General features: G+C 50.9%; 1 protein-coding gene and 1 long non-coding RNA gene across 5 annotated transcripts; one reads left to right on the top strand and one right to left on the bottom strand.

Moving 5' to 3' along the window:
- Positions 1-4127: 4127 nt before the first annotated feature.
- On the top strand, positions 4128-116957 carry Coro2b (coronin 2B). Of its 2 annotated transcripts, none has more exons than XM_028867114.2 (12): positions 4128-5090; positions 53101-53301; positions 90547-90663; positions 103147-103296; positions 104277-104441; positions 105359-105475; positions 106554-106658; positions 107569-107665; positions 108979-109091; positions 109245-109335; positions 109513-109652; positions 115027-116957. In XM_028867114.2, exons 1-12 carry the CDS (start codon positions 5076-5078, stop codon positions 115156-115158), a joined length of 1443 nt encoding a protein of 480 aa, XP_028722947.1. In that variant the 5' UTR covers positions 4128-5075; the 3' UTR covers positions 115159-116957. The 2 variants fall into 2 exon arrangements, with proteins under 2 accessions (XP_028722947.1, XP_037063320.1); XM_037207425.1 differs by lacking the exon at positions 4128-5090 and adding an exon at positions 52547-52567.
- Positions 91770-98244, bottom strand: LOC119088313. 3 transcript variants are annotated; one of them, XR_005091939.1, is made up of 4 exons: positions 98083-98244; positions 96275-96388; positions 94461-94544; positions 91770-93417 (listed from the first exon to the last, which is right to left on the bottom strand). It is a non-coding gene; the product is annotated as an uncharacterized LOC119088313 (long non-coding RNA). The 3 variants fall into 3 exon arrangements; XR_005091938.1 differs by having other exon boundaries at positions 91770-93464; XR_005091937.1 differs by having other exon boundaries at positions 91770-93489.
- Positions 116958-142888: the final 25931 nt, after the last annotated feature.

Consider the following 142888-nt stretch of genomic DNA (forward strand, 5'->3'; position numbering starts at 1 on the left):
TCTCAGTGGGCGAGGCAGCGGTGCTGGGTGATTAAATCCGTGTGTGTGTGTGTGTGTGTGTGTGTGTGTGTGTGTGTGTGTGTGTGTGCTGGCTGAGCTGCAGGGGCGGCTGGGAGCGGTGAAGGGAGAGGCCGCAAGACAAAGAGATGGAGACGGAAAAATGCAGCCCTAAGAACCGTGAACAGGGAAGGGGTGGGGAACAGCAGCTGACAGCCATGTCCAGGCCCCGCCAGGCAGAAGAGCCAGCCCTGTAGTCCCCAGCTCACCCGTTCATCCTCACAGGAAATGAAACACAGCACGTGTGTGCGCGCACGCGCACACACACACACACGCACAGAATGGGGGGCAGGCAGAGTGAAATCCTGATTAAGCACACAGAGTGGGCTCAGAGTGCCACTGCAACTGGGGATTAGAAACCTCCTTGGATGCATCCAGGAGGGCTTCCTGGAAGAGGCAGAGCTGGAGGAAAGGCTGGAGAAGCAGCTAGAGCTTCAGGCCAAGGAATGGCAAGAGTTAGGTGAGGCGGACCTAGAGGGACAAGGGGCAGAGACGGGTCCTGAGGACTCCGTCCGGGGCCTTAAACTGAGGTCGACGGGGAGCCTCTGCAAGGTTTTACAAACGCAGATCCATGTGTCTGAGCAGAAGTGCAGGAACTTCCAGCTAGAGGACAGATGGTGAGCGCAGGAGGCAGGCAGCCAAGGCCAAGGGAAGCAGAAGAAAATGCTGAGGGAGGACAGGAGGAGGGGGGAGGTTGGGCTGCTGCCATGGGGCCAGCAAGACTGTCAGAGCTGGAAGGCTGAGTAGCCGAGGGAGGCTAGAACGTGGCATGATGGAGATGGGGGCCAGGGGAACTCCTCCCTCTCTCCAGCTCTCTCTCCCTCTCTCTGCCCCACCTCCCTGGCTCCTTGCTGTAGGACACCTCCTGTCTTCAGTACCCAGGGGGTGCCCACTTCAGTGCGTCTTTCCTGGGAAACTGGAGCCTCCTGCAGGCCAGGAACAAGCCTCCCTCACTCTGTATGGAGGTGTCCGATACAGGGCTGGGCCAAGGCTGGGCAAGCGAGCATCAAGGCCAGGGAAGCCTCGGGTCTAGAGGACCTGACCCCTTGCTGTGTGGAGCAGGGACCTGAATCAGATGGCTACTGAGGCAGGCGCTAAAGAAGCCCGCGGAAGGAAGCCTTCTTGGGTGGCTGGAAGCTACCCAGAACCTCCTAGGTGCCTGCTGGAGAGAGAACAGGAGAGGAGAAGGAGGGGTAGTCACGGGTCTTAAAGAGACAGGTAAACAGATTCCACTAGGGGATTTCTACCCTGGGACTCAGGCAGTACCAGGAGAGCCGCACAGAGATGCCATTTGAGCTGGGCTTTGGAGGATGAATGTGAGTTTCGTCCCGCTAAAAACAAGGGATAAAGGTGTTGGAGGGTGAGCAAAAAGCGTCAGAAAGCTTGGGGGCATGAATGCCTCTGAAAGACACTGGAGCTGATGATGGGAACTCTTCTTTACCCCATGATTTGTGATGTACAGCCTGGGCTAGCCTGGGCTTGATTTAACACGTAGCTCAATACATGATCCAAGGAACTCAGACTGGAGCCACGTGGATACCACTTCTGTCTAGGACATGCCCTGAAGTGGAGTGTCCTGGACTCCCAGCCTAAAAGCACAGTGCTGAGAAGAGTGTGGCTAAGTGCTCTGCCCTCCCTGACTGACAGCAGCCACGTGACTCTCCATGTGCACCTTCCTCCAATGGGCCCCAGCAGTGCCCTTGAAAACACATTTTGCCAACCTCGGGGCCACTGTATCTCCTCCTCCACTCCTGGGTTCTCCTTCCGGGTGAACCTCGAGTCCATCTGTGTTCTCTCAAGCGTGGCTCCAAGTGGACCAAACCAAGATAGGCACTGTGGCTGGGGGACAGGCCTGGTGGTGCTGACAGCGTATCGTGGGAATGCTCACAGCTCTGAGTCCCTCCTTCAGGCTGATCCTGCGCCTGGCACCAGAGGCCTGGGCTTCTCGGTGAAGTATTCTGCCCATCCAGACCTCGTCTCTTTCTGAGGAGATGAAGATGTGATAGAAGGGGTGAGCCGGCAGGCGTGCGAGGAATCCAGAGTGTCTCCTCTCTGCCTTTGGAGCCTGTCACAATGGGTCCTGGGGGCTGCAGATTGATGCTCCTAATTACTTTTGGCTCAAGATGACATCAAGCATTTGTCTCATTCCCAGAGCCCATAACAACAGCAGCCTGTGGGGGAGGTGCCAAGAGGCATGCTGGGTAGCTGAGGATGACAGTCTGGGATCAGAAGTGAGATGGGTGATGGGTGCTGGTTGCTGGTGTTCTTGGCTGGCCCTCCAATGGTTTCTAGTAGGGTCATAGGGCTGGAGTAGCCTGGCTTAAGGCTCGCCAACTCAAGACCACCTGTCCCAACATGGTATCTGAATCCTTCTGATAGTGGTCAGTTGCCTGCTGGGAAATGTTTTCATGGGTCTAGTTTACATTTCTTCCACTGGTAGAACATTTATTTTGCTCGAAGTGTGTGTGTGTGTGTGTGTGTGTGTGTGTGTGTGTGTGTGTGTGTGTTTGTGTGTGTGTTGCAGAGAATGAAGCCTGGAGCCCTGTGCATACCAGATAAGTATTCTATCATCGAGATGCACCTTATCTTTGTTGTGAGTGTACAGCTGCACACGTTTATGATAGCCTAAAGTCAACACTGGGTGTCTTGCTCAATCATTCTCTGCCTTTATTAGTGTTGTTACTGAGACAGGGTCTCTCACTGAGCCCGGGTTAGATAGACCTGCCTCACACCTGCCCCACACTGGGATTACAGGTGTGCACTAACATACCTAGCTGGGGATTTGAACTCAGATCCTCATGCTCGCACGGCAAGCACTTTGCTGACTAAGGCAATCTCCCCAGCTCCTATACAACATCCTTGATTTGTACCTGGTGACATTAAATATTTCCTGGAGCTTTACACATACTCGGTAAGCATTCCATCATTGAGATACACTCTCTCTCTCTCTCTCTCTCTCTCTCTCTCTCTCTCTCTCTCTCTCTCTCTGTGTGTGTGTGTGTGTGTGTGTGTGTACAAGCGCGTGCATACATGCTTGTGATGGTCAAAAGTCAACATTGGATCTTTTTGTTGTTGTTCTTGTTTGTTTGTTTTGTTTTGTTTCAAGACAGGGTTTCTCTGTGTAGCCCTGGTTGTCCTGGAACTCGCTCTGTAGACCAGGCTGGCCTTGAACTCACAGAGATCCATCTGCCTCTGCCTCCCAAGTGCTGGGATTAAAGGTATATGCCACCATCACACTTGGGTGCCTTTGTTTTTGTTATTGCTGAGACAGGGTCTCTATTGTGTGCCCCGGCACACACAGGAGGAGAAGGCATAGCTAGAAGTCAGCCAGCTCCCTTCTGCACTCCACACACATGGAAGAAACTCAGATACTCTGAACTAAGTGTATGAGTGCACAGATCTGCGGTTGGAGTACCAGGTAAGAGCGGGGTGCCAGAGACGGGATGCAGTTGGACAGCCGCAGAGAATGAGGTGGGCGTTCCTGGAGCAGGGGTGAGGCAGTAAAGACTTGAGGTCTCACATGACCACACCTGGGAGGGGTCTGGCACAGAGCCAATGCCTGAGGCTGGAGGCTGCATCTACTCTCCTTAGAGACCTAGTAAGTTGCTCCAAGGCCCCTGGAGACTGTCGGGCATTTATATCCCTCCTAAGACACATAAGAGGTTCAAAGATGGCAACAGCTGTGGAGGAACCTTGTAGCTCACGGACTCAAGTCCGGCTCTGCCACTATGCCATCCCTTGCATTTGGGGCTGAAAAAAAAGAAAGAAAGAAAGAAAGAAAGAAAGAAAGAAAGAAAGAAAGAAAGCATGTAAATACAAACAACATCGGGTCTACCGCAAAGCACTTTACAGAGATTGGTCACTATGTGACTGTAGTTCTAGTCTACAAGTACAGCTGGGGGAATGGGCAAGCATCCCCCCCTTCCTGTTCGCGCACTTTCCTCCAGAGCAGGTGGTGCTCATGTGTGGCGTGGGTCTGGTTGTTCCGGCGAACTGCTGTGAAGAAATTCTGGGAGCAAGTGGCACACTTCAGAACCCCAGGAGAGAGTGAGGTGCCCCAATAACTCGCTCCCTCCTTCCCCCTCCATGGCCGCAGCACCTCCTTGTCTGTCCAAACCGGTTCTGCCCAGGTAGTTGCACGGCTATATTCAGGCAATTGTAGTTCAAATTCCTGCGGCGGCTGCAGGGTGCAGGTGACCTGGCCCGGATTTCCTCAGCACACCGGCACCTGTCGTCTCCCCCAAAACAGTGCTGTGGACATTCTTGAGAAGGGTCGGCCCTGTCCCTCCTATAGAGGGCTCCCTGGCTGTCCTTATAACTATACAACGCAAGGTCTGCAAAGGGGCTACCAAGAAGCTTGCCACCAAGTGGAGAACCGCAGGCGAATCTGGTGGGCCAACCCGGTCCTATGCCCCTGTCCAAGTCACTTCCCACTCAGGTCCTGTCTCTTCCGATGTAACGTGGACCACGTTGGCCTCGGGGCGAGCTCATCTCTGAGGACTTAGATCCAAAGGAGTGCTTCCTGGCAACCCTGAACTGGTGTGGCAGCTGTGGGACTCGTAGCGGGTGGACTTTCGGAACCTCCAGGGGGCGACCGGACCTGGGAAGGCATCTCGGCCGCGCGCCGCGCCCGTCCAGCGTGTGACTTCACCCAGCGCCCGGAGCCAACGCGGCACAGAGGGCCGGGTTGCCGCCCACGCCCCCGGCCGCAGGTGCCAGCAGCCCAAGGGGGCCGAGCCTGGACGCACCGGGCTGGGGACCGCCAGGCGTCCGGACTGCGCTCCCGCCTCTGCCTCCGCCTTCTCTTTGTAGCGAGTCCCCGGTCGGTCCTCCCCGCCCCCCGCGCGGCCCGCCGCCCGCCTTTCTTCCTGCCTCGCCTTCCTGCGGCGCGGCGGCCTCATCTATTATAGATGCTCGGCCGCGGCTGACATCAGCCAGCGGCCTCCCGAGCGTGCGGTCCCCAGCCCGGCCCAGCAGCCCGCCGCCGCCCGCGCCCGGCCCCGCCGCCCGCTTTCTGCATGACTGTCACAAAGGTAAGCAGCGCAGACCGTCGCCGCTCTGGGGACCCGCGGGCGTTGCAGCCTCCCGGGCCCCGGCTGAGGGGCGCAGGAAAGGATCGCGCGCACTCTCCGGCTCCCAGGAGTCGCTCGGCCCCCGGGGAGACTGCAAGATGCCAGGAAGGGATGCTCCTTCGTTGCTGCCCTGGGCGGTGTGGACTACATCCCTGCGCGCCCTGGGACTGCATTTTTTAACCCTTGTGGAAGATGCTGCAGTTTTAACCCCTGGAGAGCTGCTTCGGGCTGGCGGGTGCACTGGTTGTCTGTCCCTCAGTGTCACGCGCCGTGAGGACTGAGGGCCCCCGCATGCTGATGATGCAGGGATAGGCTGGCCATCCTGGTCAGGCTCACGAGGGGAGCTGCACCCCACCTGCCCGCTTCTGCTGTGTACCCCAGGAGCCGGTGCCCCACTCCAAAGCTACCCTGTGGAGGCGCTGCCTGATCCCTGAGTAGCTGCCAGAGATAGGGAAGGTTCTACGCATCAGGGCGGGTGGGTAGGAGTGGAGCTGGGAAGAGAAGGTGGGTATCCTGGCAGACCCCAGGCTGGAGGAAGTTCTTGGGCTTGTCACAGGAGCCCGGGTTTGTTAAAGAACTTTGTGGGATGTCTTCCCTGCCGCCGCCGCTGTAGGAAGCAGAGTTAAGAGGAGAGCCCATTGGGGCAGTGGGATGGGCCCAGAGCTAAGACAGACTTGACCTCATCGCTCCAGGAGGGTTAGGCCTACTTTGGGCTTCGGTTTCCTCTTGTGCAATGGGAGAGCGAAAAGATGGGCCTTGGTGGTGATGGAAAAACTAGAGAAGACAATGAACTGTACTCTTCCCAGGTTCTGTCAGAGGCCAGACCTCACATCCTGGCAGTGGGCTTGGGCCTTGGCATTGCCCGTGGATTTAGTCATCCGTACACCTCAGGCCAGACTCTACCATTCCCAACGGCTCACTGGCTCTTACAGCTGGGGAGGTGGAAGCCAAGCAGGACAGGCAGCCTGCTGTGGCCAGAGTCAGCCGAGACAGCTTATCCATTCTAGATCCTTCTAATAAGCCCCATGCCCCAGTGACATGCTCACTCCAGCTTCAGACCTTGTCATCAGTTCTGGGACTCGGGGAGCATTACCAGGAGAATGTGAACTTGAGGGCTGGGCGTGTATACGCCTGTGCTTGGGGTGGTCCGTCAAGCTTGCTGTATCAAGTGGTGGGATGCTTGGCGTTTTAAAGTTAATCCAAATGTCGTTAGGCTGAGGGATGGTTATTGAGGTTGTGAATGCCAAAGCTGCGGGCAGGTGGGGTCTGAAGAGTAATGCATGAGCCTGGGTGGGGGAGTAAGGGCTGGGACTGGGAATCACAGCACCGAGGCTGACTCAGCAATCCCTCTGTCCATGTAAACAGGTTTGGACAACTTTTCTCTATTGTTGTATAAGACTCTATTTAATTGAGGAAGAAGCAGAGGCTCAGAGAGGCGAGGTGATGTGCCTAAGGTCACACAGCAAATACGTGGCAGGCTTAGGATTTACCCTCAAGTCTGCCTCAGTCTCCAGGTGGAGACCTTCCCGTTGCTCAGTACTATTGAACCCCCGGGACTACTGGACTTCCATGGCAGAGGGTCACTGCCTGGAGGCCTGGACCCTGGACTGGAATGGAACAGGGAGGTAATGATCACGGGGGCCACTTAGCCCATCTTGCCTTTAGGTACACAAAGATTATTCTCTAACACCGCCCTGCCCAGCCCCCCAACAAGCCCTTCTGTGTGTCTCTTGTCTCCTGCTCAAACCAATGTGGCTTTGGCTTAAGCCAGATCAGAGGATTAAATAAAATCCCCACTTTAACCCTGTCTTTTCTCTCCGCACTAGTGCTGTACAGCACAGGCCCACTCCTGTAAGGCACAGGGAGGCCGGCTGCACGTGGCCCTGAGACTTAGAAGGCATGGCCTCTAGTGCTAGATGGACCACTAACAGGAGATATGACCTTGGACCCGTCGTCTCTCTCCTCAGGCCTCTGGCAGGAGCTGGTTCCAGGGACCCACGTCTTCTGCTCTTGGCAAGGTGTGCTTGGGGCTCTGTCATCTGGGGGTGGTCCAGTTACTCCCCGATTAAAAAGAAGAATCCAATAAAGAATGTGGGAGATGGGAATCACTGTAGGGGAGAGAGTGACGAGAGATGATCTCCTGGTCACCGTGCTCCAGGTAAAGAGTCATGGTGTCCCTCTATGTTCCCTGCTAGAGTCCTCTGGGCCAGTGCTTGGGGGAGGTCACAGGCTCTGAGCCCTCAGAAGGACTTGGCAAGTAGAGAGGGCAAAAGCAAGCAGTAAGTCGCTAGACTGTCAGCGGCACTTCCTTAATGGAGCTGAGCCTCAGTTTCCCACTTACCATTCTGTCTTTCTCACGTTCCCCAACCCCTTCCTTGTGGGAAGCCACTATATCTAAAGTCTAGGGATCTGTGGAGGGATACCTGCCCTAATTGACGCCTGTGCCAACAGTGACACGGTCATGCTGTGGCCTTCTAGGCTGGTGGCCGTGTTAGGACATCTTTGTTATGATGTTCAGCTCTGTTTGGATGTGTTTTAGCAAGCTACCTAATTCTTTTATGGAAGCGGGGAGGGGCTAAGAAGAAATGCAATATAGGGAAGGACCAGAGGCAGCTTCCCAGCCTGTAGACACCTGGTCACGGCCACACCTCTGCTTGTGCCCCTACAAAGCAAGCCCTCCAAGGAGAGCCCAGAGGCTGCTTCCTGGTTGACAGGAGCTCCAGACCACGCTCACGCTCAGGTTTTCACGCCTGCCCTTCCTAGTGTTCTACCTCGATCCAGCCCCTGACACGCGCTTGTGCGGGTATCGCTCCCCCACCTTGCAACATCTGAACTGCTGTCAGATGGGAGATCGGAGCATTAAAAGGAATCAGAATTGAGTGCAACGTACAAGTTCATGGGCTGGAAGAAAAGTCTGTGCACTGCATGTAGGCGTTTCACTGATCAGTCCCTCTAGTTTGATCTCCTGGAGCTTGTGAGTCTAGGAAGAGATCCCTTACACTGGCTGGGCTTGTCTATTCTATGTGCTGTGTAGAGGTAGAGGCTTGTGGGTTTAATGTCTTCAGGCTCTGGGGCTAACTTGGAGATCACAGTGTACCCCACATGGCAGGAACCAGCTGTACATGAGCAGAACCTAGAGGTGAGCATTTGAGTCGAGTCTTTCTGGCAGCCTCCTTCTATCTGAACAGTGATTCCAGGATAGTGGGTATCACTGTAACCACGCCTGTGCCCTTCTTTGTAAGCCAGCCTTCTCCCTCTGCCTTAATCAGAGCCTCAGCCTGTTTGCAGGAGCCCCTGCCTTCCACTGAAAGGGAACGGGCCAAGGATGGCATTACCCTTCCCAGCAAACAAGAGTTTAGCCAAGATCAGATGCCTCCTGAGCATCTGGGGAGCCACCAGGGGAGAACAAAATGTCGGAGACGTCAAACATCCTACGCTTTCCCTTGGAAAATGAGGGACCCAAGATCCTGGGAGCACAGGTCGTGACCTGCTCCAGCCATTGGCCAGCCCAGGGCTGGAGGGCTGAAAGCTGGTCTTTCAGATTCTGAATGGCCTCTCTCCGTGTGGAGTTACTCTGCAAAGGGGACCTCAGGCAGCCTGAATGGAAGTGTTCAGCTGGATTCTGGTCACCCTCCTTACTCAGCTTTCCGTGTCTGTGTTGCTGGGGTCTGGATTTCTCTCTGCTAGACCATCTCCGCCTCCTCCTCCTCTTTGTGTGTGTGTGTGTGTGTGTGTGTGTGTGTGTGTGTGTGTGTATGTGCGCATGCACCAAAGTAATGATGGAGTCTCACTGTTGGGATGGCCTGGGTCCCAGCAGCCCATCTCTAGTTCCCCTCTTTCCCCTACTTTTGACTAGGAAAGGGGGGTGGGCTGCAGGTCACAAGCCAGGTCCAATGATGCAGAAGTGTCAGAGAAGACCCAGTCTCCATCCCACAGGCCCTCCTGCCTCCTCTTGCCTTTGTCCTGCTTCCAGGTGTCTGGTACTCTGGTGTTCCTCAGAAAGGTGTGTGGCTCAACCACTCAGTATGCATCCTCAGAATACCTACCTGGACCAGGCCATGGCTAGTTACCAGGGACACAGAAAACACAAGCCATAGCCCCTGCCCTCCAGGACCTCAGAGGAGCAGAGATAGAAGAGATGTGTGACAAGAGTCCCAAGTTAGATCTCAAGGCTGCGTGGGCAGCAGTCAGGAGCAGTCAACCCTGCCTGCATGCTGTAAGCACTCAGTAGAAGCAGGCTCCTTCCGTCTGTCCTTCCTTCTTCCTTCCCATCTCTGCCACAGGGTGGTAAAACCCATCCTCTAGAAAAGCCATTAGATCTTTTAGTCCTGCTGCATCCAGAGGCCCTGTGCTCTCTGATGGGAGGCCTCACCCTGGGCACCTGTGGTCACTCTGAGAGATGTCTGGGAAGGACTGTGAAGCCAGTGCAGACCTGAGCTTTGCCAGTGAGGAGCATGGCTCCTGGCAGGATCCCTGGCCTGGCGGCATCCGGCCTGGAGTCTCAGGATGGAGTGAGTTTTTCCACTGCTCTTGGGCAGGCCCAGCTCACTGGAGCAGACACAGCCCCAGCCAGCACCGTGGCAGCCACCACTGCCGGCCCGCAGAGTCTCGGCTCCTGGCACCGGGGCAGCCAGGGACTGACTTGCATCTGCCTGGCCCACAGAGCTTGTCAGCTGTCCAGAAGATGAGGGAATGTGCAGATTCCCTGTGTGCCCAGCCCTGCTCCTTTCCCCTTCTGTAGAGTCCTGAGCTTACTAGGTGGCCTCTGGGGACCCAGGCCCCAGCTCCACAGCAGCCTGGAGCCAGGGCAGCTGGGAGCAGCTGGCACAGGGCAGGCAGACCCTGCCAGGCCAGGGCAGATGCAAAGCCAGTGGCTGCCACATGAGAAGGAGCTGTTCAGAATGAGCCTCCCTTTGTAGGTCTGGAGTGGCACCAGCTGCTCAGGGACACCAAAGAGTGGGGGAGGGGAGCTGCCACTTCCTTCTTTCTCTCACCCCTGAGGAGGCCCCTGGGGGGACTTTGTAATCAGTTTCTGGCCTGGTCCTTCCTTCTAATTAATTAAGGAAGCACTGAGGGTCTGCTGGGGCTCGGTTTACAGAGTGTCTGCGAGAGCCCCCCCCGCTCTGAATCCTTAGACCATCTGCACCCGGAGAGTCCCCTCGGTTTAAGGATGAGCAAACAGAGCCTTGAGGGTGGAGAGGTCACCACACCCTAGTCACAGAGCTGATGTGGGTCAGAGGCAGCCGCAAGCCCACATCTGGCTTGGGAGCTCAGCCTCCTTTCCAATCTCATCTTCCTAGTTCCCGCTCCTTCAACATTAACCAGCATCCCAGTGGGACCAAGTGTATGTCCTGGGCGCATGCGAACACACAGACCTCGCAGAACTGGGAGTGGGCGTATCGTCTGCTCTAAGGACAGAGGGTATCTTGTCCAGCCATGGCGTCTGACATGAGGCTACTTGGACGGTGCTGCCAGCCTGGTCACAACAGCGAGTGACAGCTGCAGATTCACCTCTGTTCCCCTGACACTGAGAATGCAGACTTTGCTCCAGGCCTGCAGACCCATCCAGAGGTCGCCTTGACTTCCAGAAGGTTCCTGCTGGTGAGGGGTGCCAGTGGCATGGAGGAGAAGGCAGGCTTTGAGGTCAGATAGATGGTCTCTCTCATGTACTTGCTCTGTGTTCTTGGCCAAACTACCTAAGCTCTCTGGACATGCTTCCCCATCTAGTAGTGGGGATTGATAACAGGAACACTTACAAGGATTATTATTATTACTAACTCCAAGGGAGCCTGTCCATGTGAAGCACTTACCACACACCTGGCAGTGAGTGTTAATACAGAAGGCAGGAAGACAATTAACGTGCATCCTGGGGGCTGTGAAATCAGCAGCTTTGGGGGCTCTGGAGTGGCCTCCATTCTGCCCTGATACCTCTGGTAGGGGTCAGGAAGTGATGTGAGCTGTGCTAAGAAGAATGAAGAGGAGGTAGCAGGTGAAACGAGTGGCCTAGGGGTAGGTGAGAGGCACAGGGTCAGGATGGGCTAATGTCTGGAATTGGACTCTACTATCGCTGGTGACCGCAGGGAGGAATGTGGAATATGGGCATCAGCTCACGCAATCCTCAGGATGCCGTGCAGCGGGATGCTCTTCTTATCTCCACTTTACAGATGAAAAATCCAGCACTCCAAGTGACTGCAGAAGGTGGTGCAGTCAGGCAGAGTGGAGGCCACCCAGATGTGGGCCTCCTACCCACGGCTTCCTTCTCTCCCTTGGCCCAAGAGTCGACAATGGGAGAGCGGCCCCAACCTGGCCAGGGGATGTGGACATGGCATGGTCAGTCACTCTGGCTCTGTCCCTAGAGCCTTCCTGGACTTCAAGGAGGGCAGTGGTCATGCTGGCCCCAGGCTGCAAAGTGAGATCATTTGTTTCCAGATGAGCTCTGGAAAAAAAAGCAAGTTGGCTTTGGCAGAGAGCTCCCTGCCTTCCATCTCCAGGGAGATCAGCCATGACCATTGGTGTTCGTTCTGCTTTTCTTGTTATCTAGATGGGCCTGGGACTTTTAAGTGGGCCTATGGGGATATACATGCAGATGTTTGGAAGGCCACGGCTCTGCGGCTGGCCATCTACACACCAGGAGCATCAAGAAGATAAGGGCTCAAGACAGCACACATGCCACGGGCTTAACCCCACGGGGGCCTGTGAGGACCGCGGCTCACACCCAGGAGGCTCTGGCCACACCGAGACAAAGGCAAAAGGACATTCCCACTGAGGACAGTTCCAGGGGCTCCAGGCTCAGACTTAACTCCGGGGGAGCCTAGGATCATAGGGTCAAGCTCCCTGAACCTGTGAACACCACAGAAACGTTTGAGGGTTAGGAATGGTCCTGTCTGTCTCTTCCGTTTGCTCGTGAACTCTGCTGTGTAAGGAAGCAGGTCTCAGCCTTTCTCCAGGTGGAGATTCCTGTTTCCAAGGGATGCACAGACGGGACAGCAAAAAGGAAGAGAGGCAGCTAACACTCCCCTAGGCTATGTCGTGTGTGTGTGTGTGTGTGTGTGTGTGTGTGTGTGTGTGTGTGTGTGTAAGAGAGAAGAAAGAGAGAGAAAACACATGCACAGGGAAGGCTGGCCTGGAGCTCACTGATTTGAACTCTGGCCGGCCCAGTGACCCTCCCACCCCTGCCTCCTGAGCCCTAGGATTAGAACTGTGTGCCACCATACTGAGATCCAACCCAAGACTTCATGCTTGCAAGGCAAGCATCTTACTGACTGAGTTACCACCCCCGCCCACACTAAAAGTATTTTTGGAGGGGCTGAGGGTTTGGCTCACTGATGGAGCACTTGCCCAGCAATGACAGGACCTGGGCTCTACCCCTAGCTCTGCAAAAAAATTTACTTTACATTCTTAGTTTATTAATCTGTATGGAAATCTATGCGGTCTGTGCTGTTATCAGTCCTCTTCCTGTAGTCACAGAGACGGAGGCCAGTGAAGAGACAGCTAAGGACGCACAGCAAGTCTTTGGCTCAGCCCGACTCCAGGGCCTTTAGTCTCTCCAGAAGGACACGCCGAGCCCAGACCATGGTGAGAGAAGAGAGTTGGAGACAGAAGATCCAGGCCTTGTCTTGTTTCTGTTCTTTACCATGAGGTGCTGGGCTAGGTCCTCCATCTCCGAGTACCGGTACGGTATCCTCTTCCCTGTAACATGAAAATCATGTGGACATTGGGTGCTTTGTAGACGTCACAGAAAGAGATGGCCTGCTGTGCTCTTCTCCTTGTTGCCCCTCCGTCCATGCCAGTACCTCACAGTCTGCAGAGCTAGGCAGTCTCCCTCCATGGCTGGCTCCTGGCTCCCCTACTGCAGTCCTGACCAGAATTGATTCATTGTCTGTGGGCGGAAAGGAAGCTCTTCCAAATAGTTCCTGTTCTGCTCCATGTGGATGAGAAGTTGCTGTTCTTTCTCCCTGTTTGGTCGATGCGTGCTGTTTCAATCTGCTTGAGACAGACAAAATGCCTGTAAAACGACTGGGTTCTGGGTCTGTGGAGGGATGGCCCGGGCAGCAAAGTGTTTGCATGAGAATGAGAACCTGAGTTTGGCTCCGAGCACCCACGTAAAAAGCCAGGCGTGGTTACATGTGCTGTAACCCCAGGACTGGACAGACAGACAGACAGACGGGAGGATCTGGGGCTTGTTGGCCAGCCAGTCTGGCCTAATTGATGTTTCAGGTTTGGCAAACACACACACACACACACACACACACACACACACATTGGTATGTTGCTTTAATTAAAAAAAAAAAAAAAAAAACAAAAAACAGATAAAGCACTGAAACCCTGATGTGGCATCTTACTTCCAGGCAGCTGAGCTCCCCACGGAAGGGGAAGGTCCCAGATGGGCCCATAACTTCAGGTCACCATTAGATGAACAGGATCCTTGCTGTGGATACACCCTGGCCCCTGGAGTACTGGCCTGCTTTGCCTTGGGGTTCCTGAGAAGGCATACCCTTGCTGGCTTAAATGTCTTGACTTTCATTTCTGAACTCACAGCTTTGGGGTCTGGAAGCTGGTGGGATTGCCAGGGCCTGGGAAGCTATCGGGAAGGAAGGGGACAGAAGAACCTCACTCCTGGGTCTTCTGTTCGTGTCTCTCTGCTGACCACAGGAAAGGCCCCTCTGCAGAAATCCCCAGCGAACGTAGGGCTTGTGGGGAAGGGGATTTCTGCAGACCCGAGGAGTCATCTGATAACTTTGTCAACCATCTGTCTTCTAAAGATCCCATGTCTACCTTCCTGTTATACTCATAATGGCCCCTGGGAACAGACCCAAGTTATTATAGATTGAGGTTACTTTGGGGCCTAAGCTAGCCCTTTCTTTTGGGGTCCTGGGGCATATTAATTTCTTAGTTCTTGGAGCTCTAAGACTCCTAGACTCTAGTATCCCAGCCAGCAGGTAGCTATGTGCTACCGACTTCTTTTTTTCCTTCCTTCCTTCCTTCCTTCCTTCCTTCCTTCCTTCCTTCCTTCCTTCCTTCTTTTCTTCCTTCCTTCCTTTTTTTTTCCCCAAACATAGTTTCAGGGTTAGCCTCAAACTCACTGTGTAGCTAGGGATGACTTTGAACTGATTCTTCTGCCTCTACCTCATGACTGTTAGGATTACTGGCATCCACTCCTACCCCGGCTTACACAGTGCTGGTAACTGAACCCAGATCTTCATGAATGCTAGGCAAGTACTCTACACACTGGATTACATCCCTAGCCACTTGATGATTTCTGAGTATTTGCTCTGGCTCCCTGACTTAACTGTGAGTCTGTCGAGTCTCCAGGCTTATCCCTTTTGGTACCTCTCATGACATTTGTCCAAGGGCCATGCACTTTAGCAAGGGTACATGAGAATCTCTAGAACAAGATTTGAGCAAAACCCAAGACATCGGCCAACTGCTGCTGCTGCTGGAGCTCAGCTCTCACTGTCAGAGATCCAGGGTCCACTGGAGCCAGAGGGGCACTGAAGATACATAGGGATGTGCCCCTCCCCTACTGCCCAGAAGCTCTGTCTCAGGGGGCCTGGGGGAAGATATAGTTCTGTGGGATGATGGTCCCTGTCCCCCAAATGAGTCAGCTCCAGTTAAGCAGGAGTTTCTCAGCTTCTTGTACTTGCCTGATACTAACGATTCAAGGACTGATTGAAAGGTTGAGGGTGGAAAGTTCCAGAATCTTGAAACTTAGAGAACTCAGACTGGATTGGAGGGGGGCCCCTGAGTGGAGAGGCTTGGTTCCCCAGGGGACCAGCCAAGAGTGCTCTGTCTTGAGGCCTGGTTCTGGCAGTGGCAGAGATAGGAGGAGCTGGGACTATGGGGGGCTGCAGCTGCCAGCTCTACATGCCAGGCTGTCATTGTGGCCTCTGCTGTCCCTGTTGGGAGTCTCTTCCTGGCAGGCTGGGCTCTGGCCAGCTCTCTCTCCTTTTATCGTGGAGGCCCTGGGTTGGGAGCCTGGGTTGCTAAGAGCTCTCCTCTGGCCAGCCCCTATCACCAGCCAGAGGAGATTCTCAGCCAAGTCATGGCTGAAACTCTGGCTTGAGGGAGAGAAAGGGAAGATGGGGGAGGGGAAGGAATGGGTCCTCAAAAGCCGTGAACAAAGCTACCCCTGTGGGGCCAGGGAGCGCCATCTTGCTGGGGTGGCCTGGAGCTGGGGCTGTGCAGGCCTTGGCTTTAGGTAAAAGAGTGGGAAGACGTGTTCTCCCAGCCTGCCCCTCCGCTCTGCACTGCATGGCCGTGACCTCATGCTCCCCACAGCTCTGCAGCGATCCACAGTTTTCACTTGGGGAAACTGAATCTCCAGGAAGGTGCATAAAACTATGAACACCCTGGCTCACACAGCAGGGGAGGGTAGAGGGAATCAACCCTGGGATGCATAGCACCAGGCGTCTACAGGAGCGTTGAAGACCATGGCCTGGCTGTAGATGGTAGATAATGGATGGTACCCTGCATGTGCCTTCCCAAGCCTCCCGCTTACACCTACATTAGAGTTCATTCCCTTCGGGGCCTTGAGTTTTTGTTGTTTTCAGACAGGGTTTCATGTAGCCCAAGTTAGCCTTGAATTTACTATACATCCTTAGGATAACCTTGAACTCCTAACCCACATGCCTCTACCTTCCCAACACTGGGATTATAGGTGTACACCACCATGCTGTGTCTTTATTTTGTTGTTGTTTAAATGAAGTTCCGAGGCTCAAACCCAGAGCCTTGTTCAGCTAGGCAAGCACTGTATCAACTGAGCTACATCGCAGAACCCCTTTGGGTCCTTGGATTATATAAGTCCCTTGGAGGGTAACCTTTCAGCAGCTGTCGCTTTCTGGACCTGGCCTCCAGAAAAGTCAGGAGAGGTTCTTGAAGAGAAAGTGAGGCAGGGTGAGCTCCAGTTCTGAAGGCAGGGAGGGAAGAGGAGGTGGGGTGGGAAGGAAGGGAAGGGAAGGGAAGGGAAGGGAAGGGAAGGAAGGGAAGGGAAGGGAAGGAAGGGAAGGGAAGGGAAGGAAGGGAAGGGAAGGGAAGGGAAGGGAAGGGAAGGGAAGGGGCATAGGCAGCTTCTCCGGCAAGCTCTGGACTGGCACCTTCCTACCCCTCGCCCCTGTGTAAACACAGAGAGGCCCTGGAGTCACTCAGAACACACTTGCAAAGATTTGTGAGCTAGACCCTCAGCTGCCCTGGGGATACAGACAGGGTTAAACCAAAGTGTCATGTCTCTGTAGGGAGACCGGGCCACTCAGAAAAATGCAGGGATGCAGGGGTGCCGAGGAAGAGGATGCCAGGCAGAGCATAGAGAACAGTGAGAGAGATACCTGCTCAGACTTAGGGTGCCCTTAGGAGTGGGCTGGAAAGTTGGAGCAGTATCTGGAGGAAGCAGCCTGGCTCTGCCTTCAAGGATGCTCAGGTGAGGATGGGTGAGGGGCCAGGAGACATTCCAGATGGGGGGGGTGTGAGCAACAGTGTGGGAAGGTTACAAATTTAGTTCGCTGTGGGCCAGACAAGAGCTGGGAGCTACTGAGCAGGGAGGTTGAACCACGGCAGAGAGGCAAGGAGGAGCCATGGGACTCTGGATTCCGAGCCTTCCAGAGAGTTTAAGTGAAGTAAACCATGGCCCTGTTTGCACTTTTGGAGGGCCTGCCTTGACCTGTGTTGGCCTGGAGACAGAGAATGAGCAGACGCTCCCAATGCCTGCCCTTTTCCTAAGGACAGCTCCGAGCAGGCTACTCCATGACACTGCCCTTGACACTTGCTCCATGACACTCCATGCCCTGTCCTTCATTCTAGACTTTAGAATGATAGATGTAGAGGAAGCTGGGTAAGGCCTGTCTCTTTCCAGGAAGACATAGCCAGAGCACAGTGACAAGGCCGTGTGGGACCTGGGGCTCCTGCCTGAATCCTGACCTCACTTCCTATGTGACCTTGGGTTGGTCCCTCCTGCCAAGACTCCGTTTCCTCAGCTGTCCAAGGATGATATCACCTGGTGCGGCTGGGTTCAGGAGTGACTTGAGCCCTGCCGCTGTCCCACTGTGATCCCTGCTTACCCTTCTTCTCCCCGAGTTCCCAGACCCCGAAACCTGCATCTCTTTCCGAGCACATTCTCCAACGTGCACACACTTCCTCTTTCCTCCTTCAGGGAGGACCGCAGGAACTTCAGGCAGAGAGGTGAGCTCATGTCCTGTCACCGACCTGCCCAGTAGCCTGAGAAAAGGTATTCATCTCTTGAGTTCTAGGTTTATTGCTGCATGATTGGAACCCTGGTGCCCAGGACACATGGGAAGAGGATCTTTCCAGCCAGGGCCTTGCCTAGCTGTGCCTGTCTGCCTTCATTCAGCAACAGAGCTCTTCTCTGATGGGATTTTTCCCACTTTCAGTGGTACTCAGTGTGAGGTCGTGCACAAGAACCTTCTAGATGGACAGTGATTGACATGAATGTACATGTGTATAAACATCCACCACTCCATCACTCTGCACCTAGGGGTTGTGCACCAGGGCAATATATATATATATATATTTATATATATATCATATAAAATATGTAAAGGCGTAGCAGAAGAAGGATGCTCTCTGACTCTCAGAAACCAACCCACTCTAAGGATGCGGCTTTGTGCTCCAGAAAGCCCAGATCTGGGGGATCAGGGAGGTAGGTCTGGGGTCTGCACTGGGACCTCAGGAATGCAGAACCCACAGTGGCTCCCTATTGCCACTGGTGGTGATTTCAGCCTCACCTAACCCCTGCCTCTGGGGGCTGGCTTGTGGATCTGCACCCTGGATGGTGCTTGATTCTCTGTTCTCCAGTGACCAGCTCGAAGGTATTCAGAGTTCTGCAACACAGTTCATTAGTTGGTCCTCCCTGTATCTTGGCATCTGAGGGATTTCAGGGAGGTGGCCTGGGTGGCAGTGTGCTTCCTAGAGATCCCTTCCAGACCTAGCAGTGGCCCTCAGACAGCCGGTGACACAGGAGCTGTCTCCAGGGACAATGTGATGAAGGGGATGCCATAGGAGTGGTTCCTGGGTGGTGGCAACCAAGAGCCACAAGGGGGAGAGGAGAGGGGCAAGGCAATGTAGGATGATGATCAAGTAAGGTGACAGCGGCACTTCTGAGCTGATGGACAGAGAGAAAATGCAAACAAACAAGCAAAGAGGTCTTTCCAGAAGTCTATTGGAAAGGGAAGGCCTGGTCTGAGTAAGGGGGGAGCTACAAAGGAGGATCTCGGCTTCCAGAGAGTGTGGAGCAGACAGCCCTGAGCTTGGGAGGCAGGGTGGGGCTGGATGGGAGCACAGGAAACAACCATCTGCAAATCAGAACTCCATTGGCTGCAGGGGCCACCGAATATTCCAGATCCAAGAATAATGTGCCCCCCCCCAAAAAAAAGTTGGGATAAATAAACAAAAGGGACTGGTGCAGGGCACCCTCGGAGAGTATGAGTTTCCTCATAGTTCAGGGTTCGATTCTCCTGTGGGTGGTACCTTTCTGTGGGGGATCCTAGCGTCCCTGCAGTGGTGACTGAAGTGTCCCCAAGAACAGCAGACACAGAGCAGACCTCCTGGCGGGCGGTGGGGAGGGATGCTTCTGACAAGGACTGAACTCTGGATTCCAGCTCTCTGCAGGTTACATCCCCATGAGCAGCCTCAGCAGGAAGGGCCTTGATTTCCTGCCATCCCCTGTCCCCCGCTACCCTGGGGGCTCTGGAGTGCTGGGGGTGGGGAGCTCTGCGTGGGAGAGACGCCCTGTTTCTGAGCTAGCAGCAGTAGATCAAAAGCAGGTCTGTTTGTTTGTGTTGCCTGAAATGTTTACAGGAAGATGAGAAAGTAGTTATGTTTATTGAACATATCCTCCAGGGCAGAAGCCACGGGGAAAGGCGGCTTCCGGTGTCTCAGTGAGCAGTAGAGGGATTGGTCTGGGTTTTAAGCCTGGCAGAGCCTGAGCTTTTGGAGGAAGGAGGAGTGAGAATTCTGAGGAGGAGTGAGAATTCTGAAGAGGCCTCTCATCCTTCCAGACTCCATCCAGGCTTCAGAAAGCCTTTCCTGCTAACTTCAGACAGTAACTGAAACCTTAGCCTGCCTCTGTTCCGAGCTCTACCTCTACTATGCTGAGCGACCATGGGCAACTGATTTAACCTCTCGGGGCCTTTATTTCCAATTTTGAAAGGAAGGAGTTAACAATTCAGTCCTGTCTGCTCCTTGAGAGTGTTCGGAGGGTCAGAAGGATTCTGGCGTGGCCAGGCACATGGAAGAATTGTTGTACTGTGCCAAGGTACCACTATGCAAGATTTAAAGCCAAAGAAATGGCTGAATGGGAAGTCCATAGCCCAGGTGAGCCTATGGGGTCAGGACAGGGTGTGTCCCCTTGACACAGGCACTGCCCTGCCTCAGCAGCTGGGACAAAAGGCCCCTTCTTCCTTTAGCTAGGCCTGCATGTCCCTTGTCCCTGAGAATGCCGGCAGGATTTCCTCCCAGGAAGGGGATTCGTTGTCCGTTGTCCGGTTTACATCCCCTGGAGAGTTGCGGGCACCAAGGAGCAAGGGAGCAAGTCCTCCCGACAGTACATGGGCTTCAGACGTGAGAGCCTGGGGTCCCATGCCAGCCTGTGTAGCAGAAGTCAGCTCAACGGTCACTCATGAGAGGGACCCAGAGCTGCCTCTGTTCGCCCTAGGGCGCTGTATCAGGTGTCTCTGGGACCCTCCTGGGCTGAAGTTCCATTCTCAGCCTCATGACCAGCCTGCTGCCCCTGGTCCCAGGGTGGATTTGGGGCCTGGTATAGTTAATCACAGTTAGTTTCCTCAGAGCAATCAAGGCTATCCACAAACCTTCACCCACTGAGCACTTGCTGTAGGCCGGCCATTGCTCCGCCTCGGAGGACACGGAGGAGACAGACTTGCCCAGCTTTGAAGGAAGCAGAACTCTGTTTGGGAAGCGAGCAGGCAGACACACTTGAGGAGGTGTGTGAATGAGGACTGAGCAGGAATCCTGAGGACTGAGGGGACCCACAGAGCTGCTCAGGCTCTGGGACAGGGGAGGCACGTGCTTGAACGTGAATATGAGTGAGGAGCCCTGGTGGCTGGGAAGGTGGAAGGCTGGTGGCTGGGGGGAGGGGGGGTAGTGGAGGCCTGTCCAGCTGTGCATCATCCCACGGTAGGAAAGGGGAACGATGTGATCAAGCAGTCCAGTGGAGTCCGCAGCATTCCTCACTAAGGGCGTGTTGGGCCAGCGAATGTTCTAGAAAGTGGGACACATCCACACGGTGATCAAAACAGAAAAGGTCCCTGCCCTCAAGGACCGCCTCAGGAGGGCGGGGAGGCTGTGCAGAGCACAAATAAACATCCCATCCATTGGAAGTAAATGACATTAACGCAGCCAGCCAGGCAAGGGCCGGAATGACGGAGCAGCCATCTGAGTGGAGTGGAGAGAAGGGTGGAGCACGGGAAATCTGAAGACTCTCCTGCTGAGAGCGGCCAGCTGGAAGGCTGGGGAGAACCTGCCTGCCACAGACCACAGACGGAACTCAGCCCCTGGGGGCAGTACCAGAAGCACGGGTCAGAAGGGGGGCTGAGGAGGAAGCGCTCTCTGCCTCTGGCTCCTGACTGACTGAGAGCTGTGGGGAGGACTGGTGGGTGGGAGATAAGGTTGGAGACAGCGGTGGTTAGCCAGCAGCCATGATGAACTATGAGGGTCCAAGCCAGGGCACGGGTGTGGAAAGAGATGCAATCAGAGATGCCCGAATGTTGGTGCCTGAGTGGGACTAAGAACGCTACCAAGTGACATGCAGGGTATCCCCAAACATTTGGGGATCCTGGCATCACTTGCCCAGACCTGCTGACCTGTGGCCCATGGATCCAGTCAGTAGCTTCACCTGTTACCTCTCCTCTCCTCTCCCGAGGATTCTTCAAACTGGGCCATGTGTTCCTGCTGGGCCAGTTGAGCTCAGGCTGGCTCAGGACATCCTCAGGCTTACCTTCCCTTGTCTCCCGGCCTCTGCTCATTAGTGTTTTTGAGCAGAAGCAGCTCACTCTCTTCTCTGTCTTCCTTCCCTGTGGGGAATTGGAGCTCTGGTTGGTTCAAATTGAGTAAAGCAGAGAGCAATTAAGTCAGAGTTCTTGGTCAAGGAGACGAGACAGGAAGAAAGAGTTCACTGCCTGCCAGGCCTCTGGGCACAGCTTTTCTGGGCTGGCCTGGTTTGGGGACCCAGGTGGTAGAGCTGCTGTGAGATTTAAATCTGTCAGGAGAGCCGGGAGTGGAACGAGAAGCACAGGTTTCCTCCTTTTCTCTCCCGCCCTAGCCTATGTGGAGCCCTCCACCTGGGTCTCCTAGCATCCTGCCCACAGCCTGTGAACACTGCCTGTCTTGTGGGGGCCACACTGAGGCTCAGAGAGGCTTGGTAACATAGTCAATGTCACATAGCAGGCTGAAATGGCTCCGGATCCTATCACATGTCTTATGACGCTTGCCTCCTCGCTCAGAAGCACTGCCTGTAGCCAATAATGTCTCCTGGTTGCTGCTCCCCTCCCATCGCAGAAGGAAAGAAAAGGAAAAGCCCTACCAAACAAACCATTCTGTTGCCATGGAGTTCAGCAGTGTCACCAGAGGGACTGTGGTAAACCAGGGCAGAGAGAAGAGGGCCCGAGCCAAACTCCAGCTTTGGTTCTGTCCCCATCCATCCCTGTTCCCCATTCCCCGTCGGCACAGTGTGACCCACGGCTCTTGGTGGCTCAGAGGCAGCTGGCCAGTGTCAGAGCCGTTGTGGTAGGCCATGTACCAGGCACAAACTTGCCAGCTGGGAGCCGTGAGAGCTGGAGGTCTGCAGGCTTGGCATACCACCCTACCCCTCTGATACTGTATGGCCCAGAGGCGATGCTCTGGAAAGTTCCACCTTCCAGCAGCCCACAGGTTAGTGGTGGAGTTAGTTGGTAAGAGGTAGGCACCTGGGGAACAAACAGATCTGTGTGGAGATGAGCAAGGCCCAAGAGGCACTTCTGCAGAAGGAAGTATGTTCCAATGAGGGTTGCTGGAACCTGAGAGATTTTCTTTGAGAGGAGCTGGTGGGGGCTGAAGTCAGGGGTAGCCATGCTGTGGGTGCACCAGAGAGGGCCTGGCTGGATGAGAGGAACAGGAAGTAGAGAAGGGACCTTCCACCAGCATTCTTCCCAACCACTCACCTGGACATTGAATACCTTCCTTCTCTGGCCAGGCACACCTCCGTAACTGCTGTTTAGATTGCCTGCTGCTCCTGCTGGCCTCAGACTCCGTCCGTCTGTCCGACCATCTCTGCTTCCTTTCTACTGGAGATGCCTCCTGATGTCATCTTTTATGATCCGGTCAAAAGGCTGCTCCACAGAGTCTTCTGATTGCTTCTTCTCTGAGCCCTGGCCTTAGGTCACTGCCAGGGTGAGATAGCTGTATTGGAATGTGTCTCACCTTTACCGCCATAGAGTGAGCTCTGAGGCCGGCGGCGGGGGCAGGGAGTAAGGGATTCCACAGGGGGTGCTCCCTCTTTGCCTGGTGCTGTACATGTTCAATTAGAGCAGTGGTTCTCAACCTTCCTAACGCTGTGACCCTTTAATACAGTTCCTCAGGTTGTGATGACCCTCAGCCATAAGATTATTTTTGTTGCTACTTCATAACTGTAATTGTGCTACTGTTATGAATCATAATGTAAATATCTGATATGCAGGATATCTTATATGTAACCCCTGTGAAAGGGTTGTATGACACCCCCCCAAGGGGTCACCACCCACCGGTTGAGAACCACTGTTCTAGAGGGTACAGAATACAGCCTCTACCCAGGAAGGGAAGTATCTCGAATAAATAGGGGCCTTATTCTTCTTGCCCAGACTGAGGCAGGGCTGCCCTGGAACAGTTCTGAACGAGAAGTGCTCCTCAGGGCAGCTTAGTTCTCCAGTCCTAGAGAGGCAGGCCCTGGTGACCCCGTGACAACAGTGTGCCCTCTTAGGCTCAGGCCTCCCCTGGGAGATTGCCATATGCCTCCCGGACATCCGGGTCTCATTATGCCACAACTCAAAAATCCATCTTGTCTAATTGTGCTCCAGGCCTGAGTGAATTCAGAGACTATTAGCCAGGCTCTGGGGGGCCCCGGGTGTCCATGGCAACAGAGGATGCGTCCTAATGAACTACGTCCTTGGAGACTGGCTGGGGGTGGGGGTCCCTTGCCTGTCTCTTTGTGTGAACTGCTTTTGCTGCCTCTGCTTCTGAGATAGGCCCCCTTGAGAAGGGACCCGGTGCTGGGTAGAGGACACCGAGACGAACTGCGAGTGGCCTATGGTATGTCCTTGTACTTGCACGCAAGGAAGAATCTTCTAGCTGATCTCACGGCTGCTGCCAAAGATTTCTTCAAACTACAAACAGCCCTTCATCTAAAGTGAACGGTACACGTGCATATGCAGACACACAACACACATGCATACGTGTATGCATGCATACATACACATATCTGCACATATATGTAATGCACTCGCCCACATACACATGTGCATGCATCCATATGCCTGCCTGCACACACGTGCATTTGTCCATAGGCACACACACACACACACACACACAACACTCCAAATTCTAAGAGCGTAAGGACTGCTTTTTCTGCAGTTTCTTTCCTGACACCAGTGAGTGACATTCCTTGGCTCTTGGGCACCTCCTCCAGGCAGCCCCCTTGGAGTGACTGTCCTTTCTACTTCTAGGATGATACTTGGCTAACTCACGCCCCAGGGTCCTCTTGCAGCCCGGTCCCAGGCCTGCACCTCACAAAGGACACACTACTTCTTTGCCATGGGGTGACAGCTCCTACGGTGGGTCTCTCTCCCCCCAGGGCTCATTCAGCTGGTGAAAGGGATCGTCCGTATCCCCTTTCTCCTAAGCCTGGAAGCGTGGCTGTTGATATGGTTCCTGGGGACGCTACAGGCTCTGCTGCCTCCCATGGCAGCCATGAAAGCCTCCAGAGGAAGAGGGTGACCCTAAAATCAGGACTCTGGAGAAGGAGGGGAGATTAAAGGAAGCCCCAATGACCTCCAGCTTGCAGCGCTCCCAGGCCCATAGCCCTTGAGCTCCCCAGCCTGGTGCCGCAGGATGTTTGGCAGAGATGCAGATCCAGCAATTTCTCCACGCTGCCACCACCACCCCCCCCCGCCCCGGCCCCCAGTGCCCTGCTGATTGTGGGTTTCTAGAAAGAGAGGGAGAGGAATGAGGAGGGAGGAAGCTGGCTGGCTGATTTTTAATTAAAAGGGACTGGACACCTCCCAGCTACCCTTTGGGGCAGTGGCATTCCTGGGGCATGTGTCTGCACCAAGAGGAACAAGGTGGTGAGCGGTGTGGGGGTGGCTAGCCAGCAGAGCAGTCAGAAAATCTATGCGGAGAACAGAGGCTTCTGCGGATCCGCACCCCCACCCCCACCCCTAGGGCCCGAGCACGCCTAGCATCCACGCTGCACCTGCGCTGAGTCTGCATCAGCCCTGGCTGCATCCAAGGTGATGCTGTTGCCCTGACGTCGTTGGGGCTGTGGGCAAGTGAGTGGGCATGTGGTGGTGGGGCTCACAGATTGGGGACCTGTCTGTCCTGGACCCCATCCCTCCAGTATCCCCTGAACGTTGCCTTTTGTAAGTCTCTGGAATTAAAACATAAATGTGGTGGCCAGCAAGGTCACAGTCAAGGGCAGTGTGGGAGTGAGGCTGCTGGGGCAACCAGGCCACTGCCAGACACTGCAATGAGGAATGCGGGGAAGAAGGGGAGGCAGACAGGGCAGGGCAGGGGCAGTGGAGGAGAGGACATTAGCTTCCGGTGGTGACACTGATGGAAATCTTTCGGAAGAGAAAGACTGGTGACCAGTTGACGAGAGGCACAGGAGACAGCCCGGTGTGCAAAGGCCCTGGGGCACGAGGGCTCTGAAGCATGCGGAAAAGCTGAGTACAGCCAGCGCCTTGCTGTGTTTTGTCGGGGCTCAGGCCTGGAGGACCCTCATAATCCCATTTGTAAGGACCATGCACTTGACCCCAGGGACGGGGACTGGGGAACAGCTTAGTTGTCCTATGCAGGGAGCCATGCCAGATTTGGGGGTTTGCTTTCGTTTTGTTTTTCTAAGACAGAGTCTTACTAACATAGCTCAACTCAGAATGCTGGATGCTGGAAACTGTGCAAACGCCCCTCTGCTACTCAGCCTCACCTACCAGGTGATAGGACTACAGGTGTGTGCGCCATGCCTGACTCTGGATTCGGGTTTCAAAAGATCCTCCCTAAACTGTAAATATTTTCATGAAAACACAGAATCAACCTGACATGGTGCCGCAGGTCTGTAATCCCAGCACTTGGGGGGTCTGAGGCAGGAAGGTCTTGAGTTCTAGGCCAGCCTGAGCTGTGTAATGAAACTCTGAAAAACAAAACAAAACAAGCAAACAAAACAAAACAAAACATCATGTCTAAGCCTTCTTGTCTACTCAGTGCTGTGGAGGGAAGGGAGGGTGCTGTGTTCCCAGGGGTACAGGTGTCCCAGAGCTCAGATCAGCTTGGCTGGTGGGAGCCTCTTTGACTCTACCTGCTGTACAGTCTCCCCTTCTCTCCCGGCTCCCTCGAGGTAGGCATGGTAGGTGACAGGCAGGTAGGGGGCTCCAGGACTGAACGAAGCCCACACCATAGGTCCCCTGTGATAAAACACCAAGACACACTGCCTGTCTGTTTCCTAGTGGCCACATTCCACAGAAGCATGCCTATGTCTCAGGCTCTGGGGACCATGTGTACTGAGTGTCACCAGCACACACGAAGTGTGCCTCATCTTGACACCTGTGTCCTCTTATCTTCTGGGTGACTTGCAATCCTTTGTCCAGAAACAGTGGCCACCTTGAATCTACAACTCTGCCTGCCCCCACTCCAAGCAAGAAAGTGTCTGAAAGCGCTGTGTGTGTGTGTGTGTGTGTGTGTTTGTGTGTGTGTGTGTGTGTTTGTGTGTGTGTTGGGGGGCTCTGAGAGGTCAGGGAGTGTCTGAGGTGGGCAGGCTTGGGCGAGCACAGTGCAGGGCTGAGAGAGAAGGTGTTCACTAGGCAGCCGCTGGGCTGAAGGTCTGACCAAATGAGTGGATGAAGTGAAGGAGTCAACGGGAAGCATGAACGGGTGAGTGAAAGTGACTTGAAACCTCCACATCACCACGATCTAGCGAGAAAGAAAGGCGTACTTATGGACAGCCCTGACGTGAGGCCCCACGGTAGGGCAGCCCTTAAAAAATAATGTGTGTGTGTTCATGTGTGAATGGGTGTGGGGGGAGGCGGCGTGCATGCACCTGTGCGTGCATTCATGTGGAGGCCAGAGGACGATCTCAGGTGTCGTCCTTGGGAACACAGCCAGCCTCCTTTGAGACAGAATCTCTCATTGCCCTGGGGCTCACCAGTTAGGTAAGGCTGGCGGCTGTCCAGTAAGCTCCAGGGGGATCCAGCTGTCTCCACCTCCCTCCTGCTGGGATTATAAACTCCTGTACTCATGCCTGGCATTTTTATGTGCGTTCTGGAGATTTAACTAAGGTTCTGGTGCTTGCAAGGCAAGCACTCTGCTGACTGAGTCGTTCTCACAGCCTGTGTCACAGTGCGAGGTCACGTGACAATGTCCGGACATGTAGGTTTGTAGGAGACAGAGTTAGGGTACTGCTGACCAAATGGGACAGAATGAGTTGGTCGGTGTGCTCCTCAGCTCATATATTGAAGGTCTACACCCCGTTGCATTTGGAGATGATGCATTTGATGAGGTCATTAGGGTTGAACGATGGAGGAGGAGGGGAGCTAACCCACGGGGCCTGGTGTCCTCCCACACAGAACTAATCAGGCCCAACCCTGCTTAGCTTCAAATGAAATTGAGAGCATTCAAGAAGTTAAGGCCTCAAGTGGGACTGGTGTCCTAAGTGGGGTGCAGGGGTCACAGAAGAGAGGAAAGGTCACGTGAGGATGTAATAAGAAAGTGAGAGTCTGTGAGTCAGGAAGAGAGGCTTCACCAGAAACCAGCCTTCCTGGGCCTTGTTCTTGGGTTCTGGCTTCCAGAATTCTGGGAAAAGAATTCTTAGAATTAAGGCATCCCGCCTGTGGTATTCTGTGGCACAGCTGCTGTAGACTGAGATGTGAGGATGCTAGCCTGGGGTGAGAGGTCGAGATAGACAGGATAAGGGCAGAGCAGGCCTGCTGTACCAGAATTCAGTGTAGCTGGTCTCATTCAAGATTCAGAGCCAGGCTGTAGGGTGGGAGGTCCAGGTTCCAATCCTTCTCTACCCTCCTGCTCTGAGGTTCTGGACAAGCTTTGAACCCCCAGTTTCCTCACCAGGAAGCCTCTCCACAGATAGAGGTGCGGTTAAGTGTTCAGTGTGTGTTCCGTGTGCAAAGCCCCGGACACAGAATGTGAGCGACACTCTGCAGACCGGAGCCGTCCCTTGTCACCCTTACTATGTCTGCCCGAGGTTGTCACTGCACAGCGGTCCCAGCATCGCCAGAATGTCTTGTTATCTCTCGTCAGCACTAGCCTCTAAGGTTAGGAAACAGGCTTGGCTCTTCACGGCCTGCCTAGCATCTCCCCACTGTGAATGGACCAAGCTTGTGTCTGAGTGTGTCTGCATCATGCCCAAGGACAGGAACCCAGCTGGTGAAGGCAAAGATGCCTGCTTAGAAGATATCCCTGATGGAGCCTTGCTGGTCCTCCGTTGGATTTCACATCGTTAAAGGAAGGAGATGTGGTGTCCACGTGACTGTGCATTCCCAGGGACACTCTGTGTGTAAGCTGTGATTAAAATCAACCTTCTCACTTCCTGGTGAATTCAGCCCCAAATTTCAACCTAGCATTCCAACACCGGAAATCCCTACCTTCTGAGAATACAAGGAGAGAAAGGAGGGTCCAGCACTTTTATTCTGTCTGGCTACTGCTGTTCCGACTGCCATTCCACGCCACGCATATATTATCTCGATAGTCAGGAGAATATTATGCAACTTTAAAGATGTTTCTCAAAAGAAAGAAAAAGTCCAAAGTCTCAGCTGCCTAGCGTCATCCTGGATCCTGGGGCAACGTGGTCCAAAACTGTATAAACCATTATCAAAGATGCACAAAGTAAAGAGGTGTCTGCCTTTTGGAGAACAATTTGGCAACATGTATCACAAGCCATAAAAATGTCCACATCCTGTGACCTAGTAATCCCGCTTCTGGGAACGTGTCCAAAGGAAGTAATCCAGCCCAGAGAAAGGCTCCGAGCATCGAGATGCTCATCACAGCACAATTTACACAGCCCCACAGGGGAAGCAGGAAGGCCTGACAATAGGAGGCTGGCTAAGCGCATTAAGGAGCACACATCCATGGAGCATTCTGCAGCTGTTAAAAACTACAGTACCAAGGGCTAGGGAGGTGGCTAAGTTGGTAAAGTGTGCCACACAAGCACCAGGGCCTGAATTCCTATCCTGAGATACACACACACACACACACACACACACACACACACACACGCCAGACATGATAGTGCTTTATACTCGAAGGCGGAAAGGAAGACACAGAGGAGCCCTGAGGATCCTTGGCCAGCCTAGCCTACTTGGCAAGTTTCATGTCAGTGAGAGAGAGGCCCTATCTCAAAAAACAAGGTCTTAAGGAATGGCGGCTCTGGCCTCCACATACACCTGCACATGTATATGTACACACACACACACACACACACACACACACACACACACACACACTGGTAACACTGAAGTGCTGTTCTGTCAGCTAAGCAGAAACAATGGTGGGGGCCAGTGAGGTGGTTCATCGGGTAAAGACAGCTGCCGTGTGACTACGTGAGTGAGATGTCTGCCACCCATGGGACGGTGAAAGGAGAGAACCGACTCTATGTTCTTTGACCCCCATATGTGTGCTGTGGTGTGGACCCACACATACATCATGCATACACACAACCGTAAGTCGTTTTCACATCTAGGTTTTAAGTGGAAGTGGTGGGACACGAGGTTTCATGTAGGTCGTCATGACAGGCCGTGCAGATGTCTTCCGGAATTACAGGCCCTCTGAGGCTGAAACGCAAAGGGAGAGTGGACTGGATCTAGAGGCAGGCTGGGGATGGCTCTCCCATGTACCGGGAGTCGCAGTGACAGGCTGAGTAGATCGAGGGGTCTATAGTTCAAGTTCAGGATGTTAGGTCAAAAATATCTGCAAGAAGCTGGCGGCGGTGGCACACGCCTTTAATTCTAGCACTCAGGAGGCAGAGGCAGGTGGATCTCTGTGAGTTTGAGGCCAGCCTGGTCTATGTAGAGAGTTTCAACCCAACCAAGACTGTATAGTGAGACATGCCTTCCATATACATATACCTACCTACACACACACACACACACACACTCACACACACACACACACACACACACACGGCTCAGTGAGAGACCTCAACTCAAAACACAAGGTGAAGAGTGATAGAAGACACGTAGTGTCAACTTCTGGCCTCCACATATACACACACACAAAATAGGGTGAAAAGGTGTTTATTAACAATGTTTATTAACGATTACCAATGGTGTTTAAAGGTAGAGCCTTTGGGAAGTAATCAAGACCGGTTGACATCATCAGAGTGGGGCTCCTGAGAGACTCTCACGCAGAAAGTCCAATGCTAGACGAATCCCCCTGACCTGGGGTTTCCAAACCTCTTTTCTTTATAAAATTGCCAACCTTAAGTATTATATCATAGCAATGAAAACCAGATGAATGTACCAAGTCCTGTGTCTGTTTCCTATTCCTGAGTAGCTGATACTTCCAGCCCTCTCTGGTCTCTCGGGGAGTTAACATGTTTATTTCAAACATGTTATCAAAACAGCTTGTCGCCTTGCAGAATAAAATACTCTGAGGTCTAGCTGAAGAATTTCAGATCCTGTGGGGGGGGGTTGGGGGAGGGATCAATACAGCACGGGACAATATCCGAGTAGAAATGGACCAGGGACTCCACCCTGCCCTTAGCCCTAGAGTCCAGAGGCAGCCAACAGTGACAGGTGGTACCTTCCCTTTCACACCACAGAAGCAGCCAAGAAAAGAGACCAGCGGGAAAGAAAAGAAGCGCTTCGGACAATGTTGTATTTGTCTTCACAAGAGACTGGGCAATGGTCCATGTTCTGGATAATTCAGCTGAGCAGGCACTGGGCCCTGCCGTGGCTTTGGGAATAGCTCTCGGCACACATGCTCCTGCGATGATGGGGAACGAAGGCAGAGGGCCCTGGGGTCTGGGGTGGAGCTAGAGAGCCAAGAGCTATTGGGATGAAAGGGGGTGTTTGGTAAGATTGGCATCCTCCCAAGTCCCTCTGGACTGGGCTGTTCCAGCAGTTGGGGCAGTCTAGAAAGAACCCTGATCTGGGCAGGACGGGGCCATCTGGGTTCAAGCTGGGGCCTGCTGATCGCGTTCTCTTCCGCCAGCTCGGAATGTGACCTCAGATCTTCGCACCTTCATAGCGTCCTCTGTAAATAAGAGAGTGGGACTGGACGGTGTCTGGCACCCTCCAGCTCTGCACTTGGCCTTCCCAAGCTTCTAACTGACCCCAGCCATCTGCTTCTTGGTTGCTCATTTGCTTCTCTCTTCCCTGAGCAGCTTCTGAATCCCTTACCCTGCTCCAGAATGTCAGGGCCACTCCCCGGGCTGCAGAGAGAATGCTCCAGCCAGGTCCCCCCAGAGACTCCTGCGGCTAGGTCCAAGGGGGTGGGAAGGTGGAGGGTGGAGGTGTTGAGCTGCCGCTGTATGCTTTTACCTAAGCTGGCACTCTCAAAACCAGGCCGTCCACACCCTGCACCCACGCAGTGCCATGAAAGCTTAGAGGAGTTAGACACAATGCTTCGGGCAAAGACATGATTCGGGATGCTCTAATAAAGACTCAAAGTAGCATGACCAAAACAGAAGTCCATTCACCTGTCCTTCACAATCTAGAAGTGTGATGGCCACTCAGGTGACTCTCCTTTTCTAAGCTGTAGGGGCCCAGGTTCCTTCTCTCTCGTTGCTCAGTCGTCTAAAATGGCTCTCCGAAATGTCCACACTTCTCTCTATGCGAAGTGAGGGTAGAAGAAGCCCCTTCTTTCGCAGATTACCCGGTGCTGCCAGTGTTAATTATCTGATTGGCCAGAACTTTGTCATGTGACCACATGCTACATTGCAAAGGTTCTTGGGAAATGTAGTCCTTTCATCTCTGGTTAAAAACTAAGGCTATAATTAGGAGAGACCAGGGCAGACACTGGAGGAAAATGAGATGAGCCATCTCAGCAAAAAAAAAAAAAAAAAAAAAAAAAAAAAAAAAAAAAAAAAAAACCTGCAAACTCAGGGCTTCTGGGCTTCAAACATCTGTGTGGTGATGGCAGCCGCTCATTAGCATGGCTTACCAAACTGCCATGTGTCAGAATAGATCAAACGTGATTACTCCCCCATCTTAGACCTCTCAGCTGTCTTCAATTTCTATGCAGTGAACCTTGAAGGACCAGTCTCTCATCCACCAGCAGGGAGCAAGGCTCTTGTTTGTTTATTTGTTTTCCCTGTTGAGGCAGCTTCTCCCGTAAGCCCAGGCTGGTCTCTTAGCTCTCTGTGTAGCTGAAGATGCCCTTGACCTTCTGAGCCTCCCGCCTCCATCTCCTGTGAGTGATCTGATTGCAGACACGTGCCATCGGGCCTGGTTTCTGTGGTGCTGGACACGGAACCCAGAGCTTGGTGCTCGCTAGGCAAATGTTCTACAAAACCCTGCCTCTCCCTTCCTTGGCTTCTTCAAGACTGACAACACAATTCCATAAATTTCTGCTTCATTATGCAACTAAAGCTTACTTTCAAACACCCCCTGACTTCAACGGGGTTTATCAGACCATGGCATTTATAAACCTAAACTAGAATCATCCTAGAGGTTATTGAGTCTGGGACCTGACATCTACTAAGATGTCTGCCTCTGTCCTAGCCCCTGACAAAACTCCTCTGTATGTGCCTGCGTCGATGGCTACCGATGCAGAGGGTCTCCGTGAAGACTCTGCCCCTGTGCCATCTGGAGGTGGCTCCAGAGTCCAGTTACCATCGCTCCTGCTTTTCAACCACAGGGTGCTGCGCGTTCAGCTTCTTACAGACTCAGTTCCGGCAGCTTGCCCTCCAGCGTACGGTCCCTGTCTGAAGCCTGTATCATTTCCTCGTTACCCTCTGTGTCCTAAACGTGTGGTCTGTGACCACGGGTATCGGGTTCTCCGGGGTGCTTGTTAAAGTGTGGATCTCGGGCTCTCGTCCTGACCTCCTGAGTCACAAACGCTGGCTGGTTGGCCCTGGAATAAGTGTCTGCACCTGGGAGAACCCGTGAACTCATCTTTAATATATTGGCAGAAGGGTTCAAAAGCAAGTGCCGAAGACCCCTCCTGAGACAACAGCTGACTGTACAACACCCACTCCGCGTGGAGGGACAGGCTGCGTGTGGTTTCATTCCACTCAAGTATCTGTCGACAGAAAGGTGTCATCATGCAAAGCTGTGAACAGCTTCTTCTTTTTTTTTTCTTTTCTTTTCTTTTTTTTTTTTTGGAAGCTTATAGTAGCTGATTCATGACATTGCTCTCTGTGTTCTTTGTCCCTGGGTGGTTTTCCCACACATGTGTGGGCCCAGGTAGGAGAGAAGAGCCTGAGGAACCTATGAGCCAAACAGGATCAGAAACCATGACCTAAGACTGTAAGGAGCATCCCAGATCCTGATGAGGCAGTGATACCTGCTCATGGGAAGGGGGAGGGGGCAAGACAGGAAGAGTGCCTAGCCCCCCCCCCCACACACACAGTCACAGGGGGGAGCAGCTAAGCCTCGAGGTCAAGGATGTGGCTGGGGGGTCACTGGGAAGATTTCAGGACTCTGCAGAGTCCTTGGGAGACTGGCCGTTTTTCCATCTCCATCCTGTGCCCTGGGGGAAGGGCCCTTTGTCCAGTCTTCAGCCGTGACTAGAAATCATTGTGTCCTGACTATGCCCCTCGCAGCCTCTTAGTGACAGGCCCGTTGTCCAAGATGCGCCCGAGGCTGGTCCAGGCCTGCGCCCATGTATTATGCAGTAATAATTGGAACAAAGCTGCAGTGTGTAGGAGCTAGCTGGGGGGGGAGGCCGTTCCCCCCACAGTTCTGTTTACCAGGCACTGGGAGGCAAGAGGGTGGCCTCGGGGTGCTGAGTGTTAAAAACAGGCTTCTCAGAGGGGTCCTGAGAGGAGAGGGGCATGCAGACTCATGGGCATGGCTGTAGATCTTGCTGGTTGACAAAGGAGTTTTGAGAGAAATTGTCCCTCTGCTTCCTGGAACACCCAGGCTTTCTTGGCCATTAGCAGGGACTCTACAACTGACTGTGACCCGCCCCCCACACACCCCGCAGTCAGTCAGTCATTCCCTGGGATGCCTATCGTGTGTCCTGAGGACACCCAAGAGAGAAGACTTGGGGTGATCCCCTGATCAGAGCAAACACCCTCATTCCCAGAGGTCAGGGAGCTCCTTGAGTGGATAGCCAGGTCTTGTTTCTCTCTGAGCACCCTAATCCAGAGCTTGGTATAGGGCGTCCCCATGATGAGTGTTTATGGGGTGTAGAAGAGTTACTGTCCCATTGCTATGTGCACACAACTTAGAGAAGCAGATGTGATGTGCTTTGCTCATGTGCATCCTCCCCAGAACATTACTATTACTGTTGTTGTCTTATGGTACTGGGGACTGAACTTGGGGCCTTGTGCATGCTGAGAAAATGCTCTATCAGTTAAGCTACTTCTCTAGTCCTTTTTCTGAAATGGGATCGTTGTAAGTTGCCCAGGCTGCCCCTGAACTCACAAGATAGCTCAGGCTGGACTTGAACTTGCAATCCTCCTCCTCGGTCGCTTAAGTAGCTATGGTGAAAGGCTTATCCTACCATGCCTGCCTCTCCTAAATTTCTTATGTGGAGGTTTTCATTCCCCAAGTGGTGATATTAGGAGGTAGGGCTTTTAGGTGGTGATTTTTTATATCACAAGGGCAGAGCCTTCGTGATTGGTTGGTCGAGTGCTTGCCTAGCATGCATGAGGCCCTGGGTTCAATACCCAACATTAAATAAATAGTGCATGGAGGTGCACATGTGTCTTCCCAGCACTTAGGAAGTGGAGTCAAAAAGATCAGGGGTTCAAGGCCATCTTGGCTACATATAGAGTTTAAGGGCAACCCGGGATGTATGAGAGTCTCAAAATTTAACTGAATAAATAAATAAACCCTGCCAGGCTTTTACCCTTTCCACCATGTCAGAATATAACTAGAAGTTTGCACCCATGCACCAGAGAGTGAGCCCTCACCAAATACCAAAACTGTTGGTACCTTGACCTCGGAGTCCCTGTTATGTATAAGCCACCCAATCTAGAACAACCAGAATGGGCTAAGCCAAGAGAGACTCTGGAGCCCCGCTGCTTGATGCTGACCACTGGGTGGAAGATGCAAACCAGGAGAGTGGAGAAGTAGTCATGGAGAGGACCAGCCTGGGGAGATGCGAGGCAGGGCAGTTTATGATGTGATGTAGGGCAGTTTATGATGTGATGTAGGGCAGTTTGTGCACACGGCTCATGCCCTCCTCAAGTGGCCCTGTCTACCTGAGGTCTCCGGTCCTCGGGAAAACCCTGTTCTGATGAGAATCCTTGGTCAGGTTGGTGAGATGAATTCCCAAGGCCTGATCTATAGCTGTGCTATGAAAAGCATAATGACAAGCCTAAGTAGGTCACTGCTGGGGACCGCTAATCAAACGACCTCAGATTCCTGTATACACCAGGGCCTTTGCTCCTTCTCTCCCTCCAAGTTACCATATGTAGCACTGGGGGCAGGGAGGGTTAAGCATCTCGGGGGCTGGGTGTCACTGTGGTAAAGCAGGTACCTAGCAAGTGGGGGGCCCTAGGTTCAACTGTTAGCACCAAAAAATAAAAAGCAAAAAACCCTGAGGCAGGATGTGCATGCTGGAAAAAGCTCCTCTTGTCCTAGTTCTCTCTTCTGAGAGACAGTTAGCTTTTTAAAGTCGTATTTATAGACTTCAGAATTGTGCTGTGACTCCCACGGCAGAGAAAGGCCTCACTCAAGGTCATCCAGCCCCTGGTCCCCCGTGGTCTGGCCTGCCCGTCTTTATCTTATAACACTCCTCACCCAGGAAGCTACCTAAGGGACCCAGATTTAAAGATCCTCCTGGATGCTGTGGGCCATTTTAAGTCTTCTAGGTAATGTCCACTGTGAGACAGGCCATGAGTGTGCCATACCAGCCTGTGGAACACAACATGCTCGGCCGACTCTGGCCAGAGCCACCTGCAGCGTACATGCAAGAAAGACCTGGTTACCGAGAGCAGGGAGCTGAGGCTTGTATGTGGAGCACCCACCATTATAGACGGGAGTCAGGCGGGCTCACGGGGAGACAGGCGAGAACTGGTGCACTGTGTACAGAACTCACACAGCCAGACGCCTCCAAGCGTGCAGATCTGAGAGGGGATTTGAAACTGGAGATTTACAAGAAGGGTGTGTGGAAGCCATGGCTGAAGAGAGAGGATGAATGTTCGTGTGTGTCCATGTGCACGTGCCCTCAGCCAACAGGAATCCGAGGGGACAAGGGACTTGGGTGGACAAAAAGCTTACTGAAATGAAGTAATGGCATCCAACTTACAAAAAACTGGGGGAGTTTGGACACTGCGGGTGTCTGCGCAGGAGATATGGACCGAGGGGTTCTGTTTTTACCTGGGAGAATCGCTGAGGTGGAAGGAAGGCATTTTGAGGGAAGGTGGGAGAGAGAAGGTAGGGCGCACGTCATCAACACTTCCTAAGTGTTTAACGTGCCTCGTTCAATCCTCCCAGTCAAAGCCAAGAAGATGGAAGTTGTAATCTAGCTGCCGGAAGGACCACCAGGCTCTGAGAGGTTCAAAATGGTTGAGGGACTGTCAGGACACAGATGCAGCCTAGACCCACCAGCCTCTCGGCCCTCACCTTCCATTGCATGGCTCTGCAGTCCAATGAGGAACCAATCTGGCGTGGTGGCTCCAGAGACTGTGCTGGGTTTTTTTGTGCATGACACTGCTTTTGATTTAGTTTTTGTACATATGTCTTCCCTTCTTCCTTCTTTCCTGCTTTCCTTCCTTTTTTCCTTTTCTTTTTCGTGTGTGTGTGTGTGTGTGTGTGTGTGTGTGTGTGTGTGTGTGTGTGTGTGTGTGATGCCACGTTTGGGCCCATAGCCTGCACTGTGCTAGGTAATTGCTGTACCAACTGAACTCCATTCCCAGTCCACGAAGTAATTTTCTTCCTGGGTCTTGTAAGCCCCACAAGTCTGCCTGCCACAGGGACCCTGGAGCCCAGAGATAAAAGAGCGGACTGAGGGATGGGCATGCCAGCCACTGCCCTCCCCTTCCTATCCGCAGACCCTGGAGCTAGCCACTGGCTCCAGTCTCCTTCTCAGAGGGGCCTGGCCTGCTTTCCAGCCCCTTCTCTATGTAGGATCTAATTTGTCCCTCGAGAGACTTAGCTCTATCTCAGCTCACTGATTGTCTGTCCTAGGCCTCAACCTCATGTTGGGCCGCTGCATTCCCACCTATGAGGTGAGGAGAAGCAGGCCGTGAGCACCAGCGTCCATCGGGAGTGTGGGGGTTCACTGTCAGCAAGCTCGGCAAGGAGAGCTGGATCAGATGACCACTGGGTCTTCCCCTCACTGTGTTCCCCGTCACTCCCACTTTCTAAGGTATGAAAGTGGGTTCTTCATGGTGAGTCTCAGGCAAGCAGGAACAAAGGCACATTCGTCTCTTCACACCCGGTAGCCTCAGTCTCAAGTCCCCACTGAAGGCTTGCCATCCCCCCGATTCTGGAGGGTCCCTAGGCAGTGAGGGCAGATGGTATGGTTGACCCCTGAGCAGGCACCCACACTACACTCATGAAAGTCGTCCTCTGGATTTCCGAACTTTCCAGCTCACTTGGAGAAGTACAAGTACTTTGTGTCAAGCTCTTCGTTAAGCCGTGGAGACAGAGGCGAATCGCCACCCTCCAGGAGCCCATGCTGAGTGCTGTGGCATGCAGACTTGTGGGGCTGTTACAAGGCCCAGGAAGAAAATTACTTTATGGACTGGGAATGGAGTTCAGTTGGTACAGCAATTACCTAGCACGGTCCAGGCTGTGGGCCCAAACGTGGCACCACACACACACACACATACAAGATAAAATAAAATAAAATAAAATAATAAAATAAAATAAAATAATAAAATAAAATAAAATGGAAGAAGAGAAGGAAGGGAAAACATCATTTATGTTTTATATGTACAAAAACTAAATCTAAAGCAGTGTCCTGCACAAAAAGCATTTATTGTGCTTCTACTTGGCTTCACTTAAAACAAAACAAAACAAAAACCCTCCTGGGTTCAAGATGGCCCATCAGGTAAAGGTACTGGCCTCTAAACCTGCTGATCCAGCTTTGATGCCCAGGACTCACCTGGCAAAAGGAGAGAACTGACTTTCACAAGTTATTCTCTGACCTCCACAAGCACACCATGGTAGATGCACCAGCACCAGCTTGTGTGTGTGTGTGTGTGTGTGTGTGTGTGTGTGTGTGTGTGTGTGTACGTGCACATAAAATAAATAAAATTGTAATAAAAAAAAAAGATTACTGATCGAAAGGTATCTTTCTGATTGGATAAGCTGCTGGTAGGAGGCGGGCCTCCAGTGTGAGACAGCAGCCAGTATTTCCTGTGTTGATGGACTGTATCGCATTTAATTCTATGCTGTGGGAAAAGAGAGCAAGGATGAGCTGTTTTGATTGAGAAATCAGAGGCGATCCCCAGTTCAAGTGGCACTTGAACCTGATCCAGAAGTGTGCTGGGAATTCAGTAAACAAAGGGAGGCCGCAGCCAGACGGAAGCTCCCTCCCGCAGGAACACAGCCTGCAGGAGCAAGGAGGAGCAGAGGCACAGGAGGATGTGCCCCGTGCATGCAGGGGCTTCTTCTAGTCCGGAGGCTCAGTGTGGGGTCGTCCTAGGCTCGGGCATGAGGCCTCTGCATCTTCAAGGATATGGGGACTCAGAGGGACTGTGTGTCCTGCCCAGGGGCATAGTAGTAGAGCAGAGTTCTAATTCAGGCATTTACTTGGAGGTTAATTCAAAGAAATGTTGGAATACAAGCTGTGGTTTTTCAATGTCATTCTGTAGGTAAGAGGAAGGCATCAAGGTTTTTTTTTTTTTTTTTTTTTTGAGAAAGAGAAATACCCTGATCAATTTTGTTTTTTGTGGGGGGGGGATCCCAAATGTACAGATGGGCTTTCTTGGCAGGGGCGGGGTGGGGGGACTCAAGGAAGGCAGGGTCCCTGTCTGGAGATCGGTGTATCCATCATCTTGCTGCAGGTCAGCAGCCTCAGAGACCATCAACCATCTTTACTTTGCAGTGGTTCTCACCCTCCCCAACGCTGCGACACTTTAATACAGTCTCTCGTGTTGTGCTGACCCCAACCATCACATCACCCATTGCTACTTCGTAACTGTAATTTCGCTACAGTTAGGAATCATAATGCAAATATCTGCTAGACAGATATCTTACACATGACCTCCCCCAGAAGGGGTCACGACTTACCGGTTGAGAACCGTAGCTTTAGGGCACAGGTGAGGACATTGTTCCCATGCCGCACGCTGATGAGAAGAAAGAAAAACAGTTCATGTTTCCTTTTCTATGTTGACTTCTGGAAAGCTGGAAACCCGGATCTATGGTGTGTGTGTGTTCTAGGGAGCGGGTGAGAGCTGTAATCCCTGTGTGGACTCCTTCACTTTGCCTTGGTTCTCGAACCCCACCATCCTTTAACCTTAATTTCATCATCTCCCTTGATGCTGCTGAATTGTGTCATCTTGGTGCAGTGTCTTAAGAGTAGGCTTTACTCAAGCCGAGCAGTGGTGGTGCACACCTTTAGTCCCAGCACTCAGGAGGCAGAAGCAGGTGGATCTCTGTGAGTTCAAAGCCAGCCTGGCTACACAGAGAAACCCTGACTCACTGCCCCCACCAAAAAAGAGTAGTCTTTATCTAAATCCCATGGAAGTAACAGGAGTTTGTTTTTTCTCAGGAGAAATTAGGAGGAGGGACTTCTGGGCATCTGTCCGAGTGTCAGGTGATGGACAGATATGGTTCTTATCTTGAAGGGTCCTCCTTCTCTTTGCTTCTTAAGGAACGACCAGGTGTGATGGTATTGTGTTCCCCAAAATATTGTGTACCTTAATAAACTTATCTGGGGTCAGAGAACAGAAAAGCCACTAGTTAGGCAGTGATAGCACACGCCTTTAATCCTAGCATTCCAGAGGCAGAAATCCACCTGGGATCTCTGTGAGTTCAAGGCCACATTGGAAACAGCCAGGCATGGTGACATATGCCTTTAATCCCAGGAAGCAAGCCTTTAATCCTAGGGAGTGATGGTAGAAGGCAGAAAGGTATATAAGGCGTGAGGACCAGAAACTAGAAGCATTTGGCTGGTTAAGCTTTCAGGCTTTCAAGCAGCAGTTCAGCTGAGAGCCATTGGGATGAGGACACAGAGGCTTCCAGTCTGAGGAAACAGGACCAGCTGAGGAATTGGCAAGGTGAGATAGCTGTGGCTTGTTCTGTTCTCTGATCTTCCAGTTCACCCCAATATCTGGCTCTGGGTTTGATTTTTATCAATAAGAACTTTTAAGATTCATGCTACAACCAGGGGACCACTAGTGCCATGAGGATAGATTCACAGGCCATGAACATGCTTTGGTTTAATCGCCATTTGTTTATTTAGTAAATATATGAGCGATACCAAGTCTAAACTTGCTGAGAAGGAGGCTCAGGTAGATGCTTAAGTTTCCGAGTGAGACAATTGAAAGAAAGGTCTAAGAGCTGGGGTGCAGGGTAGAGTACTTTCCCAGCACATTCCATTGCGTAAAAGCAAACAAAAAGCTGAAATAAACGTGACTTGGGGGCTGGGACGATAGCTCGGTGGATAACGTGCTTACCATGCAAACACGGTTTAAGGCCCAGAAGCCAAGATGCTGTCGTGCCCTTGTAATCCCAGAACTGGGGAGATGGGGACAGGAGGGTCCCTGGGGCCTCCAGCCAGCCCAGACAAACAGTGAGCTCCAGGTTCAGTGAGAATAGCAACTGAGGAAGATAGCCAAAATTAAATAGGCCTACACGCACACACACAACACACACGCACGCACGCACGCACATAGAGAGACAGAGAGACAGAGACAGAGAGACAGAGAATCCAAATGTTATTTGTATGGTTGGCAGAAATGGTGAGGGTTGATGGCTGGGCCACTCACAAAGCGGCATTTGGAAAATTCTAACTCCATTCTACCCCTTGTTGGATGGATGACTAAACTGAGTCCCCAGAAGGACAGATCACGTGTCTGTGGGTCTTGCCAGTTTTTTTAAGCCATGGGGTGAAGAAGGGCTTCCCCCTCCAACTCACTCTACCACCTGAGTGTAGGGATCTCCTGGCCGTGTATCTTATGTTCGAATCTTTACTTGGGGACACGGTCCTTTTAGAAGCAAGAATGACAGGAGATGACAGAGAACAAAGCCTGGCTGACCTTGAGTGCTCAGGAGATGAATGGTGACGATGATGGCCAGGGGTGGCTGTGGAGGATGGGGACTCAGATATCATCCTGCTGGCTAGGGTATGCGACACAGCATGCACCAAGGTGACCTTCACTTGTGTGTGGACTGCTGAGCCAGATGTGCCTGAGAGCTGCCAGTGGCCGGGAGGCAGAGTGGACAATTCAGCCTGTCACTCACTCTGGGTCCCCCAAGTCAACCAGAACCTACTGTTGAGTCCCAGCTCTAACACCTTCGCCAAGGGGCTCTCCACTTCTGTCTTCTTTCCTTTGTGTGTGCATGCGTGCGTGCGTGCGTGCGTGCGTATTATACATCTTCATGTGTGTGTTATACATCTTGGTGTGTGTGTGTGTGTGTGTGTGTGTGTGTGTATTATACATCTTGGTGTGTGTTATACATCTTAGTGTATGTGTGTTATATATACATCATGGTGTGTGTGTGTGTTAAACATCTTGGGAGGGGGTGTTAATGCATGTGGGTGTGTGCATGTGTGTAAAGTTCAGAAGTCAATGATGGGTGTCTTCCTCAGTCACTCTCTACCTATTTTCTGAAGCACGGTTTTCTTTGGAACATGAAGTGCACTGATTGGCTGACTGGTCAGTGAGCTCTACACACCTCCTTGTCTCCACTCCCCAGCACTGGATTACAAGCATGTACCACCACCACCCAGATTCTTACATGGGTGCTGGGCACCCAGTTCCTCATGCTTGCACGCCACACACTTTCCTCACAGAGCCGTCCCCCTAACTCTGCCCTCCCATTCTTTAATGCCTTCAGTGATGAGGAGTTCACCTCTTCCCAACTCAGCCCAGCCTTCCGCTGGACACCACCAACTCCACTAGAGACTAAAGTAGCTCACCCCAGGGGGTGCTCAGGAGGGACGCCCCACACCCACTCACTCATGGACATGTTGGAAGAGCCTCCATAGGCAAGCTGCCCAAAGTCCCGGGTGCCTCGGAGGAAAAAGCAGGCATATGCTCCACCCTTGGGGAGTTTCGTTTACATGCTGCCATGCCTAGTTTCTCTGTGGATTCTGGAGAGCTGAACTTAGATATGTGAACACCACACGTACATTACCAACAGCACCGTCACCATCTCCTCAGCGCCCCCACGTTGATTTATTAATTTAGTTTGTGTAGTCGTACTGCGTAGCCTAGGCTGTCCACACAGCCTATTCTCCGGCCTCAGCTTCCCCGGATCAGGGATTGTAGGAATGTGTTACCTCATCCAACTTTCACTACGCGTTTTTCAGAAGCAGACGGCTCCGAGTGCTTGATTGGAGCGGCACTGCAAGAAGTAGCCTCCATCTTGCACCCCTCGCTGTACTCGGGACACCTAGACATGCTAGGGCAGCCAAGCAGAAGCCAGGTCTGCTACCAGTACAGGCCCTGGGTCCTTTCTCACCTCCCCCTCCTCAGAGGTCAGGACGGGGGAGTCAGAAACAGAGGTCATACGGGAATCCTAGTAGCAGGCACATGTGAGGAAACTTGACATGTGTGACCTCCAGTCCACCCTACCCACAGCTGTGCGCCATCCACCTCCCTACCCCACCCCACCCATCCTAGGGGAGAGCAGTGGGTGAGGTCAACCCTCCCACACACCGTGAACTGAGGCCAATCAGGAGGACTGGGAGGCAGCTTGGGCCAGTAGGGTGGCTTTTAGGGAGAAGCCCAGGGAAGCCTTCTGTCTGTCCAGAAACCCTACTGGGAGCTTCATCGTGGTGTCCAGGGCCTGGTCTCCTGGGAATGGCAGTGGTGGGCAGGCTGAATGGGTGTGTGGGGGGTACTGGGAGGTCATCTGTGTCAGTGTTGAATTCAGGTCTATTGTATCTTCTCAGTCTCCAGGGGGGGGAGGGATGCAGAGATCCAGGTCCCAGAAAACCCAGTGTGATGGCTAATATTGTTAATTTGACAGGGTCCGGAAACATCCGGAAGACACATCTCTGGGCACGTCTATGAGGAAGTTTCTAGACTGGGTTCACTGAGGTGGGACTCCAGCTGTATGTGCCACGCTGATGCAGTAGGATCGTGGACTAAATAAAAAGGAGAAAGCAAGCTGAACTCCAGCACGCATCTCTCTCTGCTTCCTGGCTAGAGATGCAGTGTGGGTTCACCAGCTGCCTTGTGTTCCTGCTGCCGTGACTTCCCTGGGAACCCGGACTGGCTGGTTTTGTATGTCAACTTCACAAGCTAGAGACATCAGAGAGAAAGGAGGCTGTGTTGAGGAAATGCCTCTATGAGATCCAGCTGTCAGGCATTTTCTCTATTAGTGATTGCAGTGGTTTGAAAGAAAATGGCCCCCCAAAGGGCGTGGCGCTATTAGGAGGTGGCGTGGTGGTCTTGTTGGAGGAAGTGCATCACTGTGGAGGCGGGCTTAGAGGTCTCGTATATGCTCAAGCCACGCCCAGCGAGACAGACCACTTCCTGTTGCCTGTGAGTCTACATGCAAGACTCTCAGCTCCTGTTCCAGCACCGCATCTGCCTGCACGCTGCCATGTCCACCATGACGATAATGGATTGGACCTCTAAGCTGTAAGAGAGCCACCCCATTAAATGTTTTTCTTTGTAAGAGTTTCCGTGGTCACCATATCTCTTCACAGTAATAGAAACCCTAACTAAGACAGCAATCAATGGGGGAGGGGCCAGCCCATGGTGGGTGGTGCCATCCCTGGGCTGGTGGCCCTGGGTTCTATAAGAAGGTGAGCTGATCAAGCCAGTAAGCAGCACCCCTCCATGGCCTCTGCATCAGCTCCTGCCTCCAGGTTCCTGCCCTGTTTGAATTCCCGTCCTGACTTCCTTCAGTGATGAACAGCAACGTCGAACTGTAAGCCTAATAAACCCTTTCCTTCCCACCTTGCTTTTTGGTCATAGTACATCGTTGCAGCAATAGAAACCCTAAGACAGACCCCAAATAAACCTTGTGTGCCTTAGTTTGACTTCGACAGGTATTTCGTCATAGAAACAAGAGAAGTAATGAACGCATCTCATTTGTGGCACTTGTCAGGATGAGATGGGAGGGAGATGGGTATGTTGGAGCCCCTGAAGTCCTAAGTATTAAACCCAAGGCTTTGCACATGCTAGGCCAGTCCTCTCTCACTATCCACATGTATAACCCAGGTAGTTTTTTAAAGTCCAGTTTACTGAGAGGTATTTTACATGGGTTCCCCATCCCCTCAGGATCCTGTGCTCTGCTTGACACAAATGCATGAAGCTATGAAACCATTATTCCTAGGATAGAAAGCATCTCCCCACCCTCAGAGATGCCCTCCTGTCTGTGGTCAGTTCTCCTCCTTCCTATTCCTGCCACAGCTCACCTGTGTTGTCCTCATAGTTCAGGCTCCCCCAGTATTACCCAGAAATGGAATAGTTCAGCTTGTAGTTCTTGGCTCTGCTCACCTTGTTCAGCTGAGCGTGCTTGGGACTCATCCAGGAGCTGCTGGGGATTGGAGACTTGGGCCTTGTATTTCTCAGCCATGTTTCAGCATGAGTAAGCCCCAGCTTATCTTTCCAAGGTCAGTGTTCATCCAAACAACACCATCTATCCAGAAATGTGATTTGCTTGATTCACACATAGATTACTCCACATTGGGTACTTCAAAAGCCAAATGGCAGGGCTGGTGAGATGGCTTGGTGGTTAGGAGCACTGGCTGCTCTTGCAGAGGACTTGGGTTCAATTCCCAGCACCCACATGGTGGATCACAGTGGTCTGTAACTCCAGTTCCAGAGTATCTGACACCCTCATGCAGACATACATGCAGGTCAGGGTTAGTGGAGAAGCCCCGGGGTGATGAGGCCACTGAGAAGATGCCAGGGAGCTCCAGAGTGTGTGAAGCATCGGGTAGGGCAGCCCTGAGCTGGTCACAGAGCTCCACAACAGATACTTGGGAGTGTTTTAATGCCTGAGGATGGCACTGAGGTTGGGGGCTCAGGAGGGTCTGAGAAGCTCCTCATTCGGACTGTACCCAGCATCAGAGCAGCTGGCAGAAATGAGAAGGAGCTGAAATCCAACCCAGACTCCAGACTGTGTAAACTGTCACTCCCACAGTCACAGGGAGATGCACACTTCCTTGTTCCCTGGGGCTGGGGTCCCAAATGCACGTCTAGGGTCAGCAGAGACTTGAGTGGCAGAAGCCAGTCTTCAGAGTGCAAACAGTATGGTTCTTGAGTGACTTCGCCTTGGATTTGAGACTATCAGAGAGAAGAGCCTGTGGCCAGGACAGGACGGAGAGGGTGGCTGTCTTAGTTACCTTTAATTTTTATTTGGGGCTCCCAGTCCCAGAAGGTTAGAGTTCATGACTATCATGGGGAAAGCAGGACAGCAGGCAGCCAAGCATCATGGCCCTGAATCAGTGCTGAGAACTCCCATCTTGATCCACAAGCAGAGAGAGACAGAGACAGAGAGAGACAGAGACAGAGAGAGACAGAGACAGAGAGATTGAGATTGCTGGGAATGGCATGGGTGTCCGAAACCTCAAAGCTTGCCCCATCCTCTGACACACCTCCTCCAACAAGGCCACACCTCCTAATCCTTCCCAAACTGTTCCGCCAACTGTGGACCAAGCATTCAAATATATGAGCTTATGGGGGCCATTCTCATTCAAACTACCACAAAGTATGTAGAAAGAGCCCCAGGGATTCTTAGCACTTACAGAAGGGTCTAGGAGCCTGGGTCAGATCAGGAGGATCTGGAAGAAGCAAACTGAGAATCCTGACATGATAACCATGTCCCCAGCTCACAGAGGGAAGATGTTGGGCATGCTCACATGTGCTGGTACTGCAGCTAGCCAGTATGTCTAACCTGCAGCCCATGGATCTCATGAGACCTAGAGCAGCTGTGAATACAACCCAGTACAAATTCTAAACTTACCTACAGTGTCAGGTCAGACATACTGTAGGGAAAAGAGCCAGCACTCAGAAAGACTGGAGGAGCCGGGACCAGAGGCAGCAGCCCTATCAGGGTTAGAGGTGCCCACGGGCGGCTGTGCTAGTCGCCAGCCTTGCCCTCGTGTGTCCGTTTTCACTGTGTTCCATCTCGCCTTTCCTCCTCCAGGCTTCTGTGGTTAGCAGCATCCATAGGATGAAGATGAGAGAGCTATCGCTCTGCCGAGCTCAGCATGGACACTCTTCCAGGCGGGGCTCTGAGGGGCAGGGGTAGGAAGGGAGGGTCATCTATTGTTTTTCCCAGCCATCCCGGTTCTGACCCCTGTGCTATGTAACACGTGTGCCAGACACAGGCTGTTACATCAGCTCACTGAGGGCCTCTTCAGAGGGGCAGGAGGAACATGGAGAAGCCCCTGGTTTCCTGGGCCCCCAGCAGGGGAAGCACCTGTTGGCTTGGATGGGTTTTTTTTTTTTTTTTTTTTTTTTTAATCCTTTTGGTCTGCCTTATCTTTCTGTTTGCTTTTTGGGTTTATGCTTGTTACCTCCTGGCCTCAAGATGGCTGCTCCAGCTCCAGGCTTTACATTGTCAAGTGCAAACAAAGACAGGAAGCCATGCCTTAGATAACGTGCTGAGAAAACTTTTCTTGTTTGTCTCTTTTCTATTGTTAATTAAGAAAAATAAGATCTTTCCCACCTCCTCCCCAGCAGATTTCCTCTGTGTGTGTGTGTGTGTGTGTGTGTGTGTGTGTGTGTGTGTGTGTGTGCATGCCTGTGTATGCAGGTATGTGTGTGCAAGGGTGTGTGTGCATATGTATATATGTGTATATGTATATGTGTGTACATGTGTGTGTGCAAGTGTGTCTGTGCAGGTGTGTGTATGCAGGTGCACTCAGGTGTTACTCCTCAGGAGCTGTCTGCCTTGTTATTTGAGCCAGGCTCTCTCACTAGAACTTGGGGCCACCAATCAGGCTGTCCTCCAAACTCCATAAATCCACCTGTCTCCACTCCCTAGCACTGGAATTAGAAGCGCATGCCACCATGCCCAGAGGAGTTTGTGTTTTTACAACGGTTCTAGAGATTGAACCCAGATCCTCAGGCTTGTCTGGCAAGCACTTTACTGACTGAGCCATCTCCTCGGGCTCATGTACCCCATTTCCACAGATGAGGACATAGCCTCAAAAGTTCATGAACTAGTGCGAGATTGATAAGGCAGTGCCGGCATTCGGACCAGCTACGTCTGACTTTAGCGTCCCTGTATGTCCTCGGGGCTAACAGGTGACGACTGATGAATCTATAGAGAAGTTAAGTTCTACCAACCTCAGCGCATTGCCAAATCCCACGGTGCATACGGAGTGCCAGACACCAGATGCATTGCCAGTGCTGGGTGGCAAAGCCCCAGTGGGGCCAGTTTACAAAGCACCAACCTTAAGAAGTTCCAGCACGCCTGGGAGGGAGAGGCCTCCCAGGAACTTCCAGGAATGGGCTGCCTCTGCTAGCCTAATGTGGACGGGCTGCTGGGACAGCTGGGAATGGCCAGAGTTGCAGTGGTCACCCCTCAGTACCTCTGCAGTCTGGTCAAAACACACTGTACCCATCTTTAGTTAGAAGTAGTGAGAGAAGCTGGCAGCCACCCTCCTGCCCCTGGGAGCAGGATCCTCTGCTACAGAGCAGGCAGGCACTCAGAACTCCTGTTGGTCTTGTCTGCCTCTGGGGTAACAATGATGGCCCTGCCCTGGCCTCCTGAACCAGGGGCCCCTTCTTCATGACTCTGGGGACAACATTCACACTGTCCCTTCAGCAGTATGCAGCCTCATGCCTCATGTGATCCCTCCCAATCCAATGGGCAAAGATACAGATGAGCTCCACCTGCGGATGGCCAGGATAAACACATGTGCCGTTAGTGGAGCCAGCCTGAGTACACCTTATCATGTGAAGGCCCCAGGCTCTTTGGGGTGATTTGGCTTCTGCTTGGATGCCAGAAATGGACAGGGGGGAGATGGCACACGTCCTGGCAGACGGCCACTGAAGTAACCATTCTGTCCAATCCTGGGTGTTCTTTGGGCATCTGCAGTTGGCTAATTCCTGTTTCGTTTTCCTCCTGGTTCTGTTAGCAAGAGCCATTTCTCAACAGGGCCTTTGCTGACCTTGCTGGGCCCTAGTCTCAATGACCATCTTACTCAGGCCCAGGCTGGCTCTTTATGGACTCTAATGCTAATGACTTGTCCCTTCACATGGCATCTTCCTGGTGGCCTGTGACTCTCAGACCTCCACACCCATCATAGGTCTAGAGCAAGGGGTGCATCCTAGGCTGCCCTGGCTGCGCCCCGTGCCCCCAGCCATCCTGATTCACCTAAGCCATCTTTTACTCAGCCAGCTGTTCCGAAGTGTTCTCTTTCCTTCCAGACCCCAACCTGGAAGTCCCTGAGTGGACTCCCCACAGTGGCCGGAAGTGCCAGCAATCAAGCCTGCTTTCCTTCTTACCCATGAGATCACAGGTGGCCAGAGGTGGCTTTTTACCCCTCTGGGTGTGATCAGGATGCCTCTAGCTTAGGGTGGCTTCTCTGTCACCCTCATTTGGAGGCCAAGCTAACCACACCTCGTGCACCTCTGGGCTGTTGCATCCCTGCAAACTCCCAGTCGGGGTGTAGGGGTGGGTGTCAGAGCTGGGAGTGTTTGAACACTGCTTTCACAGTCCCACCCTTCTCTGGGTAAGGGAGTGCTAGTTCTGGAAAGAGCATGCTCCAGTTTCATCCTGTTGCTGCGACAAACACTGTGAGCAAAAGCAGCTTCGAGGAGAAAATGGTTTATTTTAGCTGACGGGTTACTGTCCATCACTAAGGAGGGCGGGGCAGGAACCTGAAGCCAGGCCTGCTACCTGTTCCACACACATTACCTCCGACCAAGGAACTGCTGCACACTACAGTACGCCAGAAGGAGAAGTGCAGCAGTTTGTCTACAGAGAAGGGCACCACTCTCTGGCTCCCTCCTCTCCTGCTTAGCTAGCTTTCTTACACAGCCCAGGGCCACTGGAACTGGGGCAGCCATTGGTGGGAATGTGTGCAGGCCAGAGTTCGGATCCCCAGCACCCACGTAAATACTAGACTTGGAAGGCAGAACCAGGGGATCCCCGGAGCAAGCTGGCCAGGGAAACTAGCCATATTGGTGAGCTCTGAGTTTGATTTAGAGGCCCTGCCTCATTAAGTAAGGTGAAAGAGCCATGGAGGATGATTTCACCTTGGGCCTCCACAGATACACGCGCACGTGCACGCACACGCACACGCATATGCACACGCACACACCATAAAAATGGGAGAATATATATACATTTTTCAAAAAGCAAGGTGAATGGCTCCTGAGGAGTGACCCCAGAGGTCGACACATCTGTACATGCACTCATACAAACCTGCAAACACGAAGACACAGAGCCAGCCCCCTCCCCCATACTCCCTTACCCTCTCTCCCCCACCCTCTTCCCTGCATCCCTGCCTCTGCTGCCTGCCCTGGCTCAATTTGCCCTTCAAGGGGAGCAGCCGACTAGCCTGCATCCCAAAGTAAGCCACTCTTTCTGAGCCGAAGGGCCATGTGGAATACAGCGCAGTCACCTAGGGTGAGGCTGCGTCCCTTGTGAGTTGGGACAAGAGAGGCTCTTGCCCAGGAATTGTTGGCCAAGGATCACAAAGATGCCTCCTTCCCTGCTAACTCAGATTCTTTCTGCAAGGCGGTGAGTGCCAAGCAGGGGGGGCACCGAGAGTTAGCAGACAGGGTGCTCACACAAAAGCCCTTCTATTTTCTCAGCAACATGAAGTCCCGTCAGAAAGCTGCTGCTCCAGTTTCAAAGGCTTCAGCTGCTGAGGCCCCTTGAAGGGCTCCTAAGGCTCAGGAGGAGATGTGATTCACATGAGTGCACGTGTGTGTGTGTGTGTGTGTGTGTGTGTGTGTGTGTGCGCGCGCGCACGCGCAGGTATGTGGCTTGGCACCTGCTTCTCTGTGGGCAGGTGATGCAACGCCTACTTTCCTCTCAATGATTGACAGTACCACAGTGTTCTCATCACTCGGAGTGCTGAGGTTTGCTTCCTCTCCTTCCAAAGAGATGTCACAGCTTCCACCAGCAAGCGTCCCCACCCCCCTTAGTGGTAACCCCAAGAGGTCATCTGAGGAAGGGAAGGGGCAGCCAAGCCCTATCACCAAGTTCCCCAGACACCTTATCAGTACCCGCTTCTTTTCCACTGCCAAGTGACAGGAAGCCAAGCTCTTCATCTTCGAGGCAGCAGTCTGAAGGCCCACTGGCTCTAGGGACCCAAGTGTAGGGTCCAATGTAGGGCCAGAGGGCCAAAGAGAGAGAACCTCATTCCCTGTATCCCCTGGGCAGCACAGATTCCCCTCCCTTGCATGCACATATGGCACATCCATCATTTGGAGGGGTTTTCTGCCTAGGTCCGCATGACTATAACCATGTGCCCTGGCTTGGAGACTCCCAGAGGTTATCACCCCTCAAGAGGAAAGATCCCTATCCTGGAGGCTCTCTGAACACAGAGTCCCAAACCTTACAGACATCAAGGACCACATTTCACAGATAAGTCTGCTCAGCTCAGCTTTTAGCCTCAACTGCAAACTAGCCTGGTTTATAAAGTGACTCTGGCCAAACATGGAGAGTTCAAACCCAGCCAAAGCTACAAAGAGAGTCCATATCAAAAAAATGAATAAATTCAAAAGCAGAGGCTAGGATTGTAGTTCAAGTTATAGAATGTGTGCCTGGCATGCATGAAATGCAAGGGTTGATCCCCAGTGTTGCAGAAACAGGGTGTAGTATCCCACACCTCTCAGCATTTGGGAGATATAGACAGGAGGATCAGGCGTTCGAGGTTATCTTGAGCTACATACCAAATTGAGGCCAGCCTGGGCTACATGTTCTAGAGAGAGGAGGAAGAGGCAGCATGTCAGCATGCCTATTGAGAGTCAGCCACATTTATCTGTCCCTGCGCCTGAGAACTGGGAGCTGGGGCAGTAGAGAGAGAAAAAAGGACAGAGTGGGAGAGACCGGGGGTGGGGAGGTGGGGGGGTGGAGAGGCGTCAGCAGAGGTGATGTCAGCTGAGATGGTGCAGCTGAGGGCTCCCCAGGAGTATCTGGGGTAAATGAGGTGTAGGAGGCTCAGGAGAACTTGAGGTCAACATGGCCTGTGGTAGGCTTGAGCTGGGGGCAGCTTGATGCTGACTCTGCCTGTGCCCTTGGAGGTGAGGGGATATTAGCTTCCCTTCTGTAAGAGCAGATAGAAGGGGCACAGAGAAGTTCAGAGTCTTGTCCAAGTCACACAGCTGCTCTGCAGAAGACTTGAATCCAGATCTGTGTAGATTCCAGTTTAGGCTTGTCGCCCTTGCCTGGAAGCTCCAGGAGGCCTCACAAGGTGGTCCTCACTGGAACTGGGCAGGTCCCAGGACCCAGCCCCAGGAGGCACTGGTGATGGAGGTTTTCTGAGCTCTCTCTGCCTTGGGCTCCCTGGAGGATGTGGGAGGGGCTGGGTCACCTTCAGACCATGGACCTGGCAGGACTTCCTGACTGCGGAACCCTGCTGGGCAGGCCAGGAACACCGTGCTGAAACTCAGCTCTGCTCAGAAGGCCCTGGTCCCTCTTCCTGCTGTCCCCAAGAGGAATCGGGCGCCTGAGAAGGAGAACCTGGGCTGAGGGCTATACCAGCAGCAGGAAGGAGTCTAGTCAGCTCTGAGGCTGGTCCTGACGTTAAACTGTGGCTGGGCAGAAAAAAGTGCATGCCCAACTAGAATGTACTGGAAGAAGCTAGAACGGGCAAACACAGCACCTCCCCTAGGGAACTGTGGAACCTAGAATGTTCTACCTGGCAGGGAGAGCGTGATTTCTATAATTTACCACTCAGGTGGCTCTCTAAGTGGGTGACAGACCTGTAGTATATTTTTCACACTATGTTGTTTTTTTAACTGATCTTTCCTTCCTTCCTTCTTTTTTTAGCCTCATTAGCACTCATTCACAAAAGCATCTGTGACATCCAGGGTCTGAAATTTGTGTTATATTTTTTTCTAATGTAAATTAAAATAAACATACAACATCTAAAATTAAAAACTTCATCTCCTAGTCAGATGGTGCATGCCTTTAATCTCAGCACTCAGGAAGCAGAAGCAGGAGGATCTCTGTGAATTCAAGGCTAGTCTAGTCCTCATGGTGAGTTCTAGGCCAGCCAGAGGTACATGCTGAGACCCCATCCCCCCCCCCAAAAAAAAAAGATTCCTTCTTGACCTTTTGGCTAAGATCAAGTAGAAAGCTGTGATATCACTGCACAGGACCATTACTGAGTGCCGAGTGCCTGCGTGTGTGCCCTGGCTGGGCTCACTTCTACGCTGTCAGGCTTCCATGCAAGAGGTACCATCCCATAGAAGGCCACCATGGATCCTCCACTCACCCTCCACAGGCATCAAAAGTAGGACCTGCTGACCAGTCAGAGCCTAGATAGTGGACAGAGTGGGCTGAGGAGAGCCTACTGGAACAAGACTCTCAAACTTCAGGGTACTTCTGTGTCATTTAGGGGTGGGCAAGGAAACTGGGTCACCATACTGAGTGTTGGACCCCACTCTTTTTTTTTTTTTTTTTTTTTTTTTGGCTTTTTCAAGACAGGATTTCTCTGTGTAGTTTTGGTGCCTGTCCTGGATCTCTAGACCAGGCTGGCCTCGATCTCACAGAGATCTGCCTGGCTCTGCCTTACGAGTGCTAGGATAAAAGATGGGCACCACCACCACCCGGCTGGACTCCACTCTTAAAATACTGCACTGGATTGTTAAACCCAGCCTGGGGCCCAGGAACTGCATCTTCAAGAAATGATGCAGGAACTCAAAGACCTCCCCCGCCTTCCGTGATTATGATGTAGGTGATCTTTGGGTCACACGTTGAGGACTTCATTCCAGACTCAGAAGGCTCCACACTCACTGTCTTCCCCTATAGCACACTCAGCTGGGTGACCTGTCCAGTCACTTAACTTCTCTGTGCCTGATGGTAATGATGGTGGTGATGGTGGAGATGATAAAAACTAAGAGGTTTTTGAGGGAATGCTCATAGGGGAGGAATTCTAGGAAGAATCAAAAGAGGAGATGATGAAATGTGGTGGCTTCCTTCCTTGAGCAGAAGGTGGTGACCCCACCCTTACCACTGCCATTGTCCTCAGTCTTTGTGACCCAGCTTGACCTCCAGGGCTGAGCGAAATGAGCTTGGACAGTCGGGACACCATCACGTGTGGCTGGCTTGCTGTATCACATGTCATTATCACTGGTAGTGAGAGGACCCTACCTTCTTTCTATAACATTGTTGGGCATGTGGACAATAAACAGCAAAGTTGGGAACAGCCTCCTGCTGGCTCTGTCAGACCCTCTCAGTGAGCAGCCAGCCCACTAGAGGCCTCATGTTCTTGGTGGCTCTCATCCCTCCACAAAGGAGAGATCGCTTGCTCCCTGCATCTCTGACTCTCCGGGGCCCTGCCCAGCTCTTTCATGAACAGTCAGCCTAAACTCGCCTCTGTCGGTCCCTTGCAGATGTCCTGGCGACCGCAGTACCGCAGTTCCAAGTTCCGGAACGTGTACGGGAAGGTGGCCAACCGGGAGCACTGCTTTGATGGGATCCCCATCACCAAGAATGTCCACGACAACCACTTCTGCGCGGTCAATGCCCGCTTCCTGGCCATAGTCACCGAGAGTGCGGGAGGTGGCTCCTTCCTGGTCATCCCCCTGGAGCAGGTAGGTGGCCCTGGTTTCCCTGAGACTCTGAAGGAGGACGGGGCTGGACCTGGGAGGCCTGAGATTCTGTTTTCTGTGCATCTAGATGGATCCCTGCCTGGAGGACTGGAACACACCTGTCTCTAGGGCCAGCTTGGCTTCTGCCATTGCGTTGTCCTTTTGGTATAGAGCAGGAGGGAAGCAGAGACAGTTGTGGGTACTTTGGGATCTGCAAAAAACCTGTGCACTTAGGAAATCGCCCTCTGCTGGGCCCTGGTGCCCACTTCCCGCCTGGAGGCTTTCACCACGGGGCTGCTTACGTGACTGCCGCAGGTTAAACCCATAAAGCTTACTGCTGCGATTTTGCCGCACAGCCATTCAGGCACAGTCCCAGGAGGCCCGTGGGAGGTCACGAGCCTCAGGCAAAGGGCTTGCTGTCAGTTTGGCTTGTTTATGCCTGAGCTCCCCTTCCTGGCCTGACTCATCCGGGCTCCAGGGAGGAGGCACTCAGAAAAGGAAACACGGGTTCTAGAGAGGCAGTCAGCTGGTCGCAGGGACAGTTTCCAGGCTTTCCTCCCACGGAGGGGGCGCAGCTTTGGGGACTGTGTAGGGACGTGTCCTCCTCCCCACCACAGCTACTGTGGTCCTGAGGACGGGCCAAGGGGTGACTCAGGCACCTGCCGGCCCGGAGGCCTTCCTCACGTGTGTCTTGTGTTTCTCTGTGTTGATAACGCAGGGGTGAGCTCCTCTCCCTGCACTGGTCACATGGCCTCAAGTGGCCACAGACACGCGTGTTGTTCAGGAGCCGCACGGTGGGGTATGAGCCGCACCGCGGGGTATGTCGGTGATGGTCGTTTGTGAGTCACACGGTATCGGTGGTTGTTGTTTCCTTGGTGAAGTTGGCAGCTTTGTGCACCGACCTCTGAAACACCACCTGCCTCCTTCAGAACCCTCCACTCCCTGCCACAGGGCGAGATCAGGCGTGTGGGCCTGTGCACCCCAGGCTGGGTGAGCCGCCTGCGCCATGTCATGTTTACTTCATGACTTACACAAGTCAACAGCAAAAGTCCTAGATGGAATCAAGACATGAGTGTTTCAACGGGGAGAGGCAAGAAAGAGACGGGGAGCCTGGCAGGAAGTGTGCGTCTATGATCCCAGCACTTGGGAGGTTGGAGCAGGTACTCATGTGAGGTTTTTCTCAAAGGAAGGAAAAAAGAAAGGGGGTAAAAAGAGAAAATGGCTAGTATATCAGGAAAAAGCGGAAAACATTTAAAAAGGTTTTTATATTAGTTTTTAAATTACATTTATTTTGTGTGCGCATGTATGTGTGATGTGTATGTATGTGTGTTGTAAGTGTGGTGTGAGCGTGTGTGTGTGTGTGGTGTGTGCATAGTGTTTGGTGTGTATGTGTGTTGTGTGTGTGGTGTGTGCATGTGTGTATATGTGTATGTACATGGTGTGTGTGCATGTGTGGTGTATGTATATATGTGTGTGTGTGTGGTGAATGTATATATGTGTGTGTGTGTGTGTATGTGCTGTGATCAGTGTGTATGTATGTATGTAGTTTTTGCAGTGTGTGTGTGTGTGTGTGTATATGGTGCGTGCAGTGTATGTGCGTGTGTGTGGTATATATGCATATGTGTATGTATGTGGTGTGTGTTTTGTATATATATATATGTGCAGTGTATGTGTGTGGTATGTGTATATGCATGTGTTTGTATGTGTACACATGTGTATGATGTGTAGGATATGTGCCATGGTGCATGTGTGGGGTCTGAGGACAGCTTTCAGAAGCCAGTTCCTCCCCTCTACCGTGTGGGTCCCGGGTACATCATTCAGGTCATCATGGATTGGCAACCCCTTTATCCACTGAGCCATCTCACGGGCAGCAGAACATTTTTAAAATCATGCTGTGTGGAAAAGCGTGATGTGTCAAAGCATCTCCCCAAACACCAGGAAATGATTGATACAATGGAATATATTTGCAAACAACTAAGTCCCTGTACTACAATGAGGTGCCTACACAAAACTCAAAGGAAACACATGCTTGAGCAGAATATTTTCAGTATGTAACAAGAGAAAGATTTGTGTTCTGGAACATGGGGAGTCCCAGAGAAACCAGTACAAAAGAAAAATGGACAGAAGATCTGCATAAGCGATTCACAGAAGACACAACATTTAACAGAGAACTCCCAGGACTTCGGAATGCGGAGCACAGGTGTGAGATAAGGCGAGGGAGGGAGCTAGGCACCGCCTGTTCACCTCTGAACACACGGACGGCACTCCACCTGGGCATCAGCCAGTTGTCTTCAGGTGTATTTAAAAAGTTAGCAGATGGGTGTGGTGGCACAGTGCTGTGACCTCTGCAGGAGGAAACAGAGTTATCCCACCATTGCCTGTGGGCTATGTATCAAGTTCTAGGTCAGCCAGGACTATAGCAAGACTGTCTTTAAAATCAAAAAGGACATCAAACATGGTGACACACATCTGGAATCCCAATGCTCAGGAGGTAGAGGCAGGAGGGTCACATGTCCAAGGCATGCCTTACCTGAGCTACACAGAGGGACCCTGTCTCTAACAGATGCACACACTCAAATGTTTGCAGCTTTTCTTTAATTATTTTGAAAAAGGGTCTCACTACCTATAGCTCTGGCAGGGCTGGAACTCGCTGTGTGGACCAAGCTAATCTTGAACTCACATTGATCTGGGAGGCAGTGGTGCACGCCTTTAATCCCAGCACTTGGGAGGTAGAGCCAGGCTCTGTGAGTTCGAGGCCAGCCTGGACTACAGAGTGATTTCTAGGACAGGCACTAAAACTACACAGAAAAAACTTGGGGTGTGTGTGTGTGTGTGCACAGCCATGCTTGGCTTATTTGAAGCATTTTTAAACTCCAGGGTTAGCAGAGGCAGGCGGATCTCTGTGAGTTCAAGGCCAGCCTGGACTACAGAGTGAGTTCCAGGAAAGGCACAAAGCTACACAGAGAAACCCTGTCTCAAAAAACAAAAACAAAACAAACAAACAAACAACAACAACAAAAAAAACCCCACCGCCACCAACAACAAAACCTCCTCTGTAAAGTTGTGTCTTACCCACTGTTCTGATGCTCTTCAGAAACACAAGGCCATGCTTATAAAAGAAAGCATTTAATTGGGGACTTGCTTATAGTTCCAGAGGCTTGTTATCATCATGGCAGGGAGCATGACTGGCAGGCAGATGTGGTGCTGGAGAAGTATCTGAGAGCTACACCCTGATCTACAAGCAGAGTGAGAGAACTGGACTTAGCATGGGCTTTTGAAACCTCAAAACCCATCCCCAGTGACACACTTCCCCCACTAAGGCCACAGCTGGTCCTTCTAATCCTATCAAAGAGTTCCAACTCCCTGCTAACTAAGCATTCAAATAGTATGAGCTTATTCATATATAATATTCATATATAATACAGGGGCCATTCTTATTTAAACTATCACAAATTGCTTAAAAGCTTTTAAATTCTGTACTCTATACAGAGAAGTTGCCCTCCCTGGAAACAGTGACACACACATACACACACACACACACACACACACACCCTCTCAACTTCATTTGTTCACATTCCTGAGGTTCCACTCACATGGAGCAGGTACCCTGATTCACAGGTGTGTTGTAATAGTGAAAATATGCATGCGCCCTGAAGGCCCGTCATGGAGAAAGCAGGTGGCATGTCTCCCTTTCCGTGGGTTCTGTGGTCATCAAGACAGGCCCTGTTCAGCACAGTCTCCGGATCACTTTCCTCACTTCCGGATGATGAAGAATTCTGAAGGGCTTTTGTTCACTTGGATTAGATCTGTCATCACAGCATGTTCATCACAAACATGAAATCATCGTGGGCTGGGGATGTTGCTCAGTTGATAGCACTTGCTTAGAATGCGTGAAGCCTGGTCCCTGTGCCGCACAGATCAAGTATAGTGTCTCATGGCTCAGGCTCGTAGTTCTCCTAGTTCTTAGGAGGTAGAGGCAGGAGGATCAGAAGTTCAAGGCTATCCTCTGCAACATAGTGAGTTTGAAGCTATCCTGGGCTATATATGAGACCCTGTCATTCAAAATAAAACCCTGCCAGGTGGTGGTGGCACATACCTTTCATCCCAGCACTTGGGAGGCAGAGCCAGGCAGATTTCTGTGAGTTCGAGGCCAGCCTGGTCTCCAGAGAGAGATCCAGGAGAGGCTTCAAAGCTACACAGAGAAACCCTGTCTGGACAAAAACCAAAAATAAATAATAAATAAAAATAAAATCTTTAAAATATGTATCAATGAATTAAAGTAATAGCAAACTCATTTCACATACTCCGGGAAAACATATTTTTATGAAAAAATAATATTTTAGTGAGAAACAGTATTTTCTAAAGCCCAAAAGTTAATGAGGGTTTAAAGATGGGTTGGGGGGGGGGGGTAGAGTGCCCACCTAGCGTGCAGAGGGCTCTTGGCTAGATTCCCAGCACTGAAAAAAGAGAACGACAAGAACGGCATTGTTTTCCACTTTTCAATCCCCTTTTACTATTCCCCTGGCTTGACAGAGCACAGCTGGACTCGCACAGCTGCTTCTACATTCAGCCTCTGGCAGTATCGCCCGAAAAGTTGCTTTGAAAAAATACCATATACTCATGAGATTGGACAGGTGGAATGGAGGGTGAGCGCTGCGTCCAAAGCAGTTTTGAGCCCATGGATTCCCTGAAAAGGTCCTGGGTTTTTGTTCTTTTTGTTTTTTTTTATTTACATTTTATTTATTGATGGAAGGTGTCTTAGCTAGGGTTTCTATTGCTGCGAAGAGACACCATGCCCACAGCAACTCTTATGAAGGGAAACATTTAAGCGGGGTCGGCTTACAGTTCAGAGGTTTAGTCTCTGGTGAGACATGGTGGCATGCAGGCACACATGATGCTGGAGGAGGAGCTGGGAGTTCTATATATTGATCTGCAGGCAGCAGGAGAAGACTGTCACACTGGGCGTGGCTTGAGCATATCTGAGACCTCAAGGCCCACCTCCCCAGTGACACACTTCCTCCCACAAGTCCACGCCTACTATAACAAGGCCACGCCTCCTAATAGTGCCATTCCCTAAGGGCCAAGCATTCACACCCATGAGTCTACAGGGTGTTCCTATTCAAAGCACCCCAGGAGATGCCTGCAAGTTGGAGGACAACCTACCATACCTACCACAGTTGGTTCTCTCCTGACACTATGTGGGCACAGAAATCAAACGCAGGTTGTCAGGTTTGGCAGCAAGTGCCCTGACCAGCTAAGACATCTATCTGATTGGTCCCTGGAAAGGTCTTGAAGAGTCTAAAGACCCCAGATCATATTTTGGAAATCATCCGTGCAGAAGGACATTAATGAGAAAAAACTATTTGTGATGTGCTATTTTTGAAAGGAAATACATTCTTGATCTCATTTAAAACACCTACGTATCTAGAAAAGACCAAAAGGACGTTAGTCAGGGTTAAAGGTGATTAGCTCTACATTTTAAGTTTTCTTCTTTCTCTATGATTTTGTTTTATGATGAGCACTTAAAGCATTCTGTATAGAAAAAGCATTGTGTGTGGGTGGGGGGGGATAGAGAGCTGAGAATACAATTCAGCTGGGAGAGTGTTTGCTTAGCATGTAAGAGGCCCTGGTCAATCCCCCCGGTGGTGCATGTCTCTAATCCTAGCACTTGGTAGACGGAGAAGTTCAAGATCATCCTTGGCTATATAGTAGGTTTGAGGCCAGCCTGGACTATAGGAAACCCTCTCAAAGGATGTTTCTCCAGGGAAGGTAGGCCCTGTCCTCATAAACTGCAGACAGCTGTAACGGCAGGAACAAACTCAGTCTTACTTAATCTCCTCAGAATTCAGGGAGCCATCTCCATCTTCTGTGTGGGGAAACTGAGGCTGCAGAGACAACAGGAGCTAGATCTGAGGCCAGCTGCCAGGCCAGAACAGGCGTTGACTTAAGCCTGCTCTCCTACATCTGTACCCAGGACTGGCAGTTCTGTGATGACAGGCAGGTCCTTTTGGCTCTGGGTGGGGTTCAGAGGCGTGGCCCGTCTTCCTGGCTCTTGCTCAGCCTCTGCTGTGGTGGCCAGTGCCTGATGTTTTCCTAGTTAACATGCAGCTTCCAGCTCCCGCCTCTCGGGAGTGGAATGTTAAGTTGCAGATGGGCAAGCAGTCAGCGCCCTGATTGCCTGGCACGACTGGCGGCCCTTATGAATATTACAGAAGCTAGGCGCTGTGCCCAGCACCTCACTAGCCATCCGGCCACCCAGTGCCCCGCCCCTTTCTTGCTGCACTCCCCAGGGCTGAACCAAACCCCTAGAAGACCGGGGCTGGAAGCACAGGTCCTTGCCAGTTACTAGGTGGCAGCTGGTGGGCAAGAAGGACCCCAGCCTGGATGTCAAGTGTCTAGCTTCTTCCCACAGCCAAGAAGAACTGTACTGTCATCACCTGGGAACTTTCTGAGAGTGTAACACACTGTGCAAATGCAGTTTTTGCCCCCATTTACAGAGGAAGAGACAGAAGCACCAAGAAATCCACTCCCCCAAGACGGCACAGCAAGACTCTAAAGCCGCAGCTCTCCCGGATGGATGCGTGCCTAGTTACCACACAGAGGCGTAGAAAGCGGCTCTTCTGCGGGCGTGTCCCGTGTTACCGTGATGGGAATACAGAGCGCGTGCTGCCTGGCTCTACAGAAGCCACTGAGCAGAAGCAGGAATTGAATCTCAAAGCTGCACCGTCTCGCCTGAGAGCCAGCAGTTGAGGAAGCCAGAGGACTCTGGTCCCCAAATCTGAATACACCTTTCCATTTCATCGCCAGTTTGTATAGCCTATACCAGAACAGAGGCAGTCGTCAGTCACTCGTTCCAAGATTTCGTTGTGTCCCCCTGGGCATGTTGTCAACCTCGTCCCCGAGTCTCTCTCCTTATCGCTTCCTTCGTATTTCCCTCGGTATTGTCTCCCTGCGAAGCGGGATTTTCCAAATATCCAAGGCCACTGAAGTCACATTCCTCCTGAGCTGTTTACAATGTGTATGTGCAGGTTCCTTCCTGCAATGTGAGGTAGAGCTGTGACCTTATAGAACACAAATGTCCCTGTCACTGTGACTCTAGGGAGATTCTGCCATGTGCTAGCCAGAGGCGAGGAGACCAGGTGGGGGAAATGAAGCAAGGGTGGCCCCTTGTCAAAGAGAGCCGGGGAAGGAAGGGGTCCTGGAGAGGAAGCCGGACACCTTAACTTCATTCCTTCAGCCATCGTGCAAGGGCGGGAGCCTTAGCACCATGCTGGGAATCCTGGATCCATGTGCCACCAGGTCTGATCTTCAGAAGGCCCCATGGGTATGGACCTGGTGGGTGAGCATTACCATGTGGGTCATGCATCTGGCTCAAGCCTCAACTCTATCAGATGGATGAGCATTTGAGTTTAAGTATCTAGGACTCTCACTAGTGGGGAAAAAGGACAGAGTGTGATTCCCCGCTCCACGTCCTGGAGCCTCTGGCTGACACACTCTCAGCTGCTGTTCGTCTCTGGGTGGGGTCAAACCCACAGCTTCCCTGCCTTTTGCCCATCATGCCATGGCTCAGCCTACAGAGGTCTTGGCTTACGGGGGAAACACATCCTACAACCTATGACCTGGGTCTCGCTGGCCCAAGTCTGCTTAGAGCGAGCTGTGTAACCTGATACTCCTGCCTCTACCTCCCCAGTGTTGAGGTTACAAACAGCACACTGCCCCTGGCTCCGTGGCCGTCTCTTGCCTTTTCTTTGTCTCTGATCTCTGGAGGGAGCACAAATCCACCAGGCAGTCTGAGGACAGCAGAGCTCTGGAGCAGTAGTTCAGGCTGGTGACTAGGACCCAGGCTCCGGGGGCAGACATCCTATTCCAATCTCTGTCATGCCAATCAGGTGCTGTGTGACCTCTGGAGTCACTTAGCCTTCCTATGCCCTGGTTTTTCTAGCCACGAACTGGATAGGGTTAGTATCGAGGGCTGATGGGGGTCCAGCCCCTCAGTAGTCCCCTCCCAGGGTCCGGGAAGAATCTACAACCAGCCGATAATTAATCTTTGATGAAATGAAATGAATCTATGTACACGAAGCTCCTTAGTCCATATACTTTATTATTCTGTGTCAGTTACAAGCTTATATTCTGCTCTCATATTTAGGTCATCTTTAGCCTGATTTCTCTCTACACTTGTCTGCGATCCCCTCTAGGTTCTATCTTAATTCCTTCATCTAGTTCTGCCCCTTCTAGGTTCTCATCCATCTTGTTCCTTCCCATATCATCTCCTCTCCCATTTCCTCTCTCCTCTTCTCATTCTACCTCATCTTGTTCTTCCCCATCTGGCTCTTCCTCCTCTTCCATCTCGTTCCTCTAGTACTTTCTTGTAGCCCTTCAATCTACTTCTTCCCCATCTCAGTTTGTTCCTCTCAAGTTCTTATCCATCTAGTTCTTCCATTCTCTTTTCTCTTCTCTGTCCTCTCATGCCCTGGGAGTCCTGGTATATATACACTTACAAACAGTATTCCCTTAGCAGTGCAAAACCAGGCTTCCAGGGTCAAATGGAGGGGTGATAAGAATCACACAGGGAGGCAATAACCGTTAATTATCACTTGCAACCCCACAGGGAAGTGACCAATGGGGAAATGAATTAACTAAAGGCTAAATTCAGGTAATATCTAAGAAGAGGGCTCTTATGTGCTCAACTATAATCTTAAACGTGGTTGGTAGAAAGTGTTAAGAATCTGTAAGTTGCTAGGTCAATGGGAGAAAATAAAACTGTCTTCTTTTTTCCTGTAGCTCCTATCTGTCCAAGCTATCTGCCGTTTTTCTGCAGGGTGGGGGAAAGTGTGCTCAGTCGCTAGGCAACCTGTGTACAGCTAGATGCCTCTGATGATCTAAAGGGAGATCTGGAACTGGTGGTAAGGTTTGGGAAAAGGGGAAGTAAGGCTTAATTGGCACATCTGCCAGGCCTTCTCAAACAGGTAGCCCGGATGCTTAAGTCTGTTCTTAGAGAGTACAAAGGTATCTCTGATAAAGTACTTTCCTCCATCTGGGGATGGACCTGGTCGGATGCTGCTAATGATAATTACAGAGAGGCTTGAACTGGAGTTCTGGCTGAGCATAGCTGTTAGCACAGAAGGTTATCTAAATATTCCTAGAAGTGGTTAGGTAAAGAGTTAGCAATCTATAAAGTTGGTAAGGCTGTAAGAAAGGAGGGTCCGAGCTGAATTGTGTAAAGCTATTACTTAACGTCCACCTGACCTAGGTGGTATCTCCTTGTGGAATTTACCTTAAGTCAGGAGACTTGCATGTGGACTGTTATTACTGCTAGTCCTTGAAAGTAGCCAAGGGAGATATCTGATTCCAGAGAAAGCCTTTCCTGAGGCTGTTCTCCATATACCTGGAATGTGTATGTCCCGAGAGTGATCAGTCCACACTGTTAGCCTTTCCTAGGGAAAAGTCAATTGGGAAATCTATGAAGGCACACATGATTTTCATAACAGAATACAGCTGATATATAACAAGCCAAGTAACACCAAAAACTCCTTGGGATTTGGCTTCCTCTGGAGGAATTCCCTGATTCCTCCAGGTAGTGACTTTGCCATAACCAGCTGAGTTCTTATGATATATTCCTGCGGCCTGCAGCAGGTTAGACTCCATGATCTATAGAACTCACTGTAGCTCTTACATTTCTGTTCCCTGCTAACACCATTTTATTCAGAAATGCCCTCACCAGTGTTGCAAGTTGGTGCTGGACAATAGACAAAGACGGCTGCTCCCTCTCAAGACCCATCTCAGATGCCAGCTCTGTGAAACCTTTGCCAACTCAAACCTTGCTACAGATAGTCATGTCTCCCCTGCTAGAGCACTTACCTGCTTCCTTATTGACCATATGGTTATACCATCTACCCATTCACCCATCCATCCATCTACCCATTCACCCATCCATCCATCAATCCATTCACCCATCCATCCATCTACCCATTCACCCATCCATCCATCTACCCATTCACCCATCCATCCATCTACCCATTCACCCATCCATCCATCTACCATTCACCCATCCATCCATCTACCCATTCACCCATCCATCCATCTACCCATTCACCCATCCATCCATCCACCCATTCACCCATCCATCCATCTACCCATTCACCCATCCATCCATCCATCTATCCATTCACCCATCATCCATCCACTCATCCATCCATCCACCCTACCCATCTATCCACACACAGCCATCCATCCATCTATCCATTCACCCATCATCCATCCACTCATCCATCCATCCACCCCACCCATCTGTCCACACACAGCCATCCATCCCTCCATCCAACAGCCATTCAACAAATGCTGATTGAGCACCCACCAGCCTTCAGTCCCAGCTCCTGCCCGGGGTGGTGGCACATGACTTTAATCCCAGCATTCGAAAGGCAGGCAGATCTCTGTGAATCTGAGGCCAACCTGGTCTACACAGTGAGCTCCAGACCAGCCAAGTCTACATAGTAAGACCCTGCCAAAAGCAAAACAAAGGAAAAGCCAGTTGCTACATCAGGGATGGAAGTAAACGAGACCTTATCCACATGAGTTCACAGTCAGGTTGGCCACCTGGGTGATGAGGGCATGTCTAGTTTGCACGGTGGCAAAAGAAAGACCAGCTATGGATGGCTTCACACCTGGCACTTGGGACCGACCTGAGACTTGTCCCAGAGGCATGGTCCCTCCCTCCCCTTACAGACAGCCTAGCCTGCTGACCCAGCAGCAGCCTTCACTCTGGAGTCAAGTTCAAAAATCACTTAGCCAGACAGTTCCATGGCTCATAGCATGGTAGGATGCCCAGCCTAGAGAACTGCAGGGAAATCAGCCTTCCTGCTGTTTCACCCTCCTCTGCAATCAGCTCTGAACTACTTCCTACTTAGACAGCTCCCCCCCATCACCCTCCCCTTCTCCTAGGGAATTCAGAGAGCTTTTCCAAATCCATTTTTCCATCTTTCCTCAGTTATCCTTTGTTCTTCAAGCCCGCCTTCCGCTGGATGCAATTTGCATCTCAAAGCCCGTGACAGGCTGAGTAGAGTAGGTGACTCTGGGAAAGGGGGGAGACTTGGGCTGAGAGAGGGAACATGCACCAGAAGTCCCAACTTCATTCCATTTGTCTGAGGCCTGAGATTGACAGTCTTGCTTTGTGGTTTTCCCTTTTTTGGAAGAATAGATTCTTATTTTTGGAAAAAAAGGTGAAGACAAGCCCTTCCTCAGAGATGGGAATGTCTCGAATTCATTTGATTTTCAAAGTTAAGAGATGAGGTACTCTGTGATTTGGGGGTCTCTAAGCCAGGAATGCAGCATGGCGGCTGGTGGGTAGTTGGGGGAGGCTGAGAATTTATCTGTGGAGCTGACCCCTGCGCCAAAAGGGGCTTCCCATTCCACCAGCGTCTAGAAACAATAGCACCACCAGGATTCCTGGACCAGGAACCTGCAGTGCTGAATCGGGTCTGTGAATGGATGCTCCCTCTGCCCAGGTCTGCACCGCAAAGCTCTTTGTTAGTCTGATCTGCTCCCTGTTTTCTGAGGCATTTGGGGATCATAGCCCAACCCTTAGTTATACAACCCCAGCCACTTTGCCTCAGTTTCCCCATGTGTGAAACCCTAGCGATTCTTGTTTCTCGGGGTGTTGCGGTGATTAAATGAGGTGTTCCGTAAAATGCCTGACTCATAGTCTGCCCCACAGCATGTGCTCAATGACCAGGAGCTGCAGTGATGTAAAGGGGCTTCTTTTCATGCCACTTTCTCAGCAATGGCCACTAAAGCCTGCAGCCAGCAAAAGGGAGGCCTGTCTGGAACAGTCCTCCGGGAGCCCTGTCCGTGAGCACTCACCTGTCCAGAGGAGAGCGCGCGCACACACAAGTGAAACCATTTTTGTCTGAAGGGAGGGTGTTGAAGGCTCCAGGGTCATGGCTGCTGTGGCTGGGTGCTGGAGATGGAAGCTTTGGGGAGCCCGGTGGTTCCCCTGCCAGCCTCTCTGAGGAGGGGTTGGCTGCTGGAAACGTGGGGTAAGGCACAGCCGGGCTCCTTCACGGCCTCTGGTTGGGCATCCTCAGGCCAGAGCTTCCGTTGTGTTGTAGGATAAACTCCAGGTGGGTGGGAGAAAGAGGGTGGGGCCAGGGCCTCTCTGAACCCCGCTGGTGCGGATGGAGACCAGCCCTCCCAGAAACTGACCCGAGTTGGGGATTCTGTGTGCTGAGCTGCCTGGTGCCACAGGATCCGCCCCGTGCCTGGGAGTCCTAGTCCTGGGTTGAGACAGATACAAAAGTCAGAGGGGACCTGATGGGCACCTATCTAAGGGCCTTACCACTGGGACAAATTCCAGAGCTTCAAGGAACAAAAGTGTCACAGGATGTGCAAGAGTAGGGAGGGGACTGAACCTCTTCTCAGGGCCTGGTGGGGTCCAGAGGCCTCAGCCAGGCTCCCACACTGCTCCTCCTCTGTCAGAGGAACAGTGGCTGCCTGTGTGCCTCTCCTGAGAACCCCCAGGCCTGGGCTAGCCCTTGGGGCACTTTCCATTTCTGCATGTCCCTCCTCCTCCCTGCCCCCCATTTCCATCCCAAGGCTTGTAAAGTCATCTTGACTTGTCGGGGAGAAGAATGGGTCACTGCATCCCACAGCCTCTCAGGATACACACTGCTGGCTCTGCAGCATCCGCTCACACTCATGCTCACGGAGTGTTCCTGCTTCTCCTCTGCCTCCCCCTCACAGCTGTACTCATCAAAGACCTTGATTTTAGTTGCTAAGCAACCTGTGCCTAAATTTCCAAGTAGGTCTTCAGGTGAATGCAGAAGGAGGAAGTCAGGGGGAAGCAGTGTTTAAAACTGCAGTCTAGGTGTGGAGGCACCAGAGGCCAGAGAGGAGGAGAGACTTGATGGAGACTGCACAGCTAGTGTGTGTGTGTGTGTGTGTGTGTGTGTGTGTGTGTGTGTGTGTGTGTGTGTGTGCAGGTCAGAGGTTGATATCAGGTATCTTATTCAACTGCTCTCCATCTATTTTATTTTATTATTTTTATTTTATTTTATTTTATTTTATTATTTTTGAGACAGGCTCCACTGTCTAGCTAGCAAGACAGTTTCTCCTCTCCAGCCCTGGGATGATAGGATCACACCACCACGGTTACATGGACAATGGGTCTTGAACTTGGGTCCTGACGTTTCATGAACTGACTCATTTCCCCAGCCCCCTGACCTTTACTAAGAGAGGCAGGCAGGCCTGGGTGGCACAGGCCTTCCAGGGACCTGCCTTAGGAAGTACTGGCTTCCTCAACAGGAAGGCGGCATGCCCAGTGGGAATCAGGCACAGACCCTTGGGCGTTTGAAAAAAGTTACAGATCCCTCCTTAGCACGAAGTTGGTAAGAGCATAAGCCAGATGAACAGAAGAAACGCGTTCCATGACAGCAGCCGTTACATGTGTACCAGCCCTATGAACATGCGGGGTGGAGCTTTAACTGTAGTGCGCTAAAGAACTTCAAACTAAAGCCGGGCAGTGGTGGTGCACGCCTTTAATCCCAGCACTCAGGAGGCAGAGGCAGGAGGATCTCTGTGAGTTCGAGGCCAGCCTGGTCTCCAAAGCGAGTTCCAGGAAAGGTGCAAAGCTACACAGAAACCCTGTCTCAAAAAAAAAAAAAAAAAAACCAAAAAACTTCAAACTAGCAGTGAGAGGCAGAGGCATAGCTGAGTGGTAAAGAGCTTGTGTGGTGTTTGTGAGGCCTTGGGTCCAATCCCTAACACTGCTAACAAGAAGAAGGGAGGGAGGAGGGAGGAGGGAAGGAAGGAAGGAAGGAAGGAAGGAGGGAGGAAGAGAGTATTTGAAGCCACAGCAGAATATGACCTGGATATCTCACGCTGCCTACTAATGACAGCATTACTGGCTCTGCTAAACCCACGGGGCTTTGTTCCTTGTATTTATAAACAAAGAATGTGTGACTTAAGGACCATGCTTAAGAAAATATAGCTTCAATTTTCCTCAAAAAACTCATGGCCTCACTGCGGAATATGTGGACCCACCTGGGCTAAAGGCCCCAGAAACAGAATCTCAGACAGGAAATCACTCAATGAGTACGGGCAGAGCTGCCCTAGATGAAGGCCTGTAGAAGGGCAGCATGGCTGGTCTGAGTGTCCCTCACCCGAGGAGTGTCCCAAGATCCAGAGCTTGTCTAGCAGTCAGGAAGCTTGCCTTCTCTGACAGGTTCTTTGGAGCCTTGGGCAAGTCCTTTGTCCCTTCCGGGCTTCTGTTCCCCTCATCTGTAGAGTGAGACTGTTGAGCAGTGGTCCTCCAAGGTCTTGGTCTTGCAGTCTCTGACATCCGGGAATCTGCATTCCTCCTATCCCAAGAGACAAAGCCCCAGAAGCGTGGGTGTGTGGGCACCCTGGGCGCTGAGCAGGAACAGCTGGGGCCAGCCTGGCTGGCTCCCAATTGTTCAAGGGAGTGGAGGAGGGCTACATAGGGGCCTCTCCAAAGCGACAGCTGGGTGAGCCTGGCTGGGGGCCTGGGCCACGCCTGCCATCTGGGCCTCCTTCCTGCCTTCCCCGCAGGGCAGTGGGGGTGTGGACCAGGCAGAGCCAGACTGCAGCCTGGAGGAGGAGAGTACCAGCCTGCTGGCTCCTGGAGGTTAACATGTCCCCTGCCCTTTCTTATCCAGGTCTCATACAGTTCTGGAGAGGAGAGGACCCACAGTCCCAGGTCCAGTTAGCCCACGTGGTCAGAGAGCTTTGCAGGAATTGGTTCTCTCCTTCCACTGTGTGGGTACCAGGGACCTAACTCAGGTCATCAGGCTTGGCTGCAAGCGCCTCTACCAGCTCTGGATCTTCCTCCCTTTGCACGGCCCTTCCCCCTAGGATCCACCTACAGAAACTCCACCACCTAGAAACCCATCTACCCATACACAAGCCCGTTTCCAGACCCTGGATCCTGCATGCAGCATAAACCTTAAAAGCAAAGCTACTCAGATCCTCCATGGGGGCAATTGGCATGATCAGTGTCTTCCCCCAAGATTTACACACACACACACACACACACACACACACACACACACACACACACACGAGAGAGAGAGAGAGAGAGAGAGAGAGAGAGAGAGAGAGAGAGAGAGAGAGAGAGAGAGAGAGAGAGAGAGGAGGGAGGGAGGGAGGGAAGGGGAGAGAGAGAGAAAGAGAGAAGTAATTGACACGCAGGGACGCAGACACACACAGAAGTTTCTGCTTACAGAAACTCAAGTGTTTTTTTGTGTGGACTAGCAAGGTGGCTCAGCAGGTAAAGGGACTTTGCTCCCAGATCTGACAACTTGAGTTCAATCCCTGGGACCCATATGATAGGAGAGAACTATGATTCTGCAAAGCTGTCCTCTGCCCTCACACTATGTCCACACCACACAAAGTAAACAAAAACAGATGGGAAAAAATTTTTTTTAAACTTCCATGTGCTCAGTGGAAACCCCACTTCGAATGGAATGTTGAGCTTTTCCCATGTTACAGTTGCACACAGCACTCCCTGTGAAGCAGGTATACGGCGGCGGCAGCCTGCATCATGTGACCAGCAAGGAGACTGAAGTGTAGCATGCAGCTAAGCTGTGATGTTGAGGGGGTCTGCATATTACATGTATGGCCTATGGTGGGTTTATTAGGACATAGGCTGCCTGGTGTGAAGGAGTCCCTGCACATGTATGCCCTCTACACGGACATCTTGTCCTCTCTGCATCTCGCCTTCTTTCTAAACTACATGCCTGGAACATCATCAAATAGCAACAGTTTCCTCTTCCGTTTTCACTTGAGTGTGAGGCTCCCTTGTCTACATGTGTATCGTGTGTGTCAGCCGCATTTGCACACTGATCGGTGATTAGACCATTTGTCAGCCTTCACCATCACGGTGTGGCAGGAAATAATTGTGGGCAAGCCCCTTTTACAGGAATAGAGATGTGTGGGAGACTAAATTTTTATTATTATTATTTATTTATTTATTAGATTTACTTATTGTACTCTGAAGATAATTTACTTTATTTACTTCATCTGTTTGTTTGGGTGTTTCAACTTGTTTTATTCTGAGACAGAAATCACAGGCAGCCTAGGTTGGCCTCCATGTAGCTGAGGCTACCCTTGAACACCTCGATCCTCCTGCCTCTTTCTCCTTACTGCTGGGATTCCAGATGTGCTTCACCGTACTTGGGTCTCTAGGTGCTATTACTGTGGGGTCATGTTAGCTCCAGAGGCTAAGTGAAGGAGAAAGGCGACCGTATGATGGTGTCTCTGGGAACAGCTTGCCATGCGGATGTTTTCCTTTTGTAGTATGTGAAAATAGTCTCCACATATCTCTTTAAATTAGTTATGATTTAGTATGTGTGTATGCACATGGGAGGAGCAGGTGGGCACCCTAACACAAGTACAGAGGCCAGACTAGGATGTGGGTGTCCTGCTGTTTTGTTCTTTCTTTTATTCTCTTGAGACAGGTCTCTCACTACATCTGGGGCAGGCTGGTAACCAGCAAACTCCAGTCATTCTCCTGCCTCCACCCATGCACACCCACACCACTGGGGTGACAGGCCTGCATGTGGCCACATCTGGCTTTGTTCATGGGTTCTGGGGATTTGAACTCAGGTCCTCATACTCTTACCCACTGAGCCATCTCCCCAGCCCCATATAAGTCTTTCACATTCCTTGCTATGTGCGTTTGCCATTTTGTTATCTTTTACTATTATATCCACTCATTGGTGATTGCATCTTTGAAAGTCGTGGGTAGAAATACACTAATGTTATTATGTCGTTTGATTTACTAATTGTTGACAATAATTTTCTGTGGTTTCTTCTGAGTTTTCAATGGATACTGGCATTCACAAGTAGGGACAGCTCTGCCTCTCTTCATAACTGCTATCATCTTTTTCTTTTCTAATTGCATTGGCCAACACCTCCAGCAAAGTCTTGCTCTATGGTGATGGCCTATTCCCAACTTTGATCACAATACATTATCTATCCAATAGGCAGTTTGGATGAGAAAAATCAATTTGCATCCCAACATTTTACCATTGACATTTCAAGCACATTGCAATGTCTGGGTGATTTTATAGTAAGCACCATCTAAATCCGACCTTGATCAACTTTCTATACTCGACAGGGCTGGATAACCATGTGTGCAAAGTGAGGCAGAGTCTTTTTTCAATGGTTATTATTACATGTATTTATTTACTTGTATAAGTTTGTGTGTGTGTGTGTGTGTGTGTGTGTGTGTGTGTGTGTGTGTGTGACTGTACACATGAAGATGAAAAGGTCAGAGGACAGCTTGTGGGAACCAGTCCTCTCCTTCTGCTACATGGATGGGCCTTTACTCTTTACCCATATCATCTCACCTTCCCAGAGGTAGGGTCTTCAAGATAGAAAGTTTCCTTAGGGACATTTCCTGTGGTTGACACAGACCTGGCACACAGTAAGTCACTGGGCTGTGCTCAGATGTGTGGGTACCAAGTGAGACCATGGGGAGCTCTGTGCTTTGCCCTAGGGGTAGAAGATATGTGGTGTTAGAAGTAGAGACGAGCTTGAATTTAGGGCAGGGTGAATAATATTCAGTGGACAGGAGATGAAGGAGCCTTCCCCTTCCCTGAAGTGTTCTAAGCTTCTGCACAGCTTTGGGGCTGGATGGGGGAGGGGGCTGGAGGATATTCCAGAAGATCAGCTCTCTCCTGACAGCTGGTGGGAACTTCCTTTCTTCACTGCTTCCCTTCCTCAGTTCCTCCCCAGTGGATTCTCCTGGCAGAATCCCAAAGGCAGGGAAGTGGCCTGAGAAGGTCCTTCTAGCTTCCCTGAGCGAACTCCGGATGGCTTGTGAGGAGAGGGAGGGTGCAGGCATGGAGTGAGTGTGCTGGTGTTGGAGGATGATGAAGACAGACAGCTCTGGGCTCTCCCAACCCTGTGATAGACAAGGACCTCCCAGTGGTTCCAACCTCTTGACATTGAGACACAACATGGTCATCTAAAAAGGTTCACATTCAAGTGGTCCGATTGAGTTACATAAAAATTAGATCACAAAAGACACCTTCATAATGTTTTAAGCAAGTTTATAAGTTTGTCTGCATTCCAAGTCACTCTTGGCTGCGTGGGGATCCAGTTTGGACACACTTGATAGACCATTGCAATCATCCTGAGTAAAATTACTCAGAAAAGTTAGCAAAGAAAGTGCAATGCTGAGTAGATGACTCTGTAGATAAAGTTTGTTGTGCAAACATTGGGACCTGGGTTCGAATCTCCAGCACCTGCATAAAAAAGCCAGGTATCGCCATGGTCGCATATAACCATCGCACTTTGAGGGCTGGAGACAGCATTTCTGGGACTTGCTGTCTGCCAACCTAAATCCAGGTTCAGTGACAGACCCTGACTCATGGCGATAAATGGAGAGTGGCAGAGGAGGATACCCGACCTCCTCTTCTGGCCTCCATTTATGCAGCATCACATACATGTGCACATACATGTCACAACACCACACACACACACACACACCCACACACACACACCCCACATCCACTTAATACACTTGCATACATACATATACATATGGATGGATGGATGGATGGATGGATGGACACATAAGGAGGATGATAGGCAGGTTTGTAGATGGACGGGTGGATGGATAGGTGGATGAATGGATAAGAACACACATGGGTTTCTGTCAGGATGTGGGTTTGGTGACCATGCTGCCAGAAACTACGGCATGACTGTAGCTGAATTGGTGGCCCTCAACTCTTGCTCCCAGAGGAAGATGATGCCCTTCTCAGCTGAGGCAAACACTGCCCTTATTGGGGGAGTCTTGCTTGGCTCCCCTGTCCCCAGTATAACCAACACAAACAGCCCTTTTCTGGTCCAGGGTCACCCATTACTTTGAAGTCCCCAAGGCTCCCTGCTTCTAGTCCAAACCCCTTTTGGCTCCACCCTCTGCCTCTCCTGTCCTGTCTCCGGCCCAGAGACTAGCTCTCCTGGGCTTCCCTACTGCCATGTCCCGCCCCCCGCCCCCCATTCCAGGCCAGCTTGCTTCTTCCCAGTGTCCCCTCCACGTTAGGAATGTAGAGCTCAGCCTACCTCCACCCTACTGTCCTGCTATGCTCAGCCCTACTGAGCCAAAGATGCTAGTTTTCTGAGGCAGCAGCCGCTCCACCAGACCATCTTCCTCCCGGACAGCCAGGCTGGGCTGGGATGCCAGGCAGTCCTGTTGGAAGGAGACCTTTAGTGGCTGAGTGTGCTGCAGACTGTTGACTGTGGTCTAGGTCTGCCTGGTGATAGGGCTTTAGATTGCAGACCCCGGGTCAGTGAGGAGATCTGCAAGCTCTGTGAACAGGCCAGCCTCTTTGGGCAAATTAGAGTCTGGAAGCCAGGTTTGCACTGGGCTTGGCTCCATGCTCCCTCTCAGCCTCATTGTGCCTCGTCTGTGGCATGGGAGCATGCACTGAAGATAGATAGCTGGTAAAGGAAGACAGGGGCTGGCTCTGGGCTGTGCAGAAGGAAATGGGGGGGGGGACGGCAGAGCAGTAAATAGCATGTGTGGCCATAAAGGACATTGGTGGTGAGTCTTAGAACACTGACTCAGCCACTTCCTAGCCCAGTTAGAACCAGAGCCTTAGCTTTCCTTGTGTGCGTGCGTGCGTGCGTGCGTGCGTGCGTGCGTGCGTGCGTGCGTGTGTGTGTGTGTGTGTGTGTGTGTGCTGTAAGTTGACATCTAATGTGTCCCCCTTACTTACTGAATATGGGTAGTTCAGGTAGGTTCAGGTAGGCTGGCTGACCATTAAGCTCCAGGGGTCCACCTGTCTCCACCTCCCAGAGCTAGGATTGCAAGTAGGTACTGCCTGACTTTTCTGTGGGTTCTGGGGGATGGAGTTCAGGTTAGAATGCTTGGCTAGCAAGCACACTACTGACTGAGCCCTCTCCCTCAGTCCTGTCTCTCCTCTTCTGTCTGAGCCCGGGTCTCACTGTGTAGCCCTGCCTGACCTTAAGCGTGCTCTGATTCTCCTGCCTCCGCCTCCAAGTGCCAGGGTTACAGACATGAGCCACCATGAGTGGCTACTTTGTCTTCTTATTTACAAACCAGAAGCCAATAAATCCTACCTTGCAGGGCTTTGAGGGATGATCAGCACGCATCTGTTGAGGGTTCTCATGGGCCCAGGGCTGGTGGAATTGGGATGGTTTTCACCAGATAGTCATAGCAACCCTAACAAGGGCCCCTATTTCACAGGTGAGAAAACTAGGCATTGAGAACTTGGGCCACTTACCTAAATTCACCCAGCCAGAAAGTGACAAGGCCAGAATAGCATGGGAGACATGAGCCAGCGAGCGAACACAGAACCTGGCACTCAGCGAGTCCCCATCTGAGAGATGGCCTGGGCCATCTGCCACTCCACGTGTCCATCTGCAGACCCAGGTCTGGCAGTAAGGAGAAGCCCGGGAACTCCAAGAGATCAGAGACCCTTCTGGATGTTGGCAAGCCAGTCAAGAGATAAACGAGAAAGAAAACATACGCTATGACTATTTCCAACCATAATGATATGGTAGAAACTGGGGGTATTGGGGGGTGGCTCTGAGGTGCGTGGGTCAGGGAGGCCTCCAGACACTTCTGATGCAAAGGTGCCAGGCATGCAGCAGCAGGATCAGGAACGTCTTAGGAAGAGACACATGGGCTGAGGCAGGGGAAAGGCCCATAGGGGTGGAGCCCCAAGGGTGAGCATGCGCAGTCCATGCGGCAGGCAGAGGCTAAAGATCTGCTAAGGCTTTGGATTTTCTTTTATGAGCCATGAGAAGCCACTGGAAGGTTTCAAGTTCAAGTTGGCACCGTACTTGAACTAAACAATGAAAACCATGTAATAATACATCTCTCAGATTTTGAGGTGGGACTTCCTGTTCCTTCATGGACCCTCAGCTAAGGTGAAAGTAGTCAGTGGCCTTTGTCTCTCAGGTCCTACCTGGGCGGGGTTTTGTTGTTGAGAATGGGTCTCGGGTAGTCCAGCTGGCCTTGAACTCCTAGACAGCCAAGGATGACCTTGAACATCAATCCTCCTGCCTCTACTTCCCTATCCTATAATGGGATTATAGGCATGTACCACCACACCCACTTTACTGGTTCTGGGGGTTAAATGCAGGGCTTCATGAATGCCAGGCTTATACACATATCCAAATGAGCTGTGTCACGCTTTGGTGTTTACATCTACAGGCGCCTCTGCTTCCCTGAAAATGGTCAGCTTCCCGATGGGAGCCCCACGCACCCCTCTGGCCCAGGCAGATTCAGAAACAGGAGGCCAGGGTGTGGTAGATGTTCTGGGGAGGGGAGATGCAGGGCTATTCTCTCTGGGAGAAATGCAATACTTCGCATAAACACGGGCTGAGCTGAAGCCAGGGAAGCAACAAGGTGACTCCATCTCTGTGACTGACTTGACCCTGGGCCCCGGTTTCTTGAAGAGCAGTGTGTGAGGCTGCCTCTGGGTTATAGCTGTGATGCGTGCCTCTGAGCTTGAAGAAGAAACCCAAGTTTGCTGGAGAGATCATTCTTAGGGCAGGCTCATCAGAGAAATCCCTGACAGTTTCAAGGTAACAAAGATTTTGTTTAGAACCGCCAAGATAGCTCAGCAGGTGAAGGTGCCTGCCTGCCACCAAGCCTGGCAAACTTGAGATTGATCCTTGGGACTCACGCGGTAGAAGGAAAGAACCCCCTCTCCAAAGCTGCCTTTGCCTTGGAAAGGGTTGAGTGGCCTCCTGCCTGAAACCTTGAGCAGTGCAGCCGCTGCCCTCTGCTGGTGAAACTGCAGTAGCACAGCCTCCTTGTAGTAACTGTGACCCTCCCTGGTAACGACCCCTTGAGTCTGTAATAGGGGAATGACCACAGGTCTTGCCTCTAGGTATTGAATGTGTGCCCTCCGTCAATCAGAGGGCTAGCCCACCTCTCCTGTGACCAAGTGCTGCAGATTATCATCAGTCCTGCTGGTACCCACCTGGGGAGTAATGGAAGGCAGAGGCAGGAGAATCTCATGTTCAAGGCCAGCCTTCGAGAGGGGGACTGTGGGATAGTGGATCCACAGCATCCATGTAAAACGAGAGGTGACAGCATGTGTCTGTAATCCCAGTGGCCCGACAGCAGGCAGGAGAGTCCCTGGAAACCGGCAGGTGGCCTAGCCTGGCTTTCACACTGAAGAACCAAAAGGGGCTAGAAGGATACCTCAGTGGTTAAGATGGACAGATGGCTCAGTGGGTAAGAGCACTTGCTGCTTTTGCAAAGGACCTGACTTTGGTTCTTGACACCCATGTCAGGCAAATCACAACCACCGTATCTCCAACTCCTGGGCATCTGACATCCTCTTCTGGCCTCCACAGGCACACACAGACACATAAATGAAAATGCATCTTAAAAAGCAAACAAAAAGCACTAGGTATTGGCACACATACTCTTAAAGCAAACATGCTTCTGTGAGCTCCGAGCCAGCCAGGGTTTCGTAGTGTCGTGGTTTGAATGAGGTGACCCAAATAAGTCTTGAACATTTAAATTATTTGGTCTCCAGTTGGGGGCTGTTTAGGGAGGATTAGGAGACGACGTGTCTTTGCTAGAGGAAGTATGTCACCGAGGGCGGGCCTTGAGGTTTTGAAGGACTCTTGGCTTTTGCCATTCTGAGTTCTGACTCCTGCTTCAGAAGATGCGGGCGCTCAGCCATTCCTGCCGCATGCCTTGGTCACGGTGTTTTATCACAGCAATAGAAACGTAACCAATATGCATACATAGTAAGATCTTGTCTCAGCAACAACAAAGCAACCAACAAAAAGAAGTTCCATTGTCCCAAATAACGCCGAAGGTGAAGACCTCTGACCTCCACACGTGCGCTGTGGCACGTACTCGCTGTCACTCAAGCTGGCTCCTCCCATTGCGATCGCCTTAGCAACGGGGAAGTCTGGAGCCACGAGGCGGAGCACTAAAGGAATGAATCTCAGTGGTAGGGTTACTGGTCTCAGCCGACTGGAGTCCTTTTCACAAAGCAGCAAGGTTAGGAAAGGCGGTGATCTCGTCCCTCCCATTCATTCCAGTCTGCCCGAGGGCTGAAGTGCAGCGTGGCTCTCAGCTCCCTGAGCCGTGCGGTAATTGGGAAATAGAGCAGAAGGTAATGTGGAGAAAACAGCCGTCCTCGCGGAATGCTGCTAATCGAGCAGGGCCCGGGGAGTTTCTATCCCCCCTCCCCCTGCAGTGTGCTCTGAATCCCCCTTCCAGTCAGTGTTTCTAGATTCTGTCGCCAATCTCGGACCTCTGTGACTTGAACAAGCCTGTGCCCCTTCACCCTTCCTTGGGGAGGCCCCCAGATCTCCTTCACGTCCTCAAGCTCCTCCCCAACAGCGCAGGGTATCCTGGGATCTGGAAGGACTGGGGACTAGGAGGAAGTGAAGTCACGGGTTCCAGTTTTAGCTCCATCATTTACTTATGGTGTGACCTTGTGCAGGTCCCCTCATCCCTTGGAGCCTCAAGTCGCCTATCCCTAAAGTTAGGGAGATGACACCTCCCCCAAGAGGATGGTGAAACCTCAATAAGGTGTGTATAAACTTGTTTGTAAACCGTCCATGCAAGATGGCTTAGTGGAATAATGCAGAAGTCTAGTCCCCAAACATCTTCACCTTGAATTCTGCCTCTCTCCTGTGACCTTGGGCCAGTCATCTAAACAGATAAGAGGCTAGAGAAACAGCTTGGCACTTCACGGTGTGAAGAGGATGGAGTGTGATTTCCAGCACCCACATCCGGTGGCTCCCAACGGCCTGTGACTCCAGCTCCAGGGAATCTGATGTCCTCCTCTTCTGGCCTCTGTGGGCACCTGCACTATAGTACTTGTCTGTCTGTCTGTCTGTCTGTCTGTCTCTCTCTCTCTCTCTCTCTCTCTCTCTCTCTCTCTCTCTCTCTCTCACACACACACACACACACACACACACACACACAAAAAAAAAGTTAAATAAATAAAATAGAGATAGTAACAGATTAGGGCACTTTTACAGTGCTCAGAAAGTCCTAACGCATATTAGGTGCTGTGAATACACCAGCTGGTGTGACTTACCCTGGAAGAGAGAACTTTCTCCACTACCCTCCACGAGCACCTAACTATGTACACGGCACTATGTACAGAGCGCTGGGGGACCCTGCAGTGACAAAAATAGGGAAAGAAAGACAGAAAGGGAAAAAAAGCCCAGCCTTCTTGGGGAAACAGATAATAAAATAAGGCACCCAGAGCCTCAGAGAAGGGACGTAAGACTAGGAGGAGAAATAAATCAGGGGCAGGCACCGGAGCACGGGTGAAGGGCACCTGACTGGCTCAGTCTGAATTAAATATCCGGATCCAGTCAGCTGTGTGTGTGTGAGAGGGTGGAGGCCAGAGACCAAGACGTGTGATTGGCTCGGCTTGAACTAGCTGCTGCTCATTCCGATCCAGTTGCTTAGTGTGTATGTATGTGAGCATGCTGAGGACGGTAGTGTGTATGTATGTGAGCATGCTGAGGGCGGTAGTGTGTATGTTGTATGTGAGCATGCTGAGGGCGGTAGTGTGTATGTTGTATGTGAGCATGCTGAGGGCGGTAGTGTGTATAGTGTTGTATGTATGTGAGCATGCTGAGGGCGCTGGTAGTGTGTATGTTGTATGTGAGCATGCTGAGGGCGGTAGTGTGTATGTTGTATGTGAGCATGCTGAGGGCGGCCCAGACCACAAGCTGAGCGCAGCTGCTCGGCTCTCCATCTAGCACAGGGAAGAAAGCCAGAGTGAACCAGTCCTCCGGTTTCCTCTCCATCCCCTTCCTCTTCCTCTGCTCCCTTTCCACCTGCAGGCCTGGGACACTGACTAAAGGCAATTCCGAGGTAGGAGGGTACAGGTTAGCTCCAGTAGCAGGGATAGCCACCATCCATGTGCCCTGCAGTGCCAGCTGCCTCCACCTGCCCACTGCTAGTGGGCCATGTATACCCCACCCATCGGAGGCAGGACTGGGATATAACACCCCAGTGCCTGTGGCTGCCTCTGAGTGGGCCAATACATAGCAACCCTGGAGATGTCCTCTCACTCCCAGGAGCCCCTCAAGGTGCCCTGCACCCCATGAGCCTGAACAGAGACCTCAGAAGTTGCTCAGCACACAGCTTTCTACAGATAATGCATAGGCAGCTCAGGCCTCAGCAGGAGCAAAGGCCCTGGGGCTGTCAGGAAAGATGCTGAGGCCAGATCCCAGGGCTCCAGGGATTTGCCCGGAGAGACAAAGCGTGTTCGGGGAAAGGAGACACAGCTCAGTTGGTATGGTACCTGCTTCTCGGCACAAAGCCCCGGGATCAACAACCAGCACCACGTAAACTGGGTGTGGTGGTGCACACCTGTAATAGAAGCCCCAAGGTGGCCACAGGGGCGTGGGGCATGGGTCAAGGCAGCTGAAGAATGAAAATATCCTCTAAACAAGGAAGTGGGGGATTCCTGACTCCCCAGATATCATAAAGGTGGCTGTGGAGTCCACCAAAGATGCCAGGTAGAGTGCATGGTGAAAGTCACAGTTACAGAAAGACCCACACGGGGGTCCGTGCCGACTAGTTTAGAAGCCAGCTGGAGCTCTGAAGAGACAGCTCAGTGAGTGCTTGCTGCCAAGTTGGAAGACCTGAGTTCAATCCCTGGAACCAGCTTGGTAGAAGGAAAAGACTGACTCCTGAAAGTTGTCTTCTGACGTCTACATGTGCACCCTCTGCTCACTCAATAAAAATGTACATGCATATATATGTTATATGTGAGGTCTATATCTTAGCTGGAGTTCTCTTGAGGGCCGGGTGGCCCTGAAAGGAAGGAAGAGCTGATGTTCAGCCTTGGTGGGGATTAATTCAACAAGGCTTCCGTGGGGCTTAGGGATGGCTCAGAAGCTAACAGCAATCAGAGCTCTTTGAACCCCATGCCGCCAGGCTGACACCGAAACTCCATCTCATTCACCCACTTAGGTCTCCTGCCCACAACTCTCTGAATATTAGGCTTGGACAGGACTCCATGAATGAGTCGGAATGTCCTCCAGGGAGGCGGAAGGACCACAGTCTGATTACCCTTTCTTTAAACCTTCACTGAGACCAAAAAAGGCAAAAACTCAGGCAGGGACACACAGCCATGGAGCCATGGGGAGGGGGGGGCAATGAAAGGTCCCTGTCACCTGCTGCTGTTGTCCAAACTGTGACAGTGGCTTGATCTTGCTCCTGTCAGGTGGGCTAGCCTACGACTACACTAGATGAGCTGAACAGACCGCATGTGACGGGAAGATCTTCTAGTTACCGGCTCCTCTCCTCTCCTTTTCCTGGCTCTGATGAGTTATAGAAGAAGAGGTCTACAGACAGGGACTAACACAGAGGCCTGGCAGGCCCTCTGAGAGATGCTTCTGTACCACAGATGCCAGGCCTCACTGAAGACTGACCTGGAGGGTGGCTCTCTGGTTCTCCTGCCCAGTGTCATCCATGCTGCAGGTCTAGGCCTCTCCTCCCACTGCACAGCCTCCTCTAGAGCAGGTACAGTGTCCAGGAAAAAGCCAGAATGACTAAGGCCTGTGCCTTATTTCAGGTTTCTATTGATGTGATTAAAAACACTATGACCGCTGGGCACACCTTTAATCCCAGCACTCGGGAGGCAGAGCCAGGCAGATCTCTGTGAGCTCGAGGCCAGCCTGGGCTACAGAGTGAGATCCAGGACAGGCACCAAAACTACATGGAGAAACTCTGTCTCGAAAAACCAGAAAAACCCACCATGACCAAGAGCAACTTGGAAAGGATTTATTTCGTCTTACGATCCTCAGGTTACACTCCCATCACTGAGGGAAGTCAGGGCAGGAACTGAAGCTGAGGCCATGGAGGGGTGCTGCTTACTGGCTTGCTTCTCTTAGCTTGCTCAGCCTGCTTTCTTATCCACCCCAGGACCACCTGCCCAAGGGTGGCACCACCCACAGTGCTGGGCCCTCCCACATCAATCACTAATCAAGAAAATGTCCACAGGCTAGTCTGGTGGAGGCATTTTCTCAGTTGAAGTTCCCTCTTCCCAGATGACATCTGTTCAGGGCAAGAATCAAGAAGCCCCTGAAGTCCCTGAGCTCACACCATGGTGGTCTGGGCCACATCTCCAGCATTCCATGTTAGGCACAGCTCTGGCTGGTGATGACAGCCCAGGGCTGGGGCCCCAATTTCTCTTTCTCTTGCCTGAACCAGAAAGTTCCTTTCTCCTCACTGCAATCCACGTGGGTTAGAATGCTGGCAACTTGCCTCTTTCCACTGTCTTCCATGCTGTCACGCGTCATGCTGTCACGTGTCAGGCCTTGGGTGCCAGAAGAGCTCAGAGCACGAGGCTCTTCATAGACAGCTTATTCCCGAGAGCGAGTCCTGGGCAGGGTCTGGTAGCAGTGCCACCCGCTCTGTGGTGTTGCGTGACCTTGAACAAGGTGGTTGGTTGTTGGTTCCGAGCCTCGGGTTTCTCTCATCTGTCACACTGAGAGGTGTGACCACATGCCTCAGCCACCTACAGGTCCTGCTGGAAAGCAGGGGACAGAGGTTAGCTGGAGATCAGCTCAGCCCTGCCAGGTGCGCAGGAAGGGAAAACGATCTGGAGACGGTCCTCCAGGTAGGCTGGCTGTTACAGAGCTCAGCGGCTACCTGTCCGCCCTCTCCTGTAGAAGAACAACTTGGAAACGGCTGGCTGAAGGGATGGGGGGGCGCGGGGGAGCCTCAATGGCACGGGGTGTGAAGGTGTTGGTGTCATGCAAGCCTTGCTCATGGGGTCAATGCCCCCTGCCCTCTCCGAGAATACTGGTCACTTTATGACGGGCTTCGGAATGCTCCAGCAGGGCACTCCACCTGCAGAGGATCATCCATGGCTCCCACTCCCTGAAGAGCCCAGATTGCTTCCCAGGGTGGAAGTTCCTCAGCAGTCTGAACCAAGCCTTCCTCTCTGGTCGGTCCTTCTCCATGTTGTCAGCTCTTCTAAGCAGGTCCAGACATCTGCAGGTGTAGGGCCTCCCGAAGCTTAGGTGTCCCCCTGCCTCCTCCTTTGGATCTTGCTTGTCCTCCGTCTCCCTGCCCCCCGCCCCGTCTCCCTGCCCCCCCCCCCCCCCCCCCCCCTGCCCCCCCCCTGCCCCGTCTCCCTGCCCCCCCCCCCGCCCCCCCCCCGTCTCCCTGCCCCCGCCCTCCGTCTCCCTGCCCCCCACCCCCGTCTCCCTGCCCCCCCACCCCCCACCCCCTGTCTCCCTGCCCTCCATCTCCCTGCCCCCTGCCCTATACACAACTCCTCCTCTCAACAAGACACAAACCCCTGTACTGCAGTACTCTGGCTCTTTGCCTTCCTCATCTGATAGGCAGAGAAGAGCCAGGGGAAAGCACTTAGACTCCCTGCCAGATTGTCCCCCAAAGCCTGCTTTCCTCTTCTTCACAGGTCTGCCAGGCTCAGCAGTGTGGTGGAGAGTTCCTATGTCTTTGGGTGTTAGCACAGGCCTTCATGAAAAGGGCCAGTAACCAGTACACAGCAAAGACAAGCCTGTGCTCTGAGGCTTGCCCCAGCAGGAATCCCGGGGCCCCAGAGAGCTAGCCTCCTCCCAACACACACTCACATACACACTCCGCTACTCAGGGCCTTCCAGTCTCAGGGGAACCTCTTGTCCATTTTGAGGACTCCGGACAGATACTTCCCAGAACCAAGGACAGAGATGGCCCCAGTACCTCCATTCTGGAGCCATTCTTGGGCATGTTCTCAGGAGCTAATGCTGGGAGAACTGGAGAGGGGCTGTAACTGGCACCGTGGATGAAGGACCCCCGTGTGAGGGAACATGAGATGCCTTCCCAGCTCCATAGTGTTTATGGCTCTTAACCTGCACAAACTCATGCCAGCTGTCACCGTCAGGGGTCTAGGGACCAGTTTCCTCACCTATCAACCACCTTCTCTAGATGATACTGTGAAGATGAGGTGTGTGGAGGGTATATGAACCCAGATTGGGCCAAAGATTCCATAGAGCGCAGAGCCTGAGGCACAGGGCACCTGACCTTTCCTGCAGGCTTTGGGGAGATGGATGGCAGCCCCAGGTGATGATGAGCTTGTTAACACTAGCTTCCCTCCAGAGGAGAGCAAGGAATGCAAACAAACAGTCCACTGCCTTGGGACTAAGAGACAGCACACAGAAGAGGGAGGAGACAGGGAAAAGACAGTGTCTACAGATGTCACTCAAAATGAGACTCTGGACTCACAGGGGACAACCCTTATGTGGCCCATCACCAACGTGGGTTTGGTCTTCCCATGTGTGGTATTGAATTCCGGGTAGGCTGATGTCCCATCATGCTTTCGGGTTGCATGCCACCACCTCCTATCTCATCCCCACCCCACCCCACCCCCATGGATAAGGCTGCCTGCAGCATCAGCCCTGTCTGTCTGTAGGAGAGTCTCGGGTGCATTCCTGTGGGGTGAATCCAGGCCCCAAGAGAACACAGGTGTCTCACAGCAGTGGTTTCCAAACATGGCCACCCATGGATAACGGAAATCTCTCAGACACACCGAAGTCCAGCCTCCTTCTTAGTCACAGTGATAGCTAAGCTCTGTAACCAGGTATGGGAGTTTTTAGAAACTTCCCAGGTGATTCTAAAGTGTAGTGAGGGTTCAGAAGCACAAGAAAGAGGGGGACACCAGGTGAGGAGGGAACAGCCATGGAAGTGCTACTGACGTTCCATACCTTTCGCTGGTGCCTCATCTCCAACCGTAACGGCAGGGATGCCTGTGAGTAAGAGAGCCAGGTGCAAGCTGCAGCTCCTGCCTCCAACTGCCTCACCTGGCAAATCCTTCTAGAGCTCAGTTTCTCCTCCATAAACCAGGCTGGTGAGGTGGCTCAGCAGTTAAAAGCACCTTCTGTGCAAGCCTGATAACCTGAGTTCAATCCCTGGGACCCACGTAACGGTGGAAGGAGAGAACCGACTCCGAGTCGTCCTCTGCCTGCCACACATACACATTCTATAATAATAATAATAATAATAATAATAATAATAATAATAATATTTATTATTATAATTCTGGCGAAATGGCTCAGCAGGTAAAGGCACCTCTCACCAAGCCTAATGACCTAAGTTCCATCTCCAGGACCCACATGGTGGAAGGAGAGAACTGACTCCCCCCACAAGTTGTCCTGTGACCTCTACATGTGAGCCATGAGACATAAGTACCCTCCACACACAGAAAGGAAGGAAGGAGGGAGGAAGGGAGGGAGGGAGGAAGGAAGGAAGGAAGGAAGGAAGGAAGGAAGGAAGGAAGGAAGGAAGGACCTGATCCGCTGGAACCAGAGCTGCAGACTATCATGAGCTACCATGTGGTGCTGAGTCTCAAATGTGGGTCTCCTGCAAGAGCCACTGAGTCACCTCTTCAGCCCCAACTGTTTAATTTTTTATAACAACATTCATGGAGCTAGGGGTGAACCTTAGCTTGCTTGGTATATATCAGATCCTAGTTCAACCCCCAACACTACAAAAAAAATGTTTTAAATTTGAAAAAAAAATTCTATCTTTAACATTTAAATTAAAATGTTGAATACTGGGGTATAGCTCATCTCAACAGGATAGTACTTATCTAGCATACCTACATCCTTGGCTCTATCACCAAAATTAAAAACAATCTTTTTACTTTTCAGATTTTAATTTCAAGATAGGGGCTAGAAAGATGGCTCAGTGGCTAAAAGAGATTACTTCCCTTCCAAAGGGTCCACCCAGTTTAGTTCCCAGAACCCAGCTAGGTGGCTCACAATCTATTACTCCTGCTCCAGAGACTCCAAAACCCTCTTCTGGCCTTTACAAGTAAGCACACACATGTGGCAGACACACAGATAGTCAGAGGCACATAAATAAAAATAATTTTTGTTTATTTTGTTGTTTTGAGACAGGGTTTCTCCATGTAGCCTTGGCTGTCCTGGAACTCACTCTGTATACTAGGCTGGCATTGAACTCACAGAGATCCGCCTGCCTCTGTCTCTCAAGTGCTGAGATTAAAGGTGTGTACCACTACCACCCGACTTAAAAATAAATCTTTTAAAAAGGTTTTAAAATTAAATGTTTATTATTGTCTTAGTTGGGTCTATTATTGCTGTTCTGAGGCACCATAACCAAAAACAATTTGGGGGGGAAAGTGTTTATTTCACTCACAGTTCCATATAACAGTTCATCAACAAAAGCAGTGAGGGAGGGAACCTGGAGGCAGGAGCTGATGCATGCAGAGGCCACAGAGGGGTGCTGCTTACTGGCTTGCTTCCTATGGTGTTGCTGGTTGGTTTTTTATTCTTTTGAGGGGCCTGCCACCCAGTTCCCAAATAATTCACACACGGAGGCTTATTCTTAATTATGAGTGCCCAGCCTTAACTTGACTTATTTCTTGCCAACTCTCCTTAAATTATCCCATCTACCTTTTGCCTCTGGGCTTTTTCCATTCTCTTACTTCTGTAAATCTTACTCTTACTCTGTGGCTTGTTGTGCAGCTGGATGGCTGGCCCCTGGGTCCACCTCCTTCCTTTCTCATTCCTTCTTTTTTTCTTCTTCCAGATTTCTCCTTCTATTTCTTCTCTCTGCCTGCCAGCCCCATCTATCCTTTCTCCTGCCTTGCCATTGGCCATTCAATTCTTTATTAGACCATCAGGTGCTTTAGACAGGCACAGTAACACAGCTTCACAGAATTAAACAAATGCCACATAAACAAAAGTAACACACCTTAAAATAACATTCTACAACACTATGGCTTGCTCAGACTGCTTTCTTATAGAACCCAGGACCACCAGACTGGGGTGGCATCACCCACATCAATCACTGATTAAGAAAATGCCCTACAGGCTTGTCTACAGCCCCATCTAATGGAGGTATTTTCTCAGTTGAGGCTTCCTCCTCTCTGATGACTGGCTTGTGTCAAGTTGGAAAAAATAAATAAAAAAACTAGCCAGTAGCTTTATAAAAGAATCAGAAGTCGTTACTAATACTCAGCTAGTTAAGAATACTCACGTCGAACGTTATAGTGTGTTTTCTTACAGATTGTGCAGTTTCTAGTAATGATCATTTCGTGTATAGAACACAATTCTGTTTCAGTAAATGTTAGATCTTTAGCACTCCTCATGCCGATAAATGTTCCTCAGTTTAACAGCGCCATTGCTGTTAAACTGGCATGCTGTGACTCTTCTATGCAGGGCTTCTGCAGGGGAAAAATAATGGTGTCTTGGTGTGCTTCCCTGGAGTAAGTTCTCCAAGTGGAACTGTTACCCAGGGGCTGTGAACCTGTTACAAGTGTGGTGAGTGGTAGAGCTCTGTGATGCTAGGGCAGAGTGTCTCATGCCTGGAATCCCAGAACTTGGGATGTGGAGGCAGGAAGATAAGTTCACGTCAGCTACAAACTGAGTCAGAGGCTGACCTGATGGGCTACGTGAGATGCTGTCTTGAAAATAAAACAGAACCAGTGAGATGGTCGGTTCAGTGGGTAAAGGCTCTTGCCATCAAGCCTGGCGATCTGAGTTTGACCCCAGGACCCACAGGATGGAAGGAGAGAACTGACTCATGAAAATTTTCCCATGACCTCCACATAGACACCAGGGCATGCTTACTCACATACCTGTACATGTGTGCATATGTGTGCCCTTCTTCACACACTAAATAAATAAAGTACTTTTTTAAAAAAATTAATGCAATAAAAGTATTAAAATGATCTTGCCCAGTGGGCCTCCAGGAAAGCCACGCCCCAAGCTTGGAATATCGACAGGTGGAATGGATTCCCATGCAACCTAATCCTGGTCTGCATTCTCCCCTCCCCATGAGCCCTCCCATCCATCCTACACTAAGTCCCTGTCTGGCTCTGTGGAAGCTAAAGCCCTCAGAGGCTCAGGGACCAGATGGCATCTTACACTCCAGCCCCCAAGGAACCTACTATAGGGACAGTTCTGGGCACCGATCATCTATCATAGCTGTCCAACCTTTTGACACTACAATATAACATTGTATCTACAAATAGGTTGGGATGTGCTCATGGCTCTTCTGGGATACTTGCAGCCCACAGGCCACAGGCAATACAAGCCTGCAAGTCATTCTGATGTGTCACACTGGAAAACCCTGGGCACACTCACAAGCAATCCAAACTTGTTTTCTTGGCTGTAAAATCGAACTGCCCTGAGGTTTAAATCTGATCGTATTTGGTAAGATATATTAATAATGGTAGTCTGTGTTAGAGTCAGCAGCAATATCGGTGGGGAGCTCATATTAAGTATGAGAAGGTGGCACTGGATGGCAGCCAGAGCGGCTTTGAAGACTGGCAGGTGAAAGGATCTACTCTCTCCTTTGATCGTGTGTGTGTGTGTGTGTGTGTGTGTGTAGAGGCCAGAGGTTGGTATGGAGTGTCTTCCTCAGCCATTCTACACCTTGAGTTTTTGAGAGGAGCTCTCTCACTGAACCTGGAGCCAACTCAGGTAGACCAGCTGTCCATCAAACCCGAGGGATCTGCCTGTCTGTACTTCCAAGGTTATAGATGAACACCATTGTGCCTGGCTTTTTACAGGGTGCCACAGATCCAAGCTCGGGTCCTCAGGTCTGAAAACGCTGTACCTGCTAAGCCATCTCTCCAGCCCCAGATTTGATTATACTAATACATATTAGTAGTATCTGTCTACACTGGTGTCAGCGTGAGTACTAGTGGAGCTAGCCTGGAGTATTGGAAGAAGTCAGCAGCTTGCAGCCAGGCTTGGAGACAGATAGACGAGGGTCTACTTTATTCACAGCCCCTATGGGGAATGGATTAGCTACTTTATTTATTTGTTTGTTTGTATATTCATTCACTTATTTATGAGGCACTCTGTCTGTGCAGCCCAGTCTAGCCTCAAATTCAGATCCTCCTGTCGCTGATTTACACACACACACACACACACACACACACACACACACACACACACGATTTTAGAAGGTCTGACTTGTTATTTCATTGTTATGTCAATGTAGCAAATGTGCAGACGTCCTGAAGTACTAGGAGTGTTGTGTTGTATCAGTGTGTGCTGTCTTACGAGAGCCTACAGCTAAGTTTCTAGGAATTTTTTAAAGCCGATTGTTAAGTATGGCCTTTATTAAAAATTAAATTACATTAACTTACAATTAAATAAATTATAATAAAAGCCGAGGCACAGAGTATTAAAAATTCATCACAGCTTAACTGTTTCATTGTGTTCACGAGGCTCTTTGCATCTATTACATCTGCCCAACTGTGTCCTACTAAGAGTCTTTTCGGGGCCGGGGATGTAGCTCAGTTGGTCGGGTGTTTGCCTAACCCTGGCACAAAGCCCTAGGCTCCGTCTCCAGCCTGGTATAAGCCCGAGAGCGGTGGTGGTGCATGCCTGCAATCCTAGCACTCAGGAGCTGGAAGCATGAGGAACTGAAGTTCAAAGTTAACAATGGGTATCGAGTTCAAAGCCAGTCCGGGCTACATGAGATTTTGTCTTTAAGACAAACAAGTCTCAAAAAACAGAAAAATGTCTCAGCAGGTAAAGATGCTTATATACAGCACAAGCCTGATGACCTGAGGTCTAGTCCCAGAATTCATGTCCTCTGACCTCCACATGCCTGCTGTGGGATGTACACCCAAACTCTCTCTCTGCTCTCTCTCTCTCTCTCTCTCTCTGTCTCTCTCTCTCTCTCTCTCTCTCTCTCTCTCTCTCTCTCTCTCAGAGCATGGCTCCCATCTGTCTCACTCTGCACAGGGTCCAGGAATGTGGCAGACCTCTTCCTCCAGTGCCAGTGTGTTCCCGTGGGCTCCTAGATCAGTATTCCTGATGGCTGGCTATGGATGGCCTTGGTGCCTCTCCGAGTGGCCTGGGCTGGGCTGGGTGCCAGAAGCTTGATGCAGACAGCTTTGCTCAGCAGATACTCAAGTGCAGCGTTGAGATGAGCCGGAACCACGGCTTTGGGAGAGAGTGAGGGCACTGGCAGGATCCCGCTGCCAAGCTGAGGGGCACTGGGGGGAGGGGCACTGGGGGGAGGGGCACTGGCTAAGAGCGAGAAGATTCAAAGGGCTTGCCCTGAGGAATCACACTGTTTGGAAATCCCAGCCTGGACTTTTGCTGTTTGATTTGGGGACGCTTCCTTTCCTCACGTCTAATGCACAGGTTTGTTGAGAGAGTTAATAATAACACCTCAGTAGATCCTGGGTCATATATGGCTCAGTCTCAGCTTACATCTTGTTATAAAAAATTATAGTCTAAGGCTGGAGGTATGTGTAGATTGGTTGGTAGCGTTTGCCTGGGTTGCACAAAGCACTGGATCCCACTCCCACTTAGTACCAAATACACTGGATACAGTGGTGCATGCCTGTAATCCCAGCCCCTGGAAGGCTGTTAGAAGGAGCGCCAGGATCCCAGGCCAGCCGGGGCTACAGAGTGAGTTCTAGCAAGTTAAGAGTGAGAACCTGCTTCAATAAAACCAAACAAACAAACAAAAAATGTTGTTGGAGAGATGGCTCAGTGGTTAAGAACATTGGTTGCTCTTCCAAGGACTTAGGTTTGAACCCCAGAACCGATATGGTGGTTCACAACTGTCTCTAAAGCTAGTTCCAAGGGATCTGACATACTCTTCTGGCCTCTGAGGACTCATGTGCGGTACACAGACATACATATAACACAAAACTAAGCTAAAACAAATGTAGCAGGAATCTTAAAAGTTCTTATTAATAAAAACCAAACCTGGAGCCAGGTATTAGGGTGAATGCTGGAAGATCAGAGAAGCAGAACAAGCCACAGCCACCTCACCTCGCCAATTCCTCAGCTGATCCTGCTTCCTCAGACTGGATGCCTCTCAGCTGAACTGTGCTGCTCCAAAGCCTGAAAGCTTAACCAGGCTAAAAGCTTCTAGTTTCTGGTCCTCATGCCTTATATACCTTTCTGCTTTCCTGCCATCACTTCCTGGGATTAAAGGCATGTGTCACCATGCCTGGCTGTTTCCAGTGTGGCCTTGAACTCATAGAGATCCAGAGGGATTTCTGCCTCTGAAATGTTAGGATTAAAGGTGTGAGTGCCACCATTTTCTAGCCTCTGTATCTAGTGGCTGTTCTGTTCTCTGACCCCAGATAAGTTTATTAGGGTGCACAATATTTTGGGGAACACAATACCACCACAAACAAAAGATGACATTAATGGGGCAATTAAGATGATTCAACTTAGTACAAAGTGTCTCCTGTGCAAGCCTGAGAACCTGAGTTTAACCCCCAGAATCCACATAAAAGATGGGGGCACAGTAGCACATGCTTACAACCCCAGTGACTGGGGGAAAGATCTCACGGGACCCCTGGAGCTGGTTGGCCTGCCAATCCAGTTCATTGGTGAGTCCCAGGTCACGGTGAGAGACCTTGTCTCTAAAAATAAGGTGATGGCTTCTGAGGAACACCAGAGGTTGACCCCTGACCTCCAGCCTACACACACACACACACACACACACACACAACACACACACACACACTCCAAAAAATAGCATAATTCTCACAAGAGAAGACTCCCAAGGTGTCCCCCAGACACCTGGGATTCTGAGGAAAGAGCCACTGCAAGTGACAAGGTTCAAGCGTTGATGATGTTGACTCACTGAGGGCTGTAACTGACCTTGAAGTGTCCCCTCCCGAGTGAAGGGGCTGGGTGGAGCCTGTGTGAGGGTTTAAGGAATTTGGGCTCAGGAATGGAGGAGGCAGGGTTTCTTACCCCCCTTTTTGGGTAATAGCCTTGACACCTTTATCAGAGCCTAGGAATGTTCAAGGTCCTGGCTGTGGCTCCAGCCTGCTGAGAAAAACCAGCAGCTGGCTGGGCCACAAAAGTCCAAACAGCCTATGAGTTTCCATCAGAACACAGAAAGTAAGTAAAGGGCCTGAAGAGCCCACCCCAGTGAAGGAGGCCACCCCAGGGAAGGAGGCCACCCAGTGAAGGAGGACCCCAGTGAAGGAGGCACCAGTGAAGGAGGCCACCAGGAAAGCACCCAGTGAAGGAGGCCACCCCAGGGAAGGAGCCCACCCCAGTGAAGGAGCCCACCCCAGTGAAGGAGCCCACCCCAGTGAAGGAGCCCACCCCAGTGAAGAGAAAGGAAAGCCCACCAAAACCAGTGAAGGAGGACCCACCCCAGTGAAGGAGTCCACCCCAGTGAAGGAGCCCACCTCAGCAGAGGAGCCCAGGCAAAGATCTTTCCTTTCTGAGCCACTCTGAGTGGGGTCACCAAACTAATGCGTCGTCTCTCCCTTGCAGACAGGCAGAATCGAGCCAAACTACCCCAAGGTGTGCGGTCATCAAGGCAATGTGCTGGACATCAAATGGAACCCCTTCATTGACAACATTATCGCCTCGTGCTCCGAGGACACTTCGGTGAGCTGAGCAGTGGTGGTCCCCAGGAATGACCCTGAGCCCGCACCTCCTGCTTCCCCCAGAGAGCCTCTGTCCACACACTACCCTCTTTCTCCTCTCAGCCCTGTGCCCGATCCCTCCCTCCTCCAGCCAGTCCCAAGATAGAGAGGACTGGGTCAGGGAGGGACTGAGGAGAGGATCTTTGCTGGGCACACCCGTGCTTCAGTGGCTGAGTGTGGAAGTGTAGGTGAGAATTAGAATCAAAAAATTCGGTGTGATTCAGCCTCTGCCTGTGCTCTGTGATGCAGGGCAGGGGGGAGAGGAAGGTGCAGAGGAGAAGGAAGGAAGGGGTGAGGCAAGGGGAGGAGGGCTCCTGAGCTTTGCTGGTCACCTGGGCGGAGAGCAGGTGACTGTGTAGATGCGAAGGAGGAGGTAAAGTGCTGGCTGGCAAGCATGAGGATCTGCGTTCAGTCCCCAGAGATGGAGGTAGAAAGGGGGCTGAAAAATCCAGGGACATTGGCTTCAACACAGCCTTCTCCCCACTCCCCACTCAGGTCTGCATGTGTCAGAGGGGCAGTGGAACAGAGGCGGATTCACAGTGTTAGCCAAGCTGGTACGGGGGTCCCTTTGTTCCCAAGTGAAGGTGGCTCTGCTTTTCAGCCAGGCCACCGGGGCTACCTGTGTTCACCGCATAGTCTGAGGACAGGCCACGAGCCCAAGGTGCTAGAACTGGAAACAACTTCAGAGCTGTGTCCCTAACTTCCCAGGCTGGACTATGAACTCCAGAGGGAAGTTTGGCTCTGCACCGCTGGCATCTAACACAGGACCTCATATCTAAAACAAAAACAAAAACAAAAAAAACCTACTGCAGATTGAATGAACAGTTAGATGCATCAATGGAAGGACTTGGGCATGGATGCATGCATGGCTGGAAGAATGCACACATGGATGGATGGGTGGACGTCTGGGTACATGGACTGACAGAGAAATGGTTTAATGGATGGATATATGATAGATAGATAGATAGATAGATAGATAGATAGATAGATAGATAGATAGATAATGAATGAATGAGTGAATGGATATGATGGGAAAGGAGATATTGACTGTAGCATCTCCATGAATTCATCAAGTTGATGATGAGATCAGACAGAGAAGTGAAGGGAGCTGGAAAAGTGGAGAGGACTTGACTGGGATTCCTGAGGGCGGCGATCGTGAAGGAAGTGCCCGTGGGGACAGTGAAGGAAGGCAGGAAAGGAAGCCTGTTGGTTTTGTTACTGTCGTTAGCTGCTTCGGGGTCCACGTGACAGGGGGACAGCTAGCAGGGGCCAGGTCACAGGAAGAGTAGAGCTGCAGACATGTGGGCAGGAGGTGGTGGAGCCAGGACATGTGACAGGGAAAATCACAGGCTGCTCCCTGGCCTGGGAAGAAGGCAGGTGGAGCAGGTGAGTCCAGGGAACACTGTGGTCAGATCAAGAAAGGCTCGGGGGCTCAGGAGGAAGGAGGGCAGGCAAGATGGCTACCCATCCAGGGAGCCTGGAAGGATGGGGCTTGCATCTGGCTCTGTCCCTGCCTGCTGAAGTGTGACTGACGTGACTCCCAGCCAGCAGGAAGCACTCTGAGAAGTGGGGCTCTTTGCATGCACTCTGGTGGTGGTATTGGGGGGCACATGACATGCCACCCTGGAAGACAGGCCCCGCTGAGGGAAGATGTAGCACACAAAGGGCAGTGTAAGACCCAGCTAGGAAGGAGAAACAGTCAGGTCATCTGGGTCTGGAGAGGGGCAGATCAGGCCCCAGCCCTTGGGACTACCGCCTCCCTCGGGTCACAGATTCCTTCACCTACATCAAGGTGAGATGGACCTGCCTGGTGCTAGCTGGGCCTTCTTTTCCACCCCTGCTTCATCCTCCTGGATGCAGCCAAAGCACAAGACATCCACGGTGTGTAGTCACATAAGCTCAGGGCTCAGCCCTGCTACAGGAGCCGGACGATTGGTACCCACTGACAAACTGGGCCTGATGAGCTCCTGAGGTCCCAAGAGAACTCGACTACAGGATCTGGTGGCCTTGGAATGAGACCTCAGGGCCACAGCTGAGCAGGGTGCCCAGGGTATATGGCTTCACCTCTCTGGGCCCTGGCTCTGTTCATTTCAGAGGCCATTAGTAACAGGGCCCTTTTCCCCATCAGTGGAGGCGTATGAGGAAGCCCATACCTAGCTCTGCGCCTGGCACCTCACAGATACTTGCTGTCTCAGGCTGGCTCAGCAAACAGCCCCCACAAGGAGGCAGGGCCCACCAGCTGGAGAGAAGACACATGCAGATGAGTCAGGGCTACACTGAAGTTCCACAAATAGTGTGGGCACAGACAAGAGGGAGAGACTAATGATGACCCAGATGCAGGAAAGCAGACTTGGGAGGGCTGGACCTGGAAGACTCGGGGTTATTTTGTTAGGGCCAGAGCTTGGGCCACCCATGCGCAATAGGCCAATTCAACAGACAAAGTAATAGTGAAGCAAAGAGAAAGGCAATTCATTTGGAAAATTATTTATCCAGTAGGCGCTCCTGGTGGGGTACAGCCCTATTTATCACTGGCCCACCAATGATGGACTCTAGTCTCTTCTTCAAGGTGGCCAAACGAGCTTCCGAAACTGTACCGAAACCTCTTTCCTGGAGACAAGCTTTGCCTCTGGCTGGCATCAGGATTCAGCCTCTTGTTTCTCCCTGCGTGAGATTCCTGCGGGAATTGTAATTTCCTGGGGGCCATGGTCTCGACAGTCTAGTAACAAAAAGGAGGCCACGCGTTTCCTTAGTGCATCTTCACTCCTGCCGGTATGAATTACACTTTGACCTGAAGAGAAAGGGTTAAAGCAGCCCCAGGAAGAGCCCTGGCCCAGGCCCAAGCCTGGAGGAGGTGCACAGGGTGCCTAAGAAAGGGAGGGTCCTCCAGCATGGTGGAGTGGGTGATGTCACCAGGGGGGTGAGCAAGAGAGAAGGCTGTAAAGGGAGGTAGGGATAGATAAGGCTGGGTGAGAAGTGATACCTGAGCTTCCCAAGCCAACTGAGCATCCTCTGGGATCCAGGGGGTGGGGGTGGGGAGCCTCAAGGGGTCACAGCCACATGAAGCTCCAGCCAACTGGATGGAGGTTTGCACACAGCATGGATGAGCAGGGAGAAGGATGGACAGGCAGACAGACAGAAAGACACACACACACACACACACACACACACACACACACTGGGGGTGGAGCTCTGAGGTGGAAGGCTGGGGCGAAAAAGCAAGCTCGAGAATAGGAACAGCCCCCCTGCCCCACCCCCACCCCCACCCCCACCCCCAGGGCTGCTGATCTAGACAGGTGATTAAGTCTGAGATCAGGGAGGAGCTAAGCTTTAGGCAGCTGCCAGGCCAGCTGCTCCTGAAACCAGGCTCTGAGTCCCACCTTAGCCCTCGGGTTTCTGCCCACACCTGTCCAGGGCTTAGGACCTTGGAGTCCACAGACCCTAGGTGAAGCTCCCCTCCCCTGGAGAACTGAACCCGAAACCAAGGTTACATGGGGAACCTAATCAGCTCCCCACACTCCTGCTACCTTGCCAAGGCTCTCTTTCTACAGGGGAGGAAACTGAGGCTCACAACCGTAACAGGCTAGCAGGCTGGAGCCATTGAACACTCCATCTTGGTGTCCTCTTTGTGTGGCCCATGCAAGAGAGTCATCTCCATCTGGGCCTGGAAACCAGAATGTAAGGAGTCTCTGACAGGCCTTCCTGCTCTAAGTTCTCTGGACTTCCTCCGCCAACCCATTCCAGCCTGAAGGGTCAACTTACTGTGCATCATACATGCGGAGGTGGGTCTGGGAGGTCCACAGGTATGCCAGACACAGTGGCCCCTAGCAGGACTGGGAACAGCATCTGGAAGGATCTCAGAAAGAAGCCTTTGCTGCAGGCCTGGCCCTTTCCCTGGAAGTATGTGCCCACCCCTCACTAACCCCATTGTTCTCTGGTCCCAAAACATCCAGAGGATGCTACTGGGAGACAGGGAGAGTCCAGCAGCTCCTCCCCATCCCTCACCCTGGGGAAATCTTTAGCACAGGCAGGATTGCTGTGTCCCTTGGGATCAATTCCCCTCCCCCAAGGCATGAGAGTCTTTTGTAGTCTATCCCTTACATCCCTGCAGGATTCAGGAAGCTTCTCCCCCAGAGGCCTCATCCTGGGGGAGGGAAGGGACCATAACTCTGCCTGGCATCTGGCAGAGAATCCAGCTCTTTTCGCCAGCCTGCTGGGTGATGTCACCTATTGTTGGAGGGCTGTGCTTTTTATAGCTTCTGCTGCAGCTAGGGAGGGCAGCTGGCTGGCTGGCAGGCAGAGAAGGGCAGTACAGCTTTCTTTCCAAGGCTCAAGCTCCCCGACCTTCATGGGGTACCCCCACCCCACCCCCGTACTCAGAGGGAGATGATAGAGCATGAGACAGAGAGAGAAGAGTTAGTTCAAGGAGAGGGGAGAAGATTCCCAAGAGAAAAGAGGGTCACTGAGCATCGAGAGGGAGGTCCCTCTCCCTGGTGGGCCAAGCTCGGTGTCTTTCTTTTACCTTCTGTTCAAACCCTACCACTGCATCGCATCTGTTCTCTACAACCCAAAGCTAATATCCCTCCTGAGGAGCTCAGTGGTAGAGTACTTGCCTAGCAGACTTAAGGGCCTGCATTCAGTCTCCACTACAAGGAAGGAAGGAAGGAAGGAAGGAAGGAAGGAAGGAAGGAAGGAAGGAAGGAAGGAAGGAAGGAAGGAAGGAAGAAGTGTGTCCTGGGTTCCCGTTCTGTGCCAGGCAGCATTCTCCCTGCTGGGGAGGCAGGCAGAGTGGCCTGCATCATAGAGCTGGGCATCAGTGGGTGGTCTCTGCACCCTAAGAGAGGTAAGTACATAGTGGCATTCCCATTAGAATGGACAGTGCAGCTGACATGCCCACAGGAAGCTGCTATGTATGGCCTGGTGGCTCTGTAACCACCGTAATGCCACAGTACTGTACATGTCGACACCGATGTTGACAGAGCTGCTGGGCTACCTTTCCTGTGAAGAACAGCAAGTGCAAAGTCCAGTGTGGTCTTGAATCCCAGCACTCGGGAGGCAGAGGCAGGCAGGTCTCCGTGAGTCTGAGGCCAGCCTGGTCTACAAAGTAAGTTCCAGGATAGCCAGGACTGTTATACAGAGAAACCCTGTCTTGAAAAACAAGAAAGATGGATACATGGATGGATGGATGGGTGGATGGATATGGATGGATGGATGGATGGATGATGGATGGATGGGTGGGTGGATACGTAGGTAGATAGATAGATAGATAGATAGATATAGATAGATAGATAGATAGATAGACAGATAGAGGGCTGGCCTTTTGGGAGCCAGGAGATGTCTCCCTGGGCAGTAACCCTTACTGTGCAAGCATGAGAACCTGTGTGCAAATCCCTAGAATCCACTAAAAACCCTGCACACATGTACACAACACACACAAAACAAAATCAACTTTAAAAACAAGAGCACAGGACATAACGACAGTCAGCCCTGAGACTTGAAAGTGATGATAAAGCACCTTGTTCCCAGTGTGTGTGCCTGCGCATCATTTTAATTGTTGTTTTAGAGTGTACTCCTACCTTTAAAAGGCCAAGTTAACTGTGGAACAGCCTCAGGCAGGCCTTCAGGAGAGAGCCAGAGGAGGTGCTGTTGTCACAGGAGGCCATGGCTGCGTGTGTCGCTTTCCTGAAGACCTAGACATTGCAGGGACAGAAGATGCAGAGGCCAAAGACAGCGATACCGATGATCCTGACCCTGTAGGTGTGGGCTGGTGTGGGCATCGCACCTTGGTTTTGATAATAAAATAAAAAGGCAGGCGCTGCAGATCATACCTACAATCTCAGCATTGAGAAGTAGAAGGATAACAGAGTTCAAGGTCATCCCCAGGTACATGATGAGTTCAAGGGCAGCCTGGGCCATATGAGACCCTGTCTCAAAACACCAACTCAAAATGAAAGAAAGAAGAGAAGGGCTGAAGAGATGGCCCATGGCTAAGAGCGCCTGCTGCTCTTGCACCCTGCACCCATGACAGGTGACTCATGATCTCCTGTAACTCCAGCTCCAGGGGATCCAATGCTGTCTTCTGGCCTCTACAAGCATCGGCATGCACAAACACATATGCACACATATAGTCACACACAAACACATTTGTTTGTTTGTTTTTTAAATATTTGCTTATTTTATGTGTATGAGTGCTTTGTTTTCACCCATACCAGACGAGGGCATCAGATCCCCTTACAAATGGTTGCATGTGGTTGCTGGGAATTGAACTCAGGACCTCTGGAAGACCAGTCAGTGCTCTTAACCTCTGAGCCACTCCTACAGCTCCCAAAAATATGTATCCCAGTCTGGCCTCGAACTCGAGATCCTCCTGCCTCTGCCTCCTTCAGCAAATCCTACCAGCCTGCACCACCAGAACCGACTATTTAGTTTTAAAAAGAAAAAAGAGTCACACCTAAGTTTGATCTATAGAAAAGTTGTCTATAGGGGGCTGGAGAGATGACTCAGCAGTTAGGAGCACTGGCCGCTCTTCCAGAGGGCCTGGGTTCAACTCCCAGCACCCACATGACAGCTCACACCTGTCTGTAACTCCAGTTCCAGGGCTTCTGACACCCTCTCACAGACACATATGCAGGCAAAACATCAATGCACATAAAATAAAAATAAATTATAGAAAAGTTGTCTATGATCCTTAATTTTCCATGAACATTACTTAACTAAGTATTGTAAATCCATAGTCATTGGCTTAGTTAGGTTTTTCTTGCTGTGATGAAACACCATTACTGAAAGAAATTTGGGGAGGAAAGGATTTATTCATTTTATACTTCCACATCACAGTCCATCATCCAAGACAGGACAGAAACTCAGGGCAGGAACCAGGAGCTGATTCAGATGCCATGGAGAAGTGCTCCTTACTGGCTTGCTCTCCATGGCTTGCTCAGCCTGCTTTCTTATAGCACCCAGGACCACCAGCCAGGGGTGGCTCCACCCACAGCAGGCTGTGCCCTCTACCATCCATCATCAATCCAGACAATGCACTGTGGGCCGGTCTGGTGGGTGCATTTTCTCAACAGCAGTTCCCTCTTCTAAAACGAGGCTAGCTTGTGTCAAGCTGACATAAAATTAGCCAATGGTCGTCTTCCTGGGAAGGTACATATCCAGTTCTGTAGATGAGAAACATGGTACAGGCAGAGCTGCCCTTCAGCTGAGGGAAAGTGTTCAGAAAATCTAAGAAACTTGGCCACAGACTACACAGTGGCTGAGGTCAGAGCCTGGATTTGCAGGGAGCCCGTGAGAGCACACGGCCCAGCTTTGTTGGCTAGCTGCCCTGTCCCCACACTGGCTTGGAGGCTTTATCTACTGTCCCTAATGCTGACCTTGCACTCACCTTAACGCACACATCTGTTGTCTTGCAGAAGACTCTGAGCTCCTGGAAGCCAGGACACCCCGTCCCCTTAGCTAATGGATTAAATGTGACTGAATGTGACCAGACCCTGGCTCTGGGCTGGAAGGGGACTGTCAGGGGCACAGCTGGCTCTCTGGAGAAGCACTTCTCTCCACCCCTTCCTTCCCCAAATCCTGTTTGGCAGACTCTTGGGCTTCCTGTTTTATTGAAGTAAAATCCCAGCACACCCTCTGGGCAGAACCACAGTGTTCCTCCCACATCCCAGATACACTTTGTTTCCAGCAAATTCCATGCATTCTAAGGGACCAGAGTTCCCTTCTGGGTGTTTTAAGCCCACAGTGAACAGCAGCTCCTCTTCAGCTTTTTAAAGTATCTGGTGCCAACTTTTTGCTGTGGGTCAAGCTGAGTGGTTCCTTCCCACAGGTGTTCACACAGCAATGTCAGCGAAGTCTGGGAGATCAGCTAACTGGGCTTAATATGTAGATGAGAAAGCTGGGCCCAGGAGGGGAACTGCCAGATATCAAAAAAGGATACCTCTCATTTCGGTATTCATTCTCCCTGGTCCCCCTTGAGATCCTACATTTAACAATTGCTGGTGTCCACCTGTAGCTCTCTCTCTCTCTCTCTCTCTCTCTTACTCTCTCGCTCTCTCGCTCAGACTTAGATCCTTCCCAGGGGCTGGAGCTGGGGTCCCACCTCCCTTATGTTACCCCTTTAACACATCAATTCACATAACTCTGAACCCACAAGCCTCTGCAAGGCACATGGGTCTCTTTATTTTCTAGACTAAGAGCCAGAGCCTCTGAGGGGTTAATGGCTCACCCAGTGTCACTCAGCTAGTGAGTGGGGTTGGACCCCCGGGCAGAGGCCATACCTCAACTTTCGGCCTCAGCATGCATGAACACACACAAAAGTACGTGTATATATGTATGCATTCACATTATACACACACACACACACACACACACACACACACACACACACACACACGTATATATATGCCTATACATGTAGTGTATATATAGTATTGTTGTGCCTGTGTTACGAGACACCCGAGCAAGACCACCACAGAGCCGATATTTGATGTAAAACACACAGGGGTTTATTGATAACAAGCAAGCCCAGGCTTGGTTCGTGTACAACACTCGGACACAGTGGGTGGAGGAGGACGGCCCTGATCTCTCAGAATGAGGGATTTTTAAAAGGAAAAACCAAAAAAGCAGGGTGGCACAAGCCTTTGCATCATATGATTGGGTAAGGGTGTGTAACCTTTGAATTTACTGGTTGGGGGTTACAGTTATCATTTTTGGGCAGGCCTGGACAAGTCCCAGGCTCTGTCCTTGAACGGCCATGGAGGCTGGCTGGCCTAGCATGCTCATGTTGACCCATGAACTGAGAGAAGACTGAGTAGCCTGTTATGAGGGTCTGCTTGGTCCTTTCAGTATATCTGTGCATAGCGGTATGCAAAGACACTTACTATTTAAAATCACATGAAAACAATAACAATAACAACAAAATAAGCTAAGGAACATGCATAATAGTAGCCTTTGGAGACAAAAGAAGAAAGTGTGTGTGTGTGTGTGTGTGTGTGTGTGTGTGTGTGTGTGTGTGTGTTTTACACATGTCTAATCCAAGCATTAGTCATCTCAATTCAAGAGTCACCTTCCTGTAATACATTTTGGGGACAAAAGGAATGCGTGTCTTCCTAGTCATCACCCTGACTTCTCTGTCCCCATTTTTTCTAAACTACTCCCCATCCCCAAGTCCTTGTGCAGGCCTGTTGGGTCCCTTTCAGTCACTCCTGCACACTCGCAGGTGGTGGTGGGCACAAGGCTTTACTGAAGAGCTCGAACCACCAAGGGGTCCCAGTGAGGAAACGTGTTCCCTAGACTGAGAATGGTGGTCTCAAGTCCTCCACGGAAAAGCTTTCTTTCTTACCAAGTTGATAGATGAGTTACAGGGGCTTTCTGGGGGAGGTCCTTGTTTCCATAGTCTGAGGAAGTCGTACCCTATTGGTCAAGAAAGTTGGCAAAGGCGTTCGTTCCCTTCAAGCACCTTAGTTCTGGCCTTGCTCCTGGGACTGGGGTCTGCCTTTGGCTCCCTTTAAGATGCCTTCAGGGTTATAATAAATGGCTAGCATGACATCATATATTGAGTTGTTCCACTAAGTCACTTGTACCGTGTCTAGGCGATGTCACAGGGAATATTTGCATGCCTTCCTGGGTATATCAGTTACTTTTCTGTGGCTGTGAGAAAGCACCACAACCAAGACAACTTATAGAAGAGTTTATCTGGGCTTATGGTTCCAAAGGGATGAGTCCGTCATGGCAGGGAGGCATGGCGGCAGCAGCAGCCGGAAGCTGGGGGCTCATATCTTTTACCATAAACATGAAGCAGAGAGTCAACTGGATGAGAGAGTCTTTGGATACTGAAAACCTACCTCCAATAACAAACTTCCTCCAACAAGGCCACACCTCCTAAACTTCCCCAAATGGCATCACCAGCTGGGGATGGGGTGTTCACAGAGCCTATGGGGGACATTCTCATTCAAACCACCGCGCTACATTGCAGAGAATCACAGAAGGGGCTGGAGAAATGATCCAATGATTAATTAAGCTCTCACTTCTCTTCCAGAGGATCCAAGTTTGGTTCCTAGCACCCATATTAGGTGCTGCAAGTCAAGTCCCGTGTGATCCAGTGCCGCCTTCTAGCCTCCCTGAGCACTGCACTCAAGGGCATAGACCTACGTAGACACAGACATGCCTACGTACACACATAGATACACATTCACAGACACAGGGGGAGAGAGGGGGGGGGAATTTAAAATAAATGTATTTTAAAAAAATAAAACATTTGTTCTCATACTGGGTCACCTTGTAAGCCTTTAATACTTGGGGAGATGCTTACTGCAACTTGATAATGTCATGTTCTGGGTCAGGGGAGACCTGTCCTTTCCTAATCAGAAATGGAAGAGAAGTGGATTGGGGATGGGAACAGAGTGGGCTGCAGGGGAGGGACTGAGAGGAGGGAGGGGGAACTGCACCTGGGATGTAAAATAAAGAAATAAATTAATTTTTAAAAAAATTTTAATTAGCAAAGTAAAAAAAAAGAATGTACAGTATATGTATGTACATATGTATGTATTTGCCCAATCTGAAGTTAATTACATTAAAATGTTAATATATTCTCCTCAAAAAATATTTAAAAGTATCATATGTCTTGGTAGCCCTTCCTAACCACTACCAAGTGGCATCAAAAGAGGCCCTCCAAGTTATGATACCACCAATGCCCATAGTTTCCAGGCATTCTAGCAAAGTCTTGCCAAACACTGACTCTCACCCTGCCTTTTTTTTCCAAGTTGCCTACTCTGGTCAACTTTAAATTATATCTCAAAGCTTTGAAAGGGGGTTATTTTAAAGGTATCTGAAGGCCAGTGAGATGGATCACTGAGTAAAACGACTTGCTGAGCAAGCCCAAGAACCTGAGTTCCATCCCTGGGTCCCACAGTGAAGGAGAGAAATGACTCTCCAAATTTATCCTCTGATTTCCACAGGCACATTGTGGTGTAAGTGTGCCCATACTCACAAGCATATCACACACACCTACACATAATCACACACACACACACACACAACGAATACATAAATTTAAAAAAATTTAAAACTAAAGGTGCCCAGCGTTGTTGTCATGGGTGGTCTTTCCTCTCCAGCTGCTTAACCTCTAGGAAATAATATCAACAATGATAAAAACAAGAACAACTGCATGGTTATTCTGTCTGGGCAAGGTCCTGAGCTCAAACCCCAGAACCAATGAAAGAAAAAGAGAGAAAGAAGGAAGGAAGGAAGGAAGGAAGGAAGGAAGGAAGGAAGGAAGGAAGGAAGGAAGGAAGGAAAGAAAAAAGGAGGGACGGAGGGAGGGAGGCTCCACTTCTCATCGTAATTCTGTAGCTCTACACAACACCTTATAGCTGATAAGCATTACCACCGCTGTCTCACTTTGCATCCCAGTGGGCCAGGCAGGGCAAGGACACCCCCCACCCTCATCCTCATCCAACACACACACACTGCCTTGCAGATGACATGGCAAGGATCCAGAGCATGCTTGGATGGAGCCATCAAAGCCCACTGGGGCGGGTATCAGTAAGCAAGGTCTGTCCGCAGCCCAGTGCCTCTCTCTGGAGCTGTGTGCGCTCTTCTCTGGAGCTCTCCACCTGGACCATTCTTGGCCCATCCTTCTCTCCACAGACCATCCTTTTCTGCTTTTTTGCAGCCACAAGACTGCAAGCAGCAGCTCCATCATCCAGGCTTAGGCCTGACCTCTAGACTGACCTCAACAATTCTACCCTTGAGTCCCATTATCTCCTAGCATAGACCAGAACCTCCCTCTGCCCAGATGTCCATCCAGGATCAGGGACAGATTAAGGGGCCCACCATGAAGGACACACAGGGGAGCTGAGGCAGAAGAAGGAGAGGCAGATTTTCTTCGGGGGGGGGGTTTGCTGGGGGAAAACAAAGGCAGATTTTTAATTTGGCACTTGCTAAAAGCTGCTGGGACAGTCTGAGCCTGGCAGGAGAACAGCATGCGGAGGGGCTGGAGATGTGGCTCTGTTAGTAGAGTACTTGTCTGGCATGCACGAGGCCCTGAGTTCAATCCCCAGCAACCCATAAAACAGATGTGGTAAAAAAAACTAGGCACACTGCTATAATCTCAACACTCTGGAGGTGGTGGTAGGATCAGGAGCTTCAGGTCATTGTGAGATACATAGTGAGACCAGCCCGAGCTACGTTAGATCTTGTCCAAAATTAAAAAAAAAAAAAAAAAAAAAAAAGTGAAAACAATGTTCATTGTCTGAGGACACAGCAGAAGAGAACACCTGAGGCTAACGAGGATGCTCTCTGTCATCTCTAACACTACCCCCCTCCCCCAAAGTCTCTGACCACTACCCTGAGCCAGCAGCCATCTCCCTCAGCAACCTAGGAACAGGGCCATCTGTGGCCCTCTCTCCCCCAGCTCATCCAGCTGATGCCCAGACTCTTTCCTCTGCAGGTGCGGATCTGGGAGATTCCTGAGGGCGGGCTGAAGCGGAACATGACTGAGGCTCTCCTGGAGCTCCACGGACACAGCCGGCGTGTGGGGCTGGTTGAGTGGCACCCCACGACCAACAACATTCTGTTCAGTGCTGGCTATGACTACAAGGTGGGACCTGGGTGTGGGGCGGCCTGGCTAGAGCTGGCTCAGTGAGGAGGGATGGGGGAGAGCAAGGGATATAGCCTAAAAATGTTGACTGGCATTGGTCCATTCCTTCAATCACTCATTCACTCTGCATAAGACTGAGAATCTCCTGCGCACAATTTCTTCCTGGGGGACCTTGGGCTTAAGGCATCTTTCCTGTCTTCTCTGGAGTTTTGTGGACTAGAAAAGAATGGCCGTATCCTTTGCCTGGTAACTTCCTCACCAAGAGATGACCATGCATCCTGGTAGGAAAAAAATGAGCAATCCCCGCTGCAGTACAGGGGAGGCTACAGCCCCAAACCGGATCACGCCAGTCGTCAGGGGCCAGTCATGGATGTCTCTCCTTGTTTCTTGAAGAAACCAAGACTGGTACAGGGACCTGTTGGGGGATATCAGTAGACATATGTTGGTTATTTTTCTGGCTGTTGTGACCAAATACCTAACAAGAAGCAATTTAAGGAAGGGATTGTTTTGGCTCACCGTTGGAAGGTCTAGTCCGCCATGATAGCGGAAGCATGAGGCCGCTGCTCACACTGCGTCTGTGGTCAGGAAGCAGAGAGATGAATGCTGGTGCTTTTTATTCAACTGTAGCCCATGGAGTGGTGCTGTCCATGTGAGGAAGGGCTTCTCACCTGAGCTAACCCAGTCCCAAAACTCCCTCACAGACATGCCCAGCGCCTTGTCGTCTAGGTGATTTGTAGATCCTGTCAGGGTGATGACGAACAGATGGGTGTAGTTGAGCTGCATCTGCCTCTCTGAACAGAACCCTTGACAGTGTGCCTGCCTCCCAGCATAGTTCAGACCATGTGCAGGCAGCTCCGGCCAGGGTCTGTTGGGGTGGGTGGAGGACAGGCACCCGGGACCACAGCCGCTGCCGCCGCCGCCGCCGCCGCCGCCGCCGCCGCCCCGCCGCCGCTTTACCTCCCGCATGTCTGCCTCCACAGGTCCTCATCTGGAACCTGGACATAGGCGAGCCAGTGAAAATGATTGACTGCCACACCGACGTGATCCTCTGCATGTCCTTCAACACAGACGGCAGCCTGCTCACCACCACGTGCAAAGATAAGAAGCTCCGTGTGATTGAACCCCGCTCCGGCCGGGTGCTGCAGGTGGAGCTCTACATTTTGTTGGGGAGGAGGTGTTGGGGGTCTGTGGGGGAAGGGGTTGTGCTGGAGCTCATGCACCTCACCCACACCTGCTGGTCAGCCTGTCGGCATAGGGCCGTTCTCAGCCTGTAAGACTTCTGACTTGTTATGGGTAGAAAGGAACCAGAGGACTCTTTCCTGCACAGTGACCTCTCCTCCTAATGGGATTCTTCAGCCTGCCGCAAGGGGCTTCCGCCCTGAGTCCCAGGAGTTAACCAAGTCTCATCATGGGTACAGAGGGAGGGGACTTTGGACTCACTGCCCAGCCACCTGCACAGGATGATCCTGGGGCAAACGGCACACAGGTCCAGGTCCACAGATGGCTCCACGTGGGGAGTCTGGTGGTGAGGTTAGTCCCTGAGTCTCAGATTAAAAGCACTGAGTGCTATTTGGGAATAACCAATGGCAGTTTCTTGAGTTCTCACTACATGGCAACCGTACGGCTCTGGAAGGTGGAAAATATGGATAGGCAGGACGGAGGACAGAGAAGTACTTGGTTAAGAAGGAGCAGTTGATAGACAGCTTGCCCACCATGCACAAAGACCTGGGTTTGATCCCCGACACTGTCTGAAACTGTACATGGTGGTACATGCCCGGGATCCCAGCATCTGAAGACAAAGGCAGGAGGATGGGATGGTTCTTTCCAGGAGATGTTGTGTGGGATTAAAAGAAATGCCATGGTGACAGTCCTTGACACAGTCCCCTGAGGGGGATAGTGAAGGTTAACCCAGCCCTTCCCTGTTCCGGCTGCTGCTCTGGATAATGCAGGACCCTTGCTTCCTGATTCCATGGGTTTCTTGGGGGAACTGCCATCCCATTCTGCTCTCTACAGAACCACGTGTTGAAGGTCCTGGCTCACCTATGGTCTCTGTCCCCACCAGGAAGCAAACTGCAAAAACCACAGAGTGAATCGGGTAGTGTTCCTGGGCAACATGAAGCGGCTCCTCACGACAGGGGTCTCCAGGTGGAACACGAGACAGATCGCCCTCTGGGACCAGGTCAGCCACAGGGATGCAGCAGGATGGCCAGGAGGGGCAGGCTGCCTAGATCTGAGCTCCCGGGACCTCTGCTTTCCAGATGGGGCAAGGGTAGAGTGAAGTCCGTGGTCTGGGTGCCTGGGGCCTCCATGCAGGTGGATGGAGAATATACTAGAAAAGGGCTGGGATGAAGCCCATGTGGGGGAAGAGACCAAGAAAGTGGTGCTTCTGAAAGTCTTCACCCTGGCCCATCCTGGGTGGAGAGTGGACAGGACAGGGCCACCTCAGATGGGGCTTAGATGGTGCTCACAAACCCCTGGACATGGGCATCCATTTAAATATGTACCTGGACCATGCTCTGGGGCCCCTAGGACCCCCAAGCAACTGAGTCATCGTTTTCCCGTTACAAACAGCTCAGCTTAGTTCCACTGCCCCAGCTCCATGCCCATGAGCATGTATCCGTGCCTATATTCCAGCTGCACCGTCCAGGAGGCCTGGCTGGTCTCCGGCTGGGTCTGTAGGACGGTGAGCACCCCTGTGGAGCCCCCTCCCGTGTCCCCTCACCCACCTCCCCCTCTGCCAGAGCAGTCTAATGGGCCAGCGACCAGCCTGGAAGGCAGCACTGAGCGCTGAAGTGAATGCCAAAGCCCCGTGTGGCTTGAGGACAGGCCCATTTTCTGTTCTCAGCAACACAGAGGACAGAAAGCCATTCCTCGGGTCCTTCCAGTCGCATCCTAGCTGTGCCCTGAGCAGAGCTTCCCGGGGTTCTATGGGTAGAGTGGGAGTGGACTGGAAGGCCACGAGGTGAGAAGCAGGAGTGGCCAGCTGGGTCCTCAGAAAGCCAGGTCCCTGCTGGCACAGCCAGCCTCTTATGGCATCACTGGCAAGGATCGGACAGAGATGGCGGGAGATGGAGCCTGGGACCAGACAGGCTTCCAGACAGTGCCTTGCCCACCTGCAAGATACTTGTGGCCTTCCTTCCAACCCATGTCTTTTCAGCATCTTGGGAAGTCTTCAAAAGAAGGGGCTGTGCTGGGATGTGGGAAGGAGACGTGCCCTCCTCCTAAATGCAGACTGACCCACACCCCCCTCCCCACAGGAGGATCTGTCCATGCCGATGATCGAGGAGGAGATTGATGGACTCTCAGGCCTCCTCTTCCCGTTCTATGATGCTGACACCCACATGCTCTACCTGGCTGGAAAGGTAGTGGGGTGAGGGAGGGCTGCCAGTTAGTGGGGGGCTCCAGTCCCCATTAGACCTTCACTCTTGCCTTACCCCTAAGAAAATGAACCTAACCTTTGTGGCTTCCCATGAGCCAGCCCAGCCCCGGCTCCCACCGCCTCCGTCCACACCTCTCTCATTTTCCCTGAATATCAGTGACTGAGAACTCCTTACAGGACAAGCCGGCATGGAGGAATAAAGATCTAACCCTGACACGTAGACAGTGACCAAGGGCAGAAGGTGAAACGCCTGTCAGGAGATCTTTGAATATGGCCTCATCAGAAAGGCTGTGTGTACACGATAAAACCAACCACACCACACATATCACACCACACACCACACTGCACATAACAGTGTACCTACCACATACATTCCATACATACTGACTGTACTGTACATACATACCACAATATATGCTACACACCACACCATACGTACATGTCACACAGACCATACATGCATACCACAGTGCACACAAGCCACACATACCATACATACATGCCATATCACATGCGTACCACACATCCCAACTTATACATCCCAGCATATACACGCTACACAAACATACCACACTGTACTCATGCACACACATACACACTGCACACAATATCACCCAGATCTCATTCATACACCATACAGACACACACCATGAGCACACATACATACATATCACATACACACCATCCCACCTCCACCCTTGCCTCCCGAAGAGCTACCAAGGTCTGAACTGTAGGTCTCCTTGGTCCCCACAGATCCTCCTGTGGGGAGGGGGGTGTGGGTCCTTGGTCTCCGGCCACCTCTGAGGCACACGGGCAGCTCTTCTCCATAGCCCCCTGGGGCTGGCTTTGCTGGACCCTGCCCTCCATCCTCATTGCCTCTCTGCTACCCGCAGGGGGATGGAAACATCCGGTACTATGAGATCAGCACGGAGAAGCCCTACCTGAGCTACCTCATGGAGTTCCGCTCCCCAGCCCCACAGAAAGGCCTAGGTAAGGACCCAGAGGGGGATTGCTATGATCCCAGCATTCAAAGAGGCTGCGGGGCTGCTCTGTGCGGAACGGGAGACGGCTTTGGCTTGTGCGTCATAATCCCTTTTACACAGTAGTCAGACTCCAAAGGGCAAGTGGGAATGGGACCCACAGAGGCTGCTTCAGCTGGTCAGCTGCCCCTGTAGCCCGCTGTCACTCATGGCACTAGCTTGGCCATCTCTGCCCAGCAGCAGCCTGCAGGGCACCGGCTCTGGGTCTTCTTCCCCAGCTGCCGATGGAGAGACTCACTCCACAGTGGGGCTCGCATGGTACGAGGTGGCTCGGTGGCTTGGAAGCCAGGACTCCAGCCCCAAAGCTGCAGCCCTGGCCAGGCCCAGCACAGCAGGCAGAAGTTCACCATTTTCCCAGGACCCCAGAACTCAAAGAGGGGAGCAGAAGACTGTGAAGTTCAAGGTCAGATTAGGGGCTGTGAGCCGAGACCCTGTCTCAGTGAAGAAAAAGAGAGAAAGAGAGCTACGTGGGAGGGAGGGCATTCTAGAATTCGTTTGGAAGAGCAGCTTCCTCTCCAGTGGGAAAGACCTAGACCCTCACTCACACATTACAGGAGAGACGCGTGTGCTGCCTGCCCCTGGCATGCTGCCAGACGAGTGCCAATCACCTTTGTGCCTCATTCTCTGATGACCTCACACAAGGCTGTTTCTGCTTGAAGAACCAAAAAGTTCAGAGTTAGTGACTCACCCGAGGACTCCTGAGTGGAAAAAGAGTGCCAGTTCAAAACCAGTTTGTGGACCCCCAGGCTGAGTGCTTAGCACTCTGCTGCCCCGCCTCCGTCTGTTCAGGAGATAAAGCTGTTAGGGACATCATGGCTAGTGAAACACACACGTGCTGCTGGTTCTAGGAGATAAACAACGGGCGCCCTCTCTTAGGCTGTATTGAAACCTCTGAATGAGTGGGGGATGGCTTTGCCCTCCATTGTGTCCTCTGCTGACTGAGACCTAGGGCTTAGGGAAGACAGGTCACCCCAGAAGGTCCTGGCCCTGCAGCCTTGCTACACCTTTATATGTTGAGTTTGAGGCCAGCCTGAGATACGTGACCTTGACTCTGACCATGCCACCCCCACACCCCACCCCCACACAAAAGAAAGTAGTGACCAGTAGAGGCTGACTAGTGACCATCTAGAGTCAAAGGCTGACTCCAGACATCATGGCCACCCTCTGTCCTCTGGATGGATCGTTGCCCTGCTTTCTTCCTGAGAACATCAGGCAGTAAGCAGGGACAGAGAGATCTCCCCAATGTCATGCATCTCTCCGTAGGCGTCATGCCCAAGCATGGGTTGGATGTGTCCGCCTGTGAGGTGTTCCGTTTCTACAAGCTGGTGACACTCAAGGGCCTGATTGAACCTATCTCCATGATTGTGCCCCGGAGGGTGAGTGGGGCTGGGTTGGTTTACTTGAAAGGGGACATTTCTAGATGGGAGGCCTGAGGAGGGTGGTGACAGCCCAGAGGTGTGCCTGGCTGGGTGGCAAGGGCTTTCTCAGCAGTCCCCAGATATCCTTTCTCTTCTTCCTCCTTCATGCAGTCAGATTCCTACCAAGAAGACATTTACCCCATGACCCCAGGCACGGAGCCAGCTCTGACCCCAGATGAGTGGCTGGGAGGCATCAACCGAGGTACCTCAGCAGGCAGGCGCCACAGAAGAGCCCTCCCTACTCCCCAGCCTCCTCTGCATGACCCCCCCCCCACCGTCCAGATGTCCCCTCCCTCCCACACAGCCAGCTCAATGCAGTGAGGCTCCCTCACTCTACAGTCCGACCTGTTATATGACTCTGCCTCCCTTGCCTTCCTAGATCCTGTGCTGATGTCTTTGAAGGAAGGCTATAAGAAGTCTTCAAAAGTGGTGTTTAAGGCCCCCATCCGAGAAAAGAAGAGTGTTGTTGTGAATGGCATAGATTTATTAGAAAATGTTCCACCCAGGACAGAAAACGAGGTAAGGTGCAGGGTCTCTCCCGCAGCTCAGGAAGAGCCGGGCCTTCCTGTTACCACTATGAGCTTCGGGCTTGGAAGCCGGCTCTATTCTGGGGCATTTTTCTTCCAGTGGCAAATTCTGTAAGTAGTGTGTGGTTGGCTTGCTTTGCCTCTGACCTCAGTGAATAGAGTCTGAGAAGTCTGAAAGGTCTGTGCCCCTCCAACCTCAAATTCACCGACACGAGGGTTGAACATCTCCTCATGAATCCACCATGGGGTGTTACTGTCAGGTGTTGCTATGAGGATTGTAAATTACCAACAAACAGGATCCAGCTAGGCCTCATCATCAGAGCCCGCCTTGCCTTCCTGCTTGATGGTCTGTGGTGTTTCCTGCCTCGGTGGAAGAGGCTGGAGGTCTATGAAAGGCTCTTTGTACCGTCTAGAAGGGATGCAAGCCCATTCTGGGAGAGCTGGAGCTGAGCCGTTCTTGACCATGCCCTCTGAAGTCATCTCCATTCAGTCTATACCCCCCAGGCCCACATGCCAACAGAGCTCAGCTCAGCTGGTAGTTATGGGATGCCTGCTCTGTGCCAGGCCCTTGGCCTGATGCAGCTGGAAGAGTGATTGATTGGTTGTATGGCCCATCTGTGTGTGGATACTGGCTCTGCAATTTTCTGGCTGGAACTGAGTGAGTTTCCTGACTTTTCCAACAGCTGTGACATTTAAGAGATCATGCACAAGTACCCAGTGGTCTTCACAGCTCATGCTAGGTGCTCAAAGAGGCTGGCTGTGTTAGGCTCTGTATTGTTATGTAATAAATTACCCCAGAGCATATTTACTTCACCCCATGTATTAGTTACTTTTCTCATTGTTGGGACCAAAACACCTGAAGGGGCAAGCGGAGAGTGTTTACTTGGGCTTACAGTTCGAGGGGCTACAGTCCATGATGGCAGGGAAGTCATGGCAGCATTAGTGGGAGGCATCTGGCCACATCACCTCCACAGTCAGGAAGCAGAGAGTGAACAGGAAGTGAAGCAGGGGCTATAAAACTTCTAACCTCACCCTAGTGGCCTCCTTCATCCAGGGAGGCATTGCCTCCTAAAGGTTCCACAGCCTTTTCCCAACGGCACCACCGGTCGGAAACCGCGTTAAAACACACCATCCTCGAGGGTGCACTCAAAGCCCAATGCCTGACAAAGGTTTGTCAGCTCACAGCATCTGCGGGTGCCTGTGGTTCAAGTCACTCATGGAGCTGCAGCTCTATCAGCTGGGCCTGCAGTCACATGCCAGGTCCCGGCTAAGGGAGGACCTGCTTGGATATTCATTTATTCCCATGGCTGCTGTCACGCTGAGGGCCTGAGTCCTCACTGTCCTCGCCATGTGGATTTCGCTACATGCTAGCTTTCATCCTGGCAGCCAGCCTCCCGCAGCGTAAGAAGAGTCCAAGATGGAGGCCGAAACAGTTCTGTAACTAATCCGGGGAAGACACATCATCGCTCCTGTTTGCTTGACACTGTTAGGTCCAGTTCAGTCTCGAGGGAAGAGAATAGCAACTTAGACTAGGCTGCTGGTCCACAAAGGTGGGCTGTCACCACCATTAATAAAAGTTAGACTGCACTCGACCTCAGGGATTGCCTTAAAATTAGACAGGCATTTGGTCACAGGCATGAAATCTGATTATGTGGGCTGGGGCTGGGGCTGAGTGGGTGAAATGCTTGTCCAGCATGCTCAGGGACCCAGGTTCAATACCCAGTACCATATAAACTGGCATGGTGATAGACACCTATAATCCGAGTGCTTTTGAGGTAGAAGCCAGCCTGAGCTAGATACCTGGGAGAGGGAGAGAAAGGGATGTGGGGTCGTGTGCCACTGTGGGAGATTTCTAGAATGGATGAAGTCCTGTGATAAACAGGGTTCTTTTCAAAATAACCTCCAGGAGGAGGCAGTGCAGGGCAGTGATAGAGAGTTGGAGCAGGGGTGAAGCTGGATGAGGTACTAGGGAGTTCCTGGTGCTACGTTTCCTAGTTTCGTTTATATTTAATATTCGGTTTTTAAAACGTTAAGTACTCTGCCTTTTGGAGGTAGAAACATGGGTTGCTGAGATTGCCCAGGTGAGCAGCAGTGAGAGGTGGAGCTCTGTCTCAGCCCTGAGGGTGGAGAGGGAGGGCTGGAGGGGATTAATGGAGTGACATCCAGCTACCAGGATGTCCATCTGGATGGAACTGAGGACGGGGAAACATTCACAGGTTCTCTGCTCAGGTGAGGCAGAGTCCACTATCCTCCCATAGCAAAGCTGTGCCTCTCCCATCTTGGGAAGAAGTAAGTCAGGCCCTGCAGATCCGCCTTTACTATGGCTGTAGTCATTCCAAAAGCTCGGAAGCAACCAACAAGAAAGAGAGGCATGAAAGGAAAACACGGAGACCTAAGTAAGGACAAGGAGATAACTCGTAAGCAGGGCGTGCTGGTACGTGCTTGAAATCCCAGCACTCAAGAAGCTGAGGCAGGAGGATTGCCATGAGTTTGAGATCAGCCTGGACTACATAGTGAATTCTGGGCCAGACTAGGCTACAGAATAAGACTCTATCTCAAAAACAGGACAAAGAGAGCGAGAAAGAGAGAGAGAGAGAGAGAGAGAGAAAAAGAGAGGGAGGGAGGGAATGGCACATGGTTGGATATCTCAGTAACTTTACTGAAAATGTGTGGGTGTGAGGGTCTGTGAACTGTACCCCAAAAGCCATGTTTTGAAGTGGGCATGGTGGTGCATGCATGTAATACCAGAAGTTGGGAGGACAAGGCAGTGGGACTGACTTGAGTTCAAAGCTAGCCTGGGCTACAAGCCTGTAGCCCCAGCACTCAAGGGGTTTAGGCAGGAGTAGCTCAAATCCCAGGCTAGCCTGTGCTATATATAATGGGACCCTGCCTCAGCAACCCCCACCCAATAACATTATTAATTAATTAATTTTAAAACAAGGAAAATCAATGAAAGGAGGGAATCATAGAAGTGAGGCATTCTTGTTTGTTTGCTTGCTTGTTTGTTTGTTTGAGACAAGACTTCTCTGTATAGCCTTGGCTTTCCTGGAACTCACCATGTAGACCAGGCTGGTCTTGAACTCTGAGAGATCTGCCTGCCTCTACCTCCTAAGAGCTTGGATTAAAGGCTTGCACCACCATGACCAAGTAAGTGGTGAATTCTTTAAACCATTGACTTTTGTTGGAAACATAAAATATATGCACTCATTCAATAGTTCAGAGAAGGGATCTCCTTGAACAACCCAGGCCAAGCTCCAACTCTCCATCCTCCCGCCTCTGCCAGCACTGGGATTACAAGTGCTCCACCACTAGCCCCCAAACTACTTTTGAGGCAGGTACGAGGAGGCAGACAATTCATTCTTTGATATGTATCTATATGAGGGTGTCTTGTTTCATTTTGTGACAGGGTTTCCTGTAGCCCTGGCTGCCCTCAAACTCACTGTTTAGCCAAGGGTCATCTGGAAGTTCTCATCCTTCTCTGTCTCTTGGTTGCTGTGATTTTAGGCATGTGACTCCACATCTGATTTATACGGTGCTGGGTATCAAACCCAAAGCTGTGTGCATGCTGGGCAAGTGCTCTACCTAGTGAGCTCCACCCCCAGCCTCAGGTCTGTGATTTTTGACAAGTGCATATAGTTGGAAGGCCACTATAAACAGTCTCATACATCAACCTTACTCTGGATTCTGCCACAATTGTTTAAGCATCGACTTTAGCAAGACTTTCTACTTGTTTGGTTTTATATATATATTATATATATATATATATATATATATATATATATATATATAGAGAGAGAGAGAGAGAGAGAGAGAAATGGCAATTCTTTGTACTCATCTCATCAGTGTACATTATATGTAATTAAATGACAAAAGTACATGCAGTATCAAATGGAATTCATGCTGGAGTCTCACACCATAGTGGCTGTGGAGTCCTAGTTCGCTTTCCATGGCTCTGATAAGTCACTGTGTCCAAAAGTGAGTTGGAGAGGAATGAGTTGATTCAACTTCCACTTCTACATCACATGCCATGGCTAGGGGAAGTCAGGGCAGAACTTCAAGCAGGAACTTAGAAGCAGGAACGGAAGCAGAGACCATGGGGAAATGCAGCTTACTGGCTGTTCCTCATGGCATGCTCAAGTGCAGGGGCTCCCCAGCAGCCTGCTTCCCACTCATTGTTTTGTGGGCGTCTCTTAGAATATTTCACTGAAGCCACGAGAATCTGGTAGATCCAGGGAGTCGACTGCATGAGGGGCTGCCAAAATACCAATGCTTTGCCCATCCATGTTTGCCAGGAACTGAACCACTGCCCAGACTTTGGTATTGCAGTCACAGTCTCATGTTTTAAACAAGATTCTAGGACTAGGGCAACCGCTCAGTGGTACGGCACTTTCCCAGCATGCCCTGAGCTCTGTACATACACACACCACTACCGCCACCGCCACTACCACCATTGCCACCGTGGCCAAGGCTAAGCACCATTCTGTACCCTCAGTTTCCTCAAGAGGAGAAGAGGAGCTGAGTATGCAGCTCACTTGGGAGAATGCTTACCTAAGCCTTGCATGAGGCCCTGGGTTCAATCACCCCCTACACTGCAACTGCAAAAACCGAGACACAAGCTTATAATCCTAGCACCTGGAAGAGACAGGAAGATCCTGAGTTCAAGGTCATGCTCAGCTACTTAGTGAGTTTGAGGTCAGCTGGCTATGACCTTGTCTTAAAAAGAAAAAGTCTAAGCTGGGCGTCGTGGTAAAAAAAAAAAAAAAAAAAATCATTAAGAGCCTGGGCGGGGTGGTATATACCTCTCTCTATAACCCCAGCACTCACACTCAGGAGGCAGAAGCAGGAGTGCATGGAATGCAAGCCATCCTCTACCACATAGCAAGTTTGAATGTAGCCAACCTGAACTACAAGAAAGAAGAAAAGGAAGGCAAGAAGAAGGGAGGGAGCGAGGGAGGGAAAAGAGAGAAGAAAGAAAAGAAGGGGAAGTGGAGGCAGGAGGGTCAGGAGTTCGAAGCCAGCCTCTGCTGTATGACAGTGGGCTGCAGAATAAGACCCTGTCTCAAACAAAGGCTTCGGGTTCAGACCCGTCAAGGGGCAAGCTTGGGATGGCAGAAACTGGCCTCCCTCGGGCAGGTCTGCTTGGCCAGTGGGCTTTCTCGTCTCGCTTCAGGGGTAGATAGGAGCTCTGGAGGGATGAGCCTGGAGCATAGTGGCAGGGAATGCTGGGCTGGCTGTCCCAGGGTGGCAGGAGGCATGCAGAAGGTGAACGGGCAGGGCAGGCCTGGGTGGGGCGGCATGTCTGAGAGCCCTGGTGCACCCAAGTCCTCCTCACCTGCTCTCTCCCTGCACCCCTTGCTCCACCCCAGCTCCTCAGGATGTTCTTCAGGCAGCAGGACGAGATCCGGAGGTTGAAGGAGGAGCTGGCCCAGAAGGACATACGCCTCCGTCAGCTCCAGCTGGAACTGAAAAACCTGCGCAACAACCCTAAGAACTGTTAGCCCCTCCGGGGGCTGTCTTCCAAGCCAACCTCCCGTTGTTTCTACTGGTCCCTAAACTGCCCCTTATCTATTGAGCCCAGAGACAGGGCCTGGACTGGAGCTGGGGACCGGCCGGTAGACCCTACCTACCACCTCAAGAACTGGAAGCTGACCTTTGACCTCCTGACTTCATGCTAATACCAGTCCCCCTGCCTCTCCTGGAGAAGCCCACCCTTGACTGGCAGCCTCTTTCCCTGCAACCCCGGGAGCCAGGCTTCCTCTTGGCTCCCTTCAGGATGCCCTCCAAGGGAAGGAGAGAGCAGGATTACGGCCTGACTTAGAACTTGAATCTGTCCCCTGCAGAGGGGCTGCCAGGACCTACCTACGCAGGGATTAGCTGCTCCCGGTCTCAGCATCACTTCTGAAGCACAGTGAGGCTGGATGGAGGGTGGAGTGAGTGCCCTGCCCACCTCCCACCTCATTCTGCTCCCAGCTGCCCCGCAAGCCCTGCTCATCTCACCCAGTGGTGAGCACCTGGCAGCCCGTCCTTTTCTTTCTGAACTCTCCCCGACCCCCCTTGTCTTCAGGGATGAAGAGGACGCTGTCCAAGGCCATAATGACCCCTTGCCTTCCCCGTGGTTCTCTTCAAAGCTCCTTTACACCCCTTTCCTGTTTCATTTGTGATCCAGGCAGGGTAGGGATTAGTGGCCCCACTTGTCAAATCACAGAACTGAGGGTTACCATCAGGTTTCAACTTTCAAAATCACCCAGAGGGGCAGCAGCAGGCCAAGTACCCTTGGCATCCAGACGCCCTGGCCAGGGCCTTTCCTTGTCTACTGAGATGCCAACCCCTGTGTGGGCTCCCCCAGAATGAGACCTGGAAGCCATTTCTACTCTCTGCCCAACACCAGTAGTGCCAACACGCCATACTGCCCGGTTGCGGCCCCTCACACTCAGTGCCCCTGGACCCTCCTGGCCTGTACTCTTTGCTCTCACCCCCTCTCCCAGGGGGCTCCGTCTGAGATGAGGCCTCTTCCTGGACGCTGAGGCTGAGAAGGGTAGAGCTTGGCCCTAGGGCAGGCAGAGCAAGGGCCTGATGGCTTCCAGGGATGCCGTCTGCCTGTATCTCCCTCCGCCTTCCCCTTCCCACTCCATCCCTGCTCTCTCAGCCACTTTCAGCCTTACACACGCAGAACGACCACAGCCACTCCATCCACATAGCACTTTGAAGTTTACCCAGTTTTGTGACACATGGATCTCACCGGCTCGTGCATCTGCCCTACTTTACCGTGACAGAAACAGGGAAGTGGCCCTCAGGCACGCCGCTCTGAGAGGCTACATCCCCCTCAGGTCTTCTGCAGGCTGGCTTTATCCCCTCTCCCCTCCCTCTTTCCATTCCCCACCTACCACACGGAGCTCAGAAGCACTGATGTCACGACAGTCGCCGCCGCCACTTGGGCAGAGGAGATGTGGGCATCTCTGTCGTGGCCTGGGATCTGCTACACACAGGACACTCCTTGCTTGCCCTTTCTGTGGCCACCCTGCAAAACTTCCCAACCCCAGAGGCCCTGCTGGGGAGCCGGAAGGTAAGATTCCACAGTCTTAGGGCCTCTCCTCTCCACCCAGCGATGGTTCCTGCTCCCAGCCTGCCGAAGCGGCTTCTCCTCCCGCACCACCACTGCTAGACTGCCAGCTCTCATCACCTCCTCCACACTTCCGGAGCTTTCTTTCTCTCCATTGACCTTTGTGGTCTTCTGTGATTATTTATGCTGCCTCCCAAGGATAGAATTGAAATAAAATGTTTTCACTTATCAAGCCAAGGCATGGCCATGTCATTTAGCCCCAGGGAGACCCTACTTAGTCACCACCTTGTCTCTATGGTTAGTTGCACACGCACGGCTCCTTTGTCTTTCTGGGATGACAGCTATCTCTGTACAGTTCTCCTGCCATGTTCCGTTCATCTGGCACTTAGGATATCGTGGGACCAACAGTGCTTTGCTGTGGGGGCTGCCCTGTACACCTACGAGTGCTCATCAGTGTCCCTGGCCTAACATCAGCAATTTCCACCTGGTTTTGACAGACAAAAATGCCCCCTGATGTTCCTCAGCACCTCTGGGGGTATCAGAATCACCCCCAATTCAGAACTAGTGTTCTGGGGCTGGTGAGATGGTTCAGCAGGAAAAAGGGACCCACCACCAAACCTGACAACCTGAGTCATAGGAGGAGAGAACTGACTCCCTCTAATTGTCCTCTGACCTCCACACATTTGACACGGCACTCTTGTGCACTTGTACACACACACACACACACACACACACACACACACACATCACAAATCACAATTTTTTTTTTAATGAACTACTTCCTACAGCTATTCAAAAGGTATTTGCTATGGCCAAGTATAGTGGCTCATATCTATAATTCTACCACTCAGAGGATGAGGCAGGAGGATTATCAAGAGTTCCAGCCCAGGCTGAGATACACAGCAAGACCCTATCTGAGGAGAGGTCTACACTAGGGTGTAGCTCACTTGGTAGGGTGTTTACCTAGAATGCATGGAGCCCTGGATGTGGTCATAAGCACTACATAAGCTGGGGGCAGTAGCACATGTCTGTAATCCTAGCACATGGGAAGTGGGGGAAGGTCAGAAGTTCAAAGTTAACCTTGGCTACATAGGGAATTCAAGGCCAGTCTGTGCTATATAAGACCATGTCTGTTCAGTATCCAATCTTGTGTTGGGGTCTGGGAAGACTAGTGTCTTACATTGGAATGGCACTGCATAGTCCGCAAGATACTGGCCCATGTGTTTGACTCCCTAGGTCCTATTACTCTATTGGTGGAACAATGAGTGCTGTGCCCAAGGACACTGAGCCAGTGTTGTGGAGAAGCCAAAAGATGGGGATTTTCTGGGTCTAAGGACAGAGGAACTGAGTACACCAGTACTCCCTCACCAAGCCAGGCCTCTCTGAGAAGAGGGTTGTCAGTTTGCCAAGGGGATGTCACAGGTAACTCAGGGAGCCCGAGGAACTAGTGCAAGCTTAAGTGGGGAGCATGAGAAGACTGTAGGGGAACTGTGCCCAGGACCCTGGGCAGGTGAGGGTTTGGATCCCATTCTGGCCCCAATGTGAGAAACCCTGCATGTCACTTTTCTGCACTGGGCAATATTTTCCCTATCTGTACAATAAGTGGGTGGGAACAATTCCCAGGGGCCCTTCCTGGTCAAACACCTGTGGTTTCCATGATGCCAGCTGCTGAGAGCATGGACAAATTCCCAGTACCACCCAGTGCCTGGCACAAGTGATACAAACAAGCTCGTCAGGGAAAGGGGAAGTGGTAGGGGCTCCTGTGAGGCCCGAAGGCAGCATTGGCAAACGTGAGTTTGAGCAAAGATACTCCTGGAGTTTCTGCTTCTAGGTCAATTATCAAAGCCTAGGTTTTAAGGAATCCTAAGTCCATTCAGAGTATGGTCCATGTACCTCCTTCTTATCAGATGTCAGGAAAGATAGAGCTGTCACCTGGCTGAGACTATCCAGCCTGGGCCCAGGGGAGCAGGTAAATGAGTGAACAAGATGATCTGCCTGCCCCTCTGGCCCACCCACTCTGAGCCCAGCAGAACAACACTCTTTAACCATGACTTGCAATGGTAAATTAGCTAAGGTCGGTATCACCTGTGCCCCCTCCCCTCAGTAGCCCATTTTCCAAACTGTGTTTGTTGAATAATTAGCTTCCCATTGATTACCTACGTGTCCTTAAATTCTTATACGCTGGGCTGGGGATGTAGCTCACCAGAGTGCTTGCTTAGAACGCCGAAAACCCTGAGTTCGGTCCCCACCGCTGCATAAACCAGACATGATAGCATATTCCTGTAATCTCAGCACTTGGGAGGTGGAGGCATGAGGTCCAAGAGTTTGAGAATATTTTTGACTATATAGTGAGTTCAAGGCCAGCCTGAGCTACATGAGACCTTGTGTTTTTTTTCGTTGTTGTTGTTTTTGTTTATTTGTTTTTTTAAATTCTTATGCTATGATATCTTCTACACATAGTCTGTTATGCTGGTCTCTCTACCAGTGATGACTCAAACCACCACACAGCTTTAATTACTTAAAGATGGAGTGGGGAGGGAGCCCTTCATGGTCCTTTGAACCACCTCCATTGACATGCTGCCCACCAGATAATTTTCTTGCTTTTTCCCCAGGTAAGGATGTGTTGGCTTAAATTCCAGATCCTTCTCTTCTATGAATAGGCCTTTATGTCTCTACAGACAAGGGTACCTCTCCTAGGCATGACTAGAACTCCTGTCCTCCCCTGAAACCTGACTGAATTTCCAACTTGATTTAGCACCCACCAACGGAGCTGGATAACTGAGTATTGGGCACTGAGCCTCGGGGACTCCAGCCATATCTGTCTATGGCATCTAACCATCAATAGGACACAGAGCATGGAGGAGCTTCCCTCTGGGATGGGTTCAAGATAGGGTGGTCATCAGTCTGGGGAGATTGCTGGCTCCTAGGCTGTCTTCCAGCCAGTCTCCTGAGATCTTAAGATGGGTTCAGGCATTTTTAGACTTCTAGCACTGGGCAGGCATCCAAGACTGTCAGTGGACCCATGCAGAACCCGGCTGCTTCTTCACTGCGGGAAATGATTTCATACTGAAAACAACCCCCAGCACTGCCCGTCCTTCCAGCTTGAAAGAACTAAGATGCCGTAACAGGGGCTGCATGTAGCAGTGGCAGACATTTAACCTTGGCCACTGGAAGAATGACTAGATGCCCTGGGGCCCGTGGCACAGAGGGAGGAAGTGTGTGTGTGTGTGTATGTGTGTGTGTGTGTGTGTGTCTCCTGCTGGGACAACAAGCTCCCAGTTCTGGGGAATGTTTTCTATTTTGAAATAACCTGCAGTTTGCTTTTTCAATTCAGCAACATGGACAATCAATGTTAGCCTTATTCTGACACCTTCCCTCACACCTGGGTCCTAGGAGGTCACTTAAGGTTAGCCGTTGACTTCCCAGAGCACTTCTCTCTCTCTCTCTCTCTCTCTCTCTCTCTCTCTCTCTCTCTCTCTCTCTCTCTCTCTCTCTCTCTCTCCACCACACCACACACGTTGGTGTGAACTGGTTAAACGATGGGGGCCTAAATGAGAGGGAAAAGGGGGCGGAGAACAGAGGATACAGATCTTAGATTTCAAGGTCATAGCGATCACCCAGCAAGAGCCAAAGACCAGGAAGAATTTGCTAGAAACTCGAACCTAGCCAGCAGGTGGTAGGTTGTGGCTTTCCTATAGACTGTTCTGAGTTGGGTGCCGTCTCCCATCCCACTTCTGAATGAATGACCCAAACACAGACCACCGTGGCCTTCTGGCACTCAGTCACTCAGAGCTGAACCACCCCGGCACGGGTAAAGGACGCTTTCTAGGGACCCGCCGGCTCCTGGCCCAGGAAGACGGCGTTCAGAGAGCGGCCAGAGGAGGGCGCTCGCCTCCCCCTTCCTCAGATCCCGCTGTCACAGCGGGCTGCGCGCCTGCTTGCCTGGGAGCTGGAAGGAGGCTGAAGGCTGGCTTCCAGTCCCAGCGCGGATCTGACCTGCTCGGTGACCTTGAGCAAGGTTCCCACTGGGACAATAACTGGGAGGGGCCTTTTCTGCCCAGAGACTCCGCTGTTCCAAGAGGTTTGGGGCAGAGAGGGAAAGAGAAGAGGAGGACTGAAAGGAGCTGGGAGGAGGAGCCAGGGGTCCAGGGCAGACCCTGGTAGCCGAGGGTCACCGCCCAGCCCAGTCCTAGGACTCGCCAGCTCCAGCCTACGCAATCTCCAGGAAGCTGCTGGTGAGAGAAACAGAAGCCGTCCTCCCCAGTTCCCGCCTCCCGCCCTGGAAAACAAAAGTGTCCAGGGCCAGAGATGAAGGTGGAGCCAGCCAGAGAGGCTGCACCCCTCTCGGATGAGAAGCGGAGGAAGGGCCTGGAGTGAAGCGATACTAGTCCGGCTGCTTCGACCGGAGGGGATTAAAGGGCATCGTTGAAGCAGCAGCGACACCAGGTCCAGCTCGGGGTGGAATGGGGGGGGGGGGCAGTGGCCTGGATAAGGGTGAGAGAGAGTTCCGAGCTATGGAATTGACCTTGATTGAGGGAGACAGAGGGCACAGGGACACATTAGGAGAACGCTTGGGAGTGGAACTAGAGATGAATTGAGATGACCCCCACTATCAAAGGGGACACGCTATGGAGCTTAGCAGATGTCCCTTGAGATACAAAAAGGAGAAGGAGACAGTCTTAGAAAATGTGCAGACTGCTTCTCTCTGCCTTTCAGATCAGATGTAAAATATATGCCGAGTACTTTCTTTTTCCTGAGCGAGGAGGGGTGCAGGGTTTCTTGGAGCTCAAAGTGCCCTTGAACTCAAAAGGTAGCTGAAGATGACTTAGATGACTTTGAACTCCTGATCCCTCTGTTTCCACCTTCCTAGTGCTGAGATCATCGGCATGAGCCTCCACACCCGACCTATGTCACTTGAGAGCCACCCCCAGGACTTCATGTATTCTAGACAAGCACCCTACCAACCAAGCTACATCCCAACCCTGCTGGCTACTTTTATCGCTGAAAGACGGGGCTGCCCCTTGGGGCTTCCTAGCAGTATGATTAGAAAGTTCCCTCATACCTCACGGGTCTCCTTCCCTAACATCATCTCCCATCGACTTCTTAAGATGCCTGGAATTCACAGTTCCCCACAAATCATTTGCAAAAATAATAACTTCTTCTTCTTCTTCTTCTTCTTCTTCTTCTTCTTCTTCTTCTTCTTCTTCTTCTTCTTCTTCTTCTTCTTCTTCTTCTTCTTCTTCCTACTGAGATTTTGGAGAAATTTTCATTAAAAATTTATTTAGCCAGGTGCTCCTCACATGTCCCTCCACACCCCAAACTCTGCTGGATGCTGAAACTGGGCAACAAGTACGACGACTCCATTGTTGGTCTCAGAGAGAGTGCAGTGTGTAATTCGTCTAGAGATTCAGTCTGGCGTGTAACTTAAGTGCATATGCAGCACATGTGTGCAAGGACTGAGATAGCGGGGTGTCTCAGCGCGAGGGCGAGCAGACCGAGCCTGGGAGGCTGAAGGGATGGCTCAGAGGCAAAAGCTCTTTCAGAGGACTCCAGTTTCAGAGGATGCCAGAGGTCCACTCCTGGCATCCCTGCCCCATGGCGCACAACTGGCTGTAACTCCAGCTCCATGGAATCTGATGCCCTCTTCTGACCCCTGAGGGCACACACACAAGTGGCATGCCCTCACACACACACACACACACACACACACACACACACACACACACGTCTACATTTTCTTTTTCTTTTTTTTTTTTTTTTTTTTTGGTTTTTCGAGACAGGGTTTCTCTGTGTAGCTTTGCGCCTTTCCTGGGACTCACTTGGTAGCCCAGGCTGGCCTCGAACTCACAGAGATCCGCCTGGCTCTGCCTCCGGAGTGCTGGGATTAAAGGCGTGCACCACCACCGCCCGGCTTACACATCTACATTTTCTATAGCTCACAATTGTTTTCCACAGGAGATGGGTTTCATTTGTTTTGCTGTTATTTGAGACTGTGTTTCATATAGTCCAGACTGACCTTGAATTTACTATGTGGTGCAGGCTCTTCTTGATCCCCCTGCCTCCACTGCCCATGCCTAACTCTCAGTCCTTGCATTTTTTGAGATAAGAGCTTACTAAGTAGCCCAGGCTAGCCTCAAACTCGTGATCCTCCATCCTCAGACTCCTTTGTCAGACCCCAAGTGTTGGGATCCCAGGTATGTGCCACCACACCTGGGGTTACCTGGATTGTTTTTTAATGAACGTTTGCCTGAATGTATGGCTAGGCACCACAAGCCTCCAGTGCCCAAGGAGGCCTGAAGACTGTGTCAAATGCCCTGGAACTGGGGTTACAGATACTGTAAGCCTCCGAGTGGGTATTGGGAACTGAGTCTGAGTCCTCTGGAAGAGCAGCCCTCCTTCACCCACTCCCTGGATCTTCTTGATGTACATTGCTTGATGATCTCTGCCTGTTCTACCCACTAACCCCCTCCCTCTCTTGCCTTTAGAGGGTGGAGCACTGACTGTATCTACCCTCTCCCTAGCCTACTGTGTGCAGCAGAAACCCTATGACCTCCCTTCCCTGGCAATGGGCCCTTTCCTTCCAGTCATAGGCCTGGCTTTCAAGTCTATTGCAGATTGTCTCAGCTATGACCTTTGTTTTTGTTTTCAGTTTTGAGACTGTCTCCAGTAGTTCAAGCTGGCCTCAAATCACTGCATAGCCAAAAATGGAACTCCTGGCCCTCTTAACTTTGCCTTTTTGGTTTTGTTGTTGTTTTGTTTTGTTTTTGGAGACAGGGTTTCTCTGTATAGCCCTGGAATTCACTCTGTAGCCCAGGTTGGCCTCCAACTTACAGAGCTCTACTTGCCTCTGCCTCCCGAGTGCTGGGATTAAAGGTGTGTTCCTCCACCAATAGTCTGCCTCTGCCTTTTGAGTGAGTGTGAGGCCAGGCTTGCTCCCCAACCCCAACTGTCAGCCATGAACTTCTGAAATCTGTTCAGAAAACTAAAGGTTGAATATTGACTATTTATTCGTCTATGCCTTCCAGCTATCAAAAATATGATAATCAGGCTTGGTGAGTTGTAGCTCATTTGGTAGAGTGCTTGCCCAGCATCACAAAGGCCTGTGTTTGATCCCCAGCACTGCATAAACTGAACAGTAATACTCACCTGTCTTTTAAAAAAGAAAGAGAGGGAAGGAGGAGATAGGTAGTTGTGCTGGCTTCAATGGGAGGGAGATGCTTCAGTAACTATAGAATCAATAGTTGTGATTATTTCCAAAGCCCACATTCACCACCTTCTCCCACCATACATATACAACTGGATCATTAAAATAGCCAAAGAGATTACAACCATATGGAATGGGGGTTGTTAATTAATCATGTGGTGGTTTAAATAAAATGCCCCCCCCAGGCTTATAGGGAATGGCATTATTTGAAAGGATTAGGACATGTGGCCTTGCTGAAATAGGTGTAGCTTTATTGGAGGAAGTGTGTCACTGGGGTGGGTTTTGAGGTTTCAGAAGCTCAAGCCAGGCCCAGTGGCTTGCTTTCTCTTCCTGCTGCCTGTGGATCTGGATGCATGCCACCATGCTTCCCACCATGACATTAATGGACAAAACTTCTGAACTGTAAGCCAGCCTCAATTAAATATTTTCCTATATAAGAGTAGCCGGTCATGGTGTCTCTTCACAGCAATAGAAACCCTAACTGAAACAAATGATAATACAAAACTAGAGAACAATGTTCTTTTGCTAATTTTCAATCAACATCTGCTAGACAACCATTCTGAGGTAGGTACTAGTGACGTAGAACAGACTGAAAAGCCAGGCTTGGTGTGGCAGGCATGTACAGATCAACAGTTGAAGGTCACCCTCAGCTACTGAGTGGGTTTGAGACCAACCTGGGATATGAGATCCTCTCCCAAGTGGGGAACAGAAGACACTGAGACCCATCACTGGTTTAACAAGAGATACAGGTATGTGGGGCCGGAAGTACATGTAGTTCAATAAGTATGTACTAGAGCAGCCATACTACAGAGGGCAAAGGAAAGGTATCCCCCAAAGAGAAAGAAAGGTCTTGGAGAAACGTATGTCCAAAGTCACTGGGAAGGCCAGCAGCTGGCACAAAGTGAGCCTGGAATGTGGCTGAAGACAAGGGAAGTATGGCAAGCTACTTAGAAGTTCTTCTTCGGGCCTGGAGAACCTTCAGTCGTTTTACTCCAGGCTAGCTGTCTAGAAATCTGCCAGGAGTCTCCTGCTTAGGCCCAACCTGGCCAGAGTCACGCAGGGATGACAGACAGTTGCCACTGTCACCGACTTTTACACGACTTCCGTGGATCCAAACTTGAGGCATCAGGCTCACCCTACAAGCCCTTTCACCCACTGGCCCATCTTTCCGGTCCACCCCTGGGAGGTTTCCACGCGTCCACGTGAGCAAATGAGGTCAGAATGCTTTTTATAGTTTGTGTCTTCAGATAGAGGTGGGAGGTAAGAGAAGATACATTCCACAGTCAGCGGGGCTTGGTAGCCTCCTGCCTAGGAGAGGCTCATAGTGCCAAGCAGAGATCTGTTGTCACCAAGGTCCCCAGAAGAAGGCCACCATGCCCGCCATCAGGGATGGCTTCTGAGGGAATAGTCACTAATAGGAACTAAGCCTGGAAGAGGCTCGGGTGTGAATGAAGCTGGTCGTGGTTGAGAGGAAGTCTCGGGAGCCAGCAGCCCTGGCTCCAGGACCGTGGTATACAGGGTCCATCCCCAGCCATTTTAGTCTGATTTTTCTTTGGGCCGCCAGCTCACAATAACAACACAGAGACTTATTGTTAATTATGAAAGCTCAGCCTTAGCTTAGGCTTGTTCCTAACTAGTTCTTATAACTTAAATAAACCCATATCCTTTAATCTACGTTCTTTTACGTGGCTGGGTTACCTTTAGACTGCCCATCCTGCTTCCTCCACTCCTGGCTGGCAACTCTGCCTTTCTTCTTCCCAGAGATCTCTCTCTCTCTGCCCGGAAGTCCCACCTATCTCTCCTGCCTAACTATTGGCTCTTCGGTTTTTTTTATTACACCGCTCACAGCAACATGTCTTCACACATTGCACAAATATCCCACCACAAGCCATCCCTCCCGAACAGGCCAAGATGGTTATCTTAGGGAGATGACGTTCCAAGCTCTGTGACAAAAAGAGGCAGACTCTGCTGACAGCTCCGTCTGTCCCTTGTGCTCCTCTGTGACACCTGTCTACCAAATAGCCCGCCTCCTCGGACCTTCCTCACAGGGACAGACAGCAAGTGCACCCTCAAAAGCGCTGGCTTGACCAGCAAAGCAGATTTGCAGCTTTCCTGAAAACTCCCCCAGAGAAACAGCTGGATGGGTTTAGGCTCTAGCTCTTCCTTCATAAAATGGGCTACAGTGTTGCATAACTAAATATGGTGGCTCAGGCTTGTGATCCCAGCGCTTGGGAGGCAGAGGCAGGAAGATTAGGAGTTCAAGGTCAGCCTCAGCTACATATTGAGTTTGAGGCCTGCTTGGGTTACTTGAGACCCTATCTCAAAAAAACAACAAAAGAAAGGAAGGAAGGGAAGGAGGAAGAAAAAGAGGGAAGGACAGACAACAAAACAAACAAACAAAAACAAAAACAGTGATGGGTCCTGTAATCCCAGCATTGGGGAGGCCAAGGCAGGGGTATTACCATGAATGCAAGTCCAGCCAGGAAACTAAAAAATCAATAATAAAACAAAATGTGTTAACTGGAGCTACCCAGCCTTCTCCTCAACCGCAAGAGCTCCACTGAGATGGTGGCTGACGAACAAAGCCACAGGAGTGTCGTTCTCACCGTTGGCCAGAAGTCCCAGGAAAGTCGGAGGCCAAAGAGCAATTACAACCGTTACAACCTGGCAACGTTGTCGCAGATGGGAAAGATTAGTTACTATTTTATCAGCTGAGGCCAGAGTTCCTCTGAGGGAAGGAAGTCTCTTTGTTTAGGAAAAATGCCATGATGGGTAAGGGCGTGGACAGGGATTGGGAGGAAAAACAGCAGACAGCCAAAGACTCTTGTCTGGGGAATAAGCAGGAATCTGGGGTGAGGAAGAACAAAAGAGAAGGAACCTGAAGCTACAGCCGGCTGAGGCAGACACCAGGGCTTCAGCACTGAGAGCCTGGGGCAGGAGGATCTGCCCTCAGAGGCCAGCATGGGCTATACAGTAGGAACTCAATTCAAAAAACAAAACAGGGGCCTAGAGAGATGGCTCAGAGGTTAAGAGCATCGACTGCTCCTCCAGAGGTCCTGAGTTCAAGTCCCAGCAACCACATGGTGGCTCACAACCATCTGTAATGAGATCTGGCGCCCTCTTCTGTGTACATAATAAATAAATAAATCTTTGAAAAAAACAACAACAACAAACCCACTAGGGGCAGGAGGGATGGCTCAGAGGTTAAGGTCCTTGCTGCTCTTACAGAGGACCCTGCACCCACACAGTGGCTCACAACCACCTGTAACTTTAATTTTAGGAGTCTGAGGCCCTCTCCTGGCTTTCTGGGGCATTGCACACATGTGGTGCACGTAAGTTTGTGCAAGCAAATACACATACATATAAATAGATCAATTTAAAAATGCTAGTTAAAAAAGCCTTGTGGAAGCTTCCTAAGCTCTTTTGATTTGTTTAAGATTTATTTATTTTATGTGTATGAGTACTTTGCCTGAATGTATGTACCGTGTGTGTACCTGGCTCCCACAGAGGTGAGAAGAGGCCATTGAATCACCTGGAAATGTAGTTAAGGATGGTTGTAAACCACCATGTACCATGTTAGGAACCCAACCCAGGTCCTCTGGAAGAGCAACAAGTGCTGTTGACCACTGAACCATCTCCCCAGGCAAGGGAGCTCTTTAAGAACAGTGGTACGATTTAACCTAACCTTTTTTTCCCAATATAAGACACATATTCAAATTGCCAATAAATGCTACCCACCACCACTCCCAGCAGCAAATGAACGGGGATTAGAGGAGAGGGGTCTGTGTTCACTTTGGGGGCAATGCTGGGGTACAGATGAAGGTGTGTCCATAAGACAGCTAAAAGGGAACTTTAGAAACCTGAGCTAGGGAATTCTCAGAGCTAGTGAGGGCACATGATGCTTTCCCTAGTTTGTGATATGGAATTTGCATGGTGCCTCATAGTCACTGTGTTAGGATCAGTCCAGCAGACACCTGAAAGTGTTCTGGCCACAGTTCTTGTCTGTTATCGGGGTAAACATTTTCTCTAGGCTTCTCTCTGACTGAGGTCAGTTCTGTTGACTGTTAGGGCCGAACTTGGGGATCAGCCAGATAAGAGATGACCTTAGCTTCTGGCTTCCCTCTTCTGACTGCCTGGGGCCACTATAGGCTCTGGGCAATGCTTATCTGATGTAGCTGTATGGGTGAGTCCTTAGTGATAACAATCCACTGTGCCTGTTAGCAAGGTGAAGCCTGCCCACCATCTTATCTTGTTGAATTCTGGTCGTGAGAAGCCCAGAAGAGCAGAAAGGCCATAGAGAGACAGAAGGGCAAAGGCTCAGAACTCAAATGTGGATTAGGCGTGAGATGCAAGCTCTGAAGAGACAGAATGAAAAGACTATTACCATTAAAGAAATAGAAAGAAGTATAAAAATATGTAGCAAGGCTTAGCAGCATGTGTCCACAATCCCAGAAATCTGGACGTAGATGTGAGAGGATTGGGAGTTCAAGGCCACTCTCAGATACCTAGTGAGTTTGAAGGCCAGCCTGGGCTACATGAAAAAAAAAAAAAAAAACCAAGGCCTATGAAATGGCTTAAGTGGGTCAGAGCAGCTGCTGGATAAGCCCTGATGATCTGAATTTGAACCTTAGAACCCACAGTGGAAGGAAAGCTGATTCTTGGGGGGAGGGAGGAATTTCAAGACAGGATTTTACTGTGTAGCCCAGCTGTCCTGAAACTCACTCTGTAGACCTGACTGGCCTCAAACTCACAGAGATTGCCTGCCTCTGCCTCTCGAGTGCTGGGATTAAAGACATATGCCATAGTGGGAAAACTGATTGCTTTTGGGTTTGGTTTTGTTTTTTTTTGAGACAGGGTTTCTCTGTGTAGCTTTGGAGCCTTTCCTGGAACTCACTCTGTAGCCCAGACTGGCCTCAAACTCACAGAGATTTGCCTGCCTCTGCCTCCCAAGTGTTGGGAATAAGACATGGGCCACCAGCGCCCAGTGGGAAAACTGATTCTTGAAAGTTGTCCTCAGACTTCCACAGGTGGCTGTGACATACTGACACATATGTCCTTTCTCTCGCTCCCCCCACCCACCTCTCTCTTTCTCTCTTTTTCTGTGTGTGTGTTCACATACACCAAACATACAATTATGTAAATAAAAACAAATATGGCATTGTTAAGACTGACTGGGACTTAACAAAGTCAGTGGAGTGCCCACTCACATGCACAAAGCCCTGGCTGGGTTCAACTACAGCACTGTATAAAATCAGAATTACGGCACATGCCTGTAACGCCAGCACTCTGGAGGGGGCGGGCAGGAGGGTCAGAAGTGTAAGCTGTTCTTTGATTAAGCAGTGAGTTCAAGGCCACATTATCACGACAAACCTTGGAGTCAGCCTGGGCAATGCCTGCTTCTTTCAACCCACTCCCAGGTCTCAACACCCTAATCTACCCAGTTTGGTGGGCCGCCTTGTACATGCACCCCAAGCAACAGCACGCAGAGCCCTCTCTACCCTTGCAGGACTCAAGTGCTGAAGACGATCACCTGCCAGAGCCAACCCCTTGAAGTATTGCCACAAGGAGGTTGGGGGTGGGGGTGGGGTGTCTGCAGGTGCCAGGCACAGATGCAAACCACAAAGAGGTGAGAAGGAAAACTTAGTTCTTTGACTCAACCTAGACCAAACCTTGGGGAGCCTCATGCCAGGCATTCCCTTGTCAGCATATTTGGTTTGTGCACCACAAGGAAGGAGAGAGACAACACTTCCGGGTTCCCGAGCTTTTACGAAATCACCACAGAAGCGGGTCACTGATGGATCAGGGCTGCAGGACAAGGCGTCTTGTTTCCCCTGACAGCCCCGAGCAAGGGCAGAAGCGGGGTTTATAAACACAGAGTTCTCAAACATTTGTTGCCAAGTTACAGTTACAATTTTCCCCAATCAGGAATCAAAGATTAGGGATTTTCCTTGTGTAGTCCATTGTTGTCAACCAACATACTACGGAAGCCTTTCTTAGTCCAGCCAGTCAGATTCATTTGTTCTTTCTGTTGTTAGGGAAAGTCATAATGTTTCTAGAGAACTAAAGATGCATAAAGACTATTTCTATGGTTTAGGGATGAGGTCGATCAGCCATTGGAAAGCTCAGTTTCCCTAGGGCTTGGAAAACTTAATTTATTTCACCCTGCAAGTAAAATGGCGTCTGAAGTCAAAATGTCAATACTTAGGCCCATTTTGTCTACTCTCTTGGCCAAGAGCCCAGAGCTGCTGCACCTTGGATTTCAGCCTCCTAAGGACCCAGCTGAGCTTACCTGCTCTTCTCCTGCGCACTACTGCGAGATGAGAAGTCTACTGTGGTGGCACATACTCACAATCCCAGCACTAGGGAGGCAGAGGCAGGAGGGTCTCTGCAAGTTGGAGGCCAGCCTGGGCTTAATACTAGTTCCAGGCCAGCCAGGAAAACATAGTAAGGCTCTGTTTCTGGAAAAAAAAAAAATTTTTTTTTAAATGTATGTTGTGGGGACTGATGAGATGGCTCAATGGTTAAGAGTACTAACTGCTCTTCCAGAGGTCCCGGGTTCAACTCCCAGCACCCACATGGCTCCTCACAACTGTCTGTAACTCCAGTTCTGGGGGTGGGGGGTCTGACTCCCTCACATAGACAAACATGCAGGCAACGCACCAATGCACATGGAATAAAAATAAAATAAATCATTTTTTAAAAATGTGTGTTGTGGGCTGGAGCGATGGTTCAGCGGCTCTTCTTCCAGAGGACCTGGGTTTGATCCTAGTTCTCACATGGCAGCTCACAACCGTCTGCAGCTTTAGTCCCAGAGGATCTGAGGCCTTCTACAGGCACACACGGTGCCTAAACACACAAGCAGATGAAACAACACAACCATGCACATAAAGTAGATACATTATTTTATCATGTATGTTGCCCAGCATGCCCTGGATTCAACCCCAGCAAAAATAAATAAGTAAATAAATAAATAAATAATTTATTGGTTTTTTTTTTTTTTTTTTTTTTTAGGAGGATAGGCATACGAGGCTGGGAATGTAACCCAGTTCATGAAATGCTTGCCTAGCATGGACAAAGCCCTGGGTTCAATCCCCAGCACTTCACAAACTTAGCATGGTGGTGTATCCTTGTAAGGCCAGCCTGGCCTACAGAGTGAGTTTCAGGACAGCCAAGGCTACACAGAGAAACCCTGTCTGGAAAGAAAAAAAAAAAAAAAAAAAAAAAAAAAAAGAGCAACATTTAACCTCCAGCACCACATAACCCACCAAGGACGTATATCCTTATAAGCCCAAGCCTTGAAGACGGAGGCAGGAGGATCAGAAGCTTAAGGTCATCCCTGGCCTCATAGCAAGTTTGAGGCTAGCCTGGCCTCTGGGAGGACTCTGTATCCAAAAGAGAAGAGAGAGCCTTTCCCAGGAGAAAGGCCACCACCCCACGGCATGGTGTGAGGACCCAGCTGCGGGTCAGGAAAGGTGTTCAGTTTTGGAGAGGGCACTCAGAGAACATGGAGTGCCTTGCAGGAGGGCCTATGGAGGGTGGCTGTAGACCTACAGGGCCAGTAAGGGATTGAGAGCTTCAGCTTCCTGCGGTGCTGTGGGAGAGGATGAGCCACAGAAGCATACGTTCATTCAGTGATGAAATCACACTCAGTGCTGGAATCACACTCGGCACCCCCTTTGGGGTGGCTGGAGGAACAGGACCTCAGGCTGCCACCCTGGGGCAGCGAATGAGGTTTCAGAGGGTCAGAATGTGTAGTGGGAAGGGAAGCAGAAAGATGGCTCTGGGCCCGACACAGCAGGATGTCAGTCCTTTCCCCCACCCCCAGTGGGTTACACAAGTTATTTCACTCTTCTGAGCCTCCATTTCCAGACTTAAAGAGAGAAGAAGAAAATATGATCTGTATTCCAAAGGGCTCCAGAGAGCAGGTGAGAAGGCCACTACATCACAGCTCACAAGAAAAAAAAAAAAAAGTCCAATACTCTGATTCCAGGAGCCTCGTTTCTTCCCTTTTTTTTTTTTTTTTTTTTTGGAGGGGGTGTGCAGTTTCATGTATCCACAGCTGGCCTCAAACTCATTAAGTAGTTGAAGATGACCTTGAACTTCTGAGTCTCCTGCCTCCACCCACTCAGTGCTGGGATTACATGTGTGTTCCACCATGCCAGGTTAACACGGTCCTGGGGATGGGATCCAGGGCTTCCGACATGCTACACAAACCTCACTCCAATGTGCTCCAACTGGCATGTCCTTCATTGACACCACCCTCCCAGCCAGGCAGCAGTCTTGAGGGCCTGCCCTGCCTCACTTCAGTGACAGCCAAGAGAGCTACAAAGAACAAGACAAAGTGACCTTGTAAGAATGACGCTGCTCCAGCTTCTTGGTGACAGAGCACAGCTCTGTGTCCAGAAACATGGCTGCCACGGATGCTGAACCACAGCAACACAGGAGAACCAGACTGCAAGTCTGGGAAGTCTCAGGGATGCTATCACCCATCAATTTTGCTGCTATTTTTCTTTTCTAATTCGTATAAAAGAGAGGTGTATGATGTAAGAAAAACAACCTGTGTAAAGCAGTTTATAAGAGCCTTTCGATCTCTGCAACACTGAGAGAAAGTCCTAAGAGAGGAAAAGATACCGAGAGGCTGGGGAGACGGCTCAGTTGGCCAAGTGCTTGCTGAGGAGGACTGAGAACCTGAGTTACTTTCCAAGAACCCTTGTTAAAAACAAAAACAAAATAACTAGGCATGGAGGCATGGATTTGTAATCCCAGCACTCAGGAGGCAAACAGGAAAATTCCTTTGGCTGTCCAGCCTTGGCCTTATCTGAAAACTTCAGGACAAAGAGAAACTTTGTCTCAAAACCCAAGACTGTGGGGCTGGCCATCAGTGGCATCCACTTTAGGCAGCTCACAACTGATTATAAATCCAGCTCCAGGGATCCAACAACCGCTTCTGACCTCTGGGAGGACCTGCACTTGCTTGCACATAGCCACATACTTAATTTAAAGTTGGGTGGTGGTGGTGCACACTTTTAATCTCAGAACTCGGAAGGCAGAGCCAGGTGGATCTTTGTGAGTTCGAGGCCAGCCTGGTCTACAGAGCGAGATCCAGGACAGGCTCCAAAGCTACACAGAGAAAAAAAAAAAAAAAAAAAAGGAAAAAAATTTAAAAAAATAAAATAATTATTTTTAAAAAACAGCAAGGTGGCTAGCTCTTGAGGAATAACACCTCAGGTACTCCTGTGGCCTTCACACACACACACACACAGATGTGTGCACACACATGAGCACACATACGAGGGTACTAACAAAATACATGAGTTGCCAGATGTAGAGATCACACTTGTGATCCCAGCCCTCAGCTGGCAGACACATTAAGATTATCCATAAATTTCAGGACAGCAAAAGCTGTGAGGTAAGACCCTGCCCCAAACAAAAAGAAAATATAGAAATTTTGGGTTTTGGTTTTGCCCAAATAACTACATGAGGCCCTATCTCCAAATAAAAAGAAATGAAGTTAAAATACAGAGACCATGGGGTGCCCAGCCTCAGTTGACACATCTACAACATAATGCCAGCACCTACAGCTCAAGGAACATCTTGGAAGAGGAGGCAGGAAGACTGTGAGAGGCTGAGGCTCAGGAAATCTGCTGTGGGGTTGTGTCTCATAGAAATTACAGAAGAACTACACTCATGAAGTCTCACCAACGTGGCATGCCTGCCTAAACAAGACGCAAACAATCACACCATCAGCAGACATGCTAACGTGGAAGGGAGAAATCTCGTGGGCCCCACCCTAGACAAAGAACTACAGGTAACTCAGAAATGTTGAGAGCGAGAGAAATAGTCTTTCCCAGGGAGAAACCTGCTAATCGGTTATCCAATATCAAGTGGTCAGCCCTGTAATTACATAAGTAAGATATATACATATATACATATGAAATGTATAAGATATATATATGAAAAAGAGGCTATGAATTTGACACAGATGGGTGGGGACATGGGAAGAGTTGGAGAAAGGATGGGAAAGGAGGAAATGACGTAATTACATTTGAATTTTAAAAAACTGGTTTTGTTTTTGAGACAGGGCTCTCTGTGTAGTCCTGGCTGTCCTAGAACTAGCTCTATTGACCAGGCTGGACTCAATAAAAAATATTTTAAATCAGCCGGGTGGTGTTAGCACTACTTTTAATCCCAGCGCTTGGGAGGGAGAGGCAGGAGGATCTCTGTGAGTTTGAAACCAGCCTGGTCTACGGAGCTACTTCCCGGACAGTCAAGGCTACACAGAGAAACCCTGTCTCGAAAACAAACAAACAAAAATTTAAATCTCAATTTAAAAAAAAAAAAGGTATAATATACTATGACTAAGCAAACTTTATTCCTAGATTTCAAAGTTGATTTGACAGAATAAAGGATGAAATCCCTAACTGCCATCTCAACATGTGGAGAAAAGGCAATTCAGAAAATAGAACACTCATTCACAATTTAAAACTCCTCTAAACATTTATTTTTATTATTTTAAACATGTAAGGGTCTGCATTTGGATAAATACATGAGAGTGTAAGAGCCGGTGGAGACCAGAGGTGGAATTCCAGACCTGTGTGAGCCGCAGGATGTGAGCAGCGGGATGTGGCGCAGGCCACCAAACTCAGATCCTCCGAAAGCAGCAAGTCCTCTTCACCCCCAGCCATCTCTTCAGCCCAGTTTAAAACTCTTACAAACTCGAGGGGAAGGGGCGCTCTCACTCTGGCAAAGGGTGTGTAAACCAGGTGTGCTGGGACACACATGGTCCCAGTCCTTGGAGGTTGAGAGCAGGATCTCAGGATCAAGGCTTGTCTGGGCTTTGTAATCAGTCCTAGGCAGCTTGGGTCCCAAACAAACAAACAAACAAACAACAAGAAAAGGGGTTCAACAAGGAAAAATATCAGTAGCTTTTGTACCATTTCAGGATAATTCCGTGGGAGAACCCGAGGACACTCTTAAAGTGGAATAGACGGACTGGGTTGCTGGCCAGGGGCTACCGGGGGACCTTGCCCAAGTCGTGCAGCCCACGCCTCATCAGTCTTCACCTTCCCTTTACCCACGGACACCACATCCTGTTGACACACTTCAGTTAGCAAGCACAGCTTCGGCCTGTTACGGTTTCACTAGTTTTTAAGATGGTTTCCTGAGTCAGTAGACTGACTCCCTATTCGGTCAGAAGCTGTGGCGTCTGTAGCGTTGAGTAGTTAGCTAAGCCCTGAGCTTTGCCCGGTGTCTAGGGCTTCACAGCCAAAAAGCCTCTCCCTCCCGAGCGAGCGCATAGCCCAGACTGGCTGTAAAGAGAGAGGGCGGGGATGGGAGGGAGAGGTGACCGGAGGAAAGGGTGCAAGCCGCTCTGCAGCCTTCTTTTATACTGATATTTATGAGCCAGAGCTGGCGGTCTGCGCCTTTAATCCCAGCACTGGGGAGGCAGTCCCAGCTTTGTGAGTAGAAGGCCAGCCTGGTCTACATAGTGAGTTCCAGCCAAAGTTACAAAGTGAGGCTCTTTAAAGGAAAAATAAAGTTACTTATGTAGCTTTTGTGGTTCTAAGAATCAATTCCAGGACCTCACAAATGCTAAGCAAGCAGTGTATCTCGGAGTTGTATACCCCCAGCCCTTTGAAATATTTTATCTTTTTCTTCAGGCTGCCGAGATGGCTCATAGGGTGAAGATACTTGCAAAACAAACCTACTAACGTGAGTTCCATTCCCAGGAACCCAGGCTAAGATGGAAGGAGAGAACCGACCACGCCACAAAGTTGACCTCTGACCTCCACATGAGCACTATGGCATGCAGGCACACACACACACACACACACACACACACACACACACACTCACACACATACACACACTCACACGATAAATAAATACATACACATGTACGTACATACATAAGTAGTATAGATGGTTGTGAGTCTACCATAGGTGCTGGAAACTAAATCTGGGTCCTCTTGGAGAACAGCAAGTGCTCTTGATCTCTCAGCCACCTCTCGGACCCCCAGATGTAACCTCTCTCACCAGTCAATACATTGTGGACATATGGTATTGGTGTATAGATTTATTTCATTCTTTGTCACGGCTGCACTGCATTCCACAGCAAAGTCGTTTGTTTGATTTGGTTTTGGTTTTGTTTGTCTTTCAAGACAGGGTTTTTACTGTGTAGCCTTAGCTATCCTGGAACTCACTCTGTAGGCCAGGCTGGCTCCAAAAATCACAGAGTTCCTCCTGCCTCAGCCTCCCAAGCGACAACATAGTTTTATAATAATATTAGCTAAATCCCTTTGGAACATTTTTTAAAAACACCATTTCAAAACTGTGTTTGTGCATTGCAGGGTGCAGACTAATGCTGAGTGGCTGGTGTTCCTTTAAGTAGGCTAGTTTCACCCTGCACACTTCCAATTTCCCTATCTGTAAAGCTGAGCTGGTAGCCCTGACCCCACAGTGCCATGAGACCCGAAGGTTTCTGTAAAGCTCTAAGCAGATGCCTTTCACATCATACCTGCTTTTATCACCACACATGTATGTCTTGACCGTTTGTGTGAGCATTTCCAAGTAAGACAGTTTTCTTAAAACAGACAGTGCCATGAGATAGGTCTAGTAGTTCCTGCCAGTTGATCTTTGCATGGGGAAGCTGAGGCAGGAAGATTGCAAGCTCAGAGTCAGCCTGGGCTATACAGCTGGGCTACAGAACTACACCCTGTATCAATAATAATAATAATAATAATAATGAAAAGAGAGAGAAGGGGGAGGGAGAGAGGGAGGGAGGGAGAAGGCAGGCAGGCAGACCAGGAGAGTGCCAAAGTGCCTGTCATCAGCTTCCACAGCCACTGGTGGTACCTGAGATGCCCCTCTGCCTTACGCTTGCTCTTCTTCCATCAGGTCCAGCCTTTCAAATACTTCTTTTCGAACATTCCCAGACTGGAGATGTGGCTCAGTTGGTGGAGCGCTTGTCTACTGTGCACAAAGCCCCAACATTGCATAAACCAGCCACAGTGGCTCACCCGTAATCCCCTCACTGGTAGGTAGAAAAAAAAATCAGAAGTTCAAGGGCATCCTTGACTATATAGTAAGTTTGAGGTCAGCCTGGGCTACAATTAAACGTTCTTGATCCATGTTTAGAAGCAGCCTTGAATTTTAAAACTTGGGATTAACAGAGCTGCAAAAGTTTCAAGTTCACGTGCTTGTTGCCCTCAAGACGCCGAGTCTGGCAATGAATCATCCAGGCATCCCAGCTGGCTTGCAAGACAAGACGGCCACAGAGAACTCATCATGGCTTCATTTGTAGCAGTGACATCCTGGAAAACAGTAGAGGACCAGATAAATAATTCACCACTTACCCACATAGTGGATGACTATGCAGCCTTTTAAAATAGAAAGAAGGCCCTCTCCGTACCCAAAAACAATATTCAAGATGTAATTTTTAATGAAAATCCAAGAGTGGAATCACCAGCACCCAGATCCCTCCCCTCACCGAGCCAGACACATGCACTTCTTCATCCAGTAACATATTTGAAATGAAGATAGATTACCATCGAAGGCCTGCCGTAATTCAATTGGAATGGTTTTTCACTCTTAGTATATAAAATAATGTCATGTTTTACAATATATAGCATCTGGAAATTTATGAAAGTCAATAGCATTTACCAAGTTCAAGGCATTGTCAAGTGATGTGCAGATATTACATATAGATTTTTTTTCTTTTTATTACATTTATTTCATTAGTACGTGAGTGACTGTGTGTATGTGTGTGCGCGCGCATGCATTGGAGCAAGTGCAAGAGCATGCTCGCCTGCTCAGGCACACAAACACATGTGTGTAGATGAGTAGACAAGAGGACTTGGTTTTCTCCTTCCACCATGTAAGTCTGGGAGTCAAATTCAGGTCATTGGACTTGGCAGCAAGCACTTTTACTAAGTTATCTAGCAGCCCCTTCCCCTCACACACACACTCACACACACACATACACTCACACACACACATACACACACACACACACACACACACACACACACACACCACATCACACACATCACGGTGACCTATGACGGTGGGCTGTCTTCATTCTATAGATCAGGAAATAAGACTGACCTTAGGTACTCTTTGGATTTCCATAGCCGATGCTCTTAGGCTCAGGAGCCAAAGCTACCAATAATAATGACAATGTCACATATAGAGGGCTTTCTGGGTGCCAGGCCTGTCATCAGTGCTTCCTGTATTAGCTCACTTAGTTCTCAGCGTACAATGAGGGTGACAAGGACATTTCTCATGTATGTGTGGATGAGGAAGCAAGCATTGAGAGGTAAGGACACAGCTCACAGGTCAGGTGAGTCTTCACACCTCAATTAACCTAGTCTAGACAACCACTCACAGACAGGTCCAGAGATTTGTCTCCGAGGTGTATCAAGTTAATAATCAACATAAGCCATCACACCAGGCATGTAGGAAGGCCCTGGGTTCCGTCCCCAGCACCACATAAACAGGGAATGATAAGAATTGTCGTGGGACATTCGATTACACTGTGAACCCCGAGTTTGCATTTGTGTGAATTAAATAAAATTAACCTTGACTCAGAGAGGCTGAGTTAGCAACTAGCTGACTGGAAGTAATCATAGAACAACAGAGGGCAGCTGGTAGAGATAGAAAGATGCACAGGGAGTAACAGGGAGGGACTGAGTGTAGCATCTTCCAGGGACGCCAGCAAGGAGAGAAAGTTAACTAATTGCTACTCAAACTCTCTGAGCTCAGAGGTTTTCACCCCAGCCTTTGAATCTTGAGTCTCATTTATAAATAGAACACTAGAGATTTAGTTAAAGCCACCTTTAGTGGCAGCAACAGAGCCATTGCCAGGGAATAGAAGGGGATGGGGGGGGAAAGGGGGAGGGGACACAGCTCCCACCAGGCTGAGGTCTCAGCAGCTGTCAGAGAAGCAGGCCTGTGACTTTGGAGTCACAAAGGTAAAGCAACAGTGAATGCCTATAACCAAAGCACTAGCAAAGTAGAGGCAAGAAGATGAGTTCAAAGCCATCCTCAGGCACATAGCAAGTCTGAGCCCAGCCTGGGCTATAGGAGATCCTGTCTCAAACTAATAATAATAATGATAATTTGTATTTATAAAATGGAATTTTGGAGGGAATGAAAAGAAACTGATGCACGTGTGTTGCTTGAAGTGTGGGACTAGGAATAGAGGAGGTATAATGGGAACGAAAAACTTTATTCTGCCCCTTTTTTAGTGGCATTTGATTTGGGGTCCATGTGAACACATTACCTGTTTAAAACTAAATCAAACAAGCGTTTTAACTTTGCTTCAAATGAACAAACCACTGTTGTAAGAGAGCCCGCCTAGGGTCAATAAAGCTCCCATTGCCATTTGTTGTTTGGATATTCTGATATTTATCTTTTAAGCTTCTAACAGATTTCATCTTGTTATTTGGAAGTATCGAGGGACAACAGATGAATGCCTCCCTTTAGCCCGACCACACAGGCCATGATGTCAAGGCTCCAATCCCATGGCATCGACTCACACGTGGGTCCCCAGATCAAGCTAACAGAAGGGCAGCGCCACAGCTAACCAGAAGGAAATCCGCTCCCCTCCGAGGGTGGCAGCATGGATGCCAGCTGTGTTGGCATGGGGATTTGTCTTTTAAGTCCTTTATCTCTCCACAGATTCAGTGGGGTCGACTTGCTGACATTCTCCTCCTCATGAGTCGCAGGGTCTGAATTGCTTAAATATTGAGATTCAAAACAATTTTTAAAGATTGTGTGTGTGTGTGTGTGTGTGTGTGTGTGTGTGTGTGTGTGTGTGTGATGTGCAAGCATGGGCACAAGGTCAGAGGATAACTCTACAGAATCTATTTTGTTCTTTCACCTTTATGTGGCTCCGGGGATGAAACTCAGGCGTGTTATATGGGATATCAAACTCCCTTGCCCACTGAGCCATCCCACCAGGCTTTTAGCAGTTCTGTTGGGGCACTGGATCTCACGCAGCCCAAGCTGCCTCCAACTCCTAAAGGCTGGGATTACAAGCACGCACTACCATGGCCAGCTTATGCTGAGGATGAAATCCACAGCTTCCTGTGTGCCAGGCCGGCAGGTACTCTGCCATTTGAGCTCCACCCCTCAAAATGCCGTCAGAAAAGGTTGGAGTTTGGGCTGCCTCTGCCTGTACTTACATTATTCCAGCTATGGCATCAGATAAGAATGCTAAATCTCTTTCCGTTTCCAGAAAAGATTATAAAATGTCCACTTTCGCTGGCGGCAGTGGCGCACGCCTCTAATCCCAGCACTCGGGAGGCAGAGCCAGGCAGATCTCTGAGGCTAGCCTGGTCTACAGATCAAGATTAAGGACAGGCACCAAAACTACATGGAGAAATCCTGTCTCGAAAAACAAACAAACAAACAAATGTCCACTTTCAATAAATGTTTGGCTTGCAAAGATCTTTTGCTATTACTTCCCCCAAAGGACGATATGTTGTCTTTCGATTTTATTCAATGTTACAAGAGTTGGGAGATCAGCATGCCAGCCTGATGCATCATGGGAACGTGTGTGTGTGTGTGTGTGTGTGTGTGTGTGTGTGTGTGTGTGTGTGTCCAGCCTTCTAACAAAGATGCTTCTGAGAGTTGCCCCAGTACAAGTAGCAGATATCTGGAGTCTCTCTCTGTCTAAAAGACATACAAAGGCCTGCACCATCAACAGCCATCAGAGATCTGAGCTCACTGTACTCCCAGGACTCAGGACGCAGCAAACAGATCCCAGCATCCTTAGGAGATCTATGCTAAGGCTGAGGATGTAATAATGGTCAGTAGAATGTCCAGCATGCGGGAAGCCCTGGGTTCCAACCCTCGAACTACATAAACTAGGCATGGTAGGTGGCATACTCTTGTAATCCCAGCCCTTGGGTGGTGGAAGCAGGAGGAGCAGCATTTCAAAGTCATCCTTAGTGACATAGTTAAGTTCAAGGTCAGCCTAGGCAACATGAGACCCTGTCTCAAAAAAAACAAAAAAAAGTGGCCCAAGTTAATGTCATATAGAGTTTTTTGTTGTTGTTTGGTTGTTTTGTTTAAAGAGTTACTTATTGGGGTTGGGGATTTAGCTCAGTGGTAGAGCGCTTGCCTAGCAAGCACAAGGCCCTGGGTTTGGTCCTCAGCTCCAGAAAATAAAAATTAAAAAAAAAAGTTACTTATTTCAGCTGGCAGTGGTGGTGCACATCTTTAATCTCAGTATTCGGGAGGCAGAGGCAGGTAGATCTCTGTAAATTCAAGGCTAACCAGGTCTACAGAGCAAGTTCCAGGACATCCAGGACTGTTACACAGAGAAACCCTGTCTCAAAAAGCCAAATATATATATATATATATATATTTGGGGGGGCAGGCATGGAGATGCATCCACTCATTCCATCACTTGGGAGGCAGAGGCAGGATGATCTCTGGACCAGCCAGGACTACACAGTGAGACCCTGTCTCAAATAACAAAACAAAAGACTAACTTATTTTTATTTTATGTATAGGAGTATTTTACCTGCGTGTACAGAAGGGCACTGCTTGCCTTCCTGGTACCCCTGAAAGCCGGAAGTGGGCACAAGAGTTGCAAACGGTTATAAGCCATCCCGTGGGTGCTAAGAACTGAACCTGGGTCCTCTGCAAGAGCAGCCAGTGCTCTTAACCGCTGAAACATCTCTCCAGTCCCACTAAAGTCACATTTTAAGTACTTGTGATAAATTATACAAGGAGAGATACCCAAGTAGGCTCACAGAACATTGTGGTATATTTTAAATATCTGTATTTTTAATTGGATTTTATTTTATTTCATTTCATTTTATAGAAAAATCTCATATATCCAAGTCTGTATGAAACTACAGATGACTAAAATAAGCCCTTTCAGCACAAAAACAAAGTTAAAAATAATTCATTTTTGAGGCTGCAGGTGCCACTACACTGAACATGTATGTTGTGGAGCCAGTCGGTGGTGGCGCGCGCCCTTAATCCCAGCCCGCGGGAGGCAGCCTGGCAGATCTCTGTGAGCTCAAGGCCAGCCTGGTCTACAAAGCGAGTTTCAGGACAGCCAGGGCTACACAGAGAAACCCTGTCTGGAAAAAACAAACAAATACGTGATGGAGAGGTGGGGAAAGATAGAGAAATGGAGCGGTATGTGGGCTGTGGAGAGAGGCGGAACTGGAGGCGCTATGGGGACAGGCGTGATAGACGGCTGAGGTCTGCAGTAGAACACGTCCTCGCCCTGTGGGGCTGGCGGGGTAGTATTCAGCCGCTGGAGTGTACGCAGATGCGGACTCAGTCCCCCAACATGCTGTCCACTTCGGGAGCGCTCTGGCTCTGGGCAACAGTGGAGGCCAGAGATGAGGAACATTTCATTTTCTAGACTGGACCTCCTTGAAGGACAACCTGCGATTGCCTCTGGAGGCCATGTTGGTGTCTGTGGTCCATGCTGCCCCTCCAGGGGCCATATCTGGGTCCCTAGTCCTACTGCAGCCGGGGTCTGTGTGGATGTCTGTGGACCATGTCACCACCAAAGGCCATGTGGAAGTCTGTGGTCTGTGCCTCAGCCTGGAGCCATGTTGACGTCTGTGGGTCATACTGCCGTCAGGGGCCATATTGATGTGGGTGACCTGTGCTGCTACCTAAGGCCATGTGGATGTCTGTGGTCTGGGCTGCCTCTGAGGGCCTTGCCTGACTCTGTGTTCCTATTGCAGCTGGGGGCCATCATGTTTATGGAAGGTATTGTCACCAGAAACCGTGTGGGAGCCCATGATCTGGGCTCCCTCTGACTGTAAGGAGCAAGGAAGCTACTTTTGCAATGATATTGATAACTGCAGACTCACAGTTGAGAAAGAGGGGCATGGAAGGCTTCTGTGACAACCCCAACACTCACCACCACCACCCCAAAAACCAACAGCCTAAAGAGAAAGCCATTGAAGAGAACCCTTAAAAAGTG

Source organism: Peromyscus leucopus, chromosome 7, assembly GCF_004664715.2.
Source record: "Peromyscus leucopus breed LL Stock chromosome 7, UCI_PerLeu_2.1, whole genome shotgun sequence".
NCBI lineage: Eukaryota > Metazoa > Chordata > Mammalia > Rodentia > Cricetidae > Peromyscus > Peromyscus leucopus.

What these genes read in the sequence shown, in the direction of transcription:
- Coro2b (XM_028867114.2), top strand. An exon ending in AGATCGCCCTCTGGGACCAG is followed by an intron (nt 105,476 to 106,553) that starts GTCAGCCACAGG and finishes CCCTCCCCACAG; the next exon opens with GAGGATCTGTCCATGCCGAT. An exon ending in TGCTCTACCTGGCTGGAAAG is followed by an intron (nt 106,659 to 107,568) that starts GTAGTGGGGTGA and finishes TGCTACCCGCAG; the next exon opens with GGGGATGGAAACATCCGGTA.